The sequence below is a fragment of the Pogona vitticeps genome, chromosome 2 (assembly GCF_051106095.1).
Source record: "Pogona vitticeps strain Pit_001003342236 chromosome 2, PviZW2.1, whole genome shotgun sequence".
NCBI classification, from domain to species: Eukaryota; Metazoa; Chordata; class Lepidosauria; order Squamata; family Agamidae; genus Pogona; species Pogona vitticeps.
In genome coordinates this window covers 211,573,024-211,716,406 of record NC_135784.1, presented here as the reverse complement: position 1 = coordinate 211,716,406, position 143,383 = coordinate 211,573,024, and the positions used below count along the sequence as shown (strand labels likewise).

Below are 143,383 nucleotides of genomic sequence, written 5' to 3'. Positions count from 1 at the left end.
CAGTAGGTGTCAACACATCAAAGGACACTTCTCCAGGCAATCAGGTGGGATAATGTAAAGAAAATTATGTGGATAGTCCCCATGCCACGAAATCATTATAACAGTTAGACAGCCTGCATGGTGGTGGTTATGTCTAGACCCAAACCGCTCTATGAGAAAAAGTGTTATGATGCTGATGGGAACCCATGAAGAGAAACCCGAAGTCCCAGACACCTCCCTAGAGTATCCTTGAGAGGGGCCATATTCCTGAGGCTGGTAGCAGTGGCAACAGGAGCAGTAAGGCTGGGCCTTGATACTGCTAACACCACACAAACAGTGTTGGCGGAAGGCACTGCTAACCCAAAGACCCTCTTGGCCCCAGAGTGGGGACTCTTGGAGGAGGACGATAAAATTTGGCTACGGGTTGCTTCCCTAGTGGGAGATCAGCAGGATTTCTGTTTGGAGGGAGGAATCAATACAGGGCACATGTTGACCAGCTGTTTGATTGCAGTATGTGTGCTTTCCAGAAACTCCACAGGCATGGGAACTTACTCCAACAAGTTGCATGATTTGGCTACTCATATTACTCAGGATAGAGGTATAGACTGGAGCTGGTTAACCAGCTGGATTCCAAATTTGAGATAGTTAAGAACGGTATTTGTTGGATTTGTACTTTTGATCCTTTATGTATTTTTGGATCAGATAATCTATGCCATGAGTATATAGAGGTTGCGTTAAGACAGTCTAAGGGGTCTATGAAAGCATCCTAAAGTGGGGGGGGGGAATCTGTGAACGTGAATGTCTGAGTTTATTAAAGGATGCTTCCACAGCCCCGTTCCCAGACCCTTACACTTCTTGTTTGTTTTAAAGCATAGAAAAGCTTTGCGTTTCTCACTGAACTTGGTGTCACTAGACCTTGTCTCAGATGCACTTGCTTGCTGGTACAAGAGTGTTTTAACACTCCCAGACTTCTTGTACAGTATCTGGCTCACACGAGACAGTGTTCAGCTATAATAAAACCGCATAGAAACAGATTGTCCTAAGAAAAGCAATGGAAAGCAGATGGAAACAGTTGATTACTTGCAGATTCCAAAATGTGTGGGGTTTTGTTTTTGGTTGCTTTTTGGTTGTTGCTACCGTGTTTCCCCAAAAATAAGACAGGGTCTTATATTATTTTTTCCTCCCAAAAATGCATTGGCCTGATTATTGGGATGTTTTACTCCTTTTTACATGTACAACCATCTACATTTATTCAAATACAGGCATGTCACCTTCTTCCGGTTGCCAGATAATGTTGGAGGGCGGGGTTTCACTCAACTGGGGCTTATTTTGGGGGTAGGGCTTATATCACGAGCATCCTGAAAAATCAGGACTTATTTTCAGGTTAGGTCTTATTTTGGGGAAATGGTTTTTTTTTTTGTTTTTGTTTTGTTTTTCTTTTGTTTTGTTTGGCAATAACTGGGCGGCATTCATGGGCATAGACTTGCCTTCACAAACTAGAGAACAAAAAGGGTATTTTCCAGAAAAAATAAATTAATCTTTATTGGACAATAACTTTGAAACAGGTTGCAGAGAATGTTTTATTCTGAAACTATAGTGAAGGACTTGCATAAGTAACAGCCTCAGCATCACATATAAGCAAGGAAGAGGGAGAGAATATCGATACACTAGAGTTAGAGTAATTTGATGTCATTTTATCTGCCATGGCTCCATCCTATGAAATCCTGGGATTCGAAGTTTAGTGAGGGGTGTAGAAGTCTCTGTTGAAGATTTCTGAGGTACTCCCCCTGAACTGTGTAGCTAGCAGAAAATGCTAAATATATTCGCGAAGGCTTTCACGGCTGGGATCTAATGGTTGTTCTGGGTTTTTCGGGCTCTTTGGCCATGTTCTGAAGGTTGTTCTTCCTGACGTTTCGCCAGTCTCTGTGGCCAGGATCTTCAGAGGACAGTGAGCACAGGTTGCTGTCCTCTGAAGATGCCAGCCAAAGAGACTGGCGAAACGTCAGGAACAACAAACTTCAGAACACGGCCAAAGAGCCCGAAAAACCCAGAACAACCATCAAATGCTAAATACTTCACCCAACTACAAATCCCAGAGTTCGATAGCATGCTCCCATGGCAGATTAAGCATCTAAAATACATCACTGTGTATCACAGATACAGTGGAGTCTCGACTTACAAACAGTGCAACTTACGTACTTTTTGACCTACGGACTTCTCCCGCCGCAAAATTTTACTTCGACTTGCAGAATCGACCTACGAACTAGAAGGGGGAGGCGGGGAAAGCGGCCAATTCAAATTTGGTGTTTTCCCCGCCTCCCCCTTCCACTCCGTAGGTCCTGCGTCCGTATGCCTTGCAGGGCTTCTCTGCTGCCATGGGAGGCATCTTGGAGGTCCCCCCTGCTGCCGACAGTGTTTCAGAGCCACTATCGGCGGTGGGGGGGACCTCCGAGATGCCTCCCATGGCGGCGGAGAAGCCCTGCAAGGCATACAGAGGCCCCCTGCTGCCACCGTCGCTGCTAGAAGACGAGCTGCGCCGAGCAAACCAAGCCATGCTCAGACTCCTGGGAGTCCAAGAATGGTTTGAGCTGGCCGGTGCGGCGCGGCTCCCAGCGGCAGCGGCAGCAGGAGAGGTCTGGATGCCTTCCATTGCTTTTCCATGAAGGCATCTGGACACCCCCTACCCTGCCGCCACCACTGCTTGGAGCCGCGAAGCACCCGGATATCCCAGTCATGGTTGGAATCCCAGGAGTCTAACCATGGGTGGGATAGCCCGGCACCGTGCTGGGAGTGTTTAGAGCTCTCAAAGGGCTTCCTCCAATGTCAGGGGGGAAAGCCCTTTGAGAGCTCGGAAGGCAAATAGGCAGGGAGAAAAAGGCTGGAAATTCGAATTTCCCGTCTTTTCTCCCTGCCTTCTTGCCTTCCGAGCTTTCAAATGGTTTTCTCCGATGTCGGGCAGAAGGCTCCGAAGGCAAGAAGGCAGGGAGAAAACGCGGGAAATTAGAATTTCCAGCCTTTTTCTCCCTGCCTCATTGCCTTCTGAGCTCTCAAAGGGCTTTCCCCCCTGACATTGGAGGAAGCCCTTTGAGAACTCCAAAAGCTTCCAGTGGCGGCGGCGGCAGGGTAGGGCACCTCCGGATGCCTTCCAGGAAAAGCAATGGAAGCCATCCAGACACCCCCCACCCTGCTGCGGCCACCGCTGGGAGCCGAGCCGCGCCGGGCAACCCCAGCCATACTTGGACGCCCAGGAGTCTGAGCATGGCTTGGGTTGCCCAGCGCAGTTCGGCTTCCAGCAGCAGCGGCGGCAGCAGGGGATCTCTGTATGCCTTGCAGGGCTTATCCGCTGCCATGCTTGGACTCCCGGGAGTCTGAGCATGGCTGGGTTAGCTGGGCGTGGCGCAGCTACCAGCAGCGGTGGCAGGGGACCTCCGGATGCCTTCATGGAAAATCAATGGAAGGCATCTGGACACCCCCTACCCTGTCGCCACCACTGCTTGGAGCCGCGAAGCACCCGGATATCCCAGTCATGGTTGGACTCCCAGGAGTCTAACCATGGGTGGGATAGTCCGGCACGGTGCTGGGAGTGTTTAGAGCTCTCAAAGGGCTTCCTCCAATGTCAGGGGGGAAAGCCCTTTGAGAGCTCGGAAGGCAAATAGGCAGGGAGAAAAAGGCTGGAAATTCGAATTTCCCGTCTTTTCTCCCTGCCTTCTTGCCTTCCGAGCTTTCAAATGGTTTTCTCCGATGTCGGGCAGAAGGCTCCGAAGGCAAGAAGGCAGGGAGAAAAGGCGGGAAATTAGAATTTCCAGCCTTTTTCTCCCTGCCTCATTGCCTTCTGAGCTCTCAAAGGGCTTTCCCCCCTGACATTGGAGGAAGCCCTTTGAGAACTCCAAAAGCTTCCAGTGGCAGCGGCAGCAGGGTAGGGCACCTCCGGATGCCTTCCAGGAAAAGCAATGGAAGCCATCCAGACACCCCCCACCCTGCTGCGGCCACCGCTGGGAGCCGTGCCGCGCCGGGCAACCCCAGCCATACTTGGACGCCCAGGAGTCTGAGCATGGCTTGGGTTGCCCAGCGCAGTTCGGCTTCCAGCAGCAGCGGCGGCAGCAGGGGATCTCTGTATGCCTTGCAGGGCTTATCCGCCGCCATGCTTGGACTCCCGGGAGTCTCACAATGGCTGGCATAGCCAGGCGCGGCGCGGCTCCAAGCGGCGGCAGTATAGGGGGTGTCCGAATGCCTTCCAGGAAAAGCAATGGAAGGCATCCGGACACCCCCTGCCATGCCGCCACCGCTGCTTGGAGCCATGCCGCGCTCGGCTATCCCAGCCATGCTTGAACTCCCTGGAGTCCGAGCAGGGCGGGGAAAGCCGGGCGCAGTGCGGCTCCAAGCGGCAGCAGGGTAGGGACTCCGTAAGGAAATTTAGCCATATTAAACCTCTAAGTAAACAGAGTTTTGCCAAATGAATCCCCCCGTCGTTAATTTGGTGGTCTTTAGACTGCCTCTCTGAAACATAGAGATGTAAGAGGGAAGCATCACTGATTGTATCCAGGACACGGTTGAATACGACCTCACCCTGGCCTACTCTAGCATTAAAGTCTCCTGCTAACAGCAAGGGAATCCCTGGAAACCTAAGGTCAAGATTATCTAAGGCATGGCTCAAGGCTTCCCATTGACTGACCCTGTGAGACTTGGAAGAGACTGGGGGCATGTAGACATCGGCTATCAAGATTTCTTGGTTCCTGGTTTTAAGTTTTATACCCTGGATTTTACAGCTACCATCAACTGTGAGAACGGAATCGAAGATAGAGAGTCAGCGACTAATATTGCTAGGCCCCCAGATGGGCAGCCCTTTGCCATGAGCTTTTGTGCTGGAAGGGAGTATGAGACAAATCCTGTTAGTAGTATAGAATGAACTGCCCACTTTTCTTGGAGTAAGATAATGCTAAAGCATCGGAGAAAATCGCTGAACTCAGGGCCCTGCAGTTTCCTGTATCACCCCGCCACATTCCAGGAAATCAATCTAAGGTCAGCAGAGCGGCCAACGGAGGGCAAGTTGGCAGCAGTGGGGCACACCTCATCGGATTCAGCGGCAGGCTGTCTGCAGAGGGGACCACCCCGGATAGGTTGTCTGCAGCCGAGGTAGCCGAGGGCCGAGGGCAGAGCCAGTGGGACCGTAGGGCAGTCACCGAGCTTCTCGTAGTTGTGAATGTCCACGCTCACCTTAGCTAGATTAGATGAGGAGCGGGGCACCTGCAGGGCTGTCAGTGGTTCGTTGCTCTGCCTAGACTCTTGGATATTAAGGCGATGAGGGAGAGTTGTGGACTGAGAGAAATTACTGTAGGCCCTGCTGTCATGTCCTGACTGGTCATCCTGCAGTCTCTCTGCTGCTCTAGTGGTCACCAGTAGACAGTGGGAAGGTTAACGACATGAGGCCCACTGGAGTGTAAGTAGTTGTAGGCAACTCTGCCTGGATATATTCCTTATGTGGGGAGGTCCTGCCCTTGCAGGCTTTTATCCTTATTGTGGAGATCGACGTGATAGAGGTCTTTGTTCCCTGGGGGGATAAGGGACCTTCTTAGGCTTGGAGGATTCAACTAGGCTCATTAGCTCCTGCCTCAGTGCCTCTACCTTCTTGAGCACCAGGTTCTGGTTTTCCCGTGGCAGCACTTTGAACCCATCAATTGCCTCGTTAGGCAAAGTCTCGCTGTCTATAACAATATCAAGCTGCAGTAGAAGTTCTCCTGGGTTGGGACCGCTGGTGGAGCTGGAACTGGACCGTATAAGTGGTAAGGTGGACAATGGCTCAGTCTGAGGGCACACGTCAATGGGCTTCCAAGAGAGGTGGTCCGAGGTCGGAATGGCTTCGGGCTTCGTCATAGGCACTGTCTCCTTCGATGCAACTTTTTTTGAGGAAATACCAATTGTTTCCAGTTGTCCCAGTGTTTCGATTGGGGGTCTGGCTGGCGATACTAGTATCAGAGAATAATGGATCAAGAAATCTTGCTCGGGAGCTGCTATAGAAGGACAGTCCAAAAGAACATGAGGGACTGTTTCGATGGCTCCTTGGCTGCAAGGGCATCGTCTAAGATGGTGTGGGGTTCTGCAGAATCTTCCAAATAGAACGGCCGACGGTAGTTTGTTAAATCTAGCCAGCATGAATGCTCTTCTTTGGTGAGGATAGGTTAAGTAAAAGAAGTAGGAAGCTAGAAGCCGAGAATTCTGGGATAGACCCAGGTGACTAGGAGAACAGGTTTTCCAAGCTGCCTCAGTCAGATGTTGCAGTTGAATATCTAGCAATCTGTATTTAATTGATTGAAATATTGCCGAGACAGAGGGCAGATAGAATGCATCCAGAGAAATTCCTATGGATATGATTTTCTTCCGGATCACAGTCAACCATTTGGATGCATGATGATCCATCAGCATTGAAAAGGTGAGGGAGTTCTGGTCAGAGTTAAATAAAAGGCGAAGCCAAAAGTTAAAGGTTGAGAACCAGGCACGGGTTTCTAGCAGTAACGATCTGGTTTCCATGCATATTGCAGCATTGGGGACGCAGCTGGGTAATCCAAGTATTTTCCTCAAGAAGAGGGATTGTAAGCCTTCGGTGATGTGATCGAAGGTGTCGATCCATATAGGGGCACCGTATAAGAGCTGGGGGCCAGATTTCACATTAAAAACTCTTAGGGCCATAGGGACATATCAGTTCCCTTTCAATTAAAAAAAAGGGCAATGGCCAAGGCACTAGTTCTTGCCACTGATATACAGTGGAGTCTCGACTTACGAACGGCTCCACTTACGTACTTTCCACCTAACGACTTCACCGGCCGCAAAATTGTACTTTGACTTGCAGCTGGAGAATCGACCTACGGACTAGAAGGGGGAGGCGGGGAAAGCAGCCAATTCAAATTTGGAGCTTTCCCCGCCTCCCCCTTCCAGTCCGTAGGCCGTAGGTCGTGCCTCCAGATGCCTTGCAGGGCTTCTCTGCCGCCATGGGAGGCATCTCGGAGGTTCCCCCCCCCCGCAGCCAACAGTGCTTTGGAGCCACTATTAGCAGCGGGGGGGGGGGGACCTCCAAGATGCCTCCGTTAGCGGAGGAGAAGCCCTGCAAGGCATCCAGAGGTCACCTGCTGCTGCTGCCGCTGCTGCTGGAAGCCGCGCCACGCCGGGCAACCCAAGCCATGCTTGGACTCCTGGGAGTCGAACTATGGCTGGGGTTGCCCGGCGCGGCTCCCAGTGGTGGCCACAGCAGGGTGGGGGGGTCTGGATTCCTTCCATTCCTTATCCTGGAAGGCATCCGGAGGTGCCCTACCCTGCTGCTGCTGGGAGCCTTTGGAGCTCTCAAAGGGCTTCCTCCAATGTCAGGGGGGAAGCCCTTTGAGAGCTCGGAAGGCAAACAGGCAAGGAGAAAAAGGCAGGAAATTCGAAATTCCAGCCTTTTTCTCCTTGCCTGTTTTCCTTCCGAGATCTCAAAGGGCTCCCCCCCCCGACATTGGAGGAAGCCCTTTGAGAGTTCCAAAGGCTCCCAGCACCGTGCAGGGCTATCCCACCCATGGTTGGACTCCTGGTAGTCCAACCATGACTGGGATATCCGGAGGCTGCGCGGCTCCAAGCGGCGGTGGCGGCAGGGTAGGAGGTGTCCGGATGCCTTCCATTGCTTTTCCATGAAGGCATCCGGAGGTCCCCTGCCGCTGCCAGTAGCCGCGCCATGCCCGGCTATCCCAGCCATGCTCGGAATCCCGGGAGTCCAAGCATGGCTGGGATAGCCGGGCGCGGCTCGGCTTCTGGCGGTGGCAGGGTAGCGGACCTCCAGATGCCTTCATAGAAAAGCAATGGAAGGCATCCGGACACCCCCTACCCTGACGCTGCCGCTGCTGGGAGCAGAGCTGGGCCAGCCAACCCAAACCATGCTCGGACTCCTGGGAGTCCAGCCATGGCTGGGATAGTCAGGCGTGACGCAGCTCCTGCTGGCAGCGGTGGGAGGGGACCTCCGAAAGCTTTCCTCGCCACTATGGGAGGCCTCTTGGAAGTCCCCCCCAACTGCACTATCGGTGGCGGTGCGGGACCTCTGAGAGGCCTCCGGTAGTGGCGCCGAAGCCCTCGGAGTCCTCCAACAGCAGCGATGGCGGCAGCGGAGAACCCCTTGGAGACTTCAAAAAGATAAGGTGATTTTTTAAAAATTTATTTTAATTTGTTTGTGTGTGTGTGTGTGTGTGTGTGTGTGTGTGTGTGTGTGTGTGTGTGGAGTTTCTTGGGCTAGATACGGATTAATAAGTTTTCAATGCATTTCTATGGGGAATGCATTTTCAACCTATGAACCTTTCGACCTACAGACTCCGTTCCAATACAGATTAATTCCGTAGGTCGAGACCCCACTGTAGCACATTTACGATGGGTTGCCCAGCTACTGGGTGGAAGGGTACCCCACTCTAGCCTCACAGCCCTCCACTGGCTTTGCTGTCTTTGGAGCCTTCAAATGGCTTCCTCCGATTGTTGGGGAAAGCCCTTTGAAACCTCTGAAGGCACCAATCGCGGTGGCGAGGACACCCGGGAGGTCTCCCATGGTAGCGTGCAAGCCCTGGGAGACCTCCCTGGGGGTCCCCGCCGCCACGATGGGTGGCTTTGGAGCTCTCTGAAGCCAAAAAGGCAGGGAGAAAGCACGGGCCAGGGAGGTCCCAGCTGGCCAGGGAGAAATCATCACCCTCCTTTCACCCGACGGTGAATCCCCTTTGCATCAGGCTAAGCTCATCCCAGCGCGAAGGGGACTCACCTTCGGGTGGAAGGAGGGAGCCGATTTCTCCCCAGCGGGCTGGCTTGCTTCTCCTTTGGAAAAGCAGGCCTGCTGGCCAGGGAGAGATCGGCTCCTTCTTTCACCTGAAGGTGAGTCGCCTTCGCGTTGGGCTGAGCTTAGCCGGGCGCGAAGGGGACTCACCTTAGGGTGAAAGGAGGGTGCCGATTTCTCCCTGGCCAGCTGGCTTGCTTTTCCAAACAAGGAAAAGCCAGGTTGCTTTTGGACCGCTGGCTACGAAGCCAAAAAGGCAGGGAGAAAGCGCAGGAAGTTAGAACTTCCCGCGCTTTCTCCCTGCCTTTTTGGCTTCAGAGAGCTCCGAAGCCACCCATCACGGCAGTGGGGACCCCCAGGGAGTTCTCCCAGGGCTTGCACGCCACCAGGGGAGACCTCCCTGGGGGTCATCGCCGGCGCGATTGGTGCCTTCAAAGGTTTCAAAGGGCTTTGCCCGACAATCGGAGGAAGCCCTTTGAAAGCTCCAAAGGCAGCGGAGCCAGTGGAGGGCTGGGAGGCTAGAGCAGCTTAGGCACCTGGCCATTCGCTCCCGGCCACATGGAGCCAGCGGAGCGCCGGGAGGCTTGGGACTGGTAAATCCTTTTCTTCAAAAAACTTTTCTGTGGGTATTGGAGGGTGGGTATGGACTGGGGGGGTTATGTTTCTGTGGTTTGTGTGTGTGTGTGTTTTGCAGTCCCTACGTGGGACTTGCTCTTTTTATTTTTATTTTTGTATTATTATTATTATTATTATTATTTTGAAATGCTGGAACGGATTAATTCCATTTCCATGCATTTCAATGGGAAATGGTAGGTCGACTTACAAACTTTCCGAGGTACAAACATCCTCCCAGAACGGATTAAGTTCATAAGTCGAGGGCCCGCTGTACTAGGCCAGGCTTATTTTGGCTCCTATAGCAAAGGAAAATGGAGCGAAGGGTGGACTTCAAACGGAGACATTCTTTGTTGTGCCAAGGATTATGTCTGAATTTGCTTTTAGGGACCACAGGTGAGGAAGGATTAAGCAGAGAAATAAGATCAATGACAAGATTATCATAAGAGAGGATGATTTCCTCGGGGTTCATGGAAAACATAAGGGTAAAACATACATTCTCAAGTGCTTGCTCAGTAGTTATTAGTTGGATATTCATAGCAAGATTGTGTGACCAATTTAGTCTGGAGAGAGACCCAGCATGCTGAGTTATCATTGGGAGATGATGGATTATCAAATATAAAAATCATGGGGAAGTGGTCGCTCACGGAACAATGGTCAATATAAAAGTGCTTTCAGTTATTTTAAGGGATGGGGGGATTAAAATATAACCTAAAACACTGCAGCCTCTGGTTGATTCAAAAGTAATTCCCCCTGGGGAGTCCCTGACAGAGGAGGCATTTAGCACTAGTTTGTTGAATTGGATACAGAACTTAGTAAATTGGATGCCGGCCTAGTTGATGTGAGCATCTTTAGAGATTCTACCTGACCTGAAAAACCCAATTATTTTCTTTTCTTTTTGGGTTTTCTTTCATAAATTATCTCCACGCTTGGGCTTTTGGACTTTCTTTTCCGCTTTCTCTCTGAGGTATTGCTGTCCAGGTGATGGGTCTTGTGTTTCTTTTTCCCACTGGGTTTCTCCTTTTTCATCTCCTGGGTAATCTTCTCCCAAGTTGGCTTGCCGACCTCGGCAGAAGCAGGCTTCTTGGGACCCATGTCAGCTGTTGCTACGTAAGAAAAAATGAAAGGCAGTGCTTTACATCTGCTTCACCTTCCCACACAACTTCCCACTCCTGGCCAAAACTGCCCTGGACAAACAAGTGGCATAACAGCCCCCCAGCACAAGTTAAGGAAAAAAAAAAAACCAAAGGAGATCAAATTCAGACCTGCCTTTTGCTGTCCCAGAAGCTATGGAGAACTCCACTGCAGGCCACACCACGCCACAGGAGGATGCCTGACCAAAGAAATTTTGAAAATAAATGAGACTTAGCATAACTACACGCCTCCCCAGAACAAGGTAAGAAGAAGAAAACACAGGAGAAGAAATGTAGACCTACCTCTCGGTCTCCCTGAAGCAGCAAACTCCACTGCAGGCCACACCACACCACAGGTGGATGCCTGACCAAACAAATTTTGAAAATAAATTAGACTTAGCATAACTACAACCCCCCCCCCCAGCACAAAGTAAGAAGAAAACACAGGAGAAGAAATGTAGACGTACCTCTTGGATGTTCCAGATGTTCTGGAATAGTCCATACCACACAACACAACAGAAAGGAATGTCTACAGTAAAAAAAATCAAACTTGACATCAGACTTTTGCTTTCAGATCCGCACAACAGAAGCTACTGTACCCCTTAAGTTTCCCCTGCAGGGTACCCAAAATTTTAAATCACATTTCTGCACGTTTCTCCCACACAGAACAAATGCAATAGCAGATCCAAATTCTCCCAGGAAAAACCATTAAAATAAGACTCCTTTAGGATTCCACCCCCCAACCAAGGAGAACAATAGTCAGTAAAAAATTAAAACTCAGGTTTTAAATTGAATATCCCAATCCAAGACCTAGGCATGCACAAAACACCCGAAAAATTAAGAAAAACCATTAAAATAAGACTCCTAAGCGAGGCACCACTGTATAAAAGTGCTTTCAGTTTTCTTTAAGGGATGGGGGGATTAAAATATAATCTAAAACACTGCAGCCTCGGGTTGATTCAAAAGTAATTCCCCCTGGGGAGTCCCTGACAGAGGAGCCATTTAGCACCAGTTTGTCGAATTGGATACAGAACTTAGTAAATTGGATGCCGGCCTAGTTGATGTGAGCATCTTTAGAGATCCTACCTGACCTGAAAAACCCAATTACTTTCTTTTCTTTTTGGGTTTTCTTTCATAAATCATCTCCATGCTTGGGCTTCTAGACCTTCTTTTCCGCTTTCTCTCTGAGGTGTTGCTGTCCAGGTGATGGGTCTTGTGTTTCCTTTTCCCACTGGGTTTCTCAGATCTTGTCCTGTCACATCCTCGAGGAGGACTGTGAGATCTGCTTCGTGATCTGCTTCTTGATCTTCTTTCGTAGTAGTAGAGGTCATGAGTTCTGGACCTCTTCTTCCCCTTCTTGTTCTTATGTTTGCTCCCATCTTTTTTCTTCTTCCATTTTTCTGTGCTATGATGCTTCTGCTTACTTTTCAGGCCATGGCGCTCTCTGTGAGAATGTGATGCATGGCCACTTGCATCTGTATCACTGAAACTGAGGTACTGGATGGGCTTCGTCTTCTTCTCGCCTTCATTTTTCCCATCATCAATTGATTCCTCAGAGTCCGAAGACAGCTCCACAACTTCAGGTGTCCTCTTTGCCAGTGGCTTCACATACCCAACAATTACACAGTTGTCGGACGAATCACAACTGTCCTCGTTTATCTCCACAGGAGCTGGCAGCGGTGCCTGCAAATCTCTTGTATTTGTGGAGGGTTCTTCATCAGAGCTTTCCGAAGTGTCCAAAGTAGTAAACAGAGCGGCACGGACCTGCTCGGAGCTCAAGTAAGATGGACCGGGTGTTTCATCATCCCAAGGGGCCTGGCCGATATCAGTTGCGAAGGCGTTCTGTTCTGCTTGCTGGGAACCCACATCATCTGGAGAGATTGTAATAATGGAGGACTCGGAACGGCTGCCTTCTTCACGTGATGGAGCTGGATAGTCAAGCAGATCATATGCCTCTATGTTATAAGGTCTTCTGATGTAACCAATAAACTCATGTAAAAAGTGTTCTGTGTAATGGCGTAAAAAAGGTCTCAAGTCATCAGCAAACGCTGGGCTCTCTAGGTCGTACCTTGTCACGTTACGCATGATGATACCTTGTACAATATTGACTCGAGACCCATGAACACCCAACAGGAGTGTGAGTTCCCATTTTAGCCACGGGACCAGACTGTGAATAAAGGAAGGATTGCTACGAAAAAATTCAGCTGATAGATCTCTGTAGCTCCCTCCAGCTTCAAACAAAATCCCATTATCCGGCCTTACTGTGTACACCTGAAAATCATCTTTAGACCTCATACTATGTACAATGGAAAGAAAAGGCTGTTTGCAGAGAGGGCATTCTGCTTTGGTTTTGGACCACTCCTGCACACATTGGAAACAGAATCTATGTGAACAATAATCCAAATAAGCCGGGTTTTCAAACCGGTCTAGGCAGATTGGACATTTAGAGTCTGGAGATATATCTGATGATGACATTGTCTGATGCAGCTTGTTCACACCAGATCTGGGTGAAGAACTATCTGCCACAAAGTCAACTGCTAGTGATGAGAAATTCTGAAAATAAAGAGAGAGACAATATCATTACCATGCGTTTAACTTAATTCTTGTCAATCAATTAAAATTATATAAATGATCAGCCACTCTCATAGACTTTTACAGTAGGGTTGGAGAACTGAGGCCCTTCACCCCTTTTGTAGTTATTAATTTCCACAATCCCTCCCCGCTAGGCTAGCCAGCAAACGATGTTGACCATATCTCAGTCTGTCCTACAGGCATCACCCTGGCTTTTTTCTTTCATTAGACCACCAGTTCACCCAACGACAGCTGGATTTGTCGTATTACAATTTGCTCTTCAAAGTCAGTTGTCAGTTTTGCTCAATGGCCAAAACCAAACCCTAATCCCCAAAATAGCAATCCATAATGAAACCTTTACTTAAGTTAGGCAGTTAGGAGAGCTGCCTCGCTCGGACCCCTGACAGGCGTTGGAGAAGCATCACCCTTGGCAAGCGTGCCTCTGAGCTTGAACCGAGCGCCCTCTCCACCACCCAAGAGAGCCCGTTGTTTAACCGATGGCTCGGAACTCTTCTTACCCGACCGGTGGAAAGTAACGGCTCAGCCGCGAAGGAGGGGCCGCCCGCCTCCTCCTTTGGAGAGAAGGAGCGAAACGACCCAAGGACCAAGAGCGGAGAGAGGGGATGGAGAGGCGAGAAGCCAAGCCAAGCGCCAGAGAGGACCAAGCCTCGAGAGAGGCGCAGGCTCACCCCGCGCGCCCCAGCGGAGGGTCCCCCGCGCGTCCCTGAGGTCCGAGAGGGAGGCCAGCGAAGCGGACGCGCCCGGGTGGCCCCTGTCCTCTCCCGCCCCCGCAATCGAACCCGCGGGCGTTGGTGGGCTCCGACCCCCCCCCTCCCGACTGGCCGGCTTCGGGCGCTGAAGGCTCGGCTGCGTAACTCCCGCGGGTCACACATTGGTGACAGCGCCGTCGGGCCAAAAGAGGAGGGGGGGGCGGGGGGAGGAGGGGGAGATCGCCGCTGTTTCCCCAGGGCTGTTGCCCTACCCCGCTTGAACCGGTGGTCACCCTCGGGCACTCAAGTCTTTTATACTTTATTGTACAATACTGGCTGGGGGATTCTGCGAGTTGGGCCACCTTGGGTGAAATCTAATAAATCATCACTCTATCAGGTGAAACACATTGTCTGCAGCATCTGTTTTGAAACTCCTTGAAAACAGCAAGGTATTAAGATCGGCCTGAAGAAGAGGGATGCTTGAAAGCCGGTATGCTGTCTCTGCACGCTCCCGGTGCTCCTGCCGCTGCTTGCAGCCGGACTCCCAATGGGTGGGGATAAAAGACATCGGTCTGCTGGCTCTAACAGCAGTATCCCTGGCCCAGGCATTGGGACATGGATTCAGAGCACAAGGAGAGGTGAGTGCCAACCTGCCATGTTCTGAATCAGGTCCTTGGAATGATCGCCCAGGAGAGCCCTTGGAGGTGTGCAGACACGCTGGGGCTCCCTGGCAGCTGGGGATCCCTTTGGACCTCTGGCACTTGAGCTTGGCCTGAGCATGCCCTCACCCTCGGCTCCTTTAAAAGGATTTTAACTAACCAGGGACTTTGTTTGCACACTTCATCCTGTCCCAAACCAGATCCAGTCCAATGCCCACAGCCACCCATACATGTCTGATAAGAAATTAAGAAAAACAGCAATCTGTGCACAGCTGGAACATAGCCAAGGCCTCATGGAGCAACATAATCACAAATTATGTAGGGTGAGGAGGGTAGCAAAATTGTTCAGCAGGTTCTGTTTGGAGGAAGGGATGGGCAGACCAGATGGGAAACTGTGCCCCGCCAGTCCCTCTTCCTTCCGTTAGACCCACCACTTCCGAGATGCAGCTGAGGAAGCCACCAAGCTGCCTTGATATCTGGCTGCAGGGCCCCCTTCAGCCTGGACCCCCTCACACACAGCACAACACAGGAGTGCCAGGGAACGCTGGTCCTCCGATTTTGTATATTCCCCACTCACTTTGAAACAGGGATGCAGAAAGGGTAGCACTCCAGATGTCAAACTGCAGCTCTCATGATCTCCCACCACTGGTTATGCCAGCTAGGGCTGATGGTAGTTGCAGTCCAACAATGTCTGGAGGGTTACAGTTTGCTGGTCCCGTTCTAAGGATATAACATTGAACTACGGCCACATTTCCAATATTAATGAGCAGGAGGAGATTGATCTCTTCCTTCTTGCTTATATTGGTTTGCTCTACCTTTGGTAGGTCGACTGCAAGTGCACAAAATCGCTTGCGAGCTTTCGAATTCCCCACAACTCTTCATCAGACAGACAGCAGGCTAATGCTTTAGTGATAAGAGTCTGCATTTAGGCAGGCTCAGGACGGAACATAAGTAAGTGGTTAGGCTCTTCCAGATGTAAGCAATGGTTTCAGGTTGCATGAAGGACTTCAGAAATGAAGAAAAAAAATGGGCTCCAGAGATGGTCATTCTTCCCTGCCAAGGTTTTGCTTTCTTATAATCCTTCCTTGCCTGATGAAGTTCTAAAGACCCTGTAACCTTATTATTTTATGATCTGAACTAGGCCAGGCCTTGATCTAATGAGGGCATCTTAGAGTGATGTTTATCTGCAACACATAGTGATGTTCCAACGAACCCTCGAGGCTTCACTGAAGGACTCAGAAGAGAGCAGAATCCTTCTTGCTACCCATGCCAAGAGCCCACAAGTGGTCCTGTATTCTACATTACCTTAAAGTTGCCTTGTGTACAAATCCTGAGGATGCTTTGGATATGTGTTTCAACAATTTAAAATGTAATTCAAAAGTTAACCTGAAAAATCGTGCTTTAAGCTGCCTCCATGGCAAAGAGAAAGGGTGTGCTGTGATGTGGTTACTTGTATAGCTGCTTAAGGATAAGTGTTATATATTTACTCAGAAGTAAGTGGTTGATAGATGTTAACACCAATGTAAGCACACTGAGGATTACAGTTGTTTTAAGTTAATGGTCAATAGTCTCTGGAGACTGAAGGATGCCTAATTTGAGTTAATGGCTAAGGTGAGTTTTGCACACATTGAACAAAATGCCTCTGCTTTTAAAGAAAAGCCAGTTTGTTCTTATCACAATATTGGGTATGGCCCTGGAAATTCCCCCTTCCTTGTGCTAAGTATATCCGCTTGAGAAATAGACACTGAACATAGTTTCAGTTATCCAAGCTGGGTGTAGTTGACTTAACTCAGTCAGCAAAGGGCTATTTCCCATTCCAATGGTTTTTTTTTCTAAATAAGACTTTTGGTACTTCTGTAAACTTTGGGTTTTCCCAGACCTGCTGCTTATCTCCTGCTCGTGCATAGGTAGTGCATAGGTAGTGCCATTTTGCTTACATAAGCCACAAGGCACTCCTGGTTAGCCAGCAAAGACACTGGAAACAGAATGACAGCACTATTCCTTGGATTTCCTTTCAGTGTCCCTTTCTCTGTACCTTTCAACACATTTCTTAAATCAACAGAGGTCTCCAAATGCCAGCACATCTGCACCACCACAGAATCCTCCCCTGAACAGGAACCCTTTGAAGTATTCAGCACAAAGCAATCCGCCTGCATTTAGCATCCTCACAGCCCATCTTCCAGCCCAGCAGATGAGGGGGAACAATTTGCATAGGTATATTGCACGCACCCAAGTAGTAAGTCAAGTGGGCATGCCACTCTACCAATTACAGTTGGTATTTTTATAACCATCTAAGCCAGTGGTTTAAGGGGTTCCTAGCCAGAGAGGAGTCAGGAGTAGCTTATCATTCCATTCTTCTGGGGGCGCTCTGGCACTGTGCAGCTTGGCCAAGGCCACATAGGCTGACTCTACGCCCATGAGGAACAGCAGGGAATCGAACCCCCAAACTCTGGCTCCACAGCCAGATATCTAAGAACTATACAGAAATGGTCAAAGAGTTACAGGGGAAATACTGGTGTTCTTACCAGACGGTATGGAAGCGTACTCACGTGCACATCACAAGAACTCCTTCGTAAATGACAACAATGGACCCTGTGGCACCTTGAAGATTAACATGTTTTTCTTTAGTGTTTGTGCATCAAAAGACTAACACGGCTACTCCCTCTGCAAATTATATACTGTATACAGACACAGACTCAGATGCAACAATATAAAGGTCTAATAGATAGGAATGTTGGAAGCCAGAGCAAAAATAATATACCAGCACTGACAGCTAAGCTAAAGAAAATGTGGAACCAACTGGCCACCACTTGACAAACGTCACCTATTGTTAATGCTGACATTGCCTAAATCCTGTCCAGATCTTACAAGGTTGGCTGTTTTGCCAAGTCTCACAATCTAAAAACCAGAAGCAGCAACAAGTCCCATAGGTAGCCAAATACTTAGGAACCATGTAAAGCACATCTGGGCACCGTACGTGACAATTTTGGAAAAAAAGAGCAGACAGCGGGGGTTAATCATTCATTTGAAATGTGGTACTCGGTGAGAGCTTTGTGGATACTCTGGACGGTCCGAAAGACCAGTGACTCCTAGATCAAATCAAGCCTTATCTATACCGTATATGGAGGCGAAAATGCTGAAGCTGGCCTGTCCTATTTTGGGCACATCATGAGAAGGCATGATTCCCTGGAAAAGAGAATAATCCTGGGAAAGGTTGAAGGTGGCAGAAAAAGAGGAAGACTGAATACGAGATTGTTTGAATCCCTAAAGGGAGCCACAGGCTTGCATTTGTAAGAACGGAGCAGGACTGCTGAGGTAAGGACATTCTGGGTTAACATGGGTTGGGGATGACTGTGAGGGTTCAGTGTTCACCTCCCCATTTTTATCCAATAAACCAGACGTAGCAGGTGCTTCAAAATCTTGTAATGACTTTTATTTCTTCATCAAACATGAATAACTCAGTAACATTGCACTTGTGTAACTTCTCTTGAGGGACCAACGTGTCTCTCAAGGGTGACCAAAGTTCGATTTCAAAGCGATTAGTAGATTTAAGTGCCCAAGGTCCTGGAATAACAGGGTCATACCCTGGTAACTCTTGATCAACCTCCTCCTCCGTCAATAGCGGCAGAGTCTCATCATGTCCCTCGTAAGCCCACAACGGGGACCCCTCTTCCGGGTAGGTCCCCTACGGTCCTGGAGGTGTCTCATCCGACGCACCTCCTCCGCTCACCATAGCCGCCGCTCTTCAGCTTTACGAGCCACCACTTCCCTCTCTTCCTTCAGCCTCCTTCTCCGCTGCCTCGCTTCAGATTCCCCCCAGTAGGAACGTCTTTGAGGTAGTCCTTTTCTCTTTCTATAATCGGCCTCTTCCCGGGGGATTTTCACCTGCTCCCATAACCCAGTCTATGGGTCTTGTAGCCAAATTAGCTCCCACCGCCCCCCCCCCCCGTATGTTGTCTCTCTCCCTCTTGATATCCCCCAGACCCACCTCTATTGTGGGCCGTCCCCTTTCCTCTTTTCCCGCCAAAACACCCTCTGTCTGCGTGGACACATTTAACCCTTTCATGCTGGATTCCAACTCTCGGGTGTCCAAACTTTGATGTACCATCCAGGGCGGAGTCGGTGGAGGAGACGTTTTGAATTCCTCTGTGGGCTTTGGGGAGAGACGGCACTCCAATGAGGGCCTCTGCCGCCCTGTCTCCTTCACTACAATGACTTAATGGCACATAACAACAGCACACACTACCAAAAGACTCATATCAACTTTTAATTTAAAGTTTTTCAGTGCTTTACCGTAAAACTAGAGCTTGAGAAAGGTTGGAGGATCATGCCATTTCAAAACTCTCAGCATTTAAAGAAAAACATTAAGACAGCATATAGCTCCCCTCGCAGAGTCCATCTTCCCCACCCACCAACTCTACTTCCTTTGGACCCGCTCAGATCTTATTAAAGGGACTTCTAGAAGATGCAGATATAGTTCTGCTATGCCTAGCCCCCACCCTGACAGTCAAATTGACCAAGATCCCGTTGCTTTATGTAGTAAATTGCACCAGAATAGGCCCATTGGATCAATTAAAATTTATAGAGTCAGCTCCTATTAAGTCAAACGGGCCTAATCTAACTGCAATTTAAGAAAGTCAGTTAGAGTAGGCTCATTTGAATCAATGGAACTGAAGGGTAACTGACTCACCAAAGCCCCACTGATTCAGTTGCCTACTCTTGTGCAATCTACTACACTAAGCAACAGGACTTGGGCTATTATCTCAAGCTGGAGACAGCTTGTTTCAAGACCAGATGTTGATCAGAAGTAGCAGAAAGAGTTGACATTCTTGGTGGAGGACATCAATGAGGATTTCATCAGGGTCAAGTTCCTCCCCCCCGCCCAACACAACACCTCTTGTGCAGCCCATGGACCAGCAAGTGATCAGCAACTTCAAGAAGCTGTACACAAAGGCACCCTTCAGCAGGTGCTTCAACAACATCGAGGAGACATCCCTGACCCTGACAGAGTTCTGGAAGACACATTTCAATGTCCTCCACTGTGTCAGACTCATTGACAAGGCCTGCCAAGATGTCAGAACTCGGACCTTGAACTCAGCCCGGAGGAAACTGGGGCCAGAATGTGCCACAGACAGTGGCACTGAAGTGACTGTTGAACAGGTGGTGAGGGACATCGTCTTCATGGGTGAAGGCATGGGTCTGAATGTCAACGAGGAGGATGCAGAGGAGCTGTTGGAAGACCACAAAGAGGAGTTGACCACAGAAGAACTTGCAGAATTGCAAAGCGAGCAGCAGAAGGCTCTTGTGGAGGAGCTTTCCACTGAGGAAGAGGAAGAGGCAGCGCAGGTAAGCAGCGAGGAGATCAAATCCATCTGCCAGATGTGGACCGAGTGCCAGGACTTCTTTGAGAGGCACCACCCAAACAGGACTGTGACAGGAAGAGTTATGGACAAGGTGAATGACGACGTGGTCAGCCACTTCAGGAAGATTCTCCAGAACAGGACAAAGCAGGCAACATTGGACAGATTTTTCACCAAGATGGAGCCTGCAGCAAAGAGACAGTGACAGGGACCCTCTGCAGAAGATGACCCAGAGGAGGGGACCTCTACCTGGCAGTGATGTCCTCCAGAAGGCAACAAAAGCTAAGTGACCCCTCTTTTGTTTTAAAAGGTGGTGGGTGGGTGGGTGGTTTGGGTTGGGTTGGTTGGTTGATTTAAAATGTGTTGTTCCTGTTAAAATGTGTTTTTTTAAAAACTTACTGGTTTTTAAAATGTTGTCCTTTGAATGTATTTTGTTTAAAATGTGTGTTTTAGCCTCCAAAAACTGTCTCTCCCCCACACTGTCCTCTCTCTCTCTCTCTCTCTCTCTCTCTCTCTCTCTCTCTCTCTCTCTCTCTCTCTCTAACTCTCTCTCTTTCTGCTTTCTCTCTTTTTGTCCTTCAAAGCACAAACCTTTGTCTGAGGGGTCTGTGTGCCCCAGTGATGACCTTCTTTCTTTCTTTCTTTCTTTCTTTCTTTCTTTCTTTCTTTCTTTCTTTCTTTCTTTCTTTCTTTCTTTCTTTCTTTCTTTCTTTCTTTCTTTCTTTCTTTCCCCACCGTTACCTCCCTCCCTCCTTTCCTGCCTTTTGGTTTGGCTTGGATGAAAAAGAGCTTTAAAATGCAGTTCAGAGTCATGTCTCTCTTTGTGCTGAGGAATTCTGTGGAGGAAGAATGTTGGCTTGCAAACAGGCTTTAAAATGCAGTTCAAATGGCTTGGTTGAAAAAAAGATTTTAAGCGTGATTTTAAAATTGTTCCCTGGCTCCCCCCCCCACTCCTTTCCTGAACTTTTTTTGACCTAAGTTCACCTTAGGTCAAAAGAAGAAAAAAAGGGGGGGAGTACAGATCAGCCGGCTTCCATTCCTTCCTTGGAAACAGTGCTGGTGATGCAGAAGCAAGGCAAGCAGCGACCAGGTAGAATCCTCGGTCCTGTTTGTAGGCCTGGGCCTCCCGGAATTCCCTTCGTATAGCGAGGAAGAGCAATAATGGACACAGGAGGGACACCCGATCCACCAAGATCAGCGATTGACAGACAGCAACGCCTGTTTGCTGGTCCCCAAAGCAATGATCCCCTCCTTGGTCAGGAAACAGTGTGAACAAGAGCGCTTAGGGGAGGAAAACTTGATAGTACAATAGAAAAAGTATTTTCTCACCCAGGCACCAGTACGGCCCATCTTAAAAGGAACTGTAACATCATGTTTGAAATGCCAGAGAAATAATGCAGCACATGGGTCACATCATCCGTCACCCAGAAAATGGCATCAGCCCTTGGAATTCGGTAGAAGATATCGACCACACACTTCAGGAATGGTTGAATGAATGAATGGGCGGCTTAAGACAGCAATGGCAAAATAATAATAATAATAATAATAATAATAATAATAATAATAATAATAATAATAATAATAATAATAATAATAATAATAATAATAATAATAATAATAATAATAATAATAATAATAATAATAATAATAGTCAGGATAGCAACATTGAGTGGCCACAAGCCCTTCCTACGGCCCTTATTAGTGTCAGGACCTGTCCCCGGGGAAAGCTTAAGTTGTCCCCTTTTGAGAGTCTACAGGAGAGCCTTGGCCCCTCACGGATCTGGAACAAACTGTAGATGCAAATGTGACAGGTGATGCGCTGATCCGAAACTGTCTGCAGTTTCTCTCGCATTCTTTGTCTTCTCTTCACTCTGCAGGGCTGACCGAGCGATGCTCATGCACGAGAGCCAGCCAGGGGACAACATAGTGGTCAAGGTCTGGAACTCACACCCGTTGGAGCCCAAATGGCCGTAGCCAGCGGCAGCCCTACTCACTTCTGACACAACACTGAAGGTGGAGGGATTCAGGCCGTGGATCCATCACACCCGAGTCAAGAAGGTGAAAACTCCGGACACCTGGAACGTCCATAGAGTTCGGAACCAGGATGGAGACGCAGAGGAAGGACTAAAGCTTCTGTTCAGTACAGACAAATGAAGGATACTCTTGACTTTTGGGAGGCGGATTATGCCATTGTCATAGTATTAGGTGTTCTTGTTGGTCTGTTTTTCTTCTGTTGTTGGGTACAGCAATTCAAATGGTGTTGGGAACAGAAGATCCCTGATGCCGAGTGAACCAGTCCCAGCTGTCGGAAATTTTCTGTTGCAACAGCCCCGATTGCCAGGTGACCCTAAACCCATAAGGTCTGTTTCTGTAGTCATTGTGTTCCTGATACGCTCCAGGTGCCACCACCTGATTCAAGGTGGTGTGTAAGTTACGATAATCCTGATCTGGGCACAGTAAGGAGGTACAGGTAGCTTGCATGGACACAAGTTGGATCTGTATTGGATGCCAAATTCCCCTGATCCTTATCCACTTGGGTGGGGTGGGAATAATCGTATTGCGGATGCATGATCGTTCCCCCTGCTACCGAGTACACAGATCTGGGTGCTGGGCTTGTACCTTTAAACCTCTCAGGACCCACAATGAGGGCTATGGGAGCGTGGGTGATGCTCTCTCTTCTGGTAGTAATAATTAGCCAGCCCCAAGTGTTACCCCCCCCCCCCCCAATACATACTGCTCCAGTAGGTGTCAACACATCAAAGGACACTTCTCCAGGCAATCAGGTTGGATAATGTAAAGAAAATTATGTGGATAGTCCCCATGCCACGAAATCATTATAACAGTTAGACAGCCTGCACGGTGGCGGTTATGTCTAGACCCAAACCGCTCTATGAGAAAAAGTGTTATGAAGCTGATGGGACCCACGAAGAGAAACCCGAAGTCCCAGACACCTCCCTAGAGTATCCTTGAGAGGGGCCAAATTCCTGAGGCTGGCAGCAGTGGCAACAGGAGCAGTAAGGCTGGGCCTTGATACTGCTAACACCACACAAACGGTGTTGGCGGAAGGCACTGCTAACCCAAAGCCCCTCTCGGCCCCAGAGTGGGGACTCTTGCAGGAGGACAATAAAATTTGGCTACGGGTTGCTTCCCTAGTGGGAGATCAGCAGGATTTCTGTTTGGAGGGAGGAATCAATACAGGGCACATGTTGGCCACCTGTTTGATTGCAGTATGTGTGCTTTTCCAGAAACTCCACAGGCATGGGAACTTACTCCAACAAGTTGCATGATTTGGCTACTCATATTACTCAGGATAGAGGTATAGACTGGAGCTGGTTAACCAGCTGGGTTCCAAATTTGGGATAGTTAAGAATGGTATTTGTTGGATTTGTACTTTTGATCCTTTATGTATTTTTGGATCAGATAATCTATGCCATGAGTATATAGAGGTTGCGTTAAGACAGTCTAAGGGGTCTATGAAAGCATCCTAAAGTGGGGGGGGGGGGAATCTGTGAACGTGAATGTCTGAGTTTATTAAAGGATGCTTCCACAGCCCCGTTCCCAGACCCTTACACTTCTTGTTTGTTTTAAAGCATAGAAAAGCTTTGCATTTCTCACTCAACTTGGTGTCACTAGACCTTGTCACAGATGCACCTGCTTGCTGGTACAAGAGTGTTTTAACACTCCCAGACTTCTTATATAGTATCTGGCTCACACAAGACAGTGTTCAGCTATAATAAAACCGCATAGAAACAGATTGTCCTAAGAAAAGCAATGGAAAGCAGATGGAAACAGTTGATTACTTGCAGATTCTTGCACTCCAAAATGTGTGGGATTTTGTTTTTGGTTGCTTTTTGGTTGTTGCTACCGTGTTTCCCCAAAAATAAGACAGGGTCTTATATTATTTTTTCCTCCCCAAAACGCATTGGCCTGATTATCGGGATGTTTTACTCCTTTTTACATGTACAACCATCTACATTTATTCAAATACAGGCATGTCACCTTCTTCCGGTTGCCAGATAATGTTGGAGGGCGGGGTTTCACTCAACTGGGGCTTATTTTGGGGGTAGGGCTTATATCAAGAGCATCCTGAAAAATCAGGACTTATTTTCAGGTTAGGTCTTATTTTGGGGAAATGGTTTTTTTTTTTGTTTTTGTTTTGTTTTTCTTTTGTTTTGTTTGGCAATAACCAAGCGTGTGTGTTGCCCATCTGGACCGGGCGGCATTCATGGGCATAGACTTGCCTTCACAAACTAGAGAACAAAAAGGGTATTTTCCAGAGAAAATAAATTAATCTTTATTGGACAATAACTTTGAAACAGGTTGCAGAGAATGTTTTATTCTGAAACTATAGTGAAGGACTTGCATAAATAACAGCCTCAGCATCACATATAAGCAAGGAAGAGGGAGAGAATATTGATACACTAGAGTTAGAGTAATTTGACGTCATTTTATCTGCCATGGCTCCATCCTATGAAATCCTGGGATTAGAAGTTTAGTGAGGGGTGTAGAAGTCTCTCTTGAAGATTTCTGAGGTACTCCCCCTGAACTGTGTAGCTAGCAGAAAATGCTAAATATATTCGCGAAGGCTTTCACGGCTGGGATCTAATGGTTGTTCTGGGTTTTTCGGGCTCTTTGGCCATGTTCTGAAGGTTGTTCTTCCTGACGTTTCGCCAGTCTCTGTGGCCAGGATCTTCAGAGGACAGTGAGCACAGGTTGCTGTCCTCTGAAGATGCCAGCCAAAGAGACTGGCGAAACGTCAGGAACAACAAACTTCAGAACACGGCCAAAGAGCCCGAAAAACCCAGAATAACCATCAAATGCTAAATACTTCACCCAACTACAAATCCCAGAGTTCGATAGCATGCTCCCATGGCAGATTAAGCATCTAAAATACATCACTGTGTATCACAGATACAGTGGAGTCTCGACTTACAAACAGTGCAACTTACGTACTTTTTGACCTACGGACTTCTCCCGCCGCAAAATTTTAGTTCAACTTGCAGCTGGAGAATCGACATACGAACAAGAAGGGGGAGGCGGGGAAAGCGGCCAATTCAAATTTGGTGTTTTCCCCGCCTCCCCCTTCCACTCCGTAGGTCCTGCGTCCGTATGCCTTGCAGGGCTTCTCTGCTGCCATGGGAGGCATCTTGGAGGTCCCCCCTGCTGCCGACAGTGTTTCAGAGCCACTATCGGCGGTGGGGGGGACCTCCGAGATGCCTCCCATGGCGGCGGAGAAGCCCTGCAAGGCATACAGAGGCCCCCTGCTGCCACCGTCGCTGCTAGAAGACGAGCTGCGCCGAGCAAACCAAGCCATGCTCAGACTCCTGGGAGTCCAAGAATGGTTTGAGTTGGCCGGTGCGGCGCGGCTCCCAGCGGCAGCGGCAGCAGGAGAGGTCTGGATGCCTTCCATTGCTTTTCCATGAAGGCATCTGGAGGTCCCCTACCCTGCCACCGCCAGTAGCCCCGCGCGCCCGGCTATCCCAGCCATGCTTGGACTCCAGGGAGTCTGAGCATGGCTGGGATAGCTGGGCGTGGCGCGGCTACCAGCGGCGGTGGCAGGGGACCTCCGGATGCCTTCATGGAAAATCAATGGAAGGCATCTGGACACCCCCTACCCTGCCGCCACCACTGCTTGGAGCCGCGAAGCACCCGGATATCCCAGTCATGGTTGGAATCCCAGGAGTCTAACCATGGGTGGGATAGCCCGGCACCGTGCTGGGAGTGTTTAGAGCTCTCAAATGGCTTCCTCCAATGTCAGGGGGGAAAGCCCTTTGAGAGCTCGGAAGGCAAATAGGCAGGGAGAAAAAGGCTGGAAATTCGAATTTCCCGTCTTTTCTCCCTGCCTTCTTGCCTTCCGAGCTTTCAAATGGTTTTCTCCGATGTCGGGCAGAAGGCTCCGAAGGCAAGAAGGCAGGGAGAAAAGGCGGAAAATTAGAATTTCCAGCCTTTTTCTCCCTGCCTCATTGCCTTCTAAGCTCTCAAAGGGCTTTCCCCCCTGACATTGGAGGAAGCCCTTTGGGAACTCCAAAAGCTTCCAGTGGCAGCGGCGGCAGGGTAGGGCACCTCCGGATGCCTTCCAGGAAAAGCAATGGAAGCCATCCAGACACCCCCCACCCTGCTGCGGCCACCGCTGGCAGTCGCGCCGCGCCGGGCAACCCCAGCCATACTTGGACGCCCAGGAGTCTGAGCATGGCTTGGGTTGCCCAGCGCAGTTTGGCTTCCAGCAGCAGCGGCGGCAGCAGGGAATCTCCATATGCCTTGCAGGGCTTATCCGCCACCATGCTTGGACTCCCGGGAGTCTCACAATGGCTGGGATAGCCGGGCGTGGCGCGGCTCCAAGCGGCGGCAGTATAGGGGGTGTCCGGATGCCTTTCAGGAAAAGCAATGGAAGGCATCTGGACACCCCCTGCCCTGCCGCAACCGCTGCTTGGAGCCATGCCGCGCCCGGCTATCCCAGCCATGCTTGAACACCCGGGAGTCCGAGCAGGGCGGGGATAGCCGGGCGCGGTGCGGCTCCAAGCGGCAGCAGGGTAGGGACTCTGTAAGGAAATTTAGCCATATTAAACCTCTAAGTAAACAGAGTTTTGCCAAATGAATCCCCCCGTCGTTAATTTGGTGGTCTTTAGACTGCCTCTCTTAAACATAGAGATGTAAGAGGGAAGCATCACTGATTGTATCCAGGACACGGTTGAATACGACCTCACCCTGGCCTACTCTAGCATTAAAGTCTCCTGCTAACAGCAAAGGAATCCCTGGAAACCTAAGGTCAAGATTGTCTAAGGCGTGGCTCAGGGCTTCCCATTGACTGACCCTGTGAGACTTGGAAGAGACTGGGGGCATGTAGACATTGGCTATCAAGATTTCTTGGCTCCTGGTTTTAAGTTTTATACCCTGGATTTTACAGCTACCATCAACTGTGAGAACAGAATCGAAGATAGAGAGTCAGCGACTAATATTGCTAGGCCCCCAGATGGGCGGCCCATTGTCATGAGCCTTTGTGCTGGAAGGGAGTATGAGACAAATCCTGTTAGTAGTATAGAATGAACTGCCCACTTTTCTTGGAGTAAGATAATGCTAAAGCATCGGAGAAAATCGCTGAACTCAGGGCCCTGCAGTTTCCTGTACCACCCCACCACATTCCAGGAAATCAATCTAAGGTCAGCAGAGCGGCCAACGGAGGGCAAGTTGGCAGCAGTGGGGCACACCTCATCGGATTCAGCGGCAGGCTGTCTGCAGAGGGGACCACCCCGGATAGGTTGTCTGCAGCCGAGGTAGCCGAGGGTTCTAGCAGAGCCAGTGGGACCGTAGGGCAGTCACCGAGCTTCTCGTGGTTGTGAATGTCCACGCTCACCTTAGCTAGATTAGATGAGGAGCGGGGCACCTGCAGGGGTGTCAGTGGTTCCTTGCTCTGCCTAGCCTCTTGGATATTAAGTCGATGAGGGAGAGTTGAGGACTGAGAGGAATTACTGTAGGCCCTGCTGTCATGTCCTGACTGGTCATCCTGCAGTCTCTGTGCTGCTCTAGTGAAGTGGTCACCAGTAGACAGTGGGGAGGTTAACGACATGAGGCCCACTGGAGTGTAAGTAGTTGTAGGCAACTCTGCCTGGATATATTCCTTATGTGGGGAGGTCCTGCCCTTGCAGGCTTTTATCCTTATTGTGGAGATCGACGTGATAGAGGTGTTTGTCCCCTGGGGGGATAAGGGACCTTCTTAGGCTTGGAGGATTCAACTAGGGTCATTAGCTCCTCCCTCAGTGCCTCTACTTTCTTGAGCACCAGGTTCTGGTTTTCCCGTGGCAGCACTTTGAACCCATCAATGGCCTCGTTAGGCAAAGTCTCGCTGTCTATATCAATATCAAGCTGCAGTAGAAGTTCTCCTGGGTTGGGACCATTGGTGGAGCTGGAACTGGACCGTATAAGTGGTAAGGTGGACAATGGCTCAGTCTGAGGGCACACGTCAATGGGCTTCCAAGAGAGGTGCTCTGAGGTCGGAATGGCTTCGGGCTTCATCATAGGCACTGTCTCCTTCGATGCAACTTTTTTTGAGGAAATACCAATTGTTTCCAGTTGTCCCAGTGTTTTGATTGGGGGTCTGGCTGGCGATACTAGTATCAGAGAATATTGGATCAAGAAATCTTGCTCGGGAGCTGCTATAGAAAGGACAGTCCAAAAGAACATGAGGGACTGTTTCGATGGCTCCTTGGCTGCAAGGGCATCGTCTAAGATGGTGTGGGGTTCTGCAGAATCTTCCAAATAGAACGGCCGACGGTAGTTTGTTAAATCTAGCCAGCATGAATGCTCTTCTTTGGTGAGGATAGGTTAAGTAAAAGAAGTAGGAAGCTAGAAGCCGAGAATTCTGGGATAGACCCAGGTGACTAGGAGAACAGGTTTTCCAAGCTGCCTCAGTCAGATGTTGCAGTTGAATATCTAGCAATCTGTATTTAATTGATTGAAATATTGCCGAGGCAGAGGGCAGATAGAATGCGTCCAGAGAAATTCCTAGGGATATGATTTTCTTCCAGATCACAGTCAACCATTTGGATGCATGATGATCCATCAGCATTGAAAAGGTGAGGGAGTTCTGGTCAGAGTTAAATAAAAGGCGAAATTTAAAGGTTGAGAACCAGGCACGGGTTTCTAGCAGTAACGATCTGGTTTCCATGCATATTGCAGCATTGGGGACGCAGCTGGGTAATCCAAGTATTTTCCTCAAGAAGAGGGATTGTAAGCCTTCGGTGATGTGATTGAAGGTGTCGATCCATATAGGGGCACCGTATAAGAGCTGGGGGCTAGATTTCACGTTAAAAACTCTTAGGGCCATAGGGACATATCAGTTCCCTTTCAATTAAAAAAAAGGGCAATGGCCAAGGCACTAGTTCTTGCCACTGATATACAGTGGAGTCTCGACTTACGAATGGCTCCACTTACGTACTTTCCACCTAACGACTTCACTGCCGCAAAATTGTACTTCGACTTGCAGCTGGAGAATCGACCTACGGACTAGAAGGGGGAGGCGGGGAAAGCAGCCAATTCAAATTTGGAGCTTTCCCCGCCTCCCCCTTCCAGTCCGTAGGCCGTAGGTCGTGCCTCCAGATGCCTTGCAGGGCTTCTCTGCCGCCATGGGAGGCATCTCGGAGGTTCCCCCCCCCCCCGCAGCCAACAGTACTTGGAGCCACTATTGGCAGCGGGGGGGGGGGGGGAACTCTAAGATGCCTCCGTTGGCGGCGGAGAAGCCCTGCAAGGCATCCAGAGGTCACCTGCTGCTGCTGCCGCTGCTGCTGGAAGCCGCGCCACACCGGGCAACCCAAGCCATGCTTGGACTCCTGGGAGTCGAAGTATGGCTGGGATTGCCCGGTGCGGCTCCCAGCGGTGGCCACAGCAGGGTGGGGGGGTCTGGATTCCTTCCATTCCTTATCCTGGAAGGCATCCGGAGGTGCCCTACCCTGCTGCTGCTGGGAGCCTTTGGAGCTCTCAAAGGGCTTCCTCCAATGTCAGGGGGGAAAGCCCTTTGAGAGCTCGGAAGGCAAACAGGCAGGGAGAAAAAGGCTGGAAATTCGAATTTCCCACCTTTTCTCCCTGCCTTCTTTCCTTCAGAGCTTTCCGCCTGACATCGGAGGAAACCATTTGAGAGCTCGGAAGGCAAGAAGGCATGGAGAAAAGGCAGGAAATTCGAAATTCCAGCCTTTTTCTCCTTGCCTGTTTTCCTTCCGAGATCTCAAAGGGCTTCCCCCCCCCCGACATTGGAGGAAGCCCTTTGAGAGTTCCAAAGGCTCCCAGCACCGTGCAGGGCTATCCCACCCATGGTTGGACTCCTGGGAGTCCAACCATGACTGGGATATCCGGGGGCTGCGCGGCTCCAAGCGGCGGTGGCGGCAGGGTAGGGGGTGTCCGGATGCCTTCCATTGCTTTTCCATGAAGGCATCCGGAGGTCCCCTGCCGCTGCCAGTAGCCGCGCCACGCCCGGCTATCCCAGCCATGCTCGGAATCCCGGGAGTCCAAGCATGGCTGGGATAGCCGGGCGCGGCTCGGCTTCTGGCGGTGGCAGGGTAGCGGACCTCCAGATGCCGTCATAGAAAAGCAATGGAAGGCATCCGGACACCCCCTACCCTGCCGCTGCCGCTGCTGGGAGCAGAGCTGGGCCAGCCAACCCAAACCATGCTTGGACTCCTGGGAGTCCAGCCATGGCTTGGATAGTCAGGCGCGACGCAGCTCCTGCTGGCAGCGGTGGGAGGGGACCTCCGAAAGCCTTCCTCACCACCATGGGAGGCCTCTTGGAAGTCCCCCCCAACTGCACTATCGGTGGCGGTGCGAGACCTCTGAGAGGCCTCCGGTAGCGGCGCCGAAGCCCTCGGAGTCCTCCAACAGCAGCGATGGCGGCAGCGGAGAACCCCTTGGAGACTTCAAAAAGGTAAGGTGATTTTTAAAAAATTTATTTTAATTTGTGTGTGTGTGTGTGTGTGTGTGTGTGTGTGTGTGTGTTTGTGTGTGTCGTTTCTTGGGCTAGATACGGATTAATAAGTTTTCAATGCATTTCTATGGGGAATGCATTTTCAACCTATGAACCTTTCGACCTACAGACTCCGTTCCAATACAGATTAATTCCGTAGGTCGAGACCCCACTGTAGCACATTTACGATGGGTTGCCCAGCTACTGGGTGGAAGGGTACCCCACTCTAGCCTCACAGCCCTCCACTGGCTCTGCTGTCTTTGGAGCCTTGAAAGGGCTTCCTCCGATTGTCGGGGAAAGCCCTTTGAAACCTCTGAAGGCACCAATCGCGGTGGCGAGGACCCCCGTCTCCCATGGTAGCGTGCAAGCCCTGGGAGACCTCCCTGGGGGTCCCCACCACCGCGATGGGTGGCTTTGGAGCTCTCTGAAGCCAAAAAGGCAGGGAGACAGCACGGGCCAGGGAGGTCCCAGCTGGCCAGGGAGAAATCGTCACCCTCCTTTCACCCGACGGTGAATCCCCTTTGCATCAGGCTAAGCTCATCCCAGCGCGAAGGGGACTCACCTTCGGGTGGAAGGAGGGAGCCGATTTCTCCCTGGCGGGCTGCCTTGCTTCTCCTTTGGAAAAGCAAGCCTGCTGGCCAGGGAGAGATCGGCTCCTCCTTTCACCCGAAGGTGAGTCCCCTTCGCGTTGGGCTGAGCTTAGCCGGGCGCGAAGGGGACTCACCTTCGGGTGAAAGGAGGGTGCCGATTTCTCCCTGGCCAGCTGGCTTGCTTTTCCAAACAAGGAAAAGCCAGGTTGCTTTTGGACCGCTGGCTACGAAGCCAAAAAGGCAGGGAGAAAGCGCAGGAAGTTAGAACTTCCCGCGCTTTCTCCCTCCCTTTTTGGCTTCAGAGATCTCCGAAGCCACCCATCACGGCGGTGGGGACCCCCAGGGAGGTCTCCCAGGGCTTGCACGCCACCAGGGGAGACCTCCCTGGGGGTCATCGCCGCCGAGATTGGTGCCTTCAAAGGTTTCAAAGGGCTTTGCCCAACAATCGGAGGAAGCCCTTTGAAAGCTCCAAAGGCAGCGGAGCCAGTGGAGGGCTGGGAGGCTAGAGCAGCTTAGGCACCTGGCCATTCGCTCCCGGCCACGTGGAGCCAGTGGAGCGCCGGGAGGCTTGGGACTGGTAAATCCTTTTCTTAAAAAAATCTTTTCTGTGCGTTTTGGAAGGTGGGTATGGACTGGGGGGGGGTGTTATGTTTCTGTGGTTTGTGTGTGTGTGTGTTTTGCAGTGCCTACGTGGGACTTGCTCTTTTTATTTTTATTTTTGTATTATTATTATTATTATTATTTTGAAATGCTGGAATGGATTAATTCTGTTTCCATGCATTTCAATGGGAAATGGTAGGTCGACTTACGAACTTTCCGAGGTACAAACATCCTCCCAGAACAGATTAAGTTCATAAATCGAGGGCCCGCTTTACTAGGCCAGGCTTATTTTGGCTCCTATTGCAATGGAAAATGGAGCGAAGGGTGGACTTCAAACGGAGACATTCTTTGTTGTGCCAAGGATTATGTCTGAATTTGCTTTTAGGGACCACGGGTGAGGAAGGATTAAGCAGGGAAATAAGATTAATGACAAGATTATCATAAGAGAGGATGATTTCCTCGGGGTTCATGGAAAACATAAGGGTAAAACATACATTCTCAAGTGCTTGCTCAGTAGTTATTAGTTGGATATTCATAGCAAGATTGTGTGACCAATTTAGTCTGGAGAGAGACCCAGCAGGCTGAGTTATCATTGGGAGATGATGGATTATCAAATATAAAAATCATGGGGAAGTGGTCGCTCACGGAACAATTGTCAATATAAAAGTGCTTTCAGTTTTCTTTAAGGGATGGGGGGATTAAAATATAATCTAAAACACTGCAGCCTCTGGTTGATTCAAAAGTAATTCCCCCTGGGGAGTCCCTGACAGAGGAGGCATTTAGCACTAGTTTGTTGAATTGGATACAGAACTTAGTAAATTGGATGCCGGCCTAGTTGATGTGAGCATCTTTAGAGATTCTACCTGACCTGAAAGACCCAATTATTTTCTTTTCTTTTTGGGATTTCTTTCATAAATTATCTCCACGCTTGGGCTTTTGGACTTTCTTTTCCGCTTTCTCTCTGAGGTATTGCTGTGCAGGTGATGGGTCTTGTGTTTCTTTTTCCCACTGGGTTTCTCCTTTTTCATCTCCAGGGTAATCTTCTCCCAAGTCGGCTTGCCGACCTCGGCAGAAGCAGGCTTCTTGGGACCCATGTCAGCTGTCGCTACGTAAGAAAAAATGAAAGGCAGTGCTTTACATCTGCATCACCTTCCCACACACCTTCCCACTCCTGGCCAAAACTGCCCTGGACAAACAAGTGGTATAACAGCCCCCCAGCACAAGTTAAGAAAAAAAAAAACCAAAGGAGATCAAATTCAGACCTGCCTTTTGCTGTCCCAGAAGCTATGGAGAACTCCACTGCAGGCCACACCACGCCACAGGAGGATGCCTGACCAAAGAAATTTTGAAAATAAATGAGACTTAGCATAATTACACACACACACCCAGCACAAGGTAAGAAGAAGAAAACACAGGAGAAGAAATGTACACCTACCTCTCGGTCTCCCTGAAGCAGCAAACTCCACTGCAGGCCACACCACACCACAGGAGGTTGCCTGACCAAACAAATTTTGAAAATAAATTAGACTTAGCATAACTACACCCCTCCCCAGAACAAGGTAAGAAGAAGAAAACACAGGAGAAGAAATGTAGACCTACCTCTCGGTCTCCCTGAAGCAGCAAACTCCACTGCAGGCCACACCACACCACAGGAGGATGCCTGACCAAACAAATTTTGAAAATAAATTAGACTTAGCATAACTACACCCCTCCCCAGAACAAGGTAAGAAGAAGAAAACACAGGAGAAGAAATGTAGACCTACCTCTCGGTCTCCCTGAAGCAGCAAACTCCACTGCAGGCCACACCACGCCACAGGTGGATGCCTGACCAAAGAAATTTTGAAAATAAATTAGACTTAGCATAACTACACCCCCCCCCCAGCACAAGGTAAGAAGAAAACACAGGAGAAGAAATGTAGACGTACCTCTTGGATGTTCTAGATGTTCTGGAATAGTCGATACCACACCACACAACAGAAAGGAATGTCTACAGTAAAAAAAAAAAATCAAACTTGGCATCAGACTTTTGCATTCAAATCCCCACAACAGAAGCTACTCTGTGCCCTAAGTTTCCCCTGCAGGGTACCCAAAATTTTAAATCACATTTCTGCACGTTTCTCCCACACAGAACGAATGCAATAGCAGATCCAAATTCTCCCAGGAAAAACCATTAAAATAAGACTCCTTTAGGATTCCACCCCCCAACCAAGAAGAACAATAGTGAGTAAAAAATTAAAACTCAGGTTTTAAATTGAATATCCCAATCCAAGACCTAGGCATGCACAAAACACCCGAAAAATTAAGAAAAACCATTAAAATAAGACTCCTAAGCGAGGCACCACTGTATAAAAGTGCTTTCAGTTTTCTTTAAGGGATGGGGGGATTAAAATATAATCTAAAACACTGCAGCCTCTGGTTGATTCAAAAGTAATTCCCCCTGGGGAGTCCCTGACAGAGGAGGCATTTAGCACCAGTTTGTCGAATTGGATACAGAACTTAGTAAATTGGATGCCGGCCTAGTTGATGTGAGCATCTTTAGAGATCCTACCTGACCTGAAAAACCCAATTACTTTCTTTTCTTTTTGGGTTTTCTTTCATAAATTATCTCCACGCTTGGGCTTCTAGACCTTCTTTTCCGCTTTCTCTCTGAGGTGTTGCTGTCCAGGTGATGGGTCTTGTGTTTCCTTTTCCCACTGGGTTTCTCAGATCTTGTCCTGTCACATCCTCGAGGAGGACTGTGAGATCTGCTTCGTGATCTGCTTCTTGATCTTCTTTCGTAGTAGTAGAGGTCATGAGTTCTGGACCTCTTCTTCCCCTTCTTGTTCTTATGTTTGCTCCCATCTTTTTTCTTCTTCCATTTTTCTGTGCTATGATGCTTCTGCTTACTTTTCAGGCCATGGCGCTCTCTGTGAGAATGTGATGCATGGCCACCTGCATCTGTATCACTGAAACTGAGGTACTGGATGGGCTTTGTCTTCTTCACACCTTCACTTTTCCCATCATCAGTTGATTCCTCAGAGTCCGAAGACAGCTCCACAACTTCAGGTGTCCTCTCTGCCAGTGGCTTCACATACCCAACAATTACACAGTTGTCGGACGAATCACAACTGTCCTCGTTTATCTCCACAGGAGCTGGCAGCGGTGCCTGCAAATCTCTTGCATTTGTGGAGGGTTCTTCCTCAGAGCTTTCTGAAGTGTCCAAAGTAGTAGACAGAGCGGCACGGAGCTGCTCGGAGCTCAAGTAAGATGGACCGGGTGTTTCATCATCCCAAGGGGCCTGGCCGAAATCAGTTGCGAAGGCGTTCTGTTCTGCTTGCTGGGAACCCACGTCATCTGGAGAGATTGTAATAATGGAGGACTCGGAACGGCTGCCTTCTTCACGTGATGGAGCTGGATAGTCAAGCAGATCATATGCCTCTATGTTATAAGGTCTTCTGATGTAACCAATAAACTCATGTAAAAAGTGTTCTGTGTAATGGCGTAAAAAAGGTCTCAAGTCATCAGCAAACGCTGGGCTCTCTAGGTCGTACCTTGTCACGTTACGCATGATGATACCTTGTACAATATTGACTCAAGACCCATGAACACCCAACAGGAGTGTGAGTTCCCATTTTAGCCACGGGACCAGACTGTGAATAAAGGAAGGATTGCTACGAAAAAATTCAGCTGATAGCTCTCTGTAGCTCCCTCCAGCTTCAAACAAAATCCCATTATCCGGCCTTACTGTGTACACCTGAAAATCATCTTCAGACCTCATACTATGTACAATGGAAAGAAAAGGCTGTTTGCAGAGAGGGCATTCTGCTTTGGTTTTGGACCACTCCTGCACACATTGGAAACAGAATCTATGTGAACAATAATCCAAATAAGCCGGGTTTTCAAACCGGTCCAGGCAGATTGGACATTTAGAGTCTGGAGATATATCTGATGATGACATTGTCTGATGCAGCTTGTTCACACCAGATCTGGGTGAAGAACTATCTGCCACAAAGTCAGCTGCTAGTGATGAGAAATTCTGAAAATAAAGAGAGCGACAAAATCATTACCATGCGTTTAACTTAATTCTTGTCAATCAATTAAAATTATATAAATGATCAGCCACTCTCATAGACTTTTACAATAGGGTTGGAGAACTGAGGCCGTTCACCCCTTTTGTAGTTATTAATTTCCACAATCCCTCCCCGCTAGGCTCTCCAGCAAACGATGTTGACCACATCTCAGTCTGTCCTACAGGCATCACCTTGGCTTTTTTTATTTCATTAGAAAACCAGTTGACCCAATGACAGCTGGATTTGTCGTATTACAATTTGCTCTTCAAAGGCAGTTATCAGTTTTGCTCAGTGGCCAAAATCAAACCCTAATCTCCAAAAATAGCAAACCATAATGAAACCTTTACTTAAGTTAGGCAGTTAGGAGAGCTGCCTCGCTTGGACCCCTGACAGGCGTTGGAGAAGCATCACCCTTGGCAAGCGTGCCTCTGAGCTTGAACCGAGCGCCCTCTCCACCACCCAAGAGAGCCCGTTGTTTAACCGACGGCTCGGAACTCTTCTTACCCGACCGGTGGAAAGTAACGGCTCAGCCGCGAAGGAAGGGCCGCCCGCCTCCTCCTTTGGAGAGAAGGAGCGAAACGACCCAAGGACCAAGAGCGGAGAGAGGGGATGGAGAGGCGAGAAGCCAAGCCAAGCGCCAGAGAGGACCAAGCCTCGAGAGAGGCGCAGGCTCACCCCGCGCACCCCAGCGGAGGGTCCCCCGCGCGTCCCTGAGGTCCGAGAGGGAGGCCAGCGAAGCGGACGCGCCCGGGTGGCCCCTGTCCTCTCCCGCCCCCGCAATCGAACCCGCGGGCGTTGGTGGGCTCCGACCCCCCCCCCTCCCGACTGGCCGGCTTCGGGCGCTGAAGGCTCGGCTGCGTAACTCCCGCGGGTCACACATTGGTGACAGCGCCGTCGGGCCAAAAGAGGAGGGGGGGCGACGAGAGGGGGCGCGGGGGGATGAGGAGGGGGAGATCGCCGCTGTTTCCCCGGGGCTGTTGCCCTACCCCGCTTGAACCGGTGGTCACCCTCGGGCACTCAAGTCTTTTATACTTTATTGTACAATACTGGCTGCGGGATTCTGCGAGTTGGGCCACCTTGGGTGAAATCTAATAAATCATCACTCTATCAGGTGAAACACATTGTCTGCAGCATCTGTTTTGAAACTCCTTGAAAACAGCAAGGTATTAAGATCGGCATGAAGAAGAGGGATTCTTGAAAGCCGGTATGCTGTCTCTGCACGTTCCCGGTGCTCCTGCCGCTGCTTGGAGCTGGAGTCCCAATGGGTGGGGATAAAAGACATCGGTCTGCTGGCTGTAACAGCAGTATCCCTGGCCCAGGCATTGGGAGATAGATTCAGAGCACAGGGAGAGGTGAGTGCCAACCTGCCATGTTCTGAATCAGGTCCTTGGAATGATCGCCCAGGAGAGCCCTTGGAGGTGTGCAGACACGCTGTGGCTCCCTGGCAGCTGGGGATCCCTTTGGACCTCTGGCACTTGAGCTTGGCCTGATCATGCCTTCACCCTCGGCTCCTTTAAGGGGATTTTAACTAACCAGGGACTTTGTTTGCACACTTCATCCTGTCCCAAACCAGATCCAGTCCAATGCCCACAGCCACCCATACAGGTGTGATAAGAAATTAAGAAAAACAGCATTCTGTGCACAGCTGGAACATAGCCAAGACCTCATGCAGCAACATAACCACAAATTAGGTAGAGTGAGAAGGGAGGCAAAATGTTCAGCAGGTCCTGTTTGGAAGAAGGGATGGGCAGACCAGATGGGAAACTGTGCCCCGCCAGTCCCTCTTCCTTCCGTTAGACCCACCACTTCCGAGATGCAGCTGAGGAAGCCACCAGGCTGCCTTGACATCTGGCTGCAGGGCCCCCTTCAGCCTGGACCCCCTCACACACAGCCAACACAGGAGTGCCAGGGAACGCTGGTCCTCCGATTTTGTATATTCCCCACTTACTTTGAAGCAGGGATGCAGAAAGGGTAGCACTCCAGATGTCAAACTGCAGCTCTCATGATCTCCCACCACTGGTTATGGCAGCTAGGGCTGATGGTAGTTGCAGTCCAACAATGTCTGGAGGGTTACAGTTTGCTGGTCCCGTTCTAAGGATATAACATTGAAATGCAGCCACATTTCCAATATTAATGAGCAGGAGGAGATTGATCTCTTCCTTCTTGCTTATATTGGTTTGCTCTACCTTTGGTAGGTCGACTGCAAGTGCACAAAATCACTTGCGAGCTTTCAAATTCCCCACAACTGTTCATCAGACAGACAGCAGGCTAGTGCTTTAGTGATAAGAGTTTGCATTTAGGCAGGCTCAGGACAGAACATAAGTAAGTGGTTAGGATCTTCCAGATGTAAGCAATGGTTTCAGGTTGCATGAAGGACTTCAGAAATGAAGAAAAAAAATGGGCTCCAGAGATGGTCATTCTTCCCTGCCAAGGTTTTGCTTTCTTATAATCCTTCCTTGCCTGATGAAGTTCTAAAGAACCTGTAACCCTCTTATTTTATGATCTGAACTAGACCAGGCATTGATCTAATGAGGGCATCTTAGAGTGATTTTTATCTGCAGCACATAGTGATGTTCCAACGAACCCTCGAGGCTTCACTGAAGGACTCAGAAGAGAGCAGAATCCTTCTTGCTACCCATGCCAAGAGCCCACAAGTGGTCCTGTATTCTACATTACCTTAAAGTTGCCTTGTGTACAAATCCTGAGGATGCTTTGGATATGTGTTTCAACAATTTACAATGTAATTCAAAAGTTAACCTGAAAAATCGTGCTTTAAGCTGCCTCCATGGCAAAGAGAAAGGGTGTGCTGTGATGTGGTTACTTGTATAGCTGCTTAAGGATAAGTGTTATATATTTACTCAGAAGTAAGTGGTTGATAGATGTTAACACCAATGTAAGCACACTGAGGATTACAGTTGTTTTAAGTTAATGGTCAATAGTCTCTGGAGACTGAAGGATGCCTAATTTGAGTTAATGGCTAAGGTGAGTTTTGCACACATTGAACAAAATGCCTCTGCTTTTAAAGAAAAGCCGGTTTGTTCTTTCCACAATATTGGGTATGGCCCTGGAAATTCCCCCTTCCTTGTGCTAAGTATATCCGCTTGAGAAATAGACACTGAACATAGTTTCAGTTATCCAAGCTGGGTGTAGTTGACTTAACTCAGTCAGCAAAGGGCTATTTCCCATTCCAATGGTTTTTTTTCTAAATAAGACTTTTGGTACTTCTGTAAACTTTGGGTTTCCCCAGACCTGCTGCTTATCTCCTGCTCGTGCATAGGTAGTGCCATTTTGCTTACATAAGCCACAAGGCACTCCTGGTTAGCCAGCAAAGACACTGGAAACAGAATGACAGCACTATTCCTTGGATTGCCTTTCAGTGTCCGTTTCTCTGTACCTTTCAACACATTTCTCAAATCAACAGAGGTCTCCAAATGCCAGCACATCTGCACCACCACAGAATCCTCCCCTGAACAGGAACCCTTTGAAGTATTCAGCACAAAGCAATCCGCCTGCATTTAGCATCCTCACAGCCCATCTTCCAGCCCAGCAGATGAGGGGGAACAATTTGCATAGGTATATTGCACGCACCCCAGTAGTAAGTCAAGTGGGCATGCCTTCTGGCCCTTCCCCCAGCTAAGGCTACTAAAGATATTCCTCTACTGCACACTCACATGAACACTTCCAAACATAATCTTGGAATCGCTCTACCAATTACAGTTGGTATTTTTATAACCATCTAAGCCAGTGGTTTAAGGGGTTCCTAGCCAGAGAGGAGTCAGGAGTAGCTTATCATTCCATTCTTCTGGGGGCGCTCTGGGACTGTGCAGCTTGCCAAGGCCACATAGGCTGACTCTACGCCCATGAGGAACAGCAGGGAATCAAACCCCCAAACTCTGGCTCCACAGCCAGATATCTAAGAACTATCCAGGAAATGGTCAAAGAGTTACAGGGGAAATACTGGTGTTCTTACCAGACGGTATGGAAGCGTACTCACGTGCACATCACAAGAATTCCTTTGTAAATGACAACAATGGACCCTGTAGCACCTTGAAGATTAACATGTTTTTCTTTAGTGTTTCTGCAGCAAAAGACTAACACGGCTACTCCCTCTGGAAATTATATACTGTATACAAACACACACTCAGATGCAACAATATAAAGGTCTAATAGATAGGAATGTTGGAAGCCAGAGCAAAAATAATATACCAGCACTGACAGCTAAGCTAAAGAAAATGTGGAACCAACTGGCCACCACTTGACAAACGTCATCTATTGTTAATGCTGACATTGCCTAAATCCTGTCCAGATCTTACAAGGTTGACTGTTTTGCCAAGTCTCACAATCTGAAAACCAGAAGCAGCAACAAGTCCCATAGGTAGCCAAATACTTAGGAACCATGTAAAGCACATCTGGGCACCGTACGTGACAATTTTGGAAAAAAAAGAGCAGACAGCGGGGGTAATCATTCATTTGAAATGTGGTGCTCGGTGAGAGCTTTGTGGATACTCTGGACGGTCAGAAAGACCAGTGACTCCTAGATCAAATCAAGCCTTATCTATACCGTATATGGAGGCGAAAATGCTGAAGCTGGCCTGTCCTATTTTGGGCACATCATGAGAAAGCATGATTCCCTGGAAAAGACAATAATCCTGGGAAAGGTTGAAGGTGGCAGAAAAAGAGGAAGACTGAATACGAGATTGTTTGAATCCCTAAAGGGAGCCACAGGCTTGCATTTGTAAGAACGGAGCAGGACTGCTGAGGTCAGGACATTCTGGGTTATCATGGGTTGGGGATGATAAACCAGACGTAGCAGGTGCTTCAAAATCTTGTAATGACTTTTATTTCTTCATCAAACATGAATAACTCAGTAACATTGCACTTGTGTAACTTCTCTTGAGGGACCAACGTGTCTCTCAAGGGTGACCAAAGTTCGATTTCAAAGCGATTAGTAGATTTAAGTGCCCAAGGTCCTGGAATAACAGGGTCATACCCTGGTAACTCTTGATCAACCTCCTCCTCCGTCAATAGCGGCAGGGTCTCATCATGTCCCTCGTAAGCCCACAACGGGGACCCCTCTCCCGGGTAGGTCCCCTACAGTCCTGGATGTGTCTCATCCGACACACCTCCTCTGCTCACCATAGCCGCCGTTCTTCAGCTTCATGAGCCACCACTTCCCTCTCTTCCTTCAGCCTCCTTCTCCGCTCCCTCGCTTCAGATTCCCCCCAGTAGGAAGGTCTTTGAGGTAGTCCTTTTCTCTTTCTATAATCGGCCTCTTCCCGGGGGATTTTCACCTGCTCCCATAACCCAGTCTATGGGTCTTGTAGCCAAATTAGCTCCCCCCGCCCCCCCCCCCCGTATGTTGTCTCTCTCCCTCTTGATATCCCCCAGACCCACCTCTATTGTGGGCCGTCCCCTTTCCTCTTTTCCCGCCAAAACACCCTCTGTCTGCGTGGACACATTTAACCCTTTCATGCTGGATTCCAACTCTCGGGTGTCCAAACTTTGATGTACCATCCAGGGCGGAGTCAGTAGAGGAGACGTTTTGAATTCCTCTGTGGGCTTTGGGGAGAGACGGCACTCCAATGAGGGCCTCTGCCGCCCTGTCTCCTTCACTACAATGACTTAATGGCACATAACAACAGCACACACTACCAAAAGACTCATATCAACTTTTAATTTAAAGTTTTTCAGTGCTTTACCGTAAAACTAGAGCTTGAGAAAGGTTGAAGGATCATGGAATTTCAAAACTCTCAGCATTCAAAGAAAAACATTAAGACAGCATATAGCTCCCCTCGCAGAGTCCATCTTCCCCACCCACCAACTCTACTTCCTTTGGACCAAGTCAAATTGACCAAGATCCCGTTGCTTTATGTAGTAAATTGCACCAGAACAGGCCCATTGGATCAATTAAAATTTATAGAGTCAGCTCCTATTAAGTCAAACGGGCCTAATCTAACTGCAATTTAAGAAAGTCAGTTAGAGTAGGCTCATTTGAATCAATGGAACTGAAGGGTAACTGACTCGCCAAATCCCCACTGATTCAGTTGCCTACTCTTGTGCAATCTATTACACTAAGCAACAGGACTTGGGCTAATATCTCAAGCTGGAGACAGCTTGTTTCAAGACCAGATGTTGATCAGAAGTAGCAGAAAAAGTTGACATTCTTGGTGGAGGACATCAATGAGGATTTCATCAGGGGCAAGTTCCTCCCCCCCGCCCAACACAACACCTCTTGTGCAGCCCATGGACCAGCAAGTGATCAGCAACTTCAAGAAGCTGTACACAAAGGCACCCTTCAGCAGGTGCTTCAACATCATCGAGGAGACATCCCTGACCCTGACAGAGTTCTGGAAGACATATTTCAATGTCCTCCACTGTGTCAGACTCATTGACAAGGCCTGCCAAGATGTCAGAACTCGGACCTTGAACTCAGCCTGGAGGAAACTGTGGCCAGAATGTGCCACAGACAGTGGCACTGAGGTGACTGTTGAACAGGTGGTGAGGGACATCGTCTTCATGGGTGAAGGCATGGGTCTGAATGTCAACGAGGAGAATGCAGAGGAGCTGTTTGAAGACCAAAAAGAGGAGTTGACCACAGAAGAACTTGGAGAATTGCAAAGCGAGCAGCAGAAGGCTCTTGTGGAGGAGCTTTCCACTCAGGAAGAGGCAGAGGCAGCACAGGTAAGCAGCAAGGAGATCGAATCCATCTGCCAGATGTGGACCGAGTGCCAGGACGTCTTTGAGAGGCACCACCCAAACAGGACTGTGACAGGAAGAGTTATGGACATGGTGAATGATGACACCGTCAGCCACTTCAGGAAGATTCTCCAGAACAGGACAAAACAGGCAACATTGGACAGATTTTTCACCAAGATGGAGCCTGCAGCAAAGAGACAGTGACAGGGACCCTCTGAAGAAGATGACCCAGAGGAGGGGACCTCTACCTGGCAGTGATGTCCTCCAGAAGGCAACAAAAGCTAAGTGACCCATCTTTTGTTTTAAAAGGTGGTGGTTGGGTGGTTGTGTTGGGTTGTGTTGGTTGGTTGATTTAAAATGTGTTGTTCCTGTTAAAACGTGTTTTTTTTAAACTTACTGGTTTTTAAAATGTTGTCCTTAAAATGTGTTTTGTTTAAAATGTGTGGTTTTAGCCTCCAAAAACTGTCTTTCCCCCCTACTGTCCTCTCTCTCTCACTCACTCACTCTCACTCTCTCTATCTGCCTTCTCTCTTTTTGTCCTTCAAAGCACAAACCTTTGTCTGAGGGGTCTGTGTGCCCCAGTGATGACCTTCTTTCTTTCTTTCTTTCTTTCTTTCTTTCTTTCTTTCTTTCTTTCTTTCTTTCTTTCTTTCTTTCTTTCTTTCTTTCTTTCTTTCTTTCTTTCTTTCTTTCTTTCTTTCTTTCTTTCTTTCTTTCCCCACCGTTACCTCCCTCCCTCCTTTCCTGCCTTTTCGTTTGCCTTGGATGAAAAAGAGCTTTAAAATGCAGTTCAGAGTCACGTCTCTCTTTCTTTCTCTCTCTCTCTCCTTCCTTCCTTCCTTCCTTCCTTCCTTCCTTCCTTCTTTCTTTCTTTCTTTCTTTCTTTCTTTCTTTCTTTCTTTCTTTCTTTCTTTCTTTCTTTCTTTCCCACCTTTACCTCCCTCCCTCCTTTCCTGCCTTTTCGTTTGCCTTGGATGAAAAAGAGCTTTAAAATGCAGTTCAGAGTCACGTCTCTCTTTCTTTCTCTCTCTCTCTCCTTCCTTCCTTCCTTCCTTCCTTCCTTCCTTCCTTCCTTCCTTCTTTCTTTCTTTCTTTCTTTCTTTCTTTCTTTCTTTCCCCACCGTTATCTCCCTCCCTCCTTTCCTGCCTTTTGGTTTGCCTTGGATGAAAAAGAGCTTTAAAATGCAGTTCAGAGTCATGTCTCTCTTTGTGCTGAGGAATTCTGTGGAGGAAGAATGTTGGCTTGCAAACAGGCTTTAAAATGCAGTTCAAATGGCTTGGTTGAAAAAAAGATTTTAAGTGTGATTTTAAAATTGTTCCCTGGCTCCCCCCCCCCACTCCTTTCCTGAACTTTTTTTGACCTAAGTTCACCTTAGGTCAAAAGAAGAAAAAAAGGGTGGAAAATTCCCCCTAGTGGTAGAGTACAGATCAGCCGGCTTCCATTCGTTCCTTGGAAACAGTGCTGGTGATGCAGAAGCAAGGCAAGCAGCGACCAGGTAGAATCCTCGGTCCTGTTTGTAGGCCTGGGCCTCCCGGAATTCCCTTCGTATAGCGAGGAAGAGCAACAATGGACACAGGAGGGACACCCGATCCACCAAGATCAGCGATTGACAGACAGCAACGCCTGTTTGCTGGTCCCCAAAGCAATGATCCCCTCCTTGGTCAGGAAACAGTGTGAACAAGAGCACTTAGGGGAGGAAAACTTGATAGTACAATAGAAAAAGTATTTTCTCACCCAGGCACCAGTACGGCCCATCTTAAAAGGAACTGTAACATCATGTTTGAAATGCCAGAGAAATAATGCAGCACATGGGTCACATCATCCGTCACCCAGAAAATGGCATCAGCCCTTGGAATTCGGTAGAAGATATCGACCACACACTTCAGGAATGGTTGAATGAATGAATGGGCGGCTTAAGACGGCAATGGCAAAATAATAATAATAATAATAATAATAATAATAATAATAATAATAATAATAATAATAATAATAATAATAATAATAATAATAATAATAATAATAATAATAATAATAATAATAATAATAATAATAATAATAGTCAGGATAGCAACATTGAGTGGCCACAGGACTTTCCTATGGCCCTTATTAGTGTCAGGACCTGTCCCCGGGGAAAGCTTAAGTTGTCCCCTTTTGAGAGTCTACAGGAGAGCCTTGGCCCCTCACGGATCTGGAACAAACTGTAGATGCAAATGTGACAGGTGATGCGCTGATCCGAAACTGTGTGCAGTTTCTCTCGCATTCTTTGTCTTCTCTTCACTCCGCAGGGCTGACCGAGCGACGCTCGTGCACGAGAGCCAGCCAGGGGACTACGTAGTGGTCAAGGTCTGGAACTCACGCCCGTTGGAGCCCAAATGGCCGTAGCCAGCGGCAGTCCTACTCACTTCTGGCACAACACTGAAGGTGGAGGGATTCAGGCCGTGGATCCATCACACCTGAGTCAAGAAGGTGAAAGCTCCGGACACCTGGAACGTCCATAGAGTTCGGAACCAGGATGGAGACGCAGAGGAAGGACTAAAGCTTCTGTTCAGTACAGACACATGAAGAATACTCTTGACTTTTGGGAGGCGGATTATGCCATTGTCATAGTATTAGGTGTTCTTGTTGGTCTGTTTTTCTTCTGTTGTTGGGTACAGCAATTCAAATGGTGTTGGGAACAGAAGATCCCTGATGCCGAGTGAACCAGTCCCAGCTGTCGGAACTTTTCTGTTGCAAGAGCCCCGATTGCCAGGTGACCCTAAACCCATAAGGTCTGTTTCTGTAGTCATTGTGTTCCTGATACGCTCCAGGTGCCACCACCTGATTCAAGGTGGTGTGTAAATTTATGGTAGACCTGATCTGGACACAGTAAGGAGGTACAGGTAGCTTGCATGGATACAAGTTGGGTCTATATTGGATGCCAAATTCCTCTGATCCTTATCCACTTTGGTGGGTGGGAATAATCGTATTGAGGATGCATGATCGTTCCCCCTGCTACCGAGTACACAGGTCCTGGTGATGGGCTTGTACCTTTAAACCTCTCAAGACCCACGATGAGGGCTATGGGAGCGTGGATGATGCTCTCTCTTCTGGTAGTAATAATTAGCCAGCCCCAAGTGTTACCCCCCCCAATACATACTGCTCCAGTAGGTGTCAACACATCAAAGGACACTTCTCCAGGCAATCAGGTTGGATAATGTAAAGAAAATTATGTGGATAGTCCCCATGCCACGAAATCATTATAACAGTTAGACAGCCTGCATGGTGGCGGTTATGTCTAGACCCAAACCGCTCTATGAGAAAAAGTGTTATGAAGCTGATGGGGCCCATGAAGAGAAACCTGAAGTCCCAGACACCTCCCTAGAGTATCCTTGAGAGGGGCCAAATTCCTGAGGCTGGTAACAGCGGCAACAGGAGCAGTAAGGCTGGGCCTTGATACTAACACCACACAAACAGTGTTAGTGGAAGGCACTGCTAACCCAAAGCCCCTCTCGGGCCCAGAGTGGGGACTCTTGGAGGGGGACGATAACATTTGGCTACGAGTTGCAGCCCTAGTGGGAGATCAGCAGGATTCCTGTTTGGAGGGAGGAATCAATACAGGGCACATGTTGACCAGCTGTTTGATTCCAGTGTGTGCTTCTCCAGAAACTCCACAGGCATGGGAACTTACTCCAACAAGTTGCATAAATTGGCTACTCATATTACTCAGGATAAAGGTTTATACTGGAGCTGGTTAACCAGCTGGATTCCAAATTTGGGATAGTTAAGAACGTATTTGTTGGATTTGTATTTTTGATCCTTTGTGTATTTTTGGATCAGATAATCTATGCCATGAGTATATAGAGCTTGCATTAAGACAGTCTAAGGCAGGGGTCTCAAACTCAATTTACCTAGGGGCCGCTGGAGGCAGAGTCTGGGCCGCATCAGATTTTCCGCCAAGTGGAGCAAGAGCCCGAGGAAGCCGCCCAGGAGTTTCCTTAGCCCAGCTGGGGCTCCGAGACGAGGAGGAGGGGCGCACAAGCTCTCGTTGCTGACCACGACCCCTTCCGGCTCCTTCTTCACTATCACCACCAGCAGCAGCAAGACGAAGAAGTGGAGAAGGGAGGGAGCACCGGCGACTGACTATCTGGGGGGAGGAGGGCATGACATTAAAAAAAATTAAAGCCTCACAGAATTGCCTTGCCAAAGGAGAAAAGCCCGCACTGGTACCCGCAAAATTAAACTGAATGGGATGGGGCATGCACGCACACACGCACAGAAAGACACACGGAGATCCAGCAAACTTCCTCTGAGCCCCCCCCCTCAAAAAAAAGGCAAACTCAGGTGGCCTGGCTGGCAGGCTGCAGTTCCGGATGGTGGGTGCAAGAGGCGCTGTCCTGGGAAAGAGCTGGCAAGTGAGGCGAGGCTTTTTTTGACTATTCACAGCAGAGGACGCGTGGGCGCTTCGGTGGGGCAGGCAAGGCGGGGACCAAAAACTCTCATCCGGCGGGCTGCAAATGGCCCCCGGGCCACATGTTTGAGACCCCTGGTCTAAGGGGTCTATGAAAGCATCCTAAAGGGGGGGGGAATCTGTGAACGTGAATGTCTGAGTTTATTAAAGGATGCTTTCACAGCCCCTCCCCAGACCCTTACTCGTCTTGTTTGCTTTAAAGCAGTGGTTCTTAACCTTTGTTACTCGGATGTTTTTGAACTGCAACTCCCAGAAACCCCAGCTAGCATAGATGGTGGTGAAGGCTTCTGGGAGTTGCAGTCCAAAACTCCTGAGTAACCCAAGGTTAAGAACCAGTGCTTTAAAACTGAACTTGGTGTCGCTAGACTTCATCACAGATGTACCTGCTTGCTGGTACAAGAGTGTTTTAACACTCCCAGATTTCTTATATCTGGCTCACACAGGACAGTGTTCAACTATAATGAAACCGTATAAAAACAGATTATCCTAACAAAAGCAATGGAAAGCAGATGGAAACAGTCAATTACTTGCAGATTCCTGCACTCCAGATTCCTGTTTTTTGTTGATTTTTGGTTGTTGCTACCGTGTTTCCCCAAAAATAAGACAGGGTCTTATATTATTATTTTTCTCCCAAAAAGGCATAAGGACTTATTTTCAGGGGGTGTATTCTTTATTTATTTATTCATGTACAACAATCTACATGTATTCAAATACAGTCATGTCATCTTCCAGTTGCCGGACAATGGTGGAGGGCGGGGTTTCACTCAACTCGGGCATATTTTGGGGGTAGGGCTTATATTACAAGCATCCTGAAAAATCAGGACTTATTTTCAGGTTAGGTCTTATTTTGGGGAAATGGTTTTTTGTTTTGATTTGTTTTGTTTTGCAATAACCAAGCTTGTGTGTTGCCCATCTGGACCGGGCGGCATTCATGGGCATAGACTTGCCTTCACAAACTAGAGAACAAAAAGCATTTTTTTCCAGAAAAATAAATTAATCTTTATTGAACAATAACTTTGAAACAGGTTGCAGAGAACGTTTTATTCTGAAACTATAGTGAAGGACTTGCATAAATAACAGCCTCAGCATCACATATAAGCAAGGAAGACGTAGAGAATATCAATACACTACAATTAGAGTAATTTGACGCCATTTTATCTGCCATGGCTCCATCCTACGAAATCCTGGGATTAGAAGTTTAGTGAGGGGTGTAGAAGTCTCTGTTGAAGATTTCTGAGGGACTCCCCCTGAACTGTGTAGCAGAAAATGCTAAATACTTCACCCAACTACAAATCCCAGAATTCAAGAGCATGCTCCCATGGCAGATTAAGCATCTAACATACATAACTGGGTAGCACAGATATATACTCAGAGACAGAGAGCAGCAAAGAGGAAGCAACCATGTCTGCTTGAGAAACAAAGGCAGCACAGACAAACAGCTCAACCCGTGATTAATCCAAAGTCTAAAAAATACTAGAGGCCCCAGATGAGGGGAAAAAGGCCTCAGTCTGACAAAGAACAAGATGGGTTCTGTAAATTAAATATATTTTAAAAACCTGTGTCTTTCCTCTTCATTTTTTTAAACACTAACCATTAAAAGTATTTTCTAGCTCTACATTTTAAAAAAACCCACAAAGATACAAGGGATTTATATTACAGAGGGAAAATACAATATGATTTTGTGGCACAGAAAACACAGTTTGAAGTAAAAGGAGGTGGCAGTAATTAGCAATACTCTTTTGATTTCAGTATCAAAATTTGAGGGTGACAAATACTTCATACAGAAGTAATTTCATAACTCTTAGCACAGCAACCACAAGGGGGTTTGGTGCTTTCAGAAAAGGTCGGGGGTGAGGGGGGATAATCTATTCAAAAAGCATTTTCTTGGCAATGCTATACATTCTGCCCTGAAGAGTCCAGCGGATGGGAATGCTCAGTCAGCTTCTCCCTCAGGTTTAACAGCAGGGACGTTTTGTCAGTTGGTAGCTGCCCCAAAGATTCCATTTCTCGATTGCTCAGCTCATGTCCAGCACCAACTGACGTGCTGCTCTCCACCACAGGTGTGTGTCCATTGTCCCATCCTTCTATCTGTCCAACTCTCTTTGGAGTCTCATCTCCTATGCTATCCTTGTCCATATTTTCTCTCTCACCAACTCTGTCACATCTGGAGTCTCTAGCCTCCAAGTATGCTGATGGAGATTCTCCCTCTCTCTCATATTGTGAGACTTCAGGACTCCAGGAAACGAAGTTGTCCCATCCTAAATAGGCCTAGATTTCAGCGGTTTTATCACTGTCACTGTCACTGTCAATTGTAATCATAACGGGAGAAGCCATTGGAGAGGAGCCGAGATACTTCTCCCTTCTTTTCTTTTTGGATTTTGTTTCATTAATTATCTCCACACCTGGGCTTCTGGACACTCTTTTCCTCTTTCTCTCTGAGGTATCTGCCTCACATGGACTGTCCAAGAAGCTAGATGCTCTTTTGTAAGAGTCCGGGCACTTTGGCAAAAGTTTCCCAAAGGTACTGCCTTCTTTTGGGGAAGAGGCCTCTTTGTTTCCCCTGTCAAACCTCTCCAGGTGACGGGTCTTGTATTTCCTTTTCCCACTGGGCTTCTCGGATCTTGTCCTGTCACATCCTTGAGGAGGACTGTGAGATCTGCTACTTGATCTGCTTCTGTTGTAGTAGTAATACTGACGTCTGCTACGGCCTCTTGGCTGTTTGGCTTCCTCTCCCTTCTTCTTTTTCTTCTGGGTTTTGTTTCATAAGTTTTCTTCACTCTTGGGCTTCTGGATATTTTTTCCCTCTTTCTCTCTGCCGTCTCTTTCATCTTTGCTCTCGGGATTCAATACTTTCACTGCTCAGGGAAAGGTTTGGCTTTTACCAGACAGACCCTTGTCATGCGTTCTGGACCTCTTCTTATCCTTCTTGTGCTTATGTTTGCTACCATCTTTTTTCTTCTTGCGTTTTTCCGTGCTATGACGCTTCCGCTTACTTTTCAGGCCATGGCGCTCTCTGTGAGAATGCTGTGCATGGGACCCAGATTTCCGAGTCTTGGATGAATCATAGCCTTCTCTCTCTGTAGGTGAACTCTGTACCCAACTAGGCTCTCTCGTTTTAGCTGCGTCTTTGTCAGTCCTTCTGGATTTTTTTTTCATTTGAGGCAGCCATGTTGCTGGTATAACTAGGACTACCATTCCCTGTGACCTCACAGAGAATGGCGATGCATGGCCACTTGCATCTGTATCATTAAAACTGAGGTATTGGACGGGCTTCGTTTTCTTCACACCTTCACCTTTCCCATCATCAACTGATTCCTCAGAGTCCGAAGACAACTCCACAACTTCAGGTGTCCTCTCTGCCAGTGGCTTCACATACCCAACAATTACACAGTTGTCGGACAAATCACAACTGTCCCCATTCATCTCCACAGGAGCTGGCAGCTGTGCCTGCAAATCTCTTGTATTTGTGGAGGGCTCTTCCTCAGAGCTTTCTGAAGTGTCCAAAGTAGACACAGCGGCACGGACCTGCTCGGAGCTCAAGTAAGATGGACCGGGTGTTTCATCATCCCAAGGGGCCTGGCCGATATCAGTTGTGAAGGCATTCTGTTCTGCTTGCTGGGAACCCACATCTTCTGGAGAGATTGTAATAATGGAGGACTCAGAATGGCTGCCTTCTTCACGTGATGGAGCTGGACAGTCATAATTTGCATGCTGATCATATGCCTCTGTGTTAAAAGAGCTTCTGACATAACTGATAAATTCATGTAAAATGTGTTCTGTGTAATGGAGTAAAAAAGGCTTCAAGTCATCAGCAAATGCTGGGCTCTCTAGGTCGTACCTTGTCATGTTATTCAGGATGATATGTTGTACAATATTGACTAGAGACCCATGAGCACCGAACAGGACTGCGAATTCCCGTTTCAGCCACGGGACCAGCCTGTGAAGACAGGCAGGATTTCTACGAAAAAATTCAGCTGATACATCTCTGTAGCTCTCTCCATCTTCAAACAAAATCCCATTATCAGGTGGAGGTGCTGTCCTTCGAGAAGAGGAGCCTCTTCCAGGATGACCAGATGCACGGCGTTCCCTCGTCAAAGTTGTCCGGTAACGGAATCACCTTCCATCAGGATTAGCAAAGGAGTCTATTTCTGAAGGCCTTACTCTGTACACCTTAAAATCATCTTCGGACCTCATACTATGTACAATGGAATGAAAAGGCTGTTTGCAGAGAGGGCATTCTGATTTGGTTTTGGACCACTCCTGCACACACTGGAAACAGAATTGATGCCAACAATGGTCCAAATAAGCTGTGTTTTCAAACCGGTCCAGGCAGATTGGACATTTAGAGTCTGGAGATGTATCTGATAATGACATTGTCTGATGCAGCTTGTTCACACCAGATCTGGGTGAAAAACTATCTGCCACAAAGTCACCTGCTAGTGATGAGAAATTCTGAAAATAAAGAGACAGAGACATAATCATTGCCATGTGTTTAACTTAATTGTTGCTAATCAACTAAAATTATATAAATGATCAGCCAATCTCATATACTTTTAGAGTATAGTTGGAGAACTGAGACCCTTCACCACTTTTGTTGTTATTAATTTCCACAATCCCTCCCCGCTAGGCTATCCAGCAAACAATGTAGACCACATCTCAGTCTGTCCTACAGGCATCACCCTGGCTTTTTTATTTCATTAGACAACCAGTTCACCCAATGGCAGCTGGATTTGCCATGTTACAATTTGCTCTTCAAAGTCAATTTGCTCTTTCCATCGCCCTCTTTTAGCATCTTGCCAGAAGAGAGATTCTTGAAAGCCGGTATGCTGTCTCTGCACGCTCCCGGTGCTCCTGCAGCTGCTTGGAGCGGGAGTCCCAATGGGTGGGGATAAAAGACATTGGTCTGCAGGCTCTAACAGCAGTATCCCTGGCCCAGGCATTGGGAGATAGATTCAGAGTACAAGAAGGGGTCAGTGCCAACCTGCCATGTTCTGAATCAGGTCCTTGGAATGATCGCCCAGGAGAGCCCTTGGAGGTGTGCATACACGATGTGGCTCCCTGACGGCTGGGGATCACTTTGGGCCTCTGGCACTTGAGCTTGGCCTGAGCATGCCCTCACCCTCGGCTCCTTTAAAAGGATTTTAACTAACCAGGGACTTTGTTTGCACACTTCATCCTGTCCCAAACCAGATCCAGTCCAATGCCCACAGCCACCCATACATGTGTGATAAGAAATTAAGAAAAACAGCATTCTGTGCACAGCTGGAACATAGCCAAGACCTCATGCAGCAACATAACCACAAATTATGTAGGGTGAGGAGGGTAGCAAAATTGTTCAGCAGGTTCTGTTTGGAGGAAGGGATGGGCAGACCAGATGGGAAACTGTGCCCCGCCAGTCCCTCTTCCTTCCGTTAGACCCACCACTTCCGAGATGCAGCTGAGGAAGCCACCAAGCTGCCTTGATATCTGGCTGCAGGGCCCCCTTCAGCCTGGGCCTCCTCACCCACAGCACAACACAGGAGTGCCAGGGGAAGGCTGGTCCTCCGATTTTGTATATTCCCCACTTACTTTGAAACAGGGATGCAGAAAGGGTAGCACTCCAGATGTCAAACTGCAGCTCTCGTGATCTCCCACCACTGGTTATGCCAGCTAGGGCTGATGGTAGTTGCAGTCCAACAATGCCTGGAGGGTTACCGTTTGCTGGTCCTGTTCTAAGGATATAACATTTAAATGCAGCCACATTTCCAATATTAATGAGCAGGAGGAGATTGATCTCTTCCTTCTTGCTTATATTGGTTTGCTCTACCTTTGTTAGGTCAACTGCAAGTGCACAAAATCACTTGCGAGCTTTCGAATTCCCCACAACTCTTCATCAGACTAGGCATGAAACAAAGGAACAGGCAGGCAGCAAGCTAATGCTTTAGTGATAAGAGTCTGCATTTAGGCAGGCTCAGGGCGGAACATAAGTATAAGTGGTTAGGCTCTTCCAGATGTAAGCAATGGTTTCAGGTTGCATGAAGGACTTCAGAAATGAAGAAACAAATGGGCTCCAGAGATGGTCATTCTTCCCTGCTACGGTTTTGCTTTCTTATAAACCTTCCTTGCCTGATGAAGTTCTAAAGACCCTGTAACCTTATTATTTTATGATCTGAACTAGACCAGGCATTGATCTAATGAGGGCATCTTAGAGTGATTTTTATCTGCAGCACATAGTGATGTTCCAACGAACCCTCAACCCTTCACTGAAGGACTCAGAAGAGAGACTGTACTTGTATAGCTGCTTAAGGACAAGTGTTATATGTTCACTCAGAAGTAAGTGGTTGATGGTGTTACATACAGCACTGATGTTACCTGTCTGTCATGGGTTTGGAGGGAAAGTTCCATCCTATGGGGAGTGGAAGGCGGGACATCAGGAGGAGGGGCTGTACTGTATAAATATGTGATGCCTGTGTGGTGAGAAAGAGAAGATGCTGAGAGACACTGGGTTGTGACGAAGCAGCAGCTGGGAAGAAGAAGCTGTTGTGGGAGTCTGTGTGTCAGACAGGGTACTACTGTGTGTCAGAGTACCAACCTGATAGGTTCAGGTGTCTGTTGGTTAGCCAGAACAGATAGGTTCAGGGTCTGTGCTTTAAGTTAAGGGTTCTGGGTGAACCAAACTGTATGCTTGTATGAATGAGAATAAGCCACGTTATTTTATCCTATTCACCTGATTGTTTATTTTTCCCTGTGTGTATTTAAAATAAACCTTATTCTTTTTATTGTTTAAAAATCCATCCCTGGTCTGTGTGACTTCTTACAGGGAATGGTTGGTGGCAGCTTAGTGTAACTGTGTGACATATCCCAGTAGGTCTGGGTTTGTCACATTGATTGGTGTCCAGCGTGTGGGATACGACTGGTCCAGTTGTCCAGCGGTCCAGCAAAGCCTTGGCAGGTGTGCCCAGAGCAAGGGGGGTCTAGTCAGGGACAGTCTGAGGCGCGTAGGTAATCTTCTAGGTGTACCTCACGGGGAGGTGCGCTAGTAGAAGAACGTGCCAACTGGGGAGACTTAGATTAAGGTGCTCTGAGGCAGCCTAGTTTTGGCGGGAAAAAGCTGAGGCAAAACTGCGTAGTAACAGTGATCTAGCTTGCCAGCTGAGAGGCCCAGCAGAGGGGGGTAGGCTCTGACTCGATACTGTTGCAATTTAGTGCTGAAGAACAGCAGCAATCTCTAGGGAGAGCTGGTTCTGAGGCAAGAAGGAAAAAAGTGGTCGTTTTATTTTGAGGCTTGACTGGTAAAGCAGCCTGTTCTGAGGGGGGATTATGCCCTTGACTCGAAGCCAGATGGCAGAAATGAGTGATGTGAAAGACCCCCAGATTGACCAAGGTTCTGAGGATGAATTTGGCTCAGTGCAGGGTGACAGCACAGGAGAGCAGAACCCAGAACTCAGAAAATTGCTCATAGCCCAACAGCATGAACTGAGGATGAGGCAATTTGAAATGGAGGAAAGGGAAAGAGAAGAAAGATTAGAGAGAGAAAGAAGGGAGGAAAGGGAGAAACAGCGGCAATTTGAATTAGAGAGAGAGAGAGAGAAAATTGCTCTGGAAAAAGAAAGAATGGCGTTTGAATTAAGAAAACTGGAACTGATGAACCAGAACAATAATAACAATAGGGATTCTGAGGGAGGCCAATTGTCTAAAGCTGACCTGAAGAAATTCCCTGTGTACCACAAGGGAGATTGTCCTGAGGTGTTCTTTTCCTTAGTGGAAAGAGCGTTTGTGGACTTCTCAGTGAGGGAAACTGAGAAGATGACCATCATGCGATCTTTAATCAGTGGTAGCCTGGCTGAGGTTTATGCTGAGATGCCTGAGGAACTGATGAAAGATTTTGCAGAGTTTAAAAAACTGGTGTTTGCCAGACATGGGATAAATGCGGAGCAGCTGAGACAAAGATTCAGGTCCCTCACAAAAAAACCAGAACAGACTTTTACCCAAGTGGGGGCCCAATTGGTGAGGCTGCTTGAGAAATGGCTATCGCAGGAAGGGATAGAGACCTATGAGCAGCTTAAAGATTTGATAGCACTGGAACAGTTCTATTCAGTCCTGCATGGGGAATTGAAATTCCAGGTGAGGGAAAGGAAACCGAAATCTGTGGCAGCAGCCGCAGAGATCGCAGATTTTATCTCCCAAATAAGAAAGCCCTTGGGTGAGGGGAAATCTGTAGGTAAACCCAAAGAAACCTACAGCAAGTACTCTCAGGGACCAGGGAAAAGCCAGCAAGGGGGAGGGGCCCATGGTGAAGGGAAGCCCTCAGACATGAAACAAAGACCTCAGATTTTGGAGGGAAAACCAAAACAAGAGGAGAGAGAATCAAAATACACCAGAAAATGTTATTTCTGTCAGGGAAAGGGTCATCTAATCTCAGAATGTGAGAAATTAAAGCAGCTAAAAGGAATGGTGCCTCAGAATGCTAGTGGGACCAAGCCAAAAGCTGTGTTCTGTGTCCAGAAAGAGCAAGGCTCAGTGTCCCTGAGGGAGCCTGTTGCCATGGCTACTCAGTCTGGAACAGCTACTGCTGCTGATCAGGCTGAGGAAAATGGTCCTCTTGTGGAGGTAAAGCGCTGCTTGCTGATAAAAACAGATTCTCAGTTGTTTGAGACAGCCGGGGTGGACGTAGGAATACTTGACCGTCAGTATAGGGGGCTGCGGGACACGTGTTCCCAGGTAACCCTGTGCCATCCAGATATTATTCCTAGGGAGTTTATAATCCCAAATGAGAGCATAAAGGTGGCAGGGATTGAGGGGCAGGTAATCTCTCTGCCAGTAGCAGAGGTACCTGTCAACTTTCAAGGCTGGAGGGGAGATTGGCGGCTAGCGATTTCATCGACTCTGCCAGCAGCCGTGCTCGTGGGAAATGACCTGGCTGAACATGTGAAACGGGTGCTAGTGATTACACGCTCACAAGCCACCACGGGGACAGTTCAGGGGGGTAATGATGAGCCAGAGACGGAAGCAGAGGGGAGTTCAGAAGCTGTGGTGGAAACCTTAACCACAGACAGCAGATTTGGACAGGAGCAAAAGGCAGACGCCACTCTCCAAAAGTGTTTTGAACAGGTGACTGACGCCCAGCTAACACCTGAAACCCCAGTGAGATTTCTGGAGAAAAAGGGGATTTTATATAGAGAAACCCTGAGGAATATCTCAAAAGGGGGAGATGGGATCAGAAGTCAGCTGGTGGTACCTGAAAAGTATCGCCCCATGATCTTACAAAGGGGGCACTCTGACATGTTTGCTGCGCACTTAGGAGTGAACAAAACACAGCAGAGAATTACACAGAATTTCTACTGGCCTGACATAGGGAAGCAGATCAGGGAGTTCTGTAAACAATGTGATGTGTGTCAGAGGCAGGGGAATAACCGCGACAGGACCAAAGCAAAGTTGTGCCCTTTGCCTGTGATTGACACTCCGTTCAAATGCATAGGGGTGGATATTGTGGGACCTTTGCCCAAGGCCACAAAGAGGGGGAACAGGTTCATTCTAACAATTGTGGACCATGCCACAAGGTATCCTGAAGCCATACCCTTGACTAACATTGAAACTAACACAGTGGCCGATGCTTTGGTGGGGTATATGTCCAGGATGGGATTTGCCTCAGAGATAATCACAGATTTGGGCGCATCGTTCACATCAAAGCTCATGAAACGCTTATGGCAAATCTGTGGAATAAAGCACAAGGAAACCACTGCCTATCATCCTGAAAGTAATGGGTTAACTGAGAAGTTCAATGGGACTCTAATGCGCATGATTAGGGCTTACTTGGCAGAGAATCCAAACAATTGGGACCAGAAGCTGCAATCCCTTTTGTTTGCTTATCGATCAGTGCCACAAGCCAGTACCGGGTTCAGTCCGTTTGAACTTTTATTTGGGAGAAGGGTGAAAGGGCCCCTTGATTTGATCAAACAAAATTGGGAGCAGATCACCCAGGATGACCCGCAAGACGTTGTGACTTACATAGACACCTTGATGAATGACCTAAGGAGAAATCTAGAGCTGGCAGCAGAAAACCTGCAAGCTCAGAAGGTCAGACAGAAAACATGGTATGACCACAAAGCTAGAGAGAGGCACTTTGACCCGGGGGAGGAAGTGCTTTGGCTTAGGCCCTGCAGAGAGAATAAACTGCAGCTCAAATGGGCAGGACCATATAGGGTCATTTCCAAGATGTCAGACCTGAACTACCTAATAGAGCAGGAGGAGAACCAAGCAAGGTGGGTGGTTCATGTGAATGCCCTAAAACCCTACTACAGAGGGGAACAGAGGGTTTTATTCGCGATAAAAGCAGCTGAGAGTGAGGAAGCTGAATTACCCTTCTGGGAGGGTAGAGGGGAAGTAAAATACAACCCAGAGGAGGTAAAGATCAGTCCTGCACTCACCCAAGACCAGCAGCAAGAACTAAAAATGCTGCTTAGCAAATATCAACAGGTGTTTTCCAACAAGCCGGGGATAGTGAAGGGAGTGATGCATCGGATCCACACAGGGGATGCACCCCCGCAGGCAGTATCCCCATACCGAGTAACGGGACCCTATAGGGACAAGGTGCGGAAGGAGCTGGACGAGATGCTTAGGGAGAACATAATCGTCCCCTCTTCTAGCCCTTGGTCCTCTCCGATAGTCCTTGTGGACAAGCCTGATGGGAGCATTAGGTTTTGTGTTGATTACAGGAAATTAAACCGTGTAACCACTCCTGATGCCTACCCCATGCCCAGGCTAGACAACCTGATTGAAACCATAGGGGGTTGTCGGTTCATTTCATCATTGGACCTGGTAAAGGGATATTGGCAATTAAGAATTGATCCCAGGGATCAAGAAAAGACTGCCTTTTGCAGCCCTTTTGGTCTCTATGAGTTTCGAGTCCTGAGCTTTGGTCTCAGAAATGCACCAGCCACATTCCAAAGGCTGATGGACCAGACCTTGGCAGGGCTCAGTGACTTTACAGTGGCCTACATTGACGACATAGGGATCTTCAGTAATACCTGGGAAGATCACCTGATACACCTGGAGTTAGTGCTGCAGAGGTTAAGTGCAGCAGGGCTAACAGTAAAGGCCAGCAAGTGTCAGCTGGGTAGCCCAGAAATAAAATACTTGGGTCACATGGTAGGGGGAGGAATGATAAAACCCCTGGAGGCCAAAATAGAAGCTGTTCGTGATTGGCCTAGACCCAACACCAAGAAAAAGGTCAAATCATTTCTTGGGTTGGTGGGCTACTACAGAAAGTTCATCCCGAGGTTTAGCGAGATTGCGGCTCCGCTGACCGATCTGACGAGGAAGACGGCTGATGACCGCATCCCGTGGACCAGCGACTGTGAGGCGGCGTTCCAGAGGTTGAAGGAGGCGTTAATCAACTATCCTGTCCTGCGTGCTCCAGACTTCGACCGGGAGTTCATCATCTACACCGATGCGTCTAACAGCGGGGTAGGAGCAGTGCTGTGCCAGGAGGATGAGAATGGTGACCAGCATCCAGTGTCCTACCTGAGTAGGAAACTTCAAAAAGGTGAGAGACATTTGGCAACCGTGGAGAAGGAGTGTTTGGCCATAGTCTACGCGATCCAGAAGGCCAAGCCTTACATCTGGGGAAGACATTTTATTCTGTGTACTGACCATTCACCATTGCAATGGTTAAAGACAATGAAAACCCACAATAGTAAACTTATGAGGTGGGCTTTAAACCTACAGGACTATGACTTTGAAGTGAAGGTGGTCAGAGGGTCAGTGAACTGTGTTGCTGACGCCTTATCAAGAAGACCTGAAGAATGAAGACGGCGAAAGAACATGGACTATGTACATATTTTGGTGAACAAAAAAGTTAAATGTACCTGTTTTTTTGAATTTGGTTTGTATGAATAAAGGTAAAATTGATGTAATGTATATGGTAAATGTTTAAATGCCTATTTGCTATGGTTTAACTTAGAATGTAAGTATGAGTAAGTATAATATGGTATGTATAACTGTTGTTGTGTATTTTATACAGGTTGTTTTTTGGTGAAAAGCACCTTAGCTTTCCCCCTACAAAACAACTTATAAAGAGGGGAGGTGTTACATACAGCACTGATGTTACCTGTCTGTCATGGGTTTGGAGGGAAAGTTCCATCCTATGGGGAGTGGAAGGCGGGACATCAGGAGGAGGGGCTGTACTGTATAAATATGTGATGCCTGTGTGGTGAGAAAGAGAAGATGCTGAGAGACACTGGGTTGTGACGAAGCAGCAGCTGGGAAGAAGAAGCTGTTGTGGGAGTCTGTGTGTCAGACAGGGTACTACTGTGTGTCAGAGTACCAACCTGATAGGTTCAGGTGTCTGTTGGTTAGCCAGAACTGATAGGTTCAGGGTCTGTGCTTTAAGTTAAGGGTTCTGGGTGAACCAAACTGTATGCTTGTATGAGTGAGAATAAGCCACGTTATTTTATCCTATTCACCTGATTGTTTATTTTTCCCTGTGTGTATTTAAAATAAACCTTATTCTTTTTATTGTTTAAAAATCCATCCCTGGTCTGTGTGACTTCTTACAGGGAATGGTTGGTGGCAGCTTAGTGTAACTGTGTGACATATCCCAGTAGGTCTGGGTTTGTCACAGATGGATGTTAACACCAATGTAAGCACACTGAGGATTACAGTTGTTTTGAGTTAATGATCAATAGTCTCTGGAGAGTGAAGGATGCCTAATCTGAGTTAATGGCTAAGGTGAGTTTTGCACACATTGAACAAAATGGCTCTGCTTTTACAGAAAAGCCTGTTTGTTCTTCCCACAATATTGGCTATGGTCCTGGAAATTCCCTCTTCCTTGTGCTAAGTATATCAGCTTGAGAAATAGAAATTGAATATAGTTTATTGCCTTGAGAAATAGAAACTGTGTATAGTTTCAGTTATCCAAGCTGGTTGTAATTGACTTAACTCAGTCAGCAAGGGGCTATTCCCCATTCCAAAGTTTTTTTTACAGAAGACTTTTGGTACTTCTGTAAATTTTGGTTTTCCCAGACCTGCTGCTTATCTCCTGCTCGTGCATAAGTAGTGCCATTTTGCTTACATAAGTCATAAGGCACTCCTGGTTAGCCAGCAATGACCCTGGAAATAGAACGACAACACTATTCATTGGATCACCTTTCAGTGTCCGTTTCTCTGTACCTTTCAACACATTTCTCAACAGAGTTCTCCAAATGGCAGCACATCTGCACCACCACAAAATCCTCTCCTGTACAGGACGCCTTTGAAATATTCAGCACAAAGCAATCTGCCTGTGTTTAGCATCCTCACAGCCTATCTCCCAGCCCAGCAGATGAGAGAGAACAATTTGCATAGGTATATTGCACGCACACCAGTACTGTAGTAAGTCAATTGGGCATGCCTTCTGCCCCTTCTCCCAGCTAAGGCTACTAAAGATATTCCTCTACTGCATACTCACATGAACACTTCCAAACATAATCTTGGAATCACTCTACCAATTACAGTTGATATTTTTACAACCATCTAAACCACTGGTTTAAGGGGTTCCTAGCCAGAGAGGAGTCAGGAGTAGCTTATCATTCCATTCTTCTGGGGGCGCTCTGGGACTGTGCAGCTTGCCAAGGCCACATAGGCTGACTCTACGCCCATGAGGAACAGCAGGGAATCGAACCCCCAAACTCTGGCTCCACAGCCAGATATCTAAGAACTATACAGAAATGGTCAAAGAGTTACAGGGGAAATACTGGTGTTGTGACGAGACTGTATGGAAGCGTACTCACATGTGCACATCACAAGAACTCCTTCATAAATGACAACAATGGACCTTGTGGCACCTTGAAGATTAACATGTTTTTCTTTAGTGTTTGTGCAACAGAAGACTAACATGGCTACTCCCTCTGGAAATTATATACAGTACTGTATACAAACACACACTCAGATGCAATACAGTACTGTAAAATCTGCATATCTTAGGTCTAATAGATAGGAATGTTGGAAGCCAGAACAAAAATAATATACCAGCACTGGCAGCTAAGCTAAAGAAAATGTGGAACCAATTGGCCACCACTTGACAAACGTATCCATTGTTAATGCTGACATTGCCTGAATCCTGCCCAGATCTTACAAGGTTGACTGTTTTGCCAAGTCTCACAATCTAAAAACCGGAAGCAGCAACAAGTCCCATAGGTAGCCAAGCAGGAACCATGTAAAGCACATCTGTGCACTGTATGTGACAATTCTGGACAAAAAAGAGCAGACAGAGGGGGGAAATCATTCATTTGAAATGTGGTGCTCGGTGAGAGCTTTGTGAATACTCTGGACGGTCAGAAAGACAAGTGACTCCTAGATCAAATCAAGCCTTATCTATACTGTATATGGAGGCGAAAATGCTGAAGCTGGCCTGTCCTATTTCGGGCACATCATGAGGAGGCATGATTCTCTGGAAAAGACAATAATGCTGGGAAAGGTTGAAGGTGGCAGAAAAAGAGGAAGACTGAATACGAGATTGTTTGAATCCCTAAAGGGAGCCACAGGCTTGCATTTGTAAGAACTGAGCAGGACTGCTGAGGTCAGGACATACTGGGTTACCATGGATTGGGGATGACTTAATGGCACATAACAACAAGAACATGCACTACCAAAAGACTCATATAAACTTTTAATTTAAAGCCTGTCAGTGCTTTACTGTAAAACTAGAACTTGAGAAAGGTTGGAGGATCGTGGAATTTCTCAGCATTCAAAGAAAAACATTAAGACAGCATATAGCTCCCCTCGCAGAGTCCAACTTCACCTCCCCACCCACCAACTCTATTTCCTTTGGACCCGCTCAGATCTTATTAAACGGACTTCTAGAAGATGCAGATATAGTTCTGCCGTGCCTAGCTCCCAGCCTGACAATCAAATTGACAAAGATCCCGTTGCTTTATGTAGTAAATTGCACCAGAACAGGCCCATTGGATCAATTAAAATTTAGGGAACCAGCTCCTATTGAGTCAAATGGGCCGAATCTAACTGAAATTTAAGAAAGTCAGTTAGAGTAGGCTCATTTGAATCAAGGGAACTGAGAGTAACTAACTCACCACATCCCCACTGATTCAATTGCCTACTCTTGTGCAATCTACTACAATAAGCAACAGGATTTGAGCTATTATCTCATGCTGGAGACAGCTTGTTTCAAGACCAGATGTTGATCAGAAGTAGCAGAAAAAGTTGATATTCCTTTCTGCAGCCACTAGCGGATGCCAGGAGGCTTTCTTTTCCCCAGGGAAAAATAAATAAAATGGAGTGGTATTCAAGTGGATCTTGAGACTTGCAGAAGTTGCCCACACCTGCTATAACCAAAAGCGTACTTGCTGCCTACTAGAACCAGCTCCTGCTAGACTAATTAACAGTCAACATACTGTATACATAGGGCTCAGCTGCAAAATGTATTATGGGATCATTGATCTCCAGATGTTAAACACATATTCATAAATTTATACACTAAGAAACTTGTTAATATATAAGCGTACTTTTTTTGACCACAGACATTCTAAATAGGAGCCCACTTTAACTCACATATATTGTAATAATGCATGCACCATTAGTGCTACAACAGTGACCGCTGGCTGCCTGAAACTTTGAAGCAACATTAACAAGAGCTTCCAAAGGGTGTTACAGGTCACCAGTGAAACAACTTACGGATTCTAACCAGCAGCTCTTACTTTCAAACAGGCCTTCTCCCCCCTAACATCTACACAGAATAGCAAATTATAATTCCTTTTCTTCTGGCTACTGAGGAAATATTTATTCATCAAAATGTTTCTCAACTGCCCTTTACCTTTACAGCTACCAGGACAGTGTTCAACTATAATGAAACCGTATAAAAACAGATTGTCCTAACAAAAGCAATGGAAAGCAGATGGAAACAATTGATTACTTGCAGATTCCTACACTCCAAAATGTGTGGGATTTTGTTTTTTGTTGCTTTTTGGTTGTTGCTACCGTGTTTCCCCAAAAATAATATCCACGCTTGTGTGCTGCCCATTTGGAACGGGCAGCATTCATGGACATAAGGTTGCCTTCACAAACTAGAGAACAAAAAGATTTTTTTCCAGAAAAATAAATTAATCTTTATTGGACAATAACTCTGAAACAGGTTGCAGAGAACGTTTTATTTTGAAACGATAGTGAAGGACTTGCTTAAATAACAGCCTCAGCATCAGAAAGAAACAAGGAAGAGGGAGAGAATATCAATACACTACAGTTAGAATAATTTGATGCCATTTTATCTGCCATGGCTCCAATGAAATCCTGGGATTAGAAGTTTAGTGAGGGGTGTAGAAGTCTCTCTTGAAGATTTCTGAGGTACTCCCCCTGAACTATGTAGCAGAAAATGCTGAATACCTCACCCAACTACAAATCCCAGAATTCAATAGCATGGTCCCATGGCAGATTAAGCATCTAACATACATAAGTGGGTAGCACAGATATACTCAGAGGCAGAGAGCAGCAAAGAGGAAGCAAGCATGTCTGCTTGAGAAACAAAGGCAGCACAAACAGCTCGACCCCTGATTAATCCATAGTCTAAAAAATACTAGAGGCTTCAGATGGGAAAAAAGGCCTCAGTCTGACAAACAACAAAAGAAGGGTTCTGTAAATTAAAGATATTAAAAAAAACCTGTTTCTTTCCTTTTCCTTTTTTAAAAAAGTAATCATTAAAATTATTTTCTAGCTTTACATTTAAAAAACCCACAAAGATACCAGTGGTTTATATTACAGAGGAAAATGCAATATGATTTTGTGGCACAGAAAACACAGTTTGAAGTAAAAGGAGGTGGCAGTAATTAGCAATACTCTTTTGATTTCAGTATCAAAATTTGAGGGTGACAAATACTTCATACAGAAGTAATTTCATAACTCTTAGCACAGCAACCACAAGGGGGTTTGGTGCTTTCAGAAAAGGTCGGGGGTGAGGGGGGATAATCTATTCAAAAAGCATTTTCTTGGCAATGCTATACATTCTGCCCTGAAGAGTCCAGCGGATGGGAATGCTCAGTCAGCTTCTCCCTCAGGTTTAACAGCAGGGACGTTTTGTCAGTTGGTAGCTGCCCCAAAGATTCCATTTCTCGATTGCTCAGCTCATGTCCAGCACCAACTGACGTGCTGCTCTCCACCACAGGTGTGTGTCCATTGTCCCATCCTTCTATCTGTCCAACTCTCTTTGGAGTCTCATCTCCTATGCTGTCCTTGTCCACATTTTCTCTCTCACCAACTCTGTCACAACTGGAGTCTCTAGCCTCCAAGTATGCTGATGGAGATTCTCTCTCTCTCTCATAATTTGGGACTTCACAACTCCAGGAAACGACGTTGTCCCATCCTAAATAGTCCTGGATTTCAGCAGCTTTATCACTGTCACTGTCAATTGTAATCACAACAGGAGAAGCCATTGGAGAGGAGCCGAGGTGGCATTTGTATGGCTTCTTCTCCCTTCTTTTCCTTTTGGGTTTTGTTTCATAAATTATCTCCACGCTTGGGCTTCTGGACACTCTTTTCCTCTTTCTCTCTGAGGTATCTGCCTCAAATGGACTATCCAAGAAGCTAGATGCTCTTTTGTAAGAGTCCGGGCACTTTGGCAAAGGTTTCCCAAAGGTACTGCCTTCTTTTGGGGAAGAGGCCTCTTTGTTTCCCCTGTCAAACCTCTCCAGGTGACGGGTCTTGTATTTCCTTTTCCCACTGGGCTTCTCGGATCTTGTCCTGTCACATCCTCGAGGAGGACTGTGAGATCTGCTTCTTGATCTGCTTCTTGATCTGCTTCTTTCATAGTAGTAATACCGACTTCTGCTACGGCCTCTTGGACTTCGAAGCTTTCTCCGTTCAGAGAAGGAGTCGAATGCATAGTCTGGGTTAGGAGATTGTCTTGAATCCTGAGCCCGCCTCCTGTACGATGACTCGTAGTCTTCCTGCAGTCTATTCCTGCTGTACACGGTGGACTCCCAATTGTACTTGCTCTGGAAGTCGCCCTCTCCAAAGTAACTGTCGCTCTCCTTTCTCTTGGGACTTCTGTAGTCGTCCTTGCTTTGAGACCGTGACCTGCTTTGCTCTCGGGATTCGATGCTTTCACTGCTCAGGGAAAGGGTTTGGCTTTTACCAGATAGACTCTTGTCATGAGTTCTGGACCTCTTTTTACCCTTCTTGTGCTTATGTTTGCTACCATCTTTTTTTTTCTTGCGCTTTTCCGTGCTATGATGCTTCCGCTTACTTTTCAGGCCATGGCGCTCTCTGTGAGAATGTTGTGCACGGGACTCAGATTTCCGAGTCTTGGATAAATCATAGCCTTCTCTCTCTGTAGGTGAACTCTGTACCCAACTAGGCTCTCTCATTTTAGTTGCGTCTTTGTCAATCCTTCTGGATTTTTTTTCATTTGAGGCAGCCATGTTGCTGGTATAACTAGGACTACCATCCCGTGACCCCACAGAGAATGGCGATGCATGGCCACTTGCATCTGTATCATTAAAACTGAGGTATTGGATGGGCTTCGTTTTCTTCACACCTTCACTTTTCCCATCATCAATTGATTCCTCAGAGTCTGAAGACAACTCCACAACTTCAGGTGTCCTCTCTGCCAGTGGCTTCACATACCCAACAATTACACAGTTGTCAGACGAATCACAACTGTCCCCATTCATCTCCACAGGAGCTGGCAGCTGTGCCTGCAAATCTCTTGTATTTGTGGAGGGCTCTTCCTCAGAGCTTTCTGAAGTGTCCAAAGAAGTAGACAGAGCGGCACGGACCTGCTCTGAGCTCAAGTAAGATGGACCGGGTGTTTCATCATCCCAAGGGGCCTGACCAATATCAGTTGTGAAGGCATTATGTTCTGCTTGCTGGGAACCCACATCATCTGGAGAGATTGTAATAATGGAGGACTCGGAATGGCTGCCTTCTTCACGTGATGGAGCTGGACAGTCATAATTTGCATGCTGATCATATGCCTCTATGTTAAAAGGGCTTCTGACATAACTGATAAACTCATGTAAAAAGTGATCTGTGTAATGAAGTAAAAAAGGTTTCAAGTCATCAGCAAACGCTGGGCTCTCTAGGTCGTACCTCGTCATATTACTCATGATGATATGTTGTACAATATTGACTAGAGACCCATGAGCACCGAACAGGACTGTGAGTTCCCGTTTTAGCCACGGGACCAGCCTGTGAAGACAGGCAGGATTTCTACGAAAAAATTCAGCTGATATATCTCTGTAGCGCCCTCCATCTTCAATGCTTCGGACACGTGTTCCAGAACGGTACAGAGCTCCTCGGAAGCTAATTATTTCCTGTTCCTGAATTTGTCGCATTGATCTGCCCTCTAAGCTAGCCTGTCGCCTTGACTGAAGTCTTCTGATCATCTGACTTATTTCTTCATCTCGCTGTCTGGTGGTCTGTCCTGATAAACCTTCAAACAAAATCCCATTATCAGGTGGAGGTGTTGTCCTTCGAGAAGAGGAGCTTCTTCTGGGATAACCAGATGCACGGCGTTCCCTCGTCAAAGTTGTCCGGTAACGAAATCGCCTTCCATCAGGATTAGCAAAGGAGTCTATTTCTGAAGGCCTTACTCTGTACACCTTAAAATCATCTTCGGACCTCATACTATGTACAATGGAATGAAAAGGCTGTTTGCAGAGAGGGCATTCTGCTTTGTTTTTGGACCACTCCTGCACACATCGGAAACAGAATCGATGCCAACAATGGTCCAAATAAGCTGTGTTTTCAAACCGGTCCAGGCAGATTGGACATTTAGAGTCTGGAGATGTATCTGACGATGACATTGTCTGATGCAGCTTGTTCAAACCAGATCTGGGTGAAAAACTATCTGCCACAAAGTCCCCTGCTAGTGATGAGAAATTCTGAAATTAAAGAGAAACAAAATCATTACCAGGTGCTTAACTTAACTCTTGCTAATCAAGTAAAATTATACAAAAGTAATTTCATAGACTTTTACAGTAGGGTTGGAGAACTGAGGCCCTTCACCCCTTTTGTAGTTATTAATTTCCACAATCCCTCCCCGCTAGGCTAGCCAGCAAACGATGTTGACCACATCTCAGTCTGTCCTACAGGCATCACCCTGGCTTTTTTTTTTTATTTCATTAGAAAACCAGTTCACCCAATGACAGCTGGATTTGACGTATTACAATTTGCTCTTCAAAGGCAGTTATCAGTTTTGCTCAGTGGCCAAAATCAAACCCTAATCTCCAAAAATAGCAAACCATAATGAAACCTTTACTTAAGTTAGGCAGTTAGGAGAGCTGCCTCGCTCGGACCCCTGACAGGCCTTGGAGAAGCATCACCCTTGGCAAGCGTGCCTCTGAGCTTGAACCGAGCGCCCTCTCCACCACCCAAGAGAGCCCGTTGTATAACCGAGGATTCGGAACTCTTCTTACCCGACCGGTGGAAAGGAACGGCTCAGCCGGGAAGGAAGGGCCGCCCGCCTCCTCCTTTGGAGAGAAGGAGCGAAACGACCCAAGGACCAAGAGCGGAGAGAGGGGATGGAGAGGCGAGAAGCCAAGCCAAGCGCCAGAGAGGACCAAGCCTCGAGAGAGGCGCAGGCTCACCCCGCGCGCCTCAGCGGAGGGTCCCCCGCGCGTCCCTGAGGTCCGAGAGGGACGCGCCCGGGCGGCCCCTTCCTCCCCCCCTCCCGTCCCCCCACCGGCCCTTCCAACACGCGAGCGTGGGTGGGCTCCGACCCCCCTCCCCGACTCACCGGCTTCGGGCGCTGACGGCGGCGACCCTTGGCGCCGACGGCTCGGCTGCGGAACTCCCGCGGGTCACACATTGGTGACAGCGCCGTCCGGCCCAGAAGAGGAGGGGGCGGCGGGAGTGGGGGCGCGGGGGGGGAAGAGGGGAGACGGGGGGGGGACACCGCCGCTGCTTCCCCAGGGCTTGTTTCCCTACCCCGCTTGAACCGGATGCGCAGCTCCCGGGAAGGGCGGGCGCACCGCTGCCTTCCGGGTCAAGAGGAAGCCCGTTGGGAAGAATGGCCCAAATAAAGAACCGGTTCTGCTACCCCGGCCGCTTTCGCTTTTTATAGAGCTACCAAATCTTTTCCCCAGGAATGGCCTAATGTAGATCCTCCCTCGCGCCTTCTGACTTCTAGCAATTATAATGCAAGCGTTAGAATGGAAAAGCCCAGGCTTGAGCATAATGCCCTGTCCAGGTTTCTGGAGATCCCTCTCCCTGAGTGCAGCGGAGCAGCCTCGTCCCTCCCTTCGGGGTGGATCGCAGCTTTATTTCATCTCAGCTATACCTACTCTTTTCAAGTAGCATGTGATAGACGGAGACTCTAAGAGGACTTTCGATGTTTGTGGGAGACTACAGGAGCGGTTTAACCGTGCCGCCTTCCCCCCAAGCGGTGAGTTCCCACGGAAGAGCGGGGATTTGAAATTCGGTTCTCCTGAATTTCGAGCGTGTCTCTCTCTCTCTCTCTCTCTTCACTGCGCCACACCCCCACCGCCCGCTGTTTTAGGAATCGGGCCCATGGGGTACTTCGCATCTACGCACCATAAAGCACGATAATCTTGGAAAACTAATCGAAAATAAAGGTAAGTAGATTTGGTTTTGGACTACAACTCCCAAGGCAACATCACTACCTAGAGCATTCTGGGAGCTGTAGTCTAAAAAAAAAGCTGCAAACTGGTAAAATTGATAAAACTCTCCCTCCGGCGCAGACTATGGGCAGATCCCGGCACCCATTGTATAGGGCACACTCTTCAGGTCCTCGGGCAATGGAAGACCAACTTATGTAGGTTCCCCAGCACAGCCCGAAGAAGTGGGCTTGAGGGTTCTTTTTTTTCCCCTTCCCTTAACAAAGATGGCTGCCTCTTGCACCCTCCCTTTCCTGTCCGACCTTCGTTTCTAACTTCCGGGTACTCTGTTGAAGGGATGCGGCGCTGCTTGTAACTAGGAGGCTCGAAAGAAGAAGGTAAAATGGTGCTGGTGGATCGGACGACTCTGGAGTGGCTGTATTCGCTGGTAAGGCGCCCGATGTTCTCCTACTCCCTTGGAACTCTCCCATTACGAGCAAGAGACAACAGGGCAACATGCCTTTTGGCAACGGCTGATGTATATCGCAGGCTTCCATGTATTACCTCTCCCCAAACTAGCAATAAGTTCCTTGCACTGGGAGAGGATCGCAGTCTGTAATCCTGCCTAGATTTTGTTGGGAGTTTTTACAACCTTACATGCTACCTATAGGTGTGGCTGGGAGGGACCTTTCTTGGCTGGAGTGACTGTCAATCTATCCAGCACTAACAATTGTTCCCTCCTGTCTCTGAATTCAAAGACAGCCATCTCCTCTCTGCTCTGCATGTTTCCCTCTCTTTAGTCTGTTGAGGTCTATTGCGTAAAGCAGTCATGCTTTTCACTTCCCAGTTTGATCTGTTCAATTGTAAGTAATGAAGCTTTTTTTTATTCTTTCTGCTACTAGTATCTCAGAGTGAGTTATTGAGACTATATGCCAGTTAATGGGGGGGGGGAGAGAGAAATCTGTAGAACTTGAAGCTAATATGCTCTGTGAGTCCTGCCACTTCTGCTGCTCAGCTAGGGAAATTTAATCCAAAATCCAAAACTCTGCTATCGATTTTACAAGTCAGTCCTGTGCATATTAACTGGAGAGTAGACAAGGCAAGCAAAGGTGACAGTTTTGGACTAAAAACACTTTGTTCAGGACAGCGACAAATGAAAATACTCTTTAAAATTCAGGAGGGTGCCAGAAAGCTGATACCTATCATCTGACATACACAGCCTTTGAAGAGGGAGGTTCTGTACTTTAGGCAAATTTTATGACTAAGAACTGTAGTGGGGAAACTGATTGACATGTCTTCCAATTGTCTTTCACCTTTACCATTCCTGGTACCAGTTTCCACTGTCTGATGTTTAGTAAATAGGACCCATGTATTAAATTTATTTTTCTCCAATCTCATTTCACTTCCCCTTTACTAAACACAGTAACAAAATTGTTGGTTCCTGCCTTATCCCATTTCTTACCCATCTCGTGCTCCATCAGTTGCATGTTGATACCACTGTAGCAAAACTGGTTGCAGGATCAAAGACATCACAATTTTCACCCTTATCAAAAATGTGAAGCTGAGTGTCGAGAAACAGCATACAAAGTATGTCACATACTATTGTTTTGCACATTTAGATTTATCTCCTTCACCAAGCTAACAACCACAAGTTAGACTTCTTTTACACCTGATACCTGAATTTGATGGCTGCATTGGGATCATAGGAAAAATATGAGAGCCACCAAGATCAGGTAAAAGAGACCAAAAACTATATGAAAATGAGGTTTGGCATTGAAGGAAAGCAAGGTGTATTTGTTCACACGGAGCAGTGCTGTGCTGAAGGATATCCCTGGAAATGCAAACAGGATCATGACATCACATTTAAACCCACTCTTTCCAACTCATAACAAAAACGAAACAGCAAAACCCCGAAAAGTATTGGGGCACCTTAAAGACTAAAAGATACATTTCAGCAGGAGTATTTGTAGACTACAGCCCATTCCTCAGATACATTACATACATAGAAACATACATCTGTAAAGCTGAAAAGGACCCCAAGGGTCATCAAATCTAACTTCCTGCCAAACCAGGAAATGCATAGCTTAAGGATCCCTGGCAGGGGACCATCTTACTCTGAAGGAGATTACAGTACCCTTCACTCCATGAAAGCTCACACCAGAATAAGTCTATTAGTTCGTAAGGTGATGTAATACTTTTGTTTTTTGTCATAGATGTAGAAACGGAACTAGCAGAGCTACCTCTTTTTAAATCCCTTCCCCTTATCAGCGGAGAGACATACTATGGTCACTTGTTCTCAGTACAGCCACCCAGGGCCATCCAAACACACTTTGTTACCCAAAAGACAGCCGCAGATGGTATTTCCGCTCACCCACGTCAAGGTACACAGTGCATGAAGCTAACTAGATTTGAGATGTTTGGCAGAAACTCACTCCACCTTTGATAGCAAAAATTTAACAAAGTGAATTAATGCCATTGGCTAACTTTCCATAATACCCCACATTTGCTGCCTCGCTCTGCCATCACCTTCTGAAAATAGCATGTTTTGCTTTTGTCCACTTGCACACTTTCTCAGATTAACAGACATCTTCAGGGGCAAAATGCCTGCTTTACATTGAAGCACTGGCAAATTTAGTTCCTCCCAATTTGAAAACAACCAAGGAAAAGTAGCTTGGGGCAATCTGCAACCAGTCTGCGGAACTGCCCATTTTGGGTCCCCATGCCTGCTGCTGCTGGCTTTCCACAGAGAAAACTAGGGTAGTCATAATCTGACCCTTAAAAGAATTTTTCTTCTGCAATGTCAGACTTTGCTTGGAGGCACTCTATACATTTCCCCTACAAGCCAAGGCAATGCAGATCTACAGGGTAGCATTGCTCATTCCTGTCTTTCCTCTCCATCCCAAGTGGAAAGAGTAGTTTGGCATGTGCTGCCGACTTTCCAGAGTAGAACCTGTTCCGTACTCATTTTCACCTTAACAACAGTGCAGTGGCCGGAATTCATTGGGAGAAGCCATTTTATACCAGTTGTAGGCCACATTATGTCGAATGCAAATTTTTATGACACGTCATGTTACTGTCTTCCTTTCACAGATTCTTCTCACCATTGTATTGCTTTCGTGGGGATATGTGATTTATGCAACACGAATAGCAGCCAAATGGCAGCTAAGGGAGGACTATCCCATGTAAACACAGGATCTTTGACACTTACTACAGTAGAGAGATCTACTACAGCCCTACCAGAAGCATGGCAGTGCTCAGGCTATATTCAGCCAAATAATCTACAAAAAATAATTTGAACTCAAAGTTTTGCAGGAATTTGCAATGCTGTATAGGATTTCTGAGCTCTCAAAAGTATGGAGAGGACAAGAAGGACAAGAAAACAGCACTTGCAACATTGCCAGCCTAAAGTTAAGCGTTCCTTCAACACTACTTTTTCTAATTAACATCGGCTGTGAAGACAACTAAAAGTGTTTTAACACTTTGTATGTTTCGCTGCTTATCATGGCAAAGTTCCAATTTATAAAAGGGAGGTTGGTATTCTCAAAGAGCCGCTAAGAAATCTCCACTGAACTTGTGATTTCTAGGATGAGTTTAAGTGGTAAACCGATAGGTTTGGAGATGGAGAGGTCACCTATTAGTTCCAAATGTAAACATTTTGTAATTTTACTCTTGAAGCAACCAATTGCTAAATGAACTACAAAACAATAACTTCAGCTGAATCTGTTGTGAGACAGCTGTGTCCATACGTGAAATGTTTAGCAGTATACAAAACAAGTTTGTTTTGATTTCTGATATGCCAAAAAAAAAAAAAAACCCATACTGTATCCGCTTTCTTTGACTGGACCAGGTGGTTAAGCCTTTAAGCATGACTTTCATTTCAGTGCAGAAGCAATAAACAGTAGTTTTTGGCAACTATCTACTATCATGAGGAGAAAGAGGAAGAGTACAACATAAATTTCATTAAAAACAGTGAAGTCAGACTAGTGATACTGAAGCCACTTTATTGTTATATTGGATTTGGAACTATGTGATAAATTTTATAAAAGCAAGACAAATGCCTGCAGCATTCTTGAGTGTCTTAATGATGACTGCTTGGTATTTCCAGTGGGGGAATAACTTCACCTGTCTCCTGAATTACATCACCCTAAGAAATAGAAGGAAATTGTAAATGCCATCATAATACAACTATTTTGCAATACCAAAGTAATCACACACACAAATACATGCAAGGCAAAATTCAACAACTATGCTACTATTTCCATACAATATATTGTGGAGGTATCCATTTGAAATCCATGCATGCAACAGACTTACTAACTCCGCCCTCTCTATACTGTACCACATTCATTTTGGGGTATCAGACATTTGATGGCTAGAATCCTACTGGCACCAGTATACTTTTTCACTCTATAAGACTCACTTCGCCCCCCCAAAAAAGTGGGGGGGAGTGCCTGTGTCTTATGGAGCAAATATTGTAAAACAGCACTCCCCAGGGCCCAGCGGGGGGATGGTGGGGGGCCTCCAAAGGGTCCGAGAGTGCCTTCCAGGACCCTTCGGAGGCTCACCCCCACCCCACCCTCCGCAAGGCCATCGGGGGCAAAATTGCGACCTTCCAGGACCCTTTGAAGGCTTGGAAAGCCTCAGTAGGGTCCTGGAAGCTGCCAATTTCACCCCAATTGGCCTCGCATGGGGGTCAGGGGGAGCCTCCAAAGGTTTCAAGAGTGCCTTCCAGGACCCTTTGATGGCTTCCCCTGCCGGGCCAGCGGGGCTGAAATTGTGACCTTCCAGGACCCTTCTGAGGCTTGGAAAGCCTCAGAAGGGTCCTGGAAGCTGCCGATTTCGGCCTCGCGGGGGGGAGGGGGAGCCTCCAAAGGGTCTAAGACTACATTCCAGGACCCTTTGGAGGCTACCCCCACCCCCGTGGGGCCACTGGGGGCAAAATTGCGACCTTCCAGGACCCTTCTGAGGCTTGGAAAGCCTCCGAAGGGTCCTGAAAGCTGGCGATTTCGCCCCCACTGGCCCCACGCGGGGGGGAAGCCTCCGAAGGATCCTAGAAGGCACTCTTGGACCCTTCTGAAGCTCCCACCTCCACCCCTGCGGGCCCAGCAGGCAGAAATTGCCAAAATATTTTTTCCTGTTTTCCTCCCCTAAAAATGAGGTGCGTCTTATGGAGAGGTACATCGTATGGAGCAAAAAATACGGTAAATGTTATTGCATACACTGCAATGTTACATTGCCAATAATTATTGAATTGACACTTACATCCCTAGTTTATTTATTTAAATTGTATCCCACTCCCGTTAAGGTGGGTAACCGCTTGTCAAACAGAAAGCAGAAGTTACACTTCAAATGGTGTAAACCCATAACAGAAGCCTGGCCATTACCTCTCATGTCAGAGGAATAAATAGCAAACTTGGTTCCTGTAAAACCCTCTCAGCAAAACTGGAAATGGGTGCCATGTAGCATATGCAAAGTCCCACAGCAACAATAAAATGATATAACCACTGACCTTACGAAACCAACAGTCTTCTACAACATCTTACAATCTCAACCAGGGCTTGAAAAATTTTAGAATGTCTAACAAGTCAGTCAAAAATTTCACCAGTCAGCATGACTGGACTACAGCCTTGCAATTTTTGTTAACAAATGTAAACTAGGCACTTGTTTGCTTTTATTTCTACATAACAATGTGTACAAACCCAAAATAAATATACTGTACCCTCAGACTTTATTACCTGCATGCCTGTGGGGTCATGAAGTTTGTATTTTGAATGCCTTTCTTTTGAATGTCTCCAGCAAAAATAAAACCGAGAGCAAAAGCACCCGGCTCTTAAGGAGCCACAGTTCCCTCCCACCTTAGAATGTATCCTTGTTTGGTTAAAATTGGGAGCAGGGAATCTCCATATTCTCCAGCAAGGGACTACTCTACATTCTCCTGCAGAGCTATATCTCTATGTGCTGCTCGAACTCTCTTCTCATGTGAAGAGGGCAGTTTTCCTCTTACAATGGGAGGGGGAGGGGAGGACTGTAGGATTAGAAAGAGAGAAACAGGAATGGATGGAGGGTAAGGAGGCAGGCAGGGAGGGAGCTGTGGTTTGTCAAGCAGAGTTTTTTCACTTGTCACAGATGAGTGGACAAGTGCATTTTTCAAGCCTTGGTCTCAACATTGTTTTACATTTGTATATAATGAACTGACACAAGGCACAAAAATTAAATTGACTCACAGGATATACTTTGGGTAATGGATAACGAACTGCATGTGGCCTTTTCTGTGGAGAAAAAGTAATAAAGCATGTGAATACTTAATGTAATTGGCATTTCAGAAGCTTATTTGGTATTTATTATGCCCTGTATCTTCCCATATCAATATGTTGTCATTTACTCATAGTGCAGGACTATTTTACGGCACCAGATTCTTAATTTAAAAAGGACCAAAATTCCTCACAGCTGAAAAAGTATTCCAATAAGAAAGGGTTCACTTGCACAAACAGGGAAAGGTATTTGCTGACTAACTTGATATTTGGCATTGTAATTACTATTCCTGAATGTAGAATAAGAGCTTGTTTGAGAAAACAAAGCAACTGCTTAATGGCAAAAGAACCATAGCTGGTTTTACCACAGTTTGTCCACAGTACAATTTATCTGTAACCAGCAGTGCACAGCAGCACACAAATATTTATGTACTGTGCATGCAGTTTTGACCATTGGTTTATTTAAATGAAGCCTTTCTAGTCCAACCTATATTAACAGGTCTCAGTGCAAGGTACAATAAATAGAATCACCTTTAAAAACCCTAAAACAATTAGAACACTTAGAAATACTTTAGAACAACTTAACTCTAGGAAGCATATATTTTAAGCATCTACTATAAGACCTGCAGTCAAGAACAGTCAATTTTCAAAGCAAGGCCTCTTAAAATCTCCTGCAAGAGGATGAATGGAGATGTGCAGAATAGTAACAGAAAAAGTTACTGTTACATGTTTTTGTGTATAACAGATGGCTAGCTTCTACAGCTGCATTACAAAAAATGCTGCACAACGTATACATACCATTAGATGATATTTTATGTAGTAGTGAATAACCCAAGTAGGAACAAGCACATAAACGAAAATCCGTACCCCAGTATTGTAGGTTTTGAATACCTAGAAATAAGTTATTTTTCTTATTAGATCACAACACCAATAATTCATTACATTTTTAATGCAATCAAACCAAACACTGGCCAAAATATAAAGCGACTGAAAAAAGCTGTACAAGATCAGAAATGATGGAGAGAGTTGGCTCATGGAATTGTGAAGGGTCAGATACGACTGAATGGATAATTCAATTTGCTTTGTTGAAAAAGGCTGTCTTCAAAACAGACTGTCTTTGAAGTTGGTTTGCTTTAAACTATAATTCAGATTGCAGTATACTGGATTTGGAAGAAACAAAAATGATTTCAAATAGAAATGAAGGTGTGTGACCTCAGCATCACTGAAGCTTTTCCTCCCACAATAAGCCACATTTATCATATGACCCAAACCAACTAATGGCCTTTATGTGAGCGCAGGATTAGGAATACTTTTTCTGAAAGTAATTAGTAAATAAAACAACTTACTTTTTTGGTCTAATCTTACAGAAGTACTTTATATTACATTATTTTAAATATATACCAACACAAATTAATAACTGTATGCTGTCAAATCAGTTCTTTTGGAGATCCTGCTCAGGGTTTCTAAGTAAAGAGTACTCAGAAGTGGTTTACCAGTCCCTTCTTCTGGGGACATCTTGCGACTGTACGGGTTGCTCAAGGCCACACAGGTTGGCTCTTCTGGGGGCTGCATGTTTTGCTTTGTTTCTAAATAGACCATACTGAATTGGCAGCTCAATAAATTGGGGCACCTGGCTGAGGAGGTTGTTGCTGTTTAGTCATTTAGTCGTGTCCGACTCTTCGTGACCCCATGGACCAGAGCACGCCAGGCCCTCCTGTCCTCCACTGCTTCCTGTAGTTGTGTCAATTTCATGTTGGTTGCTTCACAGACACTGTCCAGCCATCTCATCCTCTGTCGTCGCCTTCTCCTCTTGCCGTCACACTTTCCTAACATCAAGGTCTTTTCCAGGGAGTCTTCTCTTCTCATGAGATAGCCAAAGTACTGGAGCCTCAGCTTCATGATCTGTCCTTCCAGTGAGCACTCAGGGTTGATTTCCTTTAGAACTGATAGGTTTGTTCTCCTTGCAGTCCAGGGGACTCTCAAGAGTTTCCTCCAGCACCACAATTTCAAAGGCATCAATTCTTCGGCGGTCTGCTTTCTTTATGGTCCAGCTCTCACTTTCATACATCACTACTGGAAAAATCATAGCTTTGACTATTCGGACTTTTGTTGGCAAGGTGATGTCTCTGCTTTTTAAGATGCTGTCGAGGTTTGTCATCACTTTCCTCCCAAGAAGCAGGCGTCTTTTAATTTCGTGGCTGCTGTCACCATCTGCAGTGATCATGGAGCCCAAGGAGGGTTAGGGGAGTTCAATTCTCCACTGCGCCTCCAAGGAATAGAGCCAGCTTGTACATGCTTGGGGCGAGATGCACGGTCCTTGACTCCCCCTAGATGAAGAAGGGACAGATAAACCATTTTTGAGTACTCTCCACCTAGAAAATCCTTGGAGGGCTCGTCAGGGACTTGACCGCACATAACTGTCATCCTATGGAAGCCATACAACGGAGATTCTTTTCGGCCAAGAATCAGTAAATCAGTAACGCAGCCCTAAAAAAAAATGAATATATATTTATTGAAAATGTATTTATTTTTACCCGCTTTGCATGCACAGATGTATGTGCGTGTGTCCCCTAACAACTGTGCAAGTATTGCACAGACAGAGAAGCAGGCATCGTAAACAGGAGGAGCCCACTTTCTGGTCTTTCTTCCCGCGTCTCTGAGACGAGAGCATCCCGAAACTCTCCCGGTTTCTCCTCCCGCGCCCTCCCTCGCTTACCTGCCGCCTCCACCACGAGCCGGGCTCCAGGAAGCCGGCCCAGAACCTCTCCACCGGCCCGAGCTTCCGCGGGGGCTCGACAGGCTCGCGGGGGCTCAGCTCCTGGTCCTTGAGCCAGCGGCGCCGGAGCAAACGGAGCTGGTGAGCCCGGAGCTCTTCGTCGGTTTTGCTTTTGTCCAGCCATCCAGGCTGCCGTGCGGGGCTGAGCCCCGACTCTTGGGACGACATAAAGGGGAAGAGGCCTTTTCGGGCCGATTCCTGACACTGAGCGGCTCCGCTCCGCTCCCGCGACCTTGGCCCGAACCGCGGCGCCTGCCGCGCACAGAAAATGACGTCTACACCAAGGCCCGTAGAGATAGGAAAAAAGTAGAACTCTGAGACTTGAGCGCTCAACGTCGGGAAGAATTAAAAGCTGCCATTGGGTCCACCTGGGTGCCTTTTGTGGCATGAGCCCCGCAATAGAAACTGTAGAAGACTTGGGCTTCCTGTGCTTTATGGAGTTTTGTTTCTTTGGATTTTGCCTGATGTTTTACCTAATACCGTACTCCGCCTAAACTGAGCTTCCTGTCGCTTGAGCCCCATTATTATTAGTGTCCTGCACTCTGGACTTGATCGAGAGCAGATCCTGCCCCTCTTTCTGAATCACTGCCGTCCGGGTATTGGAAAAATATTATGTCATCACCCCTCCCGTCTTCTTTTCTCGGCTAAATGTGCCCAGTTCTTTCAGTCCTTTCCTCAGCTGAAAGGCAGGAGGTCACATGCAACTCATTAAGAAGTAGGAAATGAAAGCATAAGTTTTCCGAGTTGTAGCCGTGTTAGCCCATGCAAGCGTTTCAGCAGGAAACACAAAACAAAAATAGACGTTGTGGCACTTTAAAGACCAACTGCTATGTTTTAATGTAAGCTTTTGTAGAACATTGGTGTGCAATGCAACCAAAGTGCCATGTCTTTCTTTTCCCCCTTTTGTTTTGTGAAATAACCAAAAGCATGTACGTTCAATTTATCCTCCATTACGGGGTCACGTGGTAAGTTTTTACCAAATATATTTGTTATGTTAGGCTAGGTGACACATCCTTATCTGTCGCTGGATGCCTGCAATAATAAAGACATACAAAACGATGTTACTCTAGAAAGCTAGTCAGGCTGAAATGTTGCAGCCTAGACTTCTGTTTCACCTGATACTCTTCCATGGCTAAAATCTGTTGTGTGTGTTTCATAATGGGATGGGGACTCAAGTCATGAGACTTATTTTTTCAATGACTCAGACTCAACTTGCGACTAAGAAGCCACCAATCCCTTCTCCTTTCTTCTGGAGAAAATAGCTTGTTTTTAGAAGGGCTTGGGATCCAGGACTTGGTACCAAAGACTCAGACTTGGGGCTCACACACAAAGACTTGCCAGCATCCCTGGTATCCTAGAACTGTGATGTGCTTTTTTTTCTCTTCAGAAAAAAAGTTCTGCTCCCCAACTCTCTCTCTCTCTCTCTCTCTCTCACACACACACACACACACAGAGAGAGAGAGAGAGAGAGAGAGAGAGAGAGAGAGAGAGAGTAAAATCTGTTCCGGCAGAATCCGAGATAAGGAAAATCATGGAGGGAGTGTGTCTGGGGAAATAAATCAATAGGTAGAAACATGACCAAATTAATATTGAAATCTAGCCAGGGGTTGTTATTTCAGTGTACTGTGCTGATGCTGTATCACCAGGGACGTTCTTCCTTTCCTTCCCATCTGCAGCCCCTGAAGCTGTAGGAATAGCTATCAAAGGTTTCCCACCCTTCTAGATCAGTATTTGGGGGAGGGAGGAGGAGGAGTAATTGGGGTAACAGGAGAGGAAGGTCATGAGACTCCTGCTTTACTAGATGCCGTTGTACCATCGGCAGATGTCCACGACTGGATTGTGCCCTCATTTACATCAGTGCCAGGACTGGATTTACAGAATTTCACAGGGCAGAGTCTCCTCAGGAATTGAATTGAATTGTGTAGACATGGGGACAAATATAAAAACGAATCAGAATATTTGTTAAATATCCCTGATTTGTCAGATATTTGTTACTTCATATTCTTGGGGTCCAGAGACCCTAACGAATACAAAGCAACAAATATAACCCTTTTATATTTGTCCTTTTGTTCCCTATCTGCTTATGCCCCTGCGGCTCAGCTGTTCCTTGGGGGGATAAGCAGAGAGGGGTTTTCCCTTCCAGCAGCTTGCTAAAGCCTGCCCGAAGGGAACCCCACCCCCGGGGCTGGGGGATGGCTTGGTTCCCCTTTTCTCATCTTCCAATGCCTATGTGGGATAAAAGGAGGAGAGAAGGGATAAAAGAGGGATCAAAGGCATCCCCCAGCCGCTGCAGGATTGCTTTGATCCCTGCTTTCCCCCTTCTTGCTAAACCCCACGAGGTTTAGCAAAAGGAGGGGGAAAGGGATCAAAGCACCACAGGATCACTTTGATCCCTGCTTTCCCCCTTCTTGCTAAGCCCTGTAGGGGAAAGGGATCAACGCACTGTGAGGCTTAACAAGAGGAGGGGAAAGGGGATCAAAGCAATCCTGCAGCCAGCCGTGGCTGTGTGATTGCTTTGATCCCTGCAAAAATAATAATGATAAATGACCTGATGAATAACAAATTGATTAGTTGTTCTTCAGCGTGTGCACGATCACTCCCCCACCCTTTTATGCAGGCGCTCGGGTGCATGCGTGTGCAAAGCAGCTGTGGGGGAGAGTGCATGCGGGGGGGGGAGGTCTGTCTTCACGGCCCGGTCTGGCTCAGGCCACAGTCCAGGGATTGACGACCTCTGATGTATAGAACACAGTAGTATTTTATTTATTTAAAATATATTTTACCCCGCCTTTCTCCTTAGAAAGGACCTGAGCCTGCTTATGCAGTGGTACCTCGACTTATGAACTTAATCCATATTGGAACGACGTTCATACGTCAAAAAGTTTGTAAGTCGAGGCAAGATTTCCCATAGGAATGCATTGAAAACCATTCAGGTTGTTTTTCGTTCATAAGTCGAGGCGCTGTTCGTAAGAAGATGCATTAATTCCCATAGGAACTAATGCAAAGCTGGTTAATCCGTACTCTGCCACTAGACCTTTCAACATCACAGTAATCCAAATTTATGCACCAACCACCGATGCTGAAGAGGCTGAAATTGACAAGTTCTATGAAGACAAAGATTGCACACACCTTGCAGGTCACCACCACTGAGGTGTCTCTTCCCTCCATAATCCTTCTTACCTTTTGGCGTACTTCTGTTTGTCCATGAGTGCCCTTTCCTTTGTCTTGTCTGCCTTAAAGGTTCTTCCCCAGTTAGCAGGCCCTGAACTTTTTGCTCACCCTGGATCTTTATTAATTCAAGGATCTCAATCCCTGAACTGCCACTGGTTCTTGAGCTCACACTCCTGGCCATAACTTACAAAATTTTCCAAAAAGTTAAAAAAAAACATATAAAAATACACCAGAGATGTGAAAATGAGAGCACTGCAATTGTCCACCTGTGTGGTCAAAGCCAAGGAATATTTTTTTAAAAAGGACAACTGGTGGCAGCAACTACTACAGTGGTTGTAAAAGACATGGAATGAGAAATGACTATCTTAGAAAAAGAAGATAAAAGACTGCTCAAAAGCCCAGTCTAAATGCTGCACAGCAGTCATGCTGCATCTTTGCATATCATACTCACAAATCAGTACCAAGCTGCACTAAAAACAAAACACACAAAAAAACTGGGTTAATTTGTAGTCAGAAAACCCAGTGCAAATGGAGGTTCACTCTGGTTTCTGCCCATGTGGCCTTTGAAGTGACCAAACAAATGCAAAGCTATAGCAATATAGATCTTTGGTGTAGAATTGACCTAAGGTTCATCAAGAGTCCCTTTAAGTGGAGAAACATTCTAGAACAAAACCATGGCACAGCCATGATCATTATGGTCAAAGACCATACTTAGCATGATTATTTCACTCAAAGCTCATGTCTTGATGTATTTCTGTCCTGATGACAGGTTTCTCCTAGACAACAATTTAGCCACTGAGTAAACAGAATACTGCACTGGATAGAGCTTCAGTCTTATCCAACATGGCTCTTTTTATTATCAACATGTCACTTTGGACAAAACTCTTTATTGGGAAAAGACCTATGTCCATATTTCTTTCATTTTTCATGTAACTTAAGTACAGTTCACCAATATGACTTTGCATTGATCTGACTACTATTGTTTTCTTCATCTGTTTCTCAGATAGACCACAAGGGAGGTCTCCATGTGGGCATTTTCTGTCAAGAGCTAATGATACTGCCATAATTTCAAATTCACCCCCTCCACATGTCCCTCCCCACCCACCCTTACAAAAAAAAATCAGAGCAAGCTTTGTTCAATCTTTACAGTTTGCTCATCAGGATGAGTGTTCATATTCGTTCTTTCCTTTATTTATCTTGCAAATTTTTCACCCCTTGCCTTCATTGAAAGCATCCAAGTTAGTGGCCTTCTTCCCATGCACTCTCAGTCGATAAATGCAAGTGAACTCCACATTGCCCCAGTTGTTCTGCACCTTGAATTTTATGCACAGAAACTGTTTGGCTTCTTCATTCTGAAATGTAAAGGGGAGATGGGGGAAAGCACAAATGAAAGCCAAGTCTGTATGACTTTTCTGAGCTTCCCTAACATTGTGGACAACTTTTTGAAGGAAATTGAATACCACTATCATGCAGAAATGTGTACACCCTAGTCCTTTATTTTCAGTTTTTCATATACAGAAAAGATAATTTAGCTCCTCCACTTCACAGATTGCTGCCTTGTCGTGACGAAGGGGTGTGGGTAATTCAGAGAAGCTATGGGCTAAGCCATGCAGGGACACCCAAGACAGACAGGTCATAGTGGAGAGTTCTGACTAAACACGATCCACCTGGAGCAAGAACTGGCAAGCCACTCCAGTATCTTTGCCAAGAAAACTGGACAGAAACAAAAGGCGAAAAGATATGACGCTGGAAGATGGGCCCCTCAGGTCAGAAGGCATCCACCATGCTACTGAGGAAGAGCAGAGGAGAAGTACAAGTAGCTCCAGAGCTAATGAAGTGGTTGTGCCAAAGCTGAAAGGACGCTTTGGAAGTGAAAGGAAAGTCCAATGCTGCAAAGAAGAATACTGCATAGGAACCTGGAATGTAAGATCTATGAACCTTGGGAAGCTGGATGTGGTCAAACAGGAGATGGCAAGAAAAAACATCGACATCCTGGGCATCAGTGAACCAAAATGGACAGGAATGGGCGAATTCAATTCAGATGATTACCACATCTACTATTGTGGGCAAGAATCCTGTAGAAGAAATGGAGTAGCCCTCATAGTCAACAAAAGTGTGGGGAAAGCTGTACTGGGATAAATCTCAAAAATTATAGAATGGTTTCAATACGAATCCAAGGCAGACCTTTCAACATTACAGTAATCCAAATTTATGCACCAACCACCAATGTTGAAGAGGCTGAAATTGACTAATTCTATGAAGACCTACAACACCTTCTAGAACTGACACCAAAGAAAGATGTTCTTGTCATTATAGGGGACTGGAATGCTTAAAATAGGGAGTCAATAGATAAAAGGAACAACAGGGAAGTTTAGCCTTGGAGTTCAGAACGAAGCAGGGCAAAGGCTAATAGAGTTTTGTCAAGAGAACAACCTGGTCGTCATTCTCTTTTCCAACTACACAAGAGGTGACTCTACACATGGACATCACCAAATGGGCAGTACCAAAATCAGATTGATTATATTCTTTGCAGCCAAAGATGGAGAAGCTCTATACAATCAGCAAAAACAAGACCTGGAGCTGATTGTGGCTCTGACCATCAGCTTCTTATAGCAAAATTCAAACAAACTGAAGAAAGTAGGAAAAACCACTGGGCTAGTCAGCTACGATAGAAACCAATTCCCTTATGAATACACAGTGGAAGTGAAGAACAGATTTAAGGAACTAGATTTGGTGGACAGAGTGCCTGAAGAACTATGGATGTAGGCTCGTAACATTGTACAGGAGGCAGCAACAAAAACCATCCCAAAGAAAAGGGAATACAAGAAAGCAAAGTGGCTGTCCAACAAGGCCTTACAAGTAGCAGAGAAGGGAAGGGAAACAAAATGCAAGGGAGATAGGGAAGTTACAGAACACTGAATGCGGACTTCCAAAGAATAGTAAGGAGAGACAAGAGGGCCTTCTTAAATGAGCAATGCAAAGATATAGAGGAAAACAATAGAAAGGGAAAAACCAGAGATCTGTTCAAGAAAATTGTAGCTATTAAAGCAACATTTTGTGCAAAGATGAACATGATAAAGGACAAAAATGGTAGGGACCTAACAGAAGCAGAAGACAGAGGAATTATACCAGAAAGATCTGGATGTCCCGGACAACCCAGATAGTGTGGTTGCTGACCTTGAGCCAGACATCTTGGAGAGCGAAGTCAAGTGGACCTTACAAAGAATGTCTAATACCAAGGCCAGTGATGGCATTCCAGTGGAACTATTTAAAATCTTAAAAGATGATGCTGTTAAGGTGCTACACTCAATATGGCAGCAAGTTTGGAAAACTCAACAGTGGCCAGAGGATTGGAAAAGATCAGTTTACATCCCAATCCCAAAGAAGGGCAGTGCCAAAAAATGCTCCAACTACCGTGCAATTGCACTCATTTCACATGCTAGCAAGGTTATGCTAAAATTTCTATAAGGTAAGCTTCAGCAGTATGTGGACTGAGAACTCCCAGAAGTACAAGCTGGATTTCAAACGGGTAGAGGAACTAGAGACCAAATTGCTAACATGCGCTGGATTATGGAGAAAGCCAGAGAGTTCCAGAAAAACAGCTACTTCTGCTTCATTGACTAGGCAAAAGTCTTTGACTGTGTGGACCACAGTAAACTATGACAAGTTCTTTAAGAAATGGGAGTGCCTGACCACCTTACCCATCTCCTGAGAAATCTATATGTAGGACAGGAAACAATAGTTAGAACTGGATTTGAAACAACTGATTAGTTCAAAATTGGGAAAGGAGTATGACAAGGCTGTATATTTTCCACCTGCTTATTTAACTTATATACAGAATGCATCATGCGAAAGGCAGGACTGGTGGAATCCCAAGATGGAATTAAGATTGCTGGAAGAAATATCAACAACCTCAGATATGCAGATGATACCACTCTGATGGCAGAAAGTGAGGAGGAATTAAACAACTTCTTAATGAGAGTAAAAGAGGAGAATGCAAAAAACGGTCTGAAGCTCAACATCAAATAAACTAAGATCATGGCCACAGGCCCCATCACCTCCTGACAAATAGAAGGGGAAGATATGGAGGCAGTGACAGAGTTTACCTTCCTGGGCTCCATGATCACTGCAGATGGTGACAGCAGCCCCCAAATTAAAAGACGCCTGCTTTTGGGGAGGAAAGCGATGACAAACCTAGACAGCATCTTAAAAAGCAGAGATATCACCTTGCCAACAAAAGTACGCATAGTCAAAGCTATGTTTTTTCCAATAGTGATGTATGGAAGTGAGAGCTGACCACCGAAGAATGGATGCCTTTGAATTGTGGTGCTGGAGGAAACTCTTGAGAGTCCTCTGGACTGCAAGGAGAACAAACCAATCCATTTTGAAGGAAATCAACCCTCATTGTTCCCTGGAAGGACAGATCCTGAAGCTCAGGCTCCAATACTTTGGCCATCTCATGAGAAGAGAAGACTCCTCGGAAAAGACCCTGATGTTGGAAAAGTGTGAAGGCAAGAGGAGAAGGGGACAACAGAGGACGAGATGGTTGGACAGTGTCACCAATGCTACCAACATGAATTTGACCAAACTCCAGGAGGCAGTGGAAAACAGGAGGGCCTGGTGTGCTCTGGTCGATGGAGTCACAAAGAGTCAGACATGACTTAATGACTAAACAACAACCATTTAGCTTGCTGCTACTAGCTTTGTTAACACCTTAAGGGAGTCACTCCCAGCCTTGGGGAACTCAGGTGTTCTTGAAATGCACTCCCAGAAACTCTGGCCAGCACACCTGGTGGTGAAGGCTTTTGGGAACTGCAGTCCAAGAACACCTGAGTTACCCAAGGCTGGGAACCTCTGCCTTAAGAGCTATGTGTGTGTTTTTGTTTATCCTAGTGCAAGGTTTCTCAGCTCCAAAAGTTCCAAATTAGCTTGCTTTTCTTCTGTAATTAGTTGAGGAAATAAGCAGGAAGCTTCATCTACATGCTAGGAACAAACTATTCTGGTCCTTATCTTCAGAGCAATTGGCTATAACCATACTCTTTGGGTGGGAACTCAGCATAGTAAATAGTCAAGATGATGAGTACTGTAATCAGACAACATCTGAAGGTCCATACAGCCCCTACACCTGTGCTCTGTTAGTACCATGATTCTGAACTGAAGTGGTCTTGACCCCAAAGTGGAGGGACATGCACTGAAAAAGCCAGGTCTAAAATAGTTTCAGAGGAAACTTCTCAACTGTTCCTCTCTGCTGATGTCATATTCAGAGTACCTTAAGCTGGAATGTCTGAATAGGTTCCTTCTCTATGTCATACATGAATGTTCCCAGTAGTGTTTCTTCATCTGTTTCATCATCTATCCCCTAGAATTGAAGACAGCCAAAGTCAGTAGCAGTTGATAGAGACCGCATCAAAGAGCTGATAGATAACCTCTAAAGCAATTCTTTTGCATGCCAACATAGGAGGTCAATACAGATGCACAGCTCATGGAAATCGTGGGTCTAGTCCAGTAATGGATGGCCTCTAGAGGTCACTCCCATCCCTAGACCTTAGAGAGTGACAAGCACACCTATGACCTCCCAACTCAATGAGGAGGGGATCGAGGGGTGCTGGGGGTCCCTCAGAACATGGCAAAAATTACCTCATCAACACAAAAGCCAATAAGGGAAATTCTTGAGCCACCAGTGGTAGTGTGGGAATGCTGGTGCTGCGTTTGGGAATACATTGGGTTCTCGGGGAGGGAAGAACCATATGGTCCATATGCTGCATGTTGCCCACTCACCCATGTTAATCCAAGCAGTCTAATGAAAAAGGGCTGAAATGAGGATACAGGGGGATAAAAATGCAGGAAGATAAGGAGGCTGGTGGCCTGCAAAGCAGGCAAAGAGGAAGACTAGAAGGCAGCAGGTAGAGATACTGGCCTGACCCTAAAGAGAAAGAAAATCCTCAAGGCTAGAGTTTGTGAGGTTGCCCTCTTGCCACATTGGAAGCAACTGAAAGGAATCAGTGAGCTACCTGGGATGAAGAGGCTGCTGGGCTTTGAAGGGCATTCCTTGCTACCTAGAAGGGAAGTGATCATAGAGAAGGAAGGGGCACCCACTCCCACATGCTGATAGTGTGGCCTCTGCCTCAAAATGTGGACTGTCAGGACTAGTGGGAAATCCTACATGTCAGGGCTGCCCTAATGAAAGCTGCTGGTGAAGTCTCCCATTGCTTGAATTGAAGTTCTCTGGGTCTACCTCAAAACTGAGATGGGAGCCTTTGTCTTTTGGATCATAACTTCCCCACTCCTACAGCCAGCATGGCCTGAATCAATGTGGACTACAAAATTTTGGAAGTTCTGTTTCAAAAAGCAAACATTTCCCATCTCTCTCTTAATGGAGGAGGTACACAACTGCAGTGCTACGTTAGAGAGCAATACTCACATAAACCAGGAAGTCCTTCATGGCACTAGTGACTCCGTTTGAAGGGGAAATTGCTTTGGTGATGTGCTGAACTGTCACGGCTGTTGGCTGGATTTTTTCAGGCAGTTTAATTACTATCTGGCCTTCTGTTCCTTGGAAAGCCCAGCAGTTTCCTGGGTTAACATCTGGCTAGAAACAGGAAGCAACTCAAGTGAATTCAGTGTGGCTCTTTGACACACCATTGCTTGTAGTCCATATTCAGTTATACAGGTAGGGCGATACTTTATTGAAAAAGTCTTCAGATCATTTCAAATTCAAATATAATAAACAGAAACTAATGACAAAAATAATAAACATTTAACTCACAAAGGGTTAAAATTATGAAATACAAAAACGATGTGTACAGTTTAGTCAATTATATTAAAGAAACTTCTATTATTCCAATAAAACCCTGCTAGGTAAAAAAAAAAATACATGGCACATTTAAACAGCCATTTTTTCTTCTTTTTTCCTGAGAGTAGCTCCTTGAACTGCAAAGAGGGCAACCCTCTGTTACAAACTGATTAGGCCCTTGTAAAAAGAAGTTCAGTTTGTTCTCATCCTTCCAGTCTCTCATGCTGTGAAAGAAAGGGGATAAATAATGTTCTCTGCTGCTGGGATATGTTGGGAGCTTTTTGCAACCTTGCCTGCTGCCTTTAAAGGTTCGGCTGGGAGAGAACTTTCCAGGCGGAGGTGACTGTTAATCTATCCAGCAGTGTTCCTTCCCTGGCTTTGAATTCAAAGAGAGACTTGCCTCTCTGCTCTGAGCTCTCTGCCCTCTCTTTTAGTCTGTTGGAAGCAGTTAGTCTGTTGGGGTCTGGTGCTGAAAGCAGTCGTGTTTTGTCAGTTTACTGTATGATCTGTTCTATCGTAAGTAATGAAACTTGTTATTCTTTCTCCTACTAGTGTCTCCGAGTGCGTTATTGAGACTGTAAATTCCAACCTCATGAGGATAAGGGGTGAACTAAATCTGGGAAATTGAAAGCTATTTTGCTCTGTGAGTCCCTGCACTTCTGTTGTGCAGCTAGAAGAATTTAACCAGAAATTCAAAACTCTGCTAGAGAATATAGCTGGCAACACAATAAGTAGTGGGCAAGATCTTCCACTTTGGTTGCCCCACAGCGAGTCACTCCCGTACCTAGACATCAGAGGGTCAGAAACATGAGGTACCACCTTACTCTTTGCCTCAAGCAGCAAAATGTCTCAGGTCAGACATGCTCTCATGTACAAAGCTCCCTCTGCATATTGTATTGCCAGACAAAACTTTCAAGATCTGTAGAAGGGAAGGGCAGGGGAAAATAGCATATTATTGAGTGGGGACTCCTTCCCAGTCCCCTCCCCTTCCAATCTCAATTATAAAAACTTGAATGATTCTTTATCTGTCTCTCACAAACACTGTTCCAAACCCAATTGTTTAGTATCAGTTATACAATACAGTACCTCAAGAACAGTACTAGGGGGCTTTGCTGCAATCATGAATAATGATTTAAACCAGCAGTTCTGTACTGCCTCTGGTTCATAACTCTTCGATGTCCTGTCTTTATCAATGGTGGCTCCTTAGAGATTTAAAAAAGCAATAAGTACAATTAACAGAAGAGGTAAACTCCACTGACCAGTCATAAAGTCACAATGTAATTTTGCAGCAAGTCTGTCTATCACCGCCCATGTCACTTTTTATTTTTATTTTTATTTATTGCCTGCATTTTTCCTCATGTTGGGATGGAAGGCAGCTTACTGCATTATTTAAAAAAAGAGAGTTAAAAATACAGTAAATCATAGACTAGAATCCTATTGGTGTTCATGTAAGGACTGCATAACTTGCCATGGCTAATTGCAGCTAATTGACAAGGTGCCAGAGTGTATCTTAGTTGAGCCATCATGTGTGTGACCAGACATACAACCTGGCATGCCATCAATTAATCTCAATTAGCTGTGACACATTACAAAAACCTTAGGTGAACACCAATAGGATTCTGACCATAATTTTAAAGCATAATCCTATGTTAAAACAGCAATATTAAAATTATTTTAAAACTTTAAAAAGCACATAAGAAAACGTGTATGGGAAACGCACAGCACAACTCTGCCATTGAAAGTTTCTCAGTGTCTTGGAAAGTTAGTTCCTGAAGAAGAAGTCTAGAGAGAAAGCCATTGCTTTTCTTTGAGGCTGAGGCAAGGAGATGTTACTAAAGAGCACTTCAGGACTCACTTCACACCTTGACATCCTTGTTCCTAGGGACCCACCAAGGCTGCATCAGTATGACTCCAGCTGCTCAAAGGCCACAGAAGCCTCTAGCCCAACAATAGGCAGCACTAGGCTCATGAGCCCCAAGTGACCTCTGAGCTCCCTCCCCCCCCCCCCAGCCATGCCACCTAAGGACAAAGACAAGTTGATCAATAAAGATTCAGTGGCAACCCAGAAGCATATTTCCTGTGGACACATTTTAGTAGTTTCTACCAAAAGCTGGTGGTGAAGGCTTTCTGGGAATTACAGACCATGAATTCCTGGATTACCCAAGGTTGGAAACCACTGTTCCACAAGCCATTTAATGCAAGCAAAATGTTGGTTTCAGCACCATGATCTGCCACCAGATCTCCATATTTACTCTTTATATTTACTCTTACAGTTCCACTGATTTCAATGAAACTTATCTCTAAGTCAGAATGTGTGGCCCTTCAGCTGTGGTTGGGCTGCAGCTCCCCTCAGCCCTAGCTCATGCAACCAAAAGAGATGCATGATGGGAATTATAGTTCAGCAATAGGTTCAGGTCCACAGATTTGCCATCTTCAGAATGTGTTCTTAGGATAGCTACTTCACTGGGTTTCCCATGCTAAAATGTTGCCTCATTTATTCAATGAAAATTTTGCAAACAGAAAATGTCTATCCTTACCTATTGTTTTTTTGGCCCAATCAGCCATCTGTACATGGTCCTCATAAATCTTCTTAAAAGCCAGGTTGATCATTGCAAGCACTTGCTGTGAAAAAGGGGGAAAACCGATCAGGTGAATCTCAGGGAATGGAGGAAATGGTTATTGCAAAAATCAATACCAGAACATTCCACAACATGAATTATGAATGAGTCCAAGGAGTTTTAAGAACTGGCACTCAAGACTCTACCTATAACCATTTTTGTGAATCTAAATAACTTGGCACCATGCATTTAGAGACAAACAAGGTGGTAACTCAGTAACCACACACCCCCAGTCCCATGAATCAGCAAGAATATGAGAGCTTATGGTGTTTGCTGGTGGGAACTGATAGAGGAGAGTGTTGACTGGTTTCTGATGACCACAGGGATGAAATAACATTAAAACTTGCCTATGCCCTACTACAGTGGCAGGCAACTTGTGCCCCAGATAATGTTGAACTTTGACTCCCCTAAGTACAAGCTGATATAAATAATGGCAGCTGTAGCCCAAGAGCATCTGGATGGTCTCACTTTCCTTATTCTTGGCCTAGTGCCTACTTGTGGCTGTTCGTGCAAGATTTTCCAGGATTTCATTCACTCCTGAAAAGATGGTCTTAAGCAAGAATGCATGACTCAAGATAAACACACACAATGTCAAAGTTACACCACATCTATTCAGAGACCCTCCGTAATACTCATGATTCGTGCATACCCCTATCAAAAGAACAGGACAATCTAAGATCCTACAAGCCCAAAGGTACACTCTCAGTTCCCATGGAACGGTAGTTATCAGGGATGCCCAGTGCCCTGCGTGAAAATAACCTACTGTCGAGGATGCTTCCCGGAATCCTCTGAAGCAGGTAGAGGTTCTTCAATGTAGAAAGAGTTCCCTGAGGCCAGAAAGTATGAAAAGTACTGCTATTGGATAGTAAATTTAAGTGGGTTTTTAAAAACCTTTTTGTTACTAATGCTAAGGTAGTTGAGGTCAAGCAGACAAACCTAAATCTTCCTCTTTGGGGTTTATTATGAGAACCTAAACTTGTAAGGGGATGTGATATTATATAAAAGAGGAACCAACGAGGTAGAAAAAGATGTAATGATGAGTTTCCAGCTTCCTACATCTTTGTTTTCTCCAGGAATATCATTCTCCTCAAGAATTTGCTTTACTGAATGCAGGATGCCTTTGTTGATGCCACTGATCTCAGCACGCAGGTGATCTGTCTCTTTTTTAAGGCTTTGGATTTCATGGATCTGTTCTTGAAGCAAATTTTGTGACTTCCTTGGAAGTAGACAAAGAGAAAAATCAAATTTTTGGTTTGCTGGGATCCAGTTCCCCAACCTACAATGCAACAGTCATAGAAAAGAAATTCCACAAAAGTTTTTGGATCAAAACTTATTCCTACGCCAGTCCTGCTGTGTCTACTGAGGCATGTTCCATGTGCAGAACTGAAGCCTTAAATGTTTTATCAGAAATGCCCTTAGACAGCATGTTGTGCCACCATCTCTTATTAGAAACAGTTCTTTATTACGTTTTTTGCAGGGTTGGCTCCATTACTCATCAAGAGACTGCATCTTTGTCTTTCTCTCTCACACACACATACACACTGCCCCAAGTTAAGACGCATGAACCCAAGGCTTTCCTAGTTGTTTTGACATCTAATATCACAAACACTTCTCTTTCTAGAAGTAAAAAATGCAACTATAGAAGCCTAAATAATTAACATTTATCTGCCCTTTCATGACACAGCAATCCAAAGATCTAGATGACAAGGTACCCTGTTTCCCCGAAAACAAGACCTAACCTGAAAATAAGCCCTAGTATGATTTTTCAGGATGCTCACAATATACTGTAAGCCCTACCCCCCAAATAAGTCCCAGTTATGTGAAAACCCGCCCTCCACCATTGTGCAGCAACCAGAAGAAGATGACATGACTGTATATGAATAAATGTAGATTGTTGTACATGACAAATAATTAAAAATCCCCTGAAAATAAACCCTAATGCATTTTGGAGCAAAAATTAATACAGTGGTGCCTCACTTAACGGGTGCCCCGTTTAACGACGAATCCGCATACCGACGATTTTTTTGCAATCGTTTTTGCGATCGCATTGCGATGTTTTTAATGGAAAAAAATCACTTTGCGATGATCGGTACCCTGTTTCGCATACCGAGCATTGCATAGCGATGATTTTCCAAAAGCTGATCAGCGGTTCCAAAACGGCTGCCGGGGAAAAAATGGCCACCCGCTGTGTTTTTGCCTGGATTCCTCGTTTACCGGGCAGTGAAAATGGCGGCCATATGGAAGATTTTCGCTTAAAGGTGAGTTTTAAGCCCACAGGAACCCATTGAAGGGATTTCAATGCATTCCTATGGGCTTTTTATTTTCACATAGCGACGAAATTGCTTCGCAGCAATTTTTGCTGCACGGATTATCGTCGCTATGCGGGGCACCACTGTATAAGACCCTGTCTTATTTTCGGGGAAACACGGTACATATTTCTCAGTAAGCACACGGAAGTTCAATATGGATCATGACTACTACATAGAGGTATGGAAGGAGAAGTTCCCCCAATTGCCCCCACACACCTTGACCTAAACATGAGCTAAAGCAAGAAAAGAATCCCTCTATTAACATGAGCTGTGTTTTTCTCTCTCCAAGCGTTGGGTGAAATAAGGGGGGGAAACCAGCTACAGAAGCTTTAAACCATGTTAATCATTATCTGGACTGAGTCTCTGAAAACTCACTGGTTGAAATCTTTTGGCTTAACTATGTCTGAGGAAGGACATTACCAATACTGCCAGAAGGCATAACATCAGGAAGAAATTTTCAGAAATTAAAGATTTCCTCCTTCTGTCCCACAGTTCCTATGGTTTCTAAATAAGGAAAGGGATTACACAGGAGTCAAAAAAGCCACAGAGCAGAAGTATGACATTTTAAATTACCCAATATTTCTTGTTGCCAGTACTGTCATCACCCTTTCATAGGTGTAATTTGAACAGGATTTCAGCCACTTAGAAGTAAAAAAACAAACAAACTCCCCCCACCCCCTTCCAGACTATATATTTAACAGTGCCTCTAATTTCATTGTGAGGTGCCTGCCTTTGACTGGCTCTGATGCCCATTTACTGACAACCTAAAGATCAGCCTAGAAGCCTACAATAAAGAAATGGATTCTGCCCAATGTCTGCAACGTTTAAGTAGGGTCCCTTTCTCCCAAATCTTCTTACCATAATGATTTCAACTCAGTTTCATACAGCTGTGTGAGCTCCTAAAAGTGGAAAAACCAATAGATATTTATCAATACAGTATTAATCACCCTAACAAGCCTTTCAAAGTGATCTATTTTCATTTTCTTAGGCAGACTTGCCAACCAGAGCCTGAACTGTCCTGGTTGACCAGTATGTGGTTCTATAACTTACAACTTCCTATAAGGGAGGTGAAGCTGGAAGAAAATTCAGTACAGCCATCCTTGCTGCCTGTCGCCTCACTCCCTGCCCCTTCGAATTTCAGCACAGAATTGGTGGGACCTCTGCACAGGGTTGAGGACTTGAGACTCACTGTTGTGTCATGCTTAAGTCACACCAGTGACTCGACTTGGACTCAACTTGGGTTTTTTTCCCCCAGTGATTCACACTTGACTTGGGAATTGTAACCAAAGACTCAGGATTTGACTCAAGTCTTGGTAGCAAAAACTTGGACTTGAGTCTTGGGTCCAAAGACTCACCAATTTCCATGCCCCTGCAAGACTCAGAACAGGAAACAGAGTTGCACACAGCTGTAATTAATATGTTTGGGCCCCCTTGGCTTTTGCTGCCCTATTGGTTTATCCTGGGTCACATGAGACTGCCATATATGGAAAAAGGATGGAGGAATAGGGAGGAACGCAGAGTATACAACAGCCATTTCAATTCTGTACTACTTCTTTTGTGTTTCCTTCTGTCTAAAGAGAAGCAGCTAGAGACAGAAGATGAACTTAAGGTGAACAAATGCAAGTGGCCAATGTCAAGTTGGTGGATTTGTTCCCATCAGGCAGCAATTTTTTTGCCTTAAAATTTTGGCATTTTGGGTCAAAGTCTTGGTTGCCCCATCCTAGTTCTGAATTCTTAGCCCACTCAGACTGGTGGACAATTGAACCCATTAATTGAACCCAAAACAAAACCGGCATGTTGCATGCGCCTTTTCAATCTTTGTTCCCAATTCTGTCTTTCCCTGCTGGAGAAACTAAATGCTGCACACGGTCAAAGGCCCTCAGCCCTAGATGCCAAAATGTTTATGAACCTAAAGCATCAGCTTTCAGTACATCTAGGGTATAACTAGAGTAGGCACACAAACTGGTTCAATATTCTGTACACCTTTACAGCTTCCTTTTTTCCTTCTTCTTTTGGCCACTGTTGCTAGACTCACTAGAAAGGGTACTTTTCTGCCTTCTTGGGAAATGGGGCAAAGTTATTTGTCCACCTTGACAAGTGATTGCACGGCATTGCTAACTTAAAGCCAGAGCTTGGGAAATTTTATTTTATTATATTGCTTTTAAGAAGTAGAACTCTCAGAATCTCAGAGCCATCGTGGCCATTGATGATGCTCAGTGGGGGATTCTGGAACTTGAAGTCCAAAATTATTTATTATTATTATTATTGAACCAAATAGTAGTCTGCTCATATCTTTGCTTACAAACAGAGGCAGTCAGCCCAGCAGCCAGTTTAGGACTATCGCTCCCATAATGCCAGACAAGTGGCCATGCTGGTGGGGGCTGATGAAAGTTATAGTCCAAAACATGAAAGTGAACTGGCGACCTACCCCCAGCATAGAACAACATTAGCATTTGCTACTTCTTTGGACTGACTTCAAAGTATCTTCCAGCCTAGAAATGTCCTCACCGTTGATGACAGACCATCTGATAATTTCACATATTGGCAAAAGCAATAAATGGCACCTGGAAGAAATAAGGAAATAAAATTTATTGATAATGAATAAACACTATCTCTATATAAGCAATGACATTTGTTGTGCAGAAAAAATATCTGGGGTGTTGAAGGATATACAGTGGTGCCTTGCATAGTGACGATAATCAGTGCAGCAAAAATCGCTGCAAAGCGATTTTGTCGCTATGCGATATTAAAAAGCCCATAGGAATGCATTGAAACCCCTTCAATGTGTTCCTATGGGCTTCAGACTCACCTGTAAGCGAAAATCCTCCATACGGTGGACATTTTCACTGCCCGGTAAGTGAGAAATCCGTCCCAGAAAACAGTGGGCAGCCATTTTTTTTAACCCGGCAGCCATTTTGGAACCACCGATCAGCTGTTAAAAAATCATCGCTTTGCGATGGTTGGTAAGCAAAACAGGGTACCGATCATTGCAAAGCAATTTCCCCCCCATAAGGAACATCGCAAAGCGATCGCAAAAGCGATCACAAAAAGTTAATCCCTATGCGATTTCGTCGTCAAACGGGGCGCCGGTAAAGTGAGGCACCACTGTATATCCACATCTAATTAAAACCCAAGTATTTTTACCATTAATTCTAAAATTCCCTTTAACTTCCAATTATTCAGGTCTAGCATATTACTTAATTTGTTTCAGGAAGCAGAAGGGAGTCTTTTAAAAATCATTTGCAGACTGAACTCTGACTTGATTCTTTCACTCTCTTTGCAAATGCAAGGAATCAAACTGTAATGGTTAGCATCACCTTATGATTCCACATCATGTACATGACACAACAGCACAGATTTTAAAACTATATAGTTCAGGGGTCCCCAACCCCCAGACTGTGGACCAGTCCCAACACTTATTTTAGTCTGGCATGGCTCGCCCATTATTTTACAGTGGTGCCTTGCTTAACGAGCGCACCATATAATGATGAATCCGCATAGCGATCCCTTTTCTGGGATCGCTAATGCGGAGGCATAGGGTCTGCCCCAATGGGTGAAACTCGCATAGCGAAGATCGGTAAGCATTTCGCTTACCGATCTTCACTTTGCAACACCCGAAAATCAGCTGTTCGGCGGCTCCAAAATGGCCGCCGGACTCCCGAAATTGCCGTGCACAGCGTTTTCACGCCCTCCCCTCACGGATTAACCTCGCTATGCGAGGCACCACTGTATTACCCCATCTGTCTGCACCAGTTTTAGTAAGCCCACAAACCAACCCTAGCCAAAATGAGTAAAAAACAAATATCACTGGAGAGCTTCTTTGCAAAGGGGGAAAGCCTTCTGAGTTTTTCAAAAGAAACAAAAACATGAATACAAAGAACAGAAGCAATTATTGATGGCCACCACTTCATCAAATGCGTATCACTCTTAGTCGCTAACCATTGCTAAAGCTAAGAAGCCATTTACTATTGATCCTGCCTGCTGATCCTATTGATGAACTGATCCTGCCTGCTGCTAAGGATATTTGCCGTGAACTTTTAGGAGAGGCTGCAGTTCAAAAGGTGGCACGTGGTCCTCTTTCAGCTAGCACCATAGCTAGATGAATTGATGAAATAGTAGAGGATATTGAGGCACAGTTGTTAGAGAAAATTAAAGAGTCACCATGGTATACACTCCAGGTGGACGAGTCCACTGATGTTGACAACAAGGCAACAATACTTGTTTTTGTGCAATATATTTTTCAAGACGATGTGCTTGAGGATCTTTTATGTGCGCTTTTATTACCAACCAACACCACAGCTGCAGAACTCTTCAAGTCTTTGAATGATTACATGTTAGGAAAACAACTGGTCATTTTGTGTCAGTATATGCACAGATGGAGTGGCTGCCATGACTGGACGGATTTCTGGTTTCACCACTCGGGTCAAGGAGGCTGCTTCTGAATGTAAGTCTACACACGGTGTCATCCATAGAGAAATGCTGGCTAGCCGAAAAATGCCACCTGAACTTAACAAGGTTTTGCAGGATGTGATTGAAATGATCAGCCACATCAAAGTGCATGCCTTTAACTCACGTCTGTTTGCACAGCTCTGTGAGGAGATGGATGCAGAGCACATACATCTTCTTTTATACACAGAAGTGAGATGGATTTCTAAAGGTAGATCTCTGGCCAGAGTTTTTGAGTTACGAGAAGTGCTCCAGAGATATCTTGCAGAAAAACAATCACCAATGGCAGCATATTTCAGTGACACAGAATGGGTTGCAAAACCTGCTTACTTGTGTGACATATTCAGCCTGCTCAACAAACTCAATCTGTCACTTCAGGGGAGAGTGACAAGTGTGTTTAAGTCAGCAGATAAAGTAGCTGCATTCAAAACCAAACTAGAATTATGGGGACAATGAGTAAACATTGGGATTTTTGACATGTTTAGAACATTAGCAGATATTTTGAAAGGGACTGAGCTAGGGCCTTCTTTCTCCCAGCTGGTGCATGGTCACCTATCTCTGCTTTCAAACGAGTTTGAGAATTATTTCCCAACAGCAAAAGACCCCAGAACTGGGAAGGAATCAATCTGTGACCCATTTGTGAATAAGCCAGGTGAATCAACTTTATCCATGCTAGAAGAGGATCAACTACTTGAGATTGAAAATGATGGTGGCCTTAAAAGTATGTTTGAGAAAACTTCAAATCTCCGTACATTATGGATTAAAGTAAGAGCGGAATATCCTGAGATTGCCACAAAAGCATTGAAAAGCCTGCTTCCATTTCCAGCATCCTATCTTTGCAAAGCAGGGTTTTCTACTATGACAGCAAACAAAACAAGATTATGCAGTAGATTGGACATAAAAAACACACTTCAGGTGTCGTCTTCCATCTCCACCAGATGGGACCATCTAGTTGCAGGAAAACAAGCACAGGATTCCCACTGATTCTGCATTATGATGAGTTGTATTATTATTTCATTATATATTACAATGTATTGATAATAGCAATAAAGAGCACAATATATATAATGAGCTTGATCCAAAGCTATCCTCCAACAACCTACTGCATAACAAGTACCCCCCCTCCCAGTCCTTGGGAGAATGGTCTTCAACTACTAAACCAGCTCCTAGTGTCGAAAAGGTTGGGGACCACTGATATAATTACTGTATATAGAAAATACTGTCCTCTACACACTGTTCTCTGAATTAGTTCCCCACTGAACAGAAAGTTAAATTCAAGACCAACCATTTCCTTATGCCCCATTAAATCAAGATTAATTGGCTTAGATTAATAGTTTATTACCCTAAGGCAAGCTTTCAATCTCAGTTACACAATGTGTCAACCAAAGTCATTCCATTCCTGTTTTCTAAAGGTTGCTAGCTCTTGACCCCAAGACAATGCCTATAGTTTTCACCAATTGCAGAGATGTGACACATTCATAACACTGCATTCTTCTGCTCTTTTGTCCTGTCTGCTTTGCTAACACAACTCCTATGTTGTTTCAGATCAAGCAATTGAAAGTGGATGTGCTAGGCCAGAACTGCATGATCTCTCATCCCAAAACTCTTAGAAGAACAGCCACCATACGCAAACACTCAATGGTCTTTCTCCTCCCCACCCTTTTTAAATCAGTAGAACTACCTTAGAGATATCTCAGACAAACAGTAAACAAAAGCATCAGAGAAAAGATTAGGTTGTCATGTCTTCCTGTAAAACTAACTGACTATACACAGAGAGATTTTTCCTTGGAGCATGTTCTAAGTTATGAATCTCCCAGACCATATAAATGTTTTGGACTAATTTATATGGCATGGCAAGCTGGTTGGTTCTGGGAGTCATGGTCTTGAAAATAAACTTTTCCAAGTTTTCTGGAACCTTTTCCTACCGTATGTAATCAAGGGTGTAGGTATGTTGATTAGAGATGGGACAGTTCATCCCGGTTCATTTACTGCAACAACAGGTGTTCAGAGATGGTGGCACCACCTCAGTCTATCATCAAACTTTGCTATTATAGGATTACATTCTAATTGATGTGAAGGCATCTGAGTTTGGACAGAAACGTCTTGCTGCCTGAGGTGGAGAGGCACCCCATTTCCCCACAGTCAGGGTGCAGATTACTCAAAATCAGGTTGGCACCAGATTTTTTTAAAAATCACAAATAAACGTCCCTCCCTCTGTCTGGAAATATGCAACTATATGAAGTAATAATCAATATTTTCCATCTTTTCATGACACTGAAAATTTGCTGTGTGAGTAAGACTTTGCACTCAGCCTAAATTGTAGGCCTGCCATTACTAGGCTGTCCAGTTTCACACCAGCAAGTTGGAATCTCTGTATGAAACTGAGCACATTCGGCTTCATTTTGTTAGTAACAATAATAATTAGGTACTATCAAATCAATACCTTCCAAGGATTTCTAGGTATAGAGTACTCATAGGTGGTTTACATCCTCTTCTTATTTGGGTGCAGACTGTTCAAGACTACACAGGCTGGCTTTTTCCATGGGAAAAACAGTGGGGGATTGAACTTCCAAACTCTGACTCTGCAGCCAGATTCCCAACATTGAATTATGGGTCTTTATATCAGTCCATGAATAATCAGCACCACAGCTTAGTCAATCCTAAAATTAGGAGAAAGCTAGAGCTGGAAAATGTTCTTTTTAGGAAAACAAGTCCTGGAAGCCAGTATGACCACTGCCTTACTGGTTGATAATTTCTGGGACCTGTAGTTTCTTTTCTCCTCCCAAAAGGAGAAACCTGTTCAAGCTCGGTGGAAATGGATACTTACCACATATGATAGGGACTGCTACTATCAAGAACTTTAAAGCCTTCACACAGTTGGCCATAGTGAACTGGTCTCTGAAGAGGAAAAAGGCAAAGTGGTCATAAAATGAACACAGATGGAAGAATCCTTGGAAGTCAGCTCTGATTACAGAAGAAATCCCCACAGTACTATAGAGCACCCTGTGACATTGTTCGCTCCTTCCCTAAAGGAATGTCTACTGATCAGAGAAGGATAAAACATGTACAGCATCTCTGATAATCCATTAGATATTACAAGAACTGCATCCATTTCATATTTCTCTCTCTCTCCTCTCTCCCTTGCCATGCCAGGTATAAGACAATACATGATGTGACATCACTGCATTATGCCTCCCTCTCCCACTGCTGATTATGTAAAGTGAAGACACATCTCATGATGCACTGTGGTATATTAGGTGTGACAAGGACAAAAATGACACAAAACCAAGAAAACTCCTGGAGGTTTCTCTAGGGTTATTCAGAAGGCCCCTCATTACCTCAGGCCCACAGCTTTATGCTATATGTAATTGTGACAATACTTGAGGCCCCAGATATCATTGGACCGCAACCTCCAGAAATTCACACCAACATCACCAGTGAGTAGGAATTCTGGGAACGTTTGTTCAGGTGTAGTCCAGGTCTAAGAACTCTCTGAGGACATCCATTGAAGATGAAAAGCCCCCAGGTTAAATAAGATAGGACTACTAAGGTCCATAAAGCATGGTTGGGGGTGTTGTTTTGTTTGTTTTGGTCATCTAAGACAATAAAATGTAGAGAACTAGCATGAATTGTGTGCCAGGATAAAAGCTGTTTAGCCTACTTAACTTTCTGTGTGTCAAAAGTCCAGACCTATGTCAACGTTCTTCCCCCACCCCACAAGTAGATATGACTGAGATGGAATATCTGTGCTGGCTTCTCTTACTAAGTTTGCTAATTGAGGTCTTTTGTTTGTATGTTTGTTTTTGTCTTGGTAAAAGCGGCTCTGAAAAACTTCACACTCAGACTTACTTTATGCAGATGCAAGATTGTAAGAGATATACGGGAAGGCAGAAAGCAGACATTATCACAAGGCCAGGTAAGCTGCATATAGTTTCTGGGAGAAAAAAAATCACATGCAAATGTCCAAAACCTGTAACAAGCATTAGTAAGTAGTTACACTTATCAACAACCCTACAAGGCATGTCAGTATTATGACCTCCTCCACACCATTACAGATAGTGTGACTGAGGCTAAGGGAGAGAAAATTTCAGATGATTCATGATGGAGGTGAGGGTCAAAATGGGGGCTGCCAAAATTACAGTTCCTTGGATTACAGTGGACCCTCAACTTACAGACGGTTCCACTTACAGACTTTTTGAGTTACAGACTTTTCTGGCCGCAAAATTTAGGTTCGACTTGCAGCTGGAGAATCGACCTACAGACTGGAAAAAAACCAAAACAAAATGGAACAACAATGGCCAGTAACGGATTAATCAGTTTTCAATGCATTGTAGGTCAATGGAGCCTCGACCTACAGACTTTTTGACCTGCAGCCACCATTCCAATACGGATTAATTCCGTAAGTCGAGGGTCCACTGTATAGCCTAGTAGGAAGAGCCAGAGTTCAGCTAAGATCCCAAGATTTGCACCCAGAAGGTCTGTGGTGCCTCTCCAGTGCCACAAAGGATTCAGACCAGGTCTGAGGCATGAACCTGGGTGCTCAGTTTATTTGCCTCTATCTTTCCTCTTCTTGTCTGTTATGCATTTTGTCCTGTCTGTTCTTGTATGGTTGTCAGTACTAACTGACCTGTATGATGTAGAAGTAGTTCTAGATATAGAGGGAAAGAGGACACTGGGTCAGAATACATAAGCTAAGGTCAAAAGTGAATACAGTGGTGCCTCGACTTACAAACTTAATTGGCTCCGGAAGATGGGATTATGTCGAAATGGTCATAAGTCAAAGCACCATTTCCCATTGAAATGCACTGAAATGCAATTGATCCATTCAGGCCGAAGGAAAAAATCACTACAAGACTCATTGGAAATGCGATTAATCCCTACTAGCCGAGGGGGGGGGGGAAGCAATCAAGCATGCAAGACCTGTTGGAAATGCACAGAAAACAAATGGAGCAGATTGGAAATGCACAGAGAACAAAAGGACCAGGTCGGAAATCCATAGAGAACAAAGAGAGCAGTTCAGAAATGCACAGAAAACAAACGGAGCAGATCGGAAATGCACAGAGAACAAAGGGACCAGGTTGGAAATGCACAGAGAACAAAGGAAAAAGCAAGGGAAGCATGCAAGACCCATCAGAAATTGGGAAAAAAACCCAAAAGCAACCAAACCCCCCAAAACTCATCGGAAAGGGGGGGAACCCCAAAAAGCAACCAAACCCCCCAAGACCCATCGGAAATGGGAAAAACACTCCAAAAAACAACTAAACTCCCCAAGACCCATCACAAATGGAAAAAAACCCAAAACAAACAAAACCCCCAAGACCCATCACAGCACAGAAACACAATTCCCCCACCCCAGCCCAAAACCACGCTGCAAAACACCCAGAATGGTTTTTAAAAAGCAGGAAACAGCACCTTACCTTACCAGGCAGCCTTCTCTGATAGCACACTCTCTAACTGCTGGGGCGAAAGAGCTACAACGAACCAGCATCATTGCCACCTACAGTTAGAAATTTGAATTTCCCACCTTTTTTCCCTCCCTCTTTCTGTTTGTAACTGGAAGTTCCGGCTGCAAGTTGAAGCAAAATTTTGTGGCCAGAGCTGGCCGTAACTCGAAATGGTCGTAAGTAGGGACTTTCGTAAGTTGAGGCACCACTGTATGTTTTATCCGTGTTTTTTTAAAAAAGACAAAAACTGTAGTAAGAAGGCTCCCAGCCCGGTCAGTGAAAACACCATTCAGCAGACCAAAACATTTTTTTAAATTAAACAACCTAATTTAAAACAATATGATCAAGAGTGGCTGGAATAGTTACTTTTGGACTGCAATTTCCAGAATCTCCAAACAATAATTTTCCAGAGCTTTTCAAAGTCTGAAAAATTGACATTTTCAGCTCTGATCATGTATCCCTGTATGTAGCACACTGTGTGTGTAGCAAACACACCCACAAACAGGTAAGAATGCTTTCAGCACAGATATATTTTCATTTAACAAAAAAACATATAGGGGGGATTTTAGGGACATAGGGCAATGAACAAGGTAGGAGGCACACATATCCCCATTACTTTGATAGACAGAGACATAGACAAAGATTATCTTCTCGTCTCAAAGAACAGCAGTTAGCTATTATGAAATGATAGGTGTTTAGAATGGCAAGAGACTAGAATGAGCACAAACTGAACCATGAACCAGATGTATAGGGTTGGTTTGTGGTCTGGTTCACAACCCAATTTGGGGGTCCTGTTTGAAGCAAAATGAAGCCCTAAACTTTTTTCTCCTTGGCACTTTGTTTTGCTTTGGCAAAACAGGTGTTCACCTTCCCAATGTCCCTGTTGCCTCCCTACCTGATCCTGACGCCTCTTCTGCTGCTGCTCTCACTGGTATCATGGGAGACAGCGGGCCAGCTTTCCTTCCAGGAGCCGGGCCCAGTGCCTTCATGCATGTTTCCTGCCGCCTCAGTATATGCACAATGTGAATGACAGCAGCAGCAACATTGGCCATCCGTTAAAGGTTTCCTTTGGGGATTTCATTGTGCACCCAACTTTTGTGCAATATAGCAAAGCCATGTGTACTCTGAAATCGGCAACGGAAGTCTTTAAACAGTGGCAATTTGCCACTGCTGCTGCCGTCATTCCTGTTGCACATGCAGAGCAGCCAATCAGAACCATTCCTAGCAACATACCATACTCTTCACTCACCTCCTCCCGTCACATACTTAGCAAACCATATAACCAATGTATTTAACTATAACCAGACATCACACCTACGGATGGACTCAGGGCACTTAAAGTGGTGTCAAATTACTGTAACTGTACAGTGTGAACATTCTCCGCAGAAGTGATGGGATAACACGGGTGGATGACAATATCATCTGGAAACTTTTCCCAAACCAAATTCGCTGGCTAAGGCAGAGCATTGGCACTGGCTAAGTGAAAACACCCATCGTTTCAAACTGCTTATGGAAAAGTATAACCCACATACTTAGAACACTCCGCTGAGATGCCGTAGAGCAGCCAGAAGACAAGGTGCTAGAGCTGGTCTCCCTCTCAATTACTTCTCTTGTAAATATCGCTGTCCCTCTACCTGATGGATCCACTGCCAAAGAAATAGTATCTCATTAGCACAACATAACAATTGTAGTATCATTTGCTTCTGCCTAGAGCAGGGCGTGAACAAAGTGGCAGGAGTGAGCCAAACACATTCCACTGCATGGTGATACCTCCCCATATGCATCCCCAACATGCAATTTTTAATGACCCCCAAAGTTCCCATGTGTCATGTTTGGGCATCTCAGGGCACCTGATACATTTACAAGTTTTAAAAATTAGCCACCATAGGGCACGAGGGAGCTTTTTGAGTGCCTCCTTTTAAAAGAAAAAAAATCAGGGGTGGACAGGCTGTGGGAGCATGTGAACCCCTCCCACATCCAAGTGAGGGGAGGAGGGAGAGAGAGTTGCCCTCCGTCTTCTTAATGTTATCCAGCCCTGTCCAAAATTTAAATACACCCAAACTGAAAGACAGGGTGCCTTTTTCTGTTGCTTCCGTTTCTCACTCTTTTCCTCCATTGTGGTTACTGCTGGACAAATATCACCCAAGGCTTCTTGTTTAGATCAACTTTTGAGTAGAAGACAGAGTAGATAGCACAGTTCTGCTGCCTGTTTCTAGGATGAGACACAGTACAGTATAGGGGCCAAACTGTACACTATGAAGGGAGCTGAACCCATAGTAGTGTTCCAGGGATGTCCTTCAGGCAGAATTTTGTGTCTAAGCAATCAAACTTGGAAACAAAGAATAGATTTATCTCCTCAAGGCCAAACATAAAACAAAAATGAGGTAGTTTGCGAACTGCAGGAGGTGGGAGAAGTTCCTGCTGTAGCATTCATACAAAAATAACACTTAAAGAATTCCTCCTTCTAACAAGGGGTCTGCTGCAATATATTGTTCATATAGTTTGGCCTTCTGCAGTTATGAAGTAAACACAAGTTAGTGCTTGCAAGGGATCCGTTGAACTCAATGGAAATTGGGCTGATGGGCAAAGCAGCCAAGCTAGTAGTGGAAGGAAGAGTTAGGGGGAAAGTGTGTATTTATACATACACACATTCAAACAGTAGAGACACATTCAAACACACAGAGAGGCAAACAGGAATTCACTCAGATATGCCCCATCCCATTCATTCATTCATTCATTCATTCATTCATTCATTCATTCATTTACTCTCCAACCCTGTCATAAAATTATAAATGTTTCTACCTGCTGGTGCGTTCCTCTATGTCTGATTCCAAAGAGGACCAGGTGGCTTATTAACGCATAGTCATTCTTTCATTCCCTACCCTTAAATTCTTGCATTCACTCACGAAAGGTGAGAGCCTTCTCTCACAGACCAGCTTCCATTCCTGATTACTGTCTTATACCTTTAGATCATTTATTTCAGCACCTGCAGTCCTATATGCATTTCTCCAGGAATGAACACTAAGCAGAGAGACTTGTTTCTGATAGGCATAAGGTGGCACAAATAAGAGATTGCATTTTTCATGTTATTTTCCCCCTGCACCTGCCTGTATAGATCTATTGAAGCCCATTGTCAAAGGCAACACAGGCACAGACATTCTTTGCAGGTTAAAGCAACAGAAAAACAAACAAACAAACCTACCCTGTTTTGCATCATCCTATGTTTTGCTTCTCTGTGTTTAGAGCCGCAAACAGAAGAGGCATAGAGGAACTGGCCAATTCCTGCCCCTGTGAATGTCTCTGCTTTGATAATGCCCACTGCTTTGCATTATCATTGATCTGGAGGTAACAAGCTGTTCCTCAGTGACAACGCTGAGGGAGATTTTCCAGTTTTTCCTAAAGAAAACAATTTAGGATGGTAACCCACCATGGTAGGACCAGGCCTTTTCTGCAGAACAGCAAATACTTTTAAATGCAATGGAGAGAAATTACAGTGTCTTCAAGGCAGCTCTCTTAAGATGGCTCCAAATATTTGTGCCTGAGAAGCAGATGGATGAAAGGTCGTCTTAAGGTGGGATGTGCTTCAGTTGCCCTAAATAACTGGCCCTCACTGATTGAACCAGCCTTATGATTAGTTCAATTTACAATCCTACCACTACAATTCAAGATCTTTGAAAACAAGGCCGAACAACACCATGAAGAGAGCTCAAGCTACATTTTTATCTGAAGCCTCCATCCACAATACAGTAAACCTATTGGTCCATGTTTCTTGAATTTACCCCCATTTTCTTGTCCCTCATCACTGGAAGTTGTTTGGCTTGAGGAAGCAGTGGCGTTTCTGGGGCAATTTCCCACAGAGCTGCGCAAATACCAGCTGAAAGATAAGAAAGGGTAAATTAGCTCAACACTTCTCAGTGTTCAATTTGTCTAATGAAACATTCCACCAAAAACACTGAGACATTTAAGAAATTCAACTCTCTACTACCATGTGTTTTATTTTTAAAGGGGGAAGAAGAGGTGATCTTATTTGCTCCACCCTGTCATTGTGCCAAAACTTAGTGGTGTAATGTTAGTTTCAGTGGCAAATGTGGAATGGTGGGATACAAAAAAGAAGCGGAGGGTCACATCATAAGAAGAAAGGCATTGGATAGACCGAAAGCCTTTCTATTAAAAAAAGTTCTGTATACTTTGCAGTCATCGTTGCCTATGGGAAGCCCACCAGCAGAACATGAGTGCAACTGCATTTCCGCCAGTGTTTCCCAGCAAGAAATATACACAGACAGGCTGCTTCTTAATATTGGAGATGATATATACCCTGTTTCCCCGAAAATAAGACCTAACCTGAAAATAAGCCCTAGTATGATTTTTCAATATGCTCATAATATAAGCCCTACCCCAAAAGTAAGCCCCATTTAAGTGAAACCCCACCCTCCACCCTTGTGCAGCAACCAGAAGATGACATGACTGTATTTGAATACATGTAGATTGCTGTATATGAAAAAATAAAACATCTCCTGAAAATAAGCCCTAATGCGTTTTTTGGAACAAAAAATAATATAAGACCCTGTCTTATTTTTGGGGAAACATGGTAGGCACTTACCTAGCTACAGATGTCCCCATTCTCCATGAATTTATGCAGTAATTTTGGAGCTACCCAAGTTGGCAGCCATCACTACAACTTATGGCCATGAATTCCACAGTTTAGTTATGACTTGAGTAGGGAAATTGTGAGGAAGAGGACAGGAAAGCAAACATCCTAATCTCTTAGCAGAATGTTACAGGTAAATTTTCTATTGTCCTTTTATAAGAAGTTGACTAGACTAGACCATCATCACGAATGTGTATTATCCTTCTTTTTTCATACACATTTTAATTCTATTGTTTGATCAGCATGTAGAGAGGGGTGGGTAGGGGGGGTGGGGGGAGACCGTCAGACAGAGAGACTATCTACCTCCTTGTCTGAATTCCACTTGACCCCATGGAACCACTGGAACTACCATCACAAACATTGGAATTGTCTTGAGAAACTTGTGTTTGTTGGTCACCGCTTCTTCGTGTAGTACGTTTCCCATTCATTTTGTAGAAGGTAAAGTGACAATTGGAAGGGTTCTAGAGAAATATATTGGTTTCTTCTTCTATTTGGGTCATGGACATGGGACTACACACACAAAAAACATGAAGAAGATTCACGCTCACAGCAAAAGCCCTGCTTTCAATAGGCTAGCATCAAAATGATATTCATTCTGTATTTCTAATGCCCTTCTGCACTAGAAATACAGAAGATTATCCTGCCTGACTTCTAGTAAGTGATGTCATAATGGGAACTCAACAGTGAGATAAACATGATGCCTTCATGACATCATAATACCATACTAGGTAGGAGTTAGTGCTCAGTGCTATCCAGAAATGACTCATCCATTCTCCTTAATAATAATTTTACGCAATCAAATCAATTCTGACTTATGGCAATTCTTTTCACAGTTTTTAAGGTAGAGAACAGACAGAAATGGTTTATCCCTTCCTTCCTCCTGGAGCACCCTGGGATGATGCAGTTTGCCCAAGACTGCACAGGCTGACTCTTCTCGGTAGAGGCACAGTGGAGAATTGAACTGCCAGTCCCTGACTCCGCAGCGAGAACTCTAACTCACTGAGCTAGCCAGCCATGCTTCTTAGGAATCAGAAAGTGGAAATGCAGTAGGTAACACTTCTCGCAGAGAATCACTCCCTGTTACAGTATAGACATGTTGTACTGCATACTCATGAAAGCATCATTTTGTTGACTAGAGTGCAGCTGAACTTCAGGTTTTTGCTCATTATGGAATCCTTGAACAAGCTACCCTGTTTCCCCGAAAACAAGACCTAACCTGAAAATAAGGTCCTAGTATGATTTTTCAGGATGCTCCTAATATAAGCCCTACCCGAAATATAAGCCCCAATTAAGTGAATCCCCGCCCTCCACCACTGTGCAGCAACTAGAAGAAGATGACATGACTGTACTTGAATACACGTAGATTGTTGTACATGACAAAAAATAAAACATCCCCTGAAAATAAGCTCTAATGGGTTTTTGGAGCAAAAAAATTAATATAAGGCCCTGTCTTATTTTCAGGGAAACACGGTATGTAGGGTGAAGAATAATAACCTGGTCCCAGATTAAATTCCTGCCATACTCAACACATCACTGATTGGCACTTTCTGCATTGTGAGTAGCAATGGCTTTCCAGGATCCCCGACCCTTTCTGAGACCTAGGCCACAACTACAATCTGCAGCAGCTCCTTTCATCAAGCTGTATTCTGCTTTAGAATCGCATCCAATTCATTTTTTTTCTGTTCTGGATTTTAAACTAACTGCAGTTTCAGGTGGTACAGGGCTGCTCTCCCGCACCGCCCCCCCCAACCAGTCAACTGCCTCCTCTTTCCCTGACTCTCTTGTTTGCCACCCCCTGAATTCAGGGCTGTTTTGAACTTTTATTTCAGATGAAAAAGAAGGAGCTCATTGTTCAGGAGGTCCCTCCAGGGAGGTCAGGATCCAAGGCTCTGGATTCACCTTTGCCCAACCCTTTCCCACGTCCCGCACTCATCGCCTCCTCACTTTCCTTCACCCATCAACATATTTTTACTTCCCACCCTCCTTTGTGCCTTTGTTTGCCTATGTGGATGTGTGGGTTTTTTTTTTCAAACCTGTAATTAAATCGCATAGGCACATAGACACCATTTTTAAAAATCAAAGGAGTAAGGCATGAGATCCCATCATGTGATGCTGTGCACAGCCCCCCCCCATGCCCAAGGCAGCCATGTGCACACCCACCCAGGAATGCCTAGGTTGAATCTGTTCCAGTCCAAGAAATCATGCTATGTTCCCAGCCAATTTCTGTCCATGTTATTTATATATATATATAACACATTTATACCCCATCCTTTAACTACAGAGATACTAAGATCATTTTGCAAGATACTGTACTTTGAATGGTCCCTGCCCTTATGCTTACAATCTAAATTGTAAGATTTGAAACATGAAGAATAAGGGATATGAAAAGGAGGAGAAAAAAAATACCCCAGCGCTTTTAATGTAATGCACAGAATCTTTTTTGGAACAAAAATTTTTTGGTGCTCACATAAGATTTCTGTAACTTGCCATGGCTAATGTGGCTTTTTACGATGTAGCCTGACATTTTCTCCATCAGCCACACTTAATCACGCAAACCTTGTGCAAACACCAACAGGATTCTGACCAAGGAATTGTATTGTTCTTAATAGAGATGGGCAGAAACCGCTGGTTCAGTGGTTTGTGCTGGTTCATTTTGCGGCCAAACAGGTGTCTGGTGCTTCATAGCCTTGCCTCCCCTGACAGGTGCCCACCTGGAGGCAGTGGCCTGGCTTCTCTGCCCTGCCTCCTTCCAGGGATTGCCTCTGAGTGGGTGCCAGCTGGAGAAGGCAGGGCTTTGAAGTGCCAAACACCTGTCTGGCCACTAAACAAAACGGCACAAACCGCCAAACCAATGAGTGGTTCATGCCCATCTCTAGTGCTAACATATTAGAGAGAAAGAGAGGGGAGTGTCATCTTGCCTTAAAGACAAACTGCAATATTTTAATGTGAACTTTCATGGATCGCATAGACTAATCTGCTTTTAGGTGGTGGCAACTCCACCAAGGAATGTTGAGATTAATATTACAAAACAAGGATGTCTATCAAGCAGGCCTAAGTCTCCTGGTACATTTGTGGATGATCTGCAGTAGACTGGCAAGGATTTACAGCTCATAATTTTTAACACTAGTGTCAATAAATTGGGGACAGAAAAATAGAGAAGCAATACACATGCTGACAATGAACACAACAGCTAGTGGAAATGCTACATATTCCCACTAGAGGTCAGTGATAGTTAATGTTTTGAAGACATCCCCATTGAGGACTCCACACATTCTTGCTTTGAGAAAAACTAGTATCGCATTCTGCTACTGTGCTGACTAGCCCTGACACCTAACCTCATGCAGTAACCATCAGACATTTGTCCAAAGAAACAGAAATATTATACCACTGGACATTATTCTTTCTTTTCTCAGATTCTAGAGCTTCTTAGAGCATCCAGCAAATTAAGAAAATGACCATGTCCTAAGGTAATGTTACCCACAGCAATGGTGGGTAGATTCACTGCAGAATCTTTTTACTTGGTAAGGCACTGATTATCTCTTTGGACTCATACCTCCTTGGCAGTGTTACGAACATCAGCATGTGCGAGCCCAGACAGTGTTCTTCTGTGCATCTGTACTGTAGAAGTCAACTACACCGTGTTGTAACTTTCCCACTATCACAGTTTAAAAAATAGAAGTGGCTACCCTCAAGGTAATTGTCCTGTTCCTTTAAAAATGTTAACAAAATAAAATGCATAAATGGCTAATGACCAGAACAAGGGCTGCTCCCCTCAAATTTTGGGCTGAGGTGCCCACTTTTTCCTCATCTATAAACCAGCCCTAGATAATTGGCTGTTGGATCTTCTATGTTCAGACGAAGTCATGTGGTATTCATTGGCTCTTGTCCTTGGATGTTCCTACAATCAGGATGGGCTCTACAGAATACAGTTCTTCCTGGATTTGGTCAGTCTATTCCATCCAGAAGGCAGGTTGGTTCACGTGACAGATTTTTTTAATGTGACCTCAGTGCCCTAGGCACACAGATTTACCTTGTGTATGAACCAGCCATCGTGGCCATAACCAGTAAAAATTCTTGTGATAGCAAACTGGAAAAATCATCATAATCATGCATTATGTTTGTATATGTACACCCAAGTTAGTTTACACATGACACCTAGGAATGTCAGACAGGAGTCTATCACCATGCACAAGCAGTTGCCTTTGCAACTTTGTCCCATGTGTGTGCCACTAAACTGGTGCTGGTTACAGTAGAAGCCTGTCCCCTGCCAGCCCCACTTTGTAAAGAATGTCTGCTGCAATGTTTGCTCTCAGGGCTGAAGGGCAATGGGTGGGACAACAGGGCATGGCATCAGTGGCTGGGCCCTTCTAAATTCTGGGCCTTCTGTGTAGAGCAGCCATTTCACCTTCCCTGTGGCCACCCCTGTCTTGAATCACAATAAAATAACAAAGCAGACCCCACTAGCTGGAAGTTACTTTAGTACACTGCAGTGATTGCAGCCTCCTAGGGCCAGCAGGACCATCAGGCAGATCAAGGTGTACGACTTAGACATCAGTTTGTGGGTGTCGCTAAAAGCTTGTTGTTAGTTACTTAATGCATTGTTGTTGTATTTTCAGTGCAGGATACAGGGTAAAGCAATTTGCTGTGTATTTGCAGAAAACATCTGCCTAGCTTTGGTACCAGGGATGTTGGCAAGGTCCAAATCCAAGGTTCAAGTCTGAGTCTTTGGTACCAAGTCCCGAGTCCCCAACCCCAAGTCTGAGTCCCTATTTAAAACAAGCTCCCCCCCCCCCGATCCTAGAAAAAAGGCATGGAGTGTGGGTTCCAAGTTGCAAGTTGAGTCCAAGCCACTTAAAAGAAAAAGAAAGCCCAAATCAAGTCCAAGTTGAGTCACCGGGTGCAATTTAAGTCTACCTTGACAGCAAGTCCCAAGACTCAAGTCCCCATCCCTGTTTGGTACTGTACCTTGACTTAGACAGATGTGGGGTACCATTTGCTGGTCTGCCTCAGGCATGAAAGTGTCCTTAGTCCCCTGAATAGTTTCTGGCCTCTGTGCCATAATGTGCCGTTAGGAAGTCTGATGAAAGGACGCTTAATTTTTAATAATTCTCTTTAGGAGAAGTTTCCTGAAATATGGGTAAGATCACAATAGCAGAAATGATTAACATTTGCTAATAAATGAAGGAAATTTATATATTAGCAATACTTCCTGTCTGAACAATAATTATGTTTATTAAACTTTTAAAAATTGAATGAATACCATGTAATTCATCCTCAAAAATCTTTTGTTATTCTTTAATTTTTGGCTTGTAGGAGTGGGAATTTTTTTAAAAATTATTCATACGTTCTAAATGCCATTGTACTCTGAAAGATGTATATGTCTGATAAACTCCTTAAAATAACTGCCTGTAAACATTTTAAAAATGCATTGTAGTATTTATTGAAGAAGATGCAGTTTGTTTTTCCTTTTAAGTCTAGTTACATATTTCTGTCCTGTGACAGGCTAATCAGCAGAACCCTGTTGAGGAAATGATGAAGATAATGGAGAGGTTGAATTACCATCCATCCTGTCTTCAGCAAAACAAAGTTATTGATGCAGCAAACTCATGTTTATTCATTGTTGGAATCCAATTTTGTTTTCTTTATCCATTTTCCTTTTATTCTTTGTTCTCAATAAAAATGCTTTGAAGGCTACTGCTTCTATTTAATTTTAAAATAAATAAAACTAATGAGATGGGTAATGGATGGAAGTGTTTCAAAAAACCTTTGTGTTCTTTCCTTGATTATGAAAGTCATTTGCATAAATGAGGAGGTCTCCATGGTAGGAGCCACGTAATTGACATTTAATTTTTCTACCCTTCCAGTCTCCTATTTCTATCCTGGGTATCACTCACTCTTACACTTGTGTTTCTGTCCTTGTTACACAACCAAATTTTTTTTTGGGGGGGGGGGTTGAGTTCAGATTTATGAAAAGGGGAAGAGTGGGAAAGGAGTTTGAGAGTTCCAGTGTTCTTCTAACAAATTTCAGAGATCGTTTCTTGTTTATTTGTTTAAAATATTTTTATCCTCTTTTTCTCCTTAAAAAGACCCAAGGTGGCTTAAATCATTAAAAAGAAAATATTTTAAAGCTAATAACATTAAGTATACAAATGTTTAAAAATAATTAAACAGGCATATTAAAAACAGTAAATAAAATCAATATTAAAGACGCTTTTAAAAGCAATAGAGCACAACAATCCATTTTTTAAAACCCTGTCTTAGATACAGTCCATGTGAAAGCAGAAAAACAATAGCAAGCCCTACCGCTGATGGGGGGGAGGGAGGAATAACAGAAATGAAAGAGGAAACACATTATTAGAGAAACAACAGATTGACTTTCACTCTTAGGGATGCTTCCATCATGTTTTTTTGTTTCATGTAAAAAAACACATCTCAATATCTGTACCCCTAAAATGCCTGTCATAACAAACAAGCAGTGATGTCCCATTTCAGATAGATTTTTTAAAAAATCTGGTTAACCATATAAAGAAAGTGCCATAAGCATATATCTTAGGAAACAGGTTTGAAGATCTGTATGCATTTAAAATGGGAATACAAAAGAAAAAAGAAAAAGAAAGAAACTTGTTTGGGTTTTGCAATTTTTTTGTGTAAATAAGCTGCAACTTAGAGTGGACAGCATAGTGTGTGCTCGCAACATATGGTTTCTGAGACCAGGTGCAAATGATGTATGTATGTATGTATGTATGTATGTATGTATGTATGTATGTATGTATGTATGTATGTATGTATGTATGTATGTATGTATGTATGTATGTATGTATGTATACAGAACTTGGAGCATTAGGTCTCAAATTAATTATTTAATATTGGCTTTAAACTGAGACATTATCTCATTGCTATTGAAACTGTTTAATACATTAAGTTATGTTATTAATGTAGTAATGAAAACATTAATTTGGCATGCCATATTAACAGTTGCTCTCTACCAAAGTCAAATAGTCATCTATAGTTTTCCCCACAACAGAAAATGACACATTTATGTGCCTTTAAGCTAGAATGATACTAGGCAGCCCAGCCTTGGCCATGTAAATGTTTATAGACTACAACACCCAGTTTTCTGGAATGTCAAGAGTTCATAACATTTTTAAGGGTTTTGGGAATGAGAATCCAAGGTCACCATCGTCTGCAATCAAACAATTGTGCTATAAACAGCCCACTGACCACTTCCAGCTATACCTGTTTCGTATAATATTGTAAGACATTTCAGTTGAAAACAGAAGCCTGGCAGTAAGCGGCCATGGCAATCAATTCCTCAAGACAACATGATAGGCCTAGCAAGGGGAAGAAAATACTGGCTTTAGTCTTCCTTGGATAATGTTTCAAAAGGAATGTTATCTGGAGCAAAAGTGCAACCCGACAGTGTATGTGCAAGATGATGCTGGAGCATCTTGCAAGGCTGCTCTCCTAAACATCTTCAGTGTCTCCAGCTATTGAAAAAGAAAGACCGAGGCCCTAGCTGAGCTGAAGGCCAGCCAAAGACCAGTGAACAGTAAGGCATTGAGGGTCATGCTGGAATGGAAAAAAGCAAAAGGCCAAGGAAGAAGCAGATTGGCATAAAAGAAGATTGATACAATCAGAAACCAAGGGCAGGGGAGATAAGACCAGAGGATTAATCAGGGCATTTTAAAAGATTATTGTTTAAAAACCAACTGAAATTACTTCCACACTCTGGTCAATCTTGCTTTGATTAAGTCATGACATACACACATACAAACTCCTCGCCCTGCCCCTCTCTTATTTCATTGTGGCCACAGCAGAAACAGATGTTGCACCCAATTCATCATTAACAGAAGAAGGTCCTGAACTGCTAATAGTGCCCATTTGCACAGCAAGAGCTTTGCTCACTTCCCATAATTTACAGATGAGTTTGCTTTACTTCATGATTGATTATCAGGACTGAAGTGCAGGGACCCTTAAAGTCTGGTTTCTCAAACATGAAAGGCTGCCTGAGTCACATCTCTGCAACAGTCCGTGCTTTGAGCTTTAAACACCAGCTATCTGGAACATCTGTGTCTGCCCTCAGTCTGAATTCAATCCAGTGGACAAATGTGGACTTTACATATACAGCATTTTTAGAATAAATAGTTGCATACAGCAGGAAATGTGCTTTCGGTCGCGTCTTTCACTAAGGGGCTAAATAGCTCCAGTTCCCCCCCACACCGCCTGTGAGTAGAGCCAGCTTGTGTAGCCATGGGCAAGCAGCAGAGTCCCAGGGTCACCTCAGAAGAAGGGAATGGCAAACCACTCCTGACTGTTCTCTACCTAGAAAACCCTGGAAAGTCAGAATTGATTTGATGGCACATATTTGTTATGATTATTATAATTATTTTGCTAAGGTACAAACTCTGGCACTGGCTTCTCACTGTCACACAAGGGCAAATACACATCTGCTACTATATAATGAGCGAGGTTTCGTTGTGAAATATTTATGTTGTGTGTTTACCACATAGAGGCAGAAAAGTCTAAAAAATATATTGGATGTTACATAACGATTAAATAAATAAGCATCCCAGAGAGCTCACAACTTTAGCCAAATATCAGTTTTTTCTTAGATCTTTCAGTATCAGGTAGTTGAACAAAGTGCACAGCATATCATGATGCTTAGGTTTCCCCAGCATTGAAGCTACTTCTCTATGTGTATGTGTGTGTTTAAATGTTATTTTTCTAGGACATCTCTCACATGTCTCCTTTAAACAAATGTTATTAGTGAGCATAACTATAAGTTACCATTAGTCCCTTAGTGGTGTACTTTTTATACATGAGTATGGGAGGAGTGAACAACTGGTGCCCCTTTTGATTGATGGGCCAGAAGACACAACAATCTATAGTGAGCACAATGGGCAAAAGTGGGTATTCTTCTCTCTCTCTCTCTCTCTCTCTCTCTCTCTCTTTCTCTCTCTCTCTCTCTGAGACACACACAGTCATTTTCTTTTTCTCTTGCAACACACAGACACACACAGACACAGACACACACACACACACACACACAGAGAGAGAGAGAGAGAGAGAGAGAGAGAGAGAGAGAGAGAGAGAGAGAGGACACATCCATTAGATACATACACCCACAGAGTCCCTCTGCCTCCAGTCAGGAAGCAGGCAGGCTTAGGGTAGGCTGAGCGTGAAGTGGCACAGCACTACATTTGCTTGACCTTGTTTGAAAGAAAGGTTAACAACTGTGTTAACCTTTCTTTCAAACAACTGTGTTAACCTTTCTTTCAAACAAGGTCAAGTAAACAGGTCTTTTCCTGATGGGGCCTCTCATAAAAATTGCAGAACTTTGCTACACCAAGAAAGCACTTGAAGATTGCTCTGTTCCCCGAATTCCATGATTTATATATGAAAGTAATTTCAGCCTCAAGCTGTGTTATATGAAATGATTGCTACAAATCCTCAGGCAACTAGAAAATGGACAGACAACTGATTCCTTTGGGTCATTTCGTCAGTTGATTTGGGCAAAAGCTGAGGCCAATGCTGTGTCCACCAGAGGAGGAATGGACAGATTTCAATCTCATCAGATCTGTTTTGTTATCCACTAGAACTATCATGTCAGCAACCTAATATAGGTGCACAATTGCCCTGTATTCTTTTGCATTATGCCATCACAGAAGGGCAGTGGTGTAAGCATTATCCTTGCTCTAGCAAGCCTCCTCTTTGCATGCCAGGTTCCACAAGGTTTGTGAGTCTGATCATACAATGCATTATATCAGTGGTTCCCAAACTTGGTAACCCAGGTGTTCTTGGACTACAGTTCCCAGAAGTCTTCACCACCACTTTTTCTAGCAGGGGTTTCTGGAATTACTTAAGGGTGAGAATCACTGTATTCTATGACTGGTGGCACAACAGGCAATCTGCTGGAGAGGGGGATTTCTCATGTGGTCCAAAGAGAATACTAGGGTTTTTTTGTTTTGTTTTTTTGCTTTGCAAATGTTAAAATATGGAATTATTTCTGGTTTACAGCAAATCACGTAAAAATCTAACAGTTATAGGTGCCTGGTGTCACCCTCACCTGCTAAATCTCACATTTATTTCTTATTTTAATGTTCCTGGTCAGATGCACCATGTGGCAGCTGTGTGTGCCCTGCATATGAGTCTTGCTCACACACTGCTGTGCAGCTTTGCTCACTCCTGGGATTATTCTTGCACATGGTCTTGTCACATTGGATCCTAAACTACTTTCTGTCTACCCCTGTACTCTGTTCCAGTTTGGGAAGGGCCTTGGGAGGTACATTCTAGGAATAAGCAGGGAAAGTATGCAGCAGGAGGATCCACATGCAGAGTAAGCAAGGTCAAAGCAAAGCAGGCAATGCAAGATGAAATTGTTACTTATTTGACTATTTCCTAGGGAAGCATGCCAATCACATCAAAATTCTATGAATGGCCACTCAGCCATAAGCACCAGTGCTCAGAACCATTGGACAAAACCTCATGGAATCTTGGTTAATGAATGTTCCATCCTTACAGACGAGAGAATTCTAATGCCACATACCACCCATCCTTGGTCTAAATGAGACAACACAGGCATCATTTCTCATAGTAAGATAAATGTAGCTAGCAATTTCCATCTGGCATTCTAGGGTGAAGCCCTCCTTTTGCTTCACCTCTGGTTCTTACCAACTTTCTTCAACTGTAACAAAAGAATCAGATTGGATCAGATGAGGAGGATCACGTTTACACTGCAGGTGATCAAAATGGCATACACTATTCCAGGAACATGGGGATACATTGAACTAATTTATTTTGTGAAATGGAATCTAACTAAAAATTTCTAGAATGGGCATCCCAAAACACAGATAAACTTTCAGTGCGGATGGGCCTTATGCCATTACTAATAGCAGATTTAATTTTCTGCCAGTCCTGATGCCATCAAAATAGTATCATAAAAATAAGCAGTATATAAAAATAAGCTGTATCACCTTATTTTCATATACAGTATAAAAATAAGCTGATACAGGCAGAACATGTTTCGTCAGTACAGAATGCTTTACTGACTGTTATGTGAAAACAGAATATTTGGCAAGGGGTAGGATGAAGTATTCTGAAAGAGAAGGTGGCTGGAACCCTGAAAACAACCAGCTGTGTAGCAACATTTTTCCAGCACTCTATTTGTATATACTGAAATCTGGACTGGTTGTTTATTTCTTTGTAAGTAGGCAAGCTGTATATTGGGCCAAAGTTGTTTTGAGCTGAATGCAAAGGCCATTGGAAAGATGCAATCAACTTCCTTTGTACCAGTCCTCTCCTGTGCAGCCCTCTATGTACTGGGGAGGAAGTCAATGGCCAGAATCTCATTGGTGTTCCTGTAAAAACTACATAACTTGCAGTGGCTAATTGTGATTTATTGTTGAAGTTCCAGGATATATCTCCAGTGTCAGGCATCTGACCAGACCCATGACTGAGACATGCCCCGGCTTCTTGAAAATTAGCCATGGCAAGTTATGCAAACTTTATATAAACTATAAAAGGCTTCTGGCCAATGGAAGAAAGGGTAGTTTCGGTGGGTAGGGAACTCCATGTGTGGAGCAGTAGATGTGGACGGGTGGATGCAGTGAAGGAGCAAATGTGTGAAAGGTGTTTTTAGTATTGATTTCATTAACCATTTTAAATATAATGCATGTTTAAGTCTTTTTAAATATTTGTATACCCACTGTTTTTATTTTTTCAGTGTTATCTTTTTATTGTTGCAAGCTACTTTGGGTGCTTTTAAGGTGGGGTAGAAATATTAGAAAGAAAGAAAGAAAGAAAGAAAGAAAGAAAGAAAGAAAGAAAGAAAGAAAGAAAGAAAGAAAGAAAGAAAGAAAGAAAGAAAGAAAGAAAAAGATCTAAGAGAACAAATAGACAATTTTAAAAACAGAATTCTCGAAATGTAATTGCAGATAGTAATGCCTGTGTATGAAAAAGATAATTGGAACTACATGCAACCTTTACTTGTAAAAAGAATCATAATGTAACTTACAAACCTTTTCTTTAGATGTACATTGAAAAGATTTATATGATCCAATTCAGATAAGCAGTTTTTTCCTTTATTCTTTGTATTCTGTTCCAATATATTCATACAGAGTTGCTTATAGGATTGAGGATTTGTGTTTGTGATGTAAAATGTACTGAATTTGCATTATTTTATTAATCGGAGGGGGAGTAGACATGTGATCCATCTCTAGAAACCAGTGGGTTAAGCAGTATCTTATTGGATCTATACAGGGTTACAAATGTGGTGGGGAATTGAGTACTTCCAGAACTCTTCACTAGGAAATGTGGTATAAAATGTGGGGAATGGTGGTGGTGGGAAGTCCTTTAAGTTGGGCTGTTCTCAAGTACAAACTATGGGCGCAGCAAGGATGGTGTTTGTAAATTCAGCTGGATAGAAGATGCTGCTGCAGTCTCTCCTTTTGATTATTGAGTAAGGTGATGTAGCTGATCGAACAAACAAAAAAGAGAAGTTAATTATTGAAGTTAAATTTACAGGGGACATCTGAGACTAACAGGGAGCAGAAGCAGGGTGGGAATTTTGCTTTTGAAAGAACTGTTTGATCAGAGATCATTCTGTCCATCTGGGGCAGTCCCAGTGGTGCTCAAAATGAAAGATGAATCTCCATTATCACCACAAGATGGCAGGGGAGGTTAACAGTTTGCATTTCAATTTATTTAATTAATTAATGTTGTTACTGGTATTCAGAGTTCCTTTGGACTCTGAAAAGCTGCTGCATTTCCAAGTTCATGAGGAGGTATTTGGAAGAAATTCCCCCATCAAATTGCTCATCTGCATAGTGCTTCCACATACAGCGCTTACAGTAACTAGAAATGTTAACTATGTACATTAGATAGAGAAATAAGGCAGAGGTGAGCTTCATCCACTCCTCCTTCCCACCCCTTAGAGTCTATGCAAATAAAGCAATATTTGTTCTTTCATGTGGAAGAAATCCCTTCTGTTCCAATCAAAGAAAATTTTACTAGCTTTGCAAAACTAGCAGTGCTTGAACAAAACTAATTATTGCAATTATTAATATGGGGGCTGACCAGCCAACCTTATTTTACATGTGAGCAGCAAGACATTCCAAAGACAAAATAGGTAGATTTGGATGGGGGATGGGTGAAAATTTCATGTGTTCCAGGGTTGAGAACTTTCCAGTTGGCTAGATAGCTCAGTGAGTTAGGCATCGAGATGTGGAGTTAGAGGTCAAGAATTCGACTCTGCATGGTGTCTCTCAGGAGAAGAGCCAGCCTCTGTAGACTTAAGCAACTTTCACAGACCGAGGGCACCCCCAGAAGAAGGGAGTGGATAAACCACTTCTGATTAATCTATACTTAGAAAACTATGGAAGGTTGGAATCAACTTGATGACACACAATAATTACTCTATTATTATTTAGAACTTTCCAGCATTTGCAGATTTCTCCATAAATTCAATGGAAAGAACTGGAAATTGAAATAAATCAAATGTGTGGAAGAAATCAAGACTGATAGATTTGCCCATCCAAAAATGCTCTGAGAGATTATCTTGCAAACAATTGGCTTTGGCTCCCTGTGTATTCAGCTATGTCTGTGGTCCCTCCCCACAACAGGCTCCTTCTCTTTAACAATGGTGTCAGAACAGTATATCTACTAAATTTGGCCATTACAAGTAGCTGAGAATCTTATTTGGAGGGTTTTTTTGAAAAATAAGAATTTGCCCATATTCACCAGTGTCCTCAAATGTTCTGTGACAAGAACTGGAGATTAATAATAATAATAATAATAATAATAATAATAATAATAATAATAATAATAATAATAATCATGATGATGATGATGATGATGATGATGATGATGATGATGATGATGATGATCATCATCATCATCATCATCATCATCATCATCATCATCATCATCATCATCATCATCAAATGTGGGACAACAGTGGGTTTTTTGGTGTGTGTGTTTTATTCTATCTCTTGCCTGGATGCACATTATGCACTACACACCTCTACTACCACCCCATGTTTCCTGAGGAATGGTCATCTGGATATTGTGTCCTTATCCTCCAAGACACAGTTAGCTCACATATATGAATGAGTTACCACAGATCTAACCCCTCAGACATAACATTTATTTGGCATGGTGACACTTCCATATAATCCTTTTCTATGGCAGGATCATGACTAATTACCCTGTTACATGTAGAGGGTGATCTCCTTTTTCTTAGTTGGTGCAAAGACTGGGCTGCAGGTAGCTTTGACGGAAAAGATGATCCTCCTCTATGACAACAGCAAAGTTGCTGCAAGATATTTTGTTGCCTTCAGTGAAGGACAAAAGAGTCCCTCCAACAACACCACTGGGTGTATAAAAGCTGGCCAGACTGGTAGTTGAATCTTGCCATGAAACCAAGGAAGAGATGGCATTTTCTACCATACTGAAGGGCAGAAGCCTAAATGAAGGGTTGCGTAGACCATTCTGCACCCTAAGCACTAGCCTCTATTGCCAGAGGCAGTTGCCTCATTCTGCCTTATTAGTACATCTTGGATGGTAGCTAACAGTATATAATTAGGATGTTCCACTGTTTCATTCATAGTAATTATTAAACTAGAAGATTCAACCTAGAACTCTTTATAAATATGCCACATTAAATCAACCAGCTAATCTTCTTATTTCTTTTGATGTTTAACCTTCTCTCTGTCAAAGCACATTATTGGTATCAAGGCTGCTTCCACACACTAGGCATTTAATGAGAAATCATCATGCCTCATTCAGTTATATTTGCAGGGAATCCATGAAATGTCATCACCCATTTGTGATGTTTCTCAATCCATCACCCCCAATAATTCTTTCATCTTCTTTAGATCCACAGAAAATCCTGGTTCCACAGCTGAGCATCTCCCTGCCCTTTTTAGTTCTGCACAATAATGTGGTTGGAATGGTTTCATTTTTGCATTTCCATTTAGATATTGCTTTTATTAAGGAGGTAACAATAGTAAAGCAAGCAATGGCAACATCAGTGGTCATGGAACTGCTACAAGAACCCAGATCTGCTGGAGATTCAGGGAGAGGGGGAAAATCCAGCAAACGTTTTGCTGTAAGATCAGATCACTAGACTCTCCTGAATACAATGCCTGGGAGATGGTCATACAGGGCCACACCATGGTGTGCTGCTCCAAGGTCAAAAGCATTCAATCTAATATGGGGGTAGCCACAGTCTTGGGTCCCAAGGGTGAGATGCCCTTTTCTTGCTGAGCACAAGCATCACGTCCTTTGTAGGGATGCAGTTGTGGAACTGATGGGTGTGTCACCAAACCTGCATTCTCCTCTTGGGTCACATCAGAGATCTGCAACATATTACCTGAAATTAGAAGAATTTTGCTTGCATGATCTTCACACAATATTGCTTTGAACTGAAGGCACTGGTAAGTTTCTATGATGACATGTGCAGGCCGACCCATCATGTTCTCTTTCTTCAAAACTGCCACAGTTGTCAGTGTACTGCAGTGGTTCACAAAGTTGAAACATTGGAGATCCAGATTCAAGACCTCTGAACCATTAAATTCATTCAGCCTGTCACTCTCCCCCAATCTGACCTACTTCACAAGATCACTATGAGAAAAAAGTGGGAAAGAGGAGAGCTATGTGGAGGGAGGGGCCTTTGAGCTTGCTGAAGCAAAGGGTGGATCATAAATGTAAATAATATATGCATTGCATTATTCAATGTGAATATTTTTCAGGTTAGTATGAAGTATCACCGGCTACAGTATTCTACTGTCTAGACCTGTTTAAGTATATTGCCTTTTCATTTTAATTTTTGTAAAAAGTTGAGCTTCCATCTTCATGAAACTCTGAGCACAAACTACTCCCATTAATGGTGATTCTCAGGATAGACTCACGAGTACCTGCCGCTGTATCAGCTCACTTTCCAGCAAAGTGAGAACCATACAACTGGTGCTTCTCAGTTCCATCCATTCATACACCCCAGGGCTGGCTTTCAAATACCATGCTGACAAATCGGCCAAGCCCAGTCTCACTTTCCTTCTATTGCTTTAGAATCATAGAACTGCCAAGCTGGAAGGACCCAGAAGATCATCTAGTGCAGCAGTTCACAATCTTGGGTAACTCAAGTCAGTTGCTCTTGGACTGCAACTCCCAGAAGCCTTCACCACTAGCTGTGCTGGCCGGCGTTTCTGGGAATTGCAGTTCAAAACACTTGGGTAACCCAAAGTTGGGAACTACTGATCTAGAGCAATCCCGGAACAATGAAGGCAATTCACAGCTAAAGCACTTGTATCAGATGGTCATCCATCAAACCTCTATTCGAAAACCTCGAACAGCCAAGAATCCACCCAATACAGGCCATTCCGCTAATGAACCACTCTTGCTATCAGGAAATTCTAATGTTAAATCAGAAGCTCCTTTTTTGTGACTTGAGTCCATTGGTTCAGATCCTGCCATCTTGTTCCACTTTCCATGTGATAACCTTTTGATACTCAACAGGATCATCACTGAGAGGAGTTACTTTTTGGACTGCATCTCCCAGAGTCCACCTACTAGCATGCCCACCGGGGAATCTGTAAGCTATAGTTTTTTTAAAAATAGTATAATTTCCACACTCTGAACAAGGTACACATTACAAATCTCAGTTGAGTGGAGAACTGTATGTTAGCCACTCTTGTAGAATTTCCACAGCAGGAGCAACCTCTCTGTTCTGCAAGGAACAGTGTCTGGGAAATTGCAGAGCACTTCTTGAGCATTTCACTAGTTGTTCTGGTAAGCAAAATAAGAAAAAGTGTATGCAGACCCCCCAAGGTATACCTATAGCTTCATATATTCAGGAAGGAATGTATCAGAAGACACAATCAAGGTGAATTCTGGCTCCATCCTTTTCTTACTGGTGTGGAATCAGACATGGTAGAAGGAGAGCTTCAAAAATTTACAAGAACTTGCTCCACAAAAGCTGTTTTGTGATTCCATATGCAACAAAAGCAGCCAAGCAAGGACTTGTGAGCATTAGAAGAGTAACTTATCTGTAAGCATCCTAAGTCTTTGGGACAAGTCAGGATGAGCTCCAAAATAGTTAGATAGCTGGACAGACTTCCAGGCTGATAAGTCTGGTATAATAGCCTGCAACTTTGTAAATGACTTTTCCTGTGCAGAAGGCATTTCTGCAGATCAGATGACCAAATGCCAAAGGCTTTTAAAAACATTTCATCAGCAGTTGTGTTATGTTGAGAAAATGGAAAACATCAGGCAAGAAGGTGTCAAGAATACTGTAGCAATCTTCTCAGCATAGCAAATGCTAACAATAAATTTGTGTGCTTTTTAAAATTGTCAGAGTTGACCCTTCTTGGTTAGCTGGGCTGTGTTTCTCCAAATTTACTTAATCCAGCTCATTTATCTTAATCCTTGCATTATTTCTGCTGACTGGTTCCTTCTGCTGACTCCAATGAGCTTTGCAATTTGGCTATTGTGCCCCAGCAGCCACATTTCAAAAGAACTGTCAAGGGAATTGCTGCAGCAAAAGGGAACACGAGACAGAACTCCCAGGAGCATCAATGAGGCTTACATAAGTGAATCCTATTACACTGTATGGAAAAGTCACCTTTGGTTAATCAGACCTAACCTTTGTACCTCCCGAGGGCTGGAACGCAGATGGTAGATAGCATCACATACCTTTGGGGAATCCATGTGGCAGCCAGGTACACATGGCTTGATGGAAGAAAGAATAAACCCCTGTGGAATTTGTCCCCATCCTGTGTTCTGCTATCTTGTTTTACACCCCAAAGGAATAAGATAAGGATGCTCAGGCCTAAATCCAATTATTTGCCCTAGTATTTCCTGCCCCCATGAATCAAATGCTGAATGATAACTCAACACTTATATAAATCTTGTTCATTCAATGGGTCTACCACAGGTGGCACTACAGTTGAGTTCAGGCCTTAGTTTCTTAACAAAACAGCATAGTTTAGTTACACATTTCTTAATAAAGCAGTATTATTGGGTTTCAAGTCAAAACTGCGGTGTACGGATAGAGTTTTGGGCTTGGCTTCTGAAGACCTGGGTTGAAAATCCCCACCAGGCCATGGAAACTCACTGAGGGTGGGGAGGAAATAATATTCCTTAAATATCTCACATACCTTGAAAACCCTGTTAAAGTTACCGTGAGTTGAATAATGTTCCATAATGGCACATAACAACCCCTACTTTATACAACTAGGTAGAAATGAATGATTCTATCAAATATCCAATTGCCAATCTCTTTCATTTTGTACGGTTTGCAGTGACGGAGCAGTCCAAACAAAGAAGCTCACCATACTGGTGATTTTGTAGTGATCCAATTACACAAACTTGAATTTTTTTTCTGTCACTTCTCATTTCTCTCAGTTCCTCATTTTTTCCCGGTGTTAAATTAGATTCGTCTTGAATTTCATCAGTTAGTTCTGAGGTCTGTTTGTCTCAAACATGGAAAATACAGTGGGCCCTCTACTTAAGGAATTAATCCGTATTGGAACGGTGGCTGTAAGTCGAAAAGTCTGTAGGTCGAATCTCCATTGACCTACAATGCATTGAAAACTGATTAATCCCATAACTGGCAGTTTTTATTCTATTTTTGTTCCATTTTGGTTTTTTTCTGGTCTGTAAGTCGATTCTCCGGCTGCAAGTCGAATCTAAATTTTGCAGCCAGAGAAGTCTGTAACTCGAAAAGTCTGTAAGTCGAGCCGTCTGTAAGTTGAGGGTCCACTGTATGGATTTTTAACTTCACTCCAAATGTGTATTCTGCAGTTTTTACATGTGTGGCTCTCACAGGCAGTCTCTCGGCATCAGCCCCTCCTGGCTGTTGTGCAAAATGAAACTAGCAGGTCATTCCCAGCTCATTTCCTCTGCTTTCTGCTGCTTTGGAGAAAAGAAGCTTGCCCTGCCCAGGATAAGCAGGGATTTACTTAAACAGGAGGAGGAATATTTGTCTCTTCTTTGGAAACTGCTTTTTAAAGAAACCCTCAGAGCAATTCTATTTATTTATTTATCTCTCTCTCTCTCTGTATATATGCATGTTTGTGTTCACAAATTAAATATAAAATAAATAAAAAGGAGACATTCTGTTGGGGCTAGAAAAAGACCAGGTAGATGTCCTTCCTAATAACTCAATGGTCCTTGAAATCTTCGACTACACTCTCAGCAGTACTAATCTGTAGCCATGCCAGTTGAGACTAAAGGGAGGTAGTGTTAAATTACATTTGGAAGGCCACAGACACATCACCCCAGGTCAGACAAACAAGAGAGGAGACACAGATTTCCAAGAGACATCCCTAATGTCAACATACGGTATGCCTATAGTTCATATTTATATTTGCAAACAAAAGATACATCTGTTCACAATCAATTTTTTTCATGTTTACAGTTCCCCGAGAACATGAAAGCATTTTTATTCTTACGATTTTGTTAGGAATGCCAGTGTTAGATAAATAAGCAAGTTTTTCTTTTTAATACAGTACCACTATAGTTCTTAAATGCTGCACGGTTGAAATGAACTTTTCTCTAACTCTTTGTATGTATTACTCAAAACAACAAAAAAAGAGAGATAAGGACAGAAAAAACAAAGTGAATGCTGAAGGAGGCAGGAACAAATAATGAAATATTTTGTTCAGTGGCATTGAAGACAATGTTTGTTTGCCAAGCAGACCCTGAGAAATGGAAACACAAATGAATAATGTTGTCACTGCTGTTTCTCTCTTCTCCTCCCTTCCATGAACATGAATTCCCTGGACACGGCGTTTATCACAAATGAAGAGGAAAATGTAGAGAGGCTGTCTGGCACAAAAATTTTGGCAGTTTGCAAATGGACAGATTGGCTACTGGGAAATGCTTTAGTCTGATAGCTTGCTGCCCATGTGGAGAATGAATGCCAGGAAAGATGGGGAGATCCTTCAGAATAATTCAATTCTTGAAAGAAAAATAAAACCCTCTAGTTTATGAATGTAAGACAGGGGTCTCAAACATGGGGCCTGGGGCCATTTGCGGCCCGCCAGATGATAGTTTGTGGCCCACCTTGCCTGCCCCCCTGAAGCACCCACGCGTTCTCTGCTGTCAAGAGTCAAAAAAAGCCTTGCCTCACTCGCTGGCTCTCTCCCAAGACAGCATCTCTTGCACCTTCCATCCAGAACAGCAGTCAGCCCACCTGTCTGCCGGCTGGCAGGCTGCAGTTCCGGATGGAGGGTGCAAGAGGCGCTGTCTTGGGGGAGAGCCGCCGAGCAAGGTGCGCTGCTGGCCCTTTTCCCAAGTGCCCGAGCGGCCGCTGAGCAATGCCTGAGAGTGAAGCTCATTCCTGGCCCATCCTCGAAGAGCGACTCCAAGCCACCAACAGCAGCTGCCGCCGCCGCCTCTTCCAGGGAAGTGGCTCTCTGGCTCTCTTTCTCTCCTGGCACCCCGAGCCCGGCCAGTGGCCACCTCAGCACCCAGCGCTGCTTCCTCCTCCTTCTCCTCCTCTTCATCCTGCTTCAGTTGCTTCGGCTCTGGAGGCTGCCTGGACTCGCCTCGCAAAGTTTGCTCCTCTGTTGTGGTGGGGGTAGCTGCTGCTGCTGAGTCCGCTTTTTTGAGGGGAGCCCTCAGAGGAAGGTTGCCGGACTTCTGTGTGTGTTTGTGTGTGTGCGCGCGTGCGCGCCAATGGGGGATGTGCCCCATTCTGTTTAATTTTGTGGGTACCTGTGAGGGCTTTTCTTCTTTGGCAAGGTGAATTCTGTGAGGTTTTTTTAAATTTTATGTTGTGCCCTCCCCCCCCCCCCGCTAGGTGGTCGCCGGCGCTCCCTCCCTTCTCTGCTTCTGCTGGTGGTGGTGGTAGTGAAGAAGGAGCCGGAGGTGGTCATGGCTGGAGACGAGGGCTCACATGCCCCTCCTCCTTCTCCTCCTCGGAGCCCCAGCCGGGCTAAGGAAACTCCTGGGCGGCTTCCTCAGGCTTAGCGGAAAATCTGATGCGGCTCAGCCTCGCCCAGACTCTGCCTCCAGCGGCCCCCAAGTAAATTGAGTTTGTGACCCCTGATGTAAGATATTGTGCTTCTTTGTCCATGATTCAAAATGCCAGGAAATGGGCCCATATTGCTGCACAATATCATGCCCATATTGCCAGCAGGAAAAAGGATGCCAAGGTTTGTATAGCAAAGGGCTGCCTGAATGTTGACAACATCAATGGCAGCTCTCAAGATGGTCTGCTGGATACCCTCTTCTGCTCACTTCCATTCACAAAGTAACATTAAGCAAAAGAAAATCCCAGAAGCTGGTTCCTTTTTTCGTCAGTTCACCACTTCGCACCCAAACTCAAAGTCATTGTCGGGTCTGTATTTCAACAAGTATGAATGGCAGTGAGAACAACAGTGTATCCTGTAGACCATTTTGGTAACTCAAAAACTTTGTCCAAATGTTCCCAAAGTAGGCACAGAGCAAGAGCTGTGCTTCCCATATTTTTGCAGTTCTGCAATTCCAAGATGATGATGGTTCAAAAATACCAGGCACCATCAATCAAAATTATAAAAATATTGTATACAAGTTTTAACCAAAAGCTAAGTATCTGTTAAATATTGGCGTAGTATGCATGCTGTTCCTAATATTGCTGTTTTTTGTAGCTCTAATTGTGTTATTTCTGAGATCTGCAATTGTTTATAATACTGTGTGAAATTTCTTGAAATTGTTCCCAAAGCTCTAATGACTACAGGGATCACTGAAGTCTGTTTCATCCACAAATGAGATGTTTTGATTGCCAGATCGTTGTATTTTGTTAATTTTTCCAATTCTTTATTTTCAACATTGGCATCCCCTGGAATTGCAATGTCAATGATCCAGACATTTCTTCGTTCTATTACTACTATGCCTGGAGTGTTATGTTCGAGGTATCTATGAGTTTGGACCTGGAAATCCCACAAGATCTTGACTTCATCATTTTCTGACACATTCTCTACCTGATTTTCCCATGGGTTTTTGGAGGCTGGCAAGTTATACTTTTTACATAATAACCAGTGCACTAATTTTGCCACGCTATCATGTCTGCTTTTGTAATCTGTTTGTGCAATCTTTGGGTATTCACAGATGAGATGTGACACAGTTTCATCTTTTTCTTGGCAGAGTCTACATTTGCTGTTAGCACTAATTGCTTAGATCAGGCTTGTCCAACCTGTGGCCCGAGGGCCGCATGCGGCCCAGGTCAGGTCGTAATGTGGCCCAGTGCAATATTTTATTTTTAAAGAAATTCCAAAGTTTCAAGTTATACTGCCGGCGCTTGCGGCCAGAATGTGACTGGGGCATGTCACAACAGTAGAGGGGGAGAGAGGGAAGGAAGGAAGAAGTGGGAGGGGAGGGGATAGGGGGGCTGCATGACTGCATTGCGCCATCCCCGTCAATAGGTGGATACCCTCCCAGCCCCATAAAGCCGCCGGAGTCGAAGCTGGCAGCCTCTGCTATCTGAGATCGCAACTGCCGGTAAGCGCGCTTGGAGTGGGGCTGTGGAGGATGGCTAGGGCTGCCCCCATGCGGCCCAAACCAAATGTATGTGCGGCCCAAACCAAATTTTCATCTTCTAATGTGGCCCAGGGAAGGTGAAAGGTTGGACACCCCTGGCTTAGATCTTAGCTTTCATCACACTGGTTTGGAGTGTTTATTCTTAGGCAGCAAAAATCAAGCCTTTGGTTTCTTTCTTAATGGTCCTAAGTTTTAGCCATGTCCACGTTGAATTATTATCATGTTTTCCATCAATATTTCTCATGTCTTGTCCAAGTAGTGTTTTGTTTTTCAAGGTGTTAAACTTATTTTCAAATTGTTGTTTATTATACTGAGCCTTTGTTTCTGTCGTTTTCAAAATATTCTCCATTTTCAGACTTATTTTTCCTCCTCTACTACCGGCTGTATTTGCAGTAATCCACTGCCTCCAGTTTTTCATGGTAAATATAATCTGTCCACATCACTTTTTGGATGTAGTGTGTGATGCATGTTTATTAGTTTCCATGTTTTTCAGTACAATTTTTCTAATTCATTTCAGGTTCAATCTATTATTCCAGCTGGGTATCTAATTACTGAAATGGCCCATGTGTTTATGGCTTTGATTGTATTTCCACCATTTAATTTTGATTTTAAGATTTGCCACAGTCTTTTGATATATTTCCTTTCTGTCCGTTCTTTAACTTTTGTGTGCAGGATGTTGGGTTTGCCTAATAATAACATTTCATAATTTCTTGATTGTTGGTAGGAGTCCACATTTTGTGTTTACGTTGTTCAGTTAGCTTTGCAGCAGCCTGTCCTGATCCCTCAACAGGGTCTGCTGGGCCCTGTAGTCCATTTGTCACCAGATGCCTAAGGGCTGTAACATCTGATGCAGGCCTTGTTGACCCAGGCAACTAGCAATTGGGTATGGATTTCTGTTTATTTCCTCTCACCATAATTGATGGTTGGTGGACCCAGTGGGTCTGGCTTCTCAGCTGAGACCTGTCTGGCTTGGGAGACCCTTCAGCTCTCAACCTCACTGAAGCACACAAGCCCCTCTGCCTCAACAAGGCCTGTGCCCAGGCAGGGGAAGATGATGATGCTTACTCCTTCCGCTCCTTCTGCTACTACTATGACTACTACTTTGAATGTGTTCACGTCTCCAGTGCCTGATGAATTATGTTCAAGAATATTGAAGAACTTGCTGACGTACTCTTAGAACCACTCTGCATTATTATTTTCAAATCATGTGACGTGCTAGATGATTGGATGAAAACAAATGTTCATATCTTCAAAAAGGACAAAAAGGAGGAACCTGAGAACTACAGACCAGTCAGCCTGACATCAATCCCATGGAAAATTCTGGAGCAGAGTTTATAAGCACCCCAAAAACAATTTGGTAATAACTAGAAGCCAACAGAGATTGTTCCAGAAATAATTCTGTCAGACTAATCTTACTTTTTGATCAGGTAATCTGCTTGGCAGACTGTGCGAACGCTGTGGACATAACATATCTTCAGTTCAGCACTTTTCATGAAGTGCTGAATGGTGTTCTGATTAGCAAACTAACTAAAAACAGAACTAAATGGGGAAAGTTGGCGCAATCCAGTTCATGCTTAAAAGGATCTTATCTTCAGTGCAATCTATTTTATCCTTCACTTAAGTGATCCTTCCATTCATGTGGGAGACATTTCTTCTACTGTGAGAAGGATCCAGATAGCACTTCGGATCACTCCAATTTCTCCCTCTTTCTATTATTGGTGCCTATCTCTCCACCCCTTTCCCTGCCTATTCTCATCTGTGGACTGCAATAACTTCCCTCATCCTTTTTGTTAATTTTCCTCCCAATGAGTCAGCGCTGCTTCACATATAATGCAAGTATGTACTCAATGGCACCTCCAATTTATCTAGAATTGTGCCATGTCAGTTAGGGGAAATATTTTTAAAAAGTTTTAAAAAACAAAATTAAAGTAGAGGGTTTCTCTGTCATACCTGTAAATATCACAACCTACTGGAACTGTCACCACAGAGAAAGCCACCCCCAGCGCTGGAAGTGAATTACTGTACTTTTCCATGTATAAAATGACACTTTTTCCTCAAATAATTTGAGAAAAAATTGAGCGTCATTTTATACACTGAAGGCAGCTCTTGACCGCTGCCTTTTGCAAAGGCACAGGGCATAGCAAAACGGAAGGGGAGACATTGCTCCCTTCCTTTTTGCTAAGCTATATGCCTTCTCAAAAGGCAAGGAAAAGCAACAGTCACTTTGACAGCTGCTTGCTTTGCCTTTGGCCAAGGCATGGGGCTTAGCAAAAAGGGAGCCCTTTGATCCCTGCTTTTTCTAATTTGTCTTATACCGGAGAAATACGGTAGCCAACTGTACGGACTGGAAATGGGCTTCGAACCAGTCTGCCGTCTTTTTGGTCTTCTTGTCAAATGTGGACAAGGCGGTGTTATAAACAGCGTTCTTGAAATGTTCCCATCATTCAGGTGCATTTGCACCAGCCGGGCATGGAAGGGTTTCCTCAAACACTTGGGCAAATTCCTTCACTTTTTTTTGATTGCGAGTCTTGCTGATGTCAATATGTGGTCTTCCTCCCTTTTTCGTGTGATACGATCTCTTTGTTTGCAGTTTTACTCTACTACACACAAGAGAGTGATCAGTATCGCAATCAGCACCCTGGTAACTGCGTGTGATTGTAATACTAGGAAGGCTAGTGTGTCTTGTGAGGATCAAATTGAACTGATGCCAATGCTTCAATCTTGGATGTCTCCAAGAGACTCTGTGTCAAAGCTTCATATTAAAGAATGTGTTGCTGACACAAAGACCATAATAACAGCAAAACTCCAGCAACTGCACAGACTGCAAAACAGGATAATCAGGAGCATTCCAAATAGCACCAAATAAACTGCAGTCCTGCTGGTGTTTCCAGAAAGGGCAGCTTGCAAATGGATCACTATTACTAATAACACATGTGGTTGCCAGAAAACAGGGCAGATGCAATGACACCAAAAGCAAACTGAATAGTGAACTACATACCCATCTGATTGTCCACTAAATGTGGGCTGAACTACTATCAGGTTGATACACCGTTGGTTACAGAATTGTACTCAGATAATATTTATCAATGGTTCCTTTTCAAACTTGGAGGAGATAACAATTGGGATTCCATAATGACTGGAATAAGAAGGTGCAGGGAATGCTTATCAAATGTGCAGGTTACTCAAAATTGGGTAGAACAGCTAATACTCTGAAAGATTAAATAACATAACATAACATAAAAGAGATTTTGATAGGCTCAAGCATCGGGCTGAAAACAATAGAATGAAATATAACATGGTGCAAAGTACTGCACTTAGGAAAAAGAAACCAAATACAGTGGTGCCTCGCTTAACGGGCGCTCCGTTTAGCAACGAAATCGCTTAGCGACAACTTTTTTGGAGCGTTTTTGCACTTTGTTTAGTGATGGTCCCTATGGGCGATTTCCGCTTAGCGATGGTTGGGACCATGCTTCGCATAGCGATTAAATTTTGGGTCCCCTGTTTTGCTTAATGATGGTTTAAACAGCTTCATGTTTGCTGTTTTTTAAATGTTTTTCTGTTATTTATAAAGTTAAAGTTTCCTGTTTAAAATGTTTGAAATCATAAAGTGCACTTAATAAACCCTTTGTTAACCAAATTTGACTTTGTTCTGACTCTTTTTAAATTTGTTGTTGTATTTTTTCCCCACTGAGATGCATTGAATAGGTTTCAATGCATTTCAATTGGGGAACCGCGTTTCGCTTAGCGATGTTTCCTATGGTGATTTTCGGTTAAGGACAGCAATTCGTTCCTATTGGAATGGATTATCCGGTTTTCAATGCATTTTAATGGGAAACCACGTTTCGCTTAGCAATGAAATCGCTTAGCAGCGATTTTTCGGAACGAATTAACATCACTAAGCGAGGCACCACTGTACACAGTTACAAGATGAGGGATACCTGGTTTGGCAATACTATGGGCAAGAAAGATCTTGGAATTCTTGTAGATCACAAGCTGAATATGTGCCAACAATATGATGCAGCTACAAAAAAGGCAAAGGGTATTTTGTTGTTGTTTAGTCATTTAGTCGTGTCCGACTCTTCGTGACCCCATGGACCAGAGCACGCCAGGCCCTCCTGTCTTCCACTCCCTGTCGGAGTTTGGTCAAATTCATGTTGGTAGCTTTGATGACACTGTCCAACCATCTCATCCTCTGATGTGGCCACAAAAAAAGGCAAATGCTATTTTAGGCTGCATTAACAGAAGTACAGTCTCCAAATCCCTCAAGGGTAATTTGAGTACCCAGCTTGCGGGGGGGGGGGAATGTGTAGCCTGCATAATTAAATTGTAAACAACTCAGCAAGTGGGGTGATATAGAAGCAGCATGCTTCCCTCTCTCTTTTTTAGTTGCAAGATGGGGGATACTTGGCTCAGTAATACTACGGGCAAGAAGGATCTTGGAATTGTCAATCTCAAGCTGAACAGGAGCCAACAGAGTGATGCTGCTGTAAAAAAAAAAGGCAAATGTTATTTTAGACTGCATTAAAACAAATACAGTCTCCAAATCATGTGAAGTACAAGTTCTTCTCTACTTGGCACTAGTTAGGCCTTATATTCAGAACCATGTCCAGTTCTGGACACCACACTTTAAGTAGGACGCCAACAAACCAGAGCAAGTTCAAAGGAAGGCAACAAGGATCATCAAAGGGACTGGAAAACGAGCCCTATGAGAGAGGACTGAAAGACCGGGGCATGTTTTTTCAAGCACCTCTTGAAAAAACAAGATGGGGGAAGATAATAGCACTCTCTAAATATTTGAATGGTTCTCACTCAGAGCAGAGGCAGGATCTGTTCTTGGTCACTCTAGAGATCAGGGTATATAATAACAGGCTCAAATTACAGGAAGCCAGATTTGAATGAATTATAAGGAAAAACATCCTAACTGTTAGCAGTACCACAATGGAACTAATTACCTCAGAATGTGGTAAGTAGAGATGGGCACGCACCACCAAAATGGTGGTTTGTCTTGGTTCATAGTTCATCAACCTTGTTGAACCACAAACCACAAATTTCCAAATGCTTTACCAATGAACCACAAATTGCTTCATCTGTGAAGACAGCCTGTGGCTGTCTAAAAACCCAAAATTGAGTGCCCTCCACCCACACAGACTGCCCTCCTTCCCACTGCCTCCCTACCTTGTCCTTGTCCTCCACCACCACTGCCCAGGCCTTCGCCACTGCCATCACTATCTCTGCCACTTCTGCCTCTTCCACCTGCACTGTCACCATCAACCGTGCTGCCCTCGACCACTTCACCATGACTGCTTCTGCCTCCTCCTCCTCCGCCGCCGCCGCCAACAGTGGCTGGCTTCTCTTCGAGCTGCCTAGTCTGCCCTGTCTGCCTATGTCCCACTGATCAGGTGATTGGCGGGCCACAGGCAGACAGGGCAGGCTAGGCGGCCCGAAGGGAAGCCAGCCACTGTTGGTGGAGGTGGCAGTGCACATGGCTGAGGCAGTGGAGGAGGTGATGGTGGCCCATGCAGGGTTGGTGGATTAGGCCAAGGTAGGGAGATGATGAGGGTAGTGGGAAAGGGGCAGGGGGGGAGGCTGTGGGGGGCAACAAACCAGAAAGTTCATAAATGACCCCAAAATGTGTTCCTTTAGGAAAGCTCACATTCTCTGATTTGGATGAACACAAACTGATCCGAAGCAATTAAGTGGCAATTTTTCACAAATTTCCTGATTCATTCATGTCCATTTCTATCCAACACTAGAAGCATTAAAAAGCCACCTTTCAAATATATTTTGATTTGGATTCCTACATTGAGCAAGGGGGATGTACTCGATGGCCTTACAAGCCCCTTCCAAATCCATTATTCTATGATACAATGAAGGAAACTGCAGCCTTTAGTTTGCAAGACCTCAGCAGGGTTGTTAATGAAAGGACCTTCTGAAAGTCTTAATTCGTAGGGCCAGTGGAGGTGAGAAGAATCTTGATGACTCAAACAACGTCTGGTTGCATGTAACGTATAATCCAGCTTTCTGTCACTCAATATGTGCAGCATTCAATTAACGGGCATGATGGAAAAAGCAGCAAGTTCTGCTGCGAAGCTAATTATATTCCTTGCCAACAGCTCAGCACACCGTGTTCATGAACTCAGTGATTACATATAGTGGGGAGCCTCGGTGACCACCTCGCTGTTCCCCAAAGCATAATTGAATGACACATGTCCTGAACTTGGGAACAGGCCAAGTTAAGGTTGTCATTCAGAATACAATCAGCTTTATTCTGAGGGTACTGGAAGGGAACCAGCTGCTCCTTCCATAATGACTACAAATTTTCCCAAGTGTTCCAGGTGTACTTCACCTCAAACACAATGTCAGCATGCTCTTTCTTCAAACCAAGATTAATTTGGTGGCACAAAATCATGCTTTCTGTTAGGAAAAAAAAAAAGAAACAGAATGTTGCAGCAAAGATAACTTGTGGATTCAACTTCATGAAATCGGAACACATTCCTCTTTTGGAAAAAAATACAGCTGTAATTTATATTCTAAAAAACTTAGAAAGCTACCATTTATTAGAGAAATACAGAAAAGATAATAGTAATCATAAAAACATAAGAAGACCCCTGCTGGACCAGGCCAAGGGCCCATCTAGTCTAGCTTCCTCTATCTTACAGTGGCCCCACCAGATGCCTCTGGGAGCACACGAGACAACTAGATACGAACCTGTCTCCTGATCTCCCTCCCCTACATCTGGCATTTGGAGGCCTGGAGATTACACAGCCCCATCATGGCTTGTACAGTAACTGCCATATTTTCCTCCAGAAATCTGTCCAAGCCCTTTTAAAAGGCATCTAGGTCAGATGCTATCACCACATCATGTGGCAAGGAGTTCCACAGACTAACACCATGCTGGGTAAAGGAATGTTTTATTTTGTCTGTTCTCACTTTCCCAACACTCAATTTGAGTGGATGTTCCCATGGTTCTGGTATTGTGCGTGTGAGAGAAGAACTTCCCTCTATCCACTTTATCAAACCACTGCATAGACTAGACTAAAGAGCCCCAAATGCTGTAGCTTTTCCTCATAAAGGAGGTGCTCCAGCCCAGTCATCATTTTAGTCGCTCTCTTCTGCACCTTTTCCAGTTCCACAATGTCTTTTTTGAGGTGCGGCGACCAGAACTGTATGCAATACTCCACATGCAGCCTTCCTAGCGTAATCCTCATTCTAGCTAATAGCGTGGATACATTGGTTAAAAAAAAACCCTCTGCAATTAAATGGGTTTGAACGTTTTAAATCTATTTTTTTAAAGGTAGTATAGGACAGGATAACTTTATTATGGTCAAGGACCAACAATACCAGAACAATATAAAATAAAAACATACAATTGCAATTTCATAAAAACTAAGCATAATTATATATTCTTCCATTAAAAACATGATAAATAAACGATGTACATGGAAGAGTGGATTGCCTTGACAGGGAAGCATTTTTATTTTATTTTTTAGTTGGACTGATTTACTTTACTCTTTTGGCAGAAGATCATTTATTTTATATTGGATATCACATCAGTTCAATTTCAAGTGATTCGCCATATGTGAACACTTTTGTCAGTGTACATTTTTACCAAATTGTTGTAATGCCAGTTACAACTGGATCATATCAGATTGCTGAACAGTTTTAAAATTATTTTTTCCAGTCTACTATAATCAAAGCAAAGTGTGCTGCTTATATACCATCCCACCGTGCTTAGCACTCTCTGGGTGCTTTACAATTTAATTATACAGGCTATGCATCCTGCCCTGCACAGTAAGGTGGGTACTCAAGTTTACTGACTTCAGAAGGATGGAAGGCTGAGTGAACCTCAAACTGGCTGCCTGGGATTGAATCTGGGTCATGAAAAGAGTTCTGGATGCAGTACTGCGGTTTAACCACTGTGCCACAAGGCTTCTTACTATAGCGCTGTATCACTTAGCCACCGATCCACATGCAGTCTTATCGAATTTTTATTTGTCTGATGTTAGTGCTATGCAATCTAGAAATATTAACAATAACAACAATAAAAGGGAAGATCTCTGCATATGTAGATGCATAACAAAAATTAGTAGCCCAAAATATCAAATTCTTGGGCATGTCACAGAGCTCCTACTTCATTATGTAAACATAGCAATCTGCAGGAAATGTCCCGGAAATGCAACAGTTTAAATAAACACGATTTAGATTGCAAGCCTAATCTCCTGACAATGACACAGAACTTTAAAGAACACGGGATTAAAAGCTACTCCATGGGAATACACACAGCAGTTCATATATAATGTCACTGCCATGTGACTTTAAATCAATTTTGACAGGTTTGGGATAAACCTGGAGGAATTGTTGAATACAATTTTGTACAATGAAATAAGTGTTTGTATGAATCAGTGCTGTAGAAAGAAGTAAGGCTAGAATTTATACAGCTGAGCTAATTGTAACAGCTGAGGAAGAAATCCCAGGATTGGATAACCCTGGGATAAAGCTAGCAGACCTAGCACACACACTTTGTTAGTGTCGTTGGTGTCAGTGTCATGTTGCTGTTGGTGTGGTGCTGTGCTGGAGAAATCCTGGAAGAAGCCGTGTCTTCGTGCTATATATTGGGAGAAGAACTCTGACTACTGGACTGAACATATGGTATATGACTGCTGAACTAATATATAAGGACTTTGACTCTGATTTATGCATTGAACTCTGTTGAAACTGCTGTGTATGACTTCGGGACTGGAAACAAGGACTATGCTGTACATGTATGTATATATCCTGTAAATAATACAACTATTCTGCTATCAACACTGATTTATTGCTTGGCGTCTTCATCTCTCAGGGAAGTTTTCTACTGGTTAGCACCACCTGGTGTATCCTGGTAATACCGCAACTGTCAAATTTCAATAGCACTGCTACATATTCTGCCTTGTTTCATTAATGTAACTGGGCCCTAATGTGAGCCAAATCTGCTCCCACACTTTTTGAGAAGAACAGGGGCATGCTTCCTCCATCTTCTCCCAGAAATCCTCAAAAAGGAGCCATGAGAAAGAAGGAAGGAAGCTGCAAGATTGAATGAAGGTCAACGTAGGAAATCTGAGACCATTTTCCCTGTTGCTGCTCCCAGACTTTGGAACTCCTTCCCACAGGAAGCCAAGCTGGCCCCATTTTGGCTGCCCTTCCCCAAGCAGGCAAAAACCTTTCTTTAAAGCAAACTTTTCCTGAGTGACTGGTTGCCTGAGTGGGGGTTTTAATAGATTGTTATACTTTACTGCTTCGAATGTGTTTTGGTGCTGCTAATGTTTTTTTCATATGGCATTTGTCTGATCCTTTTATATTTGTATACTCACCATTGTTAGCGGTAAAATGCTGCCTTTAAATGATGTAAGCCACTTTGGGTCCTTTTTAAGGAGAAAGGAGGGGTAAAAATAGAATGAATGAATGAATTTTCTTCCCCCTGCAAAAACATACATCTTCTTCTATTACCTCCAACACCTTTGGCATAAACAGACTGAAGAATACAATGGTTACATTTTTAAAAAAAATGTTTCACTTACCTACACCACTAGAGAAAAACACAGAATCCAGACTGAATTGCTCATGTACTCTAATAGCAGCTTGCTCTGCAATTATGAGCCACTAGAGATTTCCCCAACTTTCAGGGTTGAGAACACCCCTGGTGCTGCCTCCTGGCTTTCCAAACACAAAGAACATCTTTTTCACAGAGACAGGCACTTTCTAGTGGGGCTGAGCAGTTCTCGTGGAGAGAAATTTAAAGTGACCTTACCAATAGCCTTGAATGCCCTGGTCATCCAGGTTATTTTTGTGAGGTTAAATCATGGGAGAATGTTGTTAACTCACCAGGCCTCTAGAGTTAAGAGGCATTTCTGAGAAAAAGTGAAAAGGTTGAATCAGCCTTCAAAGGGCATAGTAACAGGAGATTGCAAAAGGTTGGCAACTGTACTTGATATAATAAAACCCTATTTACTCAAGTCCAAAGTTAGTAGAGGGAGATGTTCACTACATTCTTTTTTTCAGAAGCAGATTTGAGCCCATTCCCAAACACCTTTATTGATTTCAGTTTAATATACTTCCAACAAGTGAAAAAAGTAAGTTCTTCACTCACAAACTATCGCTGGTAAGGAATGAACCGTAGCTACTACTGTAGTTGAGACATCATGTAAGCAAGGGGTGGCGGGGGGGGGGAATGAGGAAGTAATTTCAAAAAATCCCAGAACAGGATTGTCTATTCCGATCTTAAACCACACCCAAACCATCTTGTCTATTTTTACTGCTGTTTTTGCACAAACTGTTCCCTACTCGTAAAGTAACTTTGTGCAATGTGAAATTCTGAGCCTGAATATTTTCTCTCTCTTTTTTTTCATAGGTTGGTTTTTATTTGCTCATTCTCTAAGCAGTTAGAAGCCATCAGATTGCTTTGCACGGAACAGGCACAAACAGAAATTTTCTCTTTCATTTGCCCCATTTTGGGTTCCTTCAATAAATAATAAAGGCCTTTTCCATAGTGGCAGCTTTAGCAACCACATCTTAGGCTGCCTTATCTGATCATGTAAAGTTCTGGCAGATGTTGGATTAAAACATGAAGACATTCCATTTGGATTTGCTAGCTCATGCTAGTTAATGAAAGAACAAGATGCTTGCAGGAGCAAATGGGAAGTGTGGGCGAATCCTTTATTGGAAGAACTTCCTCATCAGGAGAAAGGCTGCCTATAAACGACACTAAATCAAATTACATTAGAATTTAAATACAACAATTTTGTACTAACGTATTTGGTGGGTGGCCTATTTCTGGCTCTGTCAGAGAGTGTTGCTACAGGATTTTGACTTTATTCCCTTGACAGAGCTGAACAGAAAGCAGCTCTGTTATTTACGTGAATTATATTTTTAGACTTCAATAAAACAGCAATCGATACACTTATCAAAGCAATTATATGTTTGAGCAATTTGCATTATAGCTTTGGGAATCTGGCCTACAAATAAAGATGATTGAAATCTAATGGACTGATGATCACACACACAGAGAGAGAGACAGAGAGAGAGAGAGAGAGAGAGAGAGCGCATTTGGACAACCATGAACCCACAAATCTTTAGAAACAGAGAGAGGCAATGCAAAGCCAAGTCCTTGGAAAATGAAGAATACGGTAGAGCACAATTCCACTGAGAGATTGGTTCACAGACAGGGCACCAGCAGAGAGCAATAAAACCTCGGTCCACTGAGTGTCATGTCTAAAGGCACCAGTTATGTGGTTTTCAACATATCTGAGCCAAGGTTTAGTCTAAATAGCTGCAGACTGCATTGTGATCAAAATTAGGCTTTCCTAACCCCAAGGCGATGTTTGGCAAATGTTGTCCATAGGCTACATGTGTCCCTGCAAAGTATTGTTTTTCTTTTGCCCAAAAAAGACCCTCAGGGGGCACTTTTGCCTTGATCTTGCCACCAGATCTGTTTTTGGCCCAGGAGAACTTCCCCCCCCAAAAAAAACTGGAAGAGAGGAGCACAGGACCTGCTTTTTAAGGTCTGGGCAGGTTTGTGTGGGGTCCCCAGGACCTTAGGAGTTGCCCCTCCCTCATTTATTAATATGAGAGGGAAGCTTGCCTTTTAACTGTAGAACCGCAGAGTTTCTCATTCACATACAATTATATTACATAAAAGGATGGATAGAAGATTGTCCATATTATTATAGCCTTTGTTGTAAATTTCGACTTAAGCATGACTAAGAACATCTGGGATTTTCTTAAGGACGATGGTTTTAAATGTGTTTTAGTATTGATTTTATTCACCATTTTCAATATCATATTTGTTTAATTCTTTTTTAATATTTGTATACTTCCTGTTAGCTTTTTCATATTGTCTTTTTAATAATGTAATCCATCTTGGATTCTTTTTAAGGAGAAAGGCAGGATAATATATTCTAAATAAATATGGTTTAAAAACCTTTAGTCAACCTGGTACGCAGGACACAATCCGCAAGAGAAATGTTCTATCAATGTTTCTTTGAAGTGAACAAAGCTATAGTGGGCATTTGGATTGTCCTCCTTATTTATTTAATTTAAATGCTCTAAGCCATACTTTTGTTCTAAAAAAGGAATTCATATTTATTTAATTTAAATGCTCTAAGCCATACTTTTGTTCTAAAAAAGGAATTCAAGGTGATGTCCAGAAAGCAGCAGCAGCAACAGTACAAGACAATATGCCGTAGTTCAGTAGAACAGAAATACAGCAGGACCCCCTTATCCACAGGATCAGTATCCACTGGTTCACTTATGTACGGTCTGCAAATACTAAATTAAATACAGTACTTTTTAAAAGTATTTTTTTAAATGTATGTGGGGGGAGTCGCATGTTTTACCAGAAGTGGCCACTGGAGGGAGCCAGAGAGAACATGCTATGAAGAATACATGACATGGTCTCTGGCTGCTTAAGGCCTCTCATCTCCCATGCTTTCTCCCTAGAGGCGGTGGAGGACGCTCCTCCTGCCTGCTGGTTTACCTGGAGGTTTAAAAACAAAAAAGGGGGTGGTGCCAGGCAATCTAGGTGGGAACCAGGACAGGGGCATATCCAGTTGGATTGCTTTGCACTGAGGCCTTAGAGCAGTGGTCCACCATCTTGGGCCTCCAGATGTTCTTGGACTTCCACTCCCAGAAATCCTGGCCAGCAGAGGTGGTGGCGAAGGCTTCTGGGAGTTGTAGTTCAAGAACATTTGGAGGCCCAAGGTTGGGGACCTCTGCCTTAGAGCATGTTGGTAAACAGCTCAGCATGCAGATAAGCGGCTCTCCCAAAATGGTGGAAGCAGCCTCTGCACTCTGTGATCCCTTTGGGTCACCGTCCAGTTTGCATGGATTGGAGAGAGTGGGGGGGACTTTGTCCCCATATCTTATAGATACTTGGTGAGCATGGAGAGGGCATCTGGTTTGGGGAGGGAGATGTTTGCTATAATCCACATTTTCCAGCATCTTCGGGGGGGGGCTTGGAACCAATTCCCCACAAATATGGGAGTCCTGCTGTAATGTAAAATTGGAACAATGAAAATAAAATCGAGAGTTCATCTAGAAAGGCTTAAAATGTTTGTTTTATTTTGTTTCATTTTGTACTGGAGTGAGGCTCTGGTGAAAAAGGCTCAGATTTCAAACTTCCAGTTATAGAACTAATCAGGTTAAAAATTCAGCAAAGAAAATAGTTTTTAAAGGGCCTCCTCAACAGTTTTGAAAGAGAAGTGACCTGTGAAGCAAATTAGCATTTTGCTATAAAGTACTCCAGTTAAAAGCTTTCAATGGTACTGCTAATCTACGTTTAAAAAAAACTAGCACAAAAGCTTGTTTCAAAGCATTTCTTCAACTGTTTAGGAATATTTTTGAACCATTTATTTAAAAGATGTTAAGTTCACAAACAGAAGATAAAAACTGTTTTAGGAATAAGCAGAGCCGGTACCAGGCTTATTTGTGCGTTAGGCAAGACTAACTACTTGGGGCCACCAACCAATTTTCAAAAACAGAAAAATTGTAGGAAAAACAGAAAGTGCAAAAGTTGAAATTGTGAAAAAAAATTATTTTTAAAAACTCCAATCGACAGACAACTCTTTACACTTCATTCTTTTCTCCATGCTCAGTGTCACACAAAACACAAAGACTGAGTCAACCTTTCTCCATGTTAACTGGTTGCAAGTGTGATTGCTATATTGCCCACACCTCTTACTTGCGACAGGTGTGTCTAAATACAAATTAAAGGAGCACCACATGCTTGAAAAGCAATTATTTCTTACAATTTAGACAGGGTGCCAATAATTTTGGCCAGTGCATTTTTGGGTTTCTGTGTGGGATTGTATCAGATTTGACTTTTCATCTCTGTTGTGTGTGTGTGTGTGTGTGTGTGTGTGTGTGTGTGTGTGTGTGTGTGTGTGTGTGTGTGTGTGTGTGTGTGTGTGTTGTGTGTGGTTCCAACGCCAACCAAAGAAATGAACATGTGAGTACCAAAACATTTGCAACTGCAACAATTTTCTGAGAGAAGGGTTGCCTTTTCTGACAGAATTGCAAAGGTGCCAATATTTTTGGCCATGACTGTAGATTTTCAGCATCAATATCTTTGTTTCCATTGTGCATCGATGATTTTTCCAAATTCTTGCAGGCCTTAAGTACGTCTTTAATACATTTTTTTGATCTTGTATATATCATACAAAAAGCCAAACAAGGAATTATATTGTTGTAACTGTTGGAATCTCTCTTTGACATATTGTATTGCTATGCCTAAA

At 44.7% G+C, this 143,383-nt stretch overlaps 4 protein-coding genes and 4 pseudogenes across 8 annotated transcripts in view; 1 reads left to right on the top strand and 7 right to left on the bottom strand.

Annotated features, from left to right (window-relative positions):
• LOC144587065 (E3 ubiquitin-protein ligase Topors pseudogene) overlaps window positions 1–4,278 on the bottom strand; it is a 16,393-nt pseudogene extending 12,115 nt beyond the window's left edge. Inside the window, exon 1 of the transcript XR_013542234.1 lies at window positions 4,009–4,278. The product of XR_013542234.1 is annotated as an E3 ubiquitin-protein ligase Topors pseudogene (transcript). The remainder of the gene's footprint in view (window positions 1–4,008) is intronic.
• A 6,503-nt stretch (window positions 4,279–10,781) lies between these two features.
• LOC144586542 (E3 ubiquitin-protein ligase Topors pseudogene) lies at window positions 10,782–13,463 on the bottom strand (annotated as a pseudogene). Its single transcript, XR_013541417.1, has one exon. The product of XR_013541417.1 is annotated as an E3 ubiquitin-protein ligase Topors pseudogene (transcript).
• An 18,956-nt stretch (window positions 13,464–32,419) lies between these two features.
• On the bottom strand, window positions 32,420–35,443 carry LOC144586543 (E3 ubiquitin-protein ligase Topors pseudogene; annotated as a pseudogene). Its single transcript, XR_013541418.1, has one exon. The product of XR_013541418.1 is annotated as an E3 ubiquitin-protein ligase Topors pseudogene (transcript).
• A 12,156-nt stretch (window positions 35,444–47,599) lies between these two features.
• Window positions 47,600–51,424, bottom strand: LOC140704261 (E3 ubiquitin-protein ligase Topors pseudogene; annotated as a pseudogene). Its single transcript, XR_013541419.1, has one exon. The product of XR_013541419.1 is annotated as an E3 ubiquitin-protein ligase Topors pseudogene (transcript).
• An 11,256-nt stretch (window positions 51,425–62,680) lies between these two features.
• On the bottom strand, window positions 62,681–67,467 carry LOC140704817 (E3 ubiquitin-protein ligase Topors). Its single transcript, XM_072992023.2, has 2 exons — window positions 67,329–67,467; window positions 62,681–66,474 (listed from the first exon to the last, which is right to left on the bottom strand). The coding sequence occupies exons 1-2, from the start codon at window positions 67,398–67,400 to the stop codon at window positions 63,589–63,591; spliced, it is 2,958 nt and encodes a 985-aa protein (XP_072848124.2). The 5' UTR covers window positions 67,401–67,467; the 3' UTR covers window positions 62,681–63,588.
• A 92-nt stretch (window positions 67,468–67,559) lies between these two features.
• Window positions 67,560–72,203, top strand: TZMP1 (transition zone microprotein 1). Its single transcript, XM_072992024.2, has 3 exons — window positions 67,560–67,976; window positions 68,505–68,596; window positions 71,239–72,203. The coding sequence occupies exons 2-3, from the start codon at window positions 68,552–68,554 to the stop codon at window positions 71,332–71,334; spliced, it is 141 nt and encodes a 46-aa protein (XP_072848125.1). The 5' UTR covers window positions 67,560–67,976; window positions 68,505–68,551; the 3' UTR covers window positions 71,335–72,203.
• Window positions 72,130–77,449, bottom strand: NDUFB6 (NADH:ubiquinone oxidoreductase subunit B6). The gene is made up of 4 exons (XM_020777656.3): window positions 77,116–77,449; window positions 75,198–75,290; window positions 74,373–74,417; window positions 72,130–72,292 (listed from the first exon to the last, which is right to left on the bottom strand). Exons 1-4 carry the CDS (start codon window positions 77,341–77,343, stop codon window positions 72,227–72,229), a joined length of 432 nt encoding a protein of 143 aa, XP_020633315.1. The 5' UTR covers window positions 77,344–77,449; the 3' UTR covers window positions 72,130–72,226.
• Window positions 77,450–80,894: 3,445 nt separating this feature from the next.
• LOC110070051 (SUN domain-containing protein 3) lies at window positions 80,895–104,069 on the bottom strand. Its single transcript, XM_078384085.1, has 12 exons — window positions 104,057–104,069; window positions 103,486–103,599; window positions 100,359–100,443; window positions 99,337–99,407; window positions 94,572–94,627; window positions 92,922–92,962; window positions 90,811–90,970; window positions 89,674–89,758; window positions 88,223–88,338; window positions 86,765–86,932; window positions 85,613–85,702; window positions 80,895–81,695 (listed from the first exon to the last, which is right to left on the bottom strand). The coding sequence occupies exons 1-12, from the start codon at window positions 104,067–104,069 to the stop codon at window positions 81,552–81,554; spliced, it is 1,143 nt and encodes a 380-aa protein (XP_078240211.1). The 3' UTR covers window positions 80,895–81,551.
• Window positions 104,070–143,383: the final 39,314 nt, after the last annotated feature.

Excerpts from the sequence above, each read along its gene's own strand:
- LOC140704817 (XM_072992023.2), bottom strand. The coding sequence starts at position 67,400 with ATGTGTGACCCGCGGGAGTTCCGCAGCCGAGCCGTCGGCGCCAAGGGT. Across the intron at positions 66,475-67,328 it reads GCCGTCAGCGCCCGAAGCCG|AATTTCTCATCACTAGCAGG; the intron begins GTGAGTCGGGGA and ends CTTTAATTTCAG.
- TZMP1 (XM_072992024.2), top strand. The coding sequence starts at position 68,552 with ATGGTGCTGGTGGATCGGACGACTCTGGAGTGGCTGTATTCGCTG. Across the intron at positions 68,597-71,238 it reads TGGAGTGGCTGTATTCGCTG|ATTCTTCTCACCATTGTATT; the intron begins GTAAGGCGCCCG and ends TTCCTTTCACAG.
- NDUFB6 (XM_020777656.3), bottom strand. The coding sequence starts at position 77,343 with ATGTCGTCCCAAGAGTCGGGGCTCAGCCCCGCACGGCAGCCTGGATGG. Across the intron at positions 75,291-77,115 it reads GCTCGTGGTGGAGGCGGCAG|GTATTCAAAACCTACAATAC; the intron begins GTAAGCGAGGGA and ends ACTTATTTCTAG. Across the intron at positions 74,418-75,197 it reads ACATAAAATATCATCTAATG|AAAAGGCCACATGCAGTTCG; the intron begins GTATGTATACGT and ends TTTTCTCCACAG.
- LOC110070051 (XM_078384085.1), bottom strand. Across the intron at positions 90,971-92,921 it reads ACTGAGTTGAAATCATTATG|GAAGTCACAAAATTTGCTTC; the intron begins GTAAGAAGATTT and ends TCTACTTCCAAG. Across the intron at positions 81,696-85,612 it reads TTCAGACATTCCAGCTTAAG|AATGAAGAAGCCAAACAGTT; the intron begins GTACTCTGAATA and ends TTTACATTTCAG.